General features: G+C 33.8%; 3 protein-coding genes and 1 non-coding gene across 5 annotated transcripts; 2 read left to right on the top strand and 2 right to left on the bottom strand.

Moving 5' to 3' along the window:
- Nucleotides 1-37,679: 37,679 nt before the first annotated feature.
- LOC108321759 (NADH--cytochrome b5 reductase 1) lies at nucleotides 37,680-43,720 on the top strand. Its single transcript, XM_017553610.2, has 9 exons — nucleotides 37,680-37,889; nucleotides 38,142-38,283; nucleotides 38,409-38,499; nucleotides 38,893-38,970; nucleotides 39,766-39,846; nucleotides 41,150-41,239; nucleotides 42,140-42,205; nucleotides 42,418-42,504; nucleotides 43,416-43,720. The coding sequence occupies exons 1-9, from the start codon at nucleotides 37,724-37,726 to the stop codon at nucleotides 43,506-43,508; spliced, it is 894 nt and encodes a 297-aa protein (XP_017409099.1). The 5' UTR covers nucleotides 37,680-37,723; the 3' UTR covers nucleotides 43,509-43,720.
- Nucleotides 43,721-43,942: 222 nt separating this feature from the next.
- On the bottom strand, nucleotides 43,943-68,923 carry LOC108321764 (vacuolar protein sorting-associated protein 36). The gene is made up of 8 exons (XM_017553615.2): nucleotides 68,131-68,923; nucleotides 66,427-66,630; nucleotides 60,508-60,601; nucleotides 60,353-60,410; nucleotides 59,539-59,608; nucleotides 52,652-52,787; nucleotides 44,859-44,943; nucleotides 43,943-44,181 (listed from the first exon to the last, which is right to left on the bottom strand). The coding sequence occupies exons 1-8, from the start codon at nucleotides 68,779-68,781 to the stop codon at nucleotides 44,124-44,126; spliced, it is 1,356 nt and encodes a 451-aa protein (XP_017409104.1). The 5' UTR covers nucleotides 68,782-68,923; the 3' UTR covers nucleotides 43,943-44,123.
- Nucleotides 68,924-76,387: 7,464 nt separating this feature from the next.
- LOC128196828 (small nucleolar RNA R71) lies at nucleotides 76,388-76,494 on the bottom strand. The gene has a single exon (XR_008249234.1). It is a non-coding gene; the product is annotated as a small nucleolar RNA R71 (small nucleolar RNA).
- Nucleotides 76,495-98,767: 22,273 nt separating this feature from the next.
- LOC108321766 (uncharacterized) lies at nucleotides 98,768-105,742 on the top strand. 2 transcript variants are annotated; one of them, XM_052877949.1, is made up of 8 exons: nucleotides 98,768-99,274; nucleotides 100,021-100,191; nucleotides 100,291-100,392; nucleotides 101,060-101,158; nucleotides 101,736-101,867; nucleotides 102,161-102,298; nucleotides 102,616-102,780; nucleotides 105,187-105,742. In XM_052877949.1, the coding sequence occupies exons 1-8, from the start codon at nucleotides 98,894-98,896 to the stop codon at nucleotides 105,586-105,588; spliced, it is 1,590 nt and encodes a 529-aa protein (XP_052733909.1). In that variant the 5' UTR covers nucleotides 98,768-98,893; the 3' UTR covers nucleotides 105,589-105,742. The 2 variants fall into 2 exon arrangements, with proteins under 2 accessions (XP_052733909.1, XP_017409106.1); XM_017553617.2 differs by having other exon boundaries at nucleotides 98,769-99,274; nucleotides 102,616-102,795.
- The last annotated feature ends 38,437 nt before the right edge of the window (nucleotides 105,743-144,179 follow it).

Genomic DNA, 144,179 nt, shown 5'->3' with positions numbered 1-144,179 from the left:
TACAAAACATGACTAAAATCAAACCAATTCAATTTCACATGGTACACAAATGTTGAACTATTTTACATGTTAAAACCATAATATATATATATATATATATATATATGGGTTTGCTAACGCACGTACATCTGTTTTTCAGTTGGTACATTTTAGCAATGTGTACCGGATTTTAGTAGACAAAAATACCCTTATATATCATGGATTCTAAGTTTTAAGGTTAAGGGTGTTTTAATAATTTTCATTCTCAAAACTTAAAAAAAAAAACCCAAACCCTTACTCACCTCTCTCATTCCTCTCAATATTTTCTCTTTCATCTCTCTCCAACCTTTTTTCTGTCATCCCTATTGTAGTTCCAATTGAAAAAATCAGAAACATTTGTCTTTAAAGAATTTGCCTTTGTAAAGAGTTGAGTCATTAACATATTCACCTTCAGGCAAAGGTTCATTCAAGATCTCTTAAATTTCATCATCTTCACTAACCTCTCTAATTTCATCATCTGCATATGTTGAATCATCATCTCTAAAAAAACCCTCCAGGCCAATTACCAATTCTTTTGGATGTCATTATGCTTGTAAAAATTAGATAAAATTATATACGACAAAAATTATAAAATGAAAACTCATTATAAAGTCATTTTTTTGTAAGAAATTGTTTAACAATGAGTGTTTCTGATTTTTTCCAGGCCAATTACCAATTCCTTTGATGTCATTATCCTTGTGAAAATTAGATAAAATTAGATAAGACAAAAATTATAAAATAAAAACTCATTATAAAATCATTTTTTGTAAGAAATTGTTTAACAATGAGTATTTCTGATTTTTTTTCCAAGTCAATTACCAATTCCTTTATGCTTGTGAAAATTGGATAAAATTAGATAAGACAAAAATTATAAGATGAAAACTCATTATAAAATCATTTTTTTGTAAGATTGTTTAACGACAAGTGTTTTTGATTTTTTCAATTGGGGCTACACTAGGGATGACAGAGAAAAGATTGGAGTCAAAAAGATGAAAGAGAAAGGGTTGAGAAGAATGAGAGAGATGAGTAAGGGTTTCGGAGTTTCTTTTTTTTTTTTAGTTTTGAGAATGAAAATTATTAAAATACCCTTAACCTTAAAACTTAGAATCCATGATATATAAGGATATTTTTGTCTACTAAAACCCGGTACACATTGCTAAAACGTACCAACTAAAAAACAGGCGTATGCTCGTTAGCAAACCCCATATATATATATATATATATATATATATATATATATATATATATATATATATATATATATATATATATATATATATAATTCTATTTAGTTTTATTTGATTATTTAAACACAAAATTAAAATTGGTCTTTATCTCTCAAATAATATTTATTTTTAAACTGATAAAATGAATTAATATAATTCTTTTAATCTAAATCTATTTATTTTTAAAATTTGAGAACAAAATATATAAAATGAATTAATATAATTCTCTTAATTTAAATTCATTTATTTTTAAAATTTGATAACAATATATAAAAAAGGTTTAAAATACAAAAGAATTCCAATTTTACTTTACAACATGAACTAAAAACATTTTTAAATCCTTTCTTGGTCTTATTTCAGACATTAACTTAATTACTAGATTTAAATTTGAAACCTAATTTAGTTCCAACAATTAAATGAATAAAAAATATGAAAAATAATTAATAGAAATTTAAAATATTCATAAATATTTTAAAAGTAATTTGAAAAAAGTTTATTTATTATTGTTTTCGCATAAGTTAGATAAGGTTAACTTTTTTTTATTTTTATTTTCCTTTTATTTCAAATTTATTAAATGAAGAACATTAAAAATAAGTATATATTTTGAAGTAAAGGAGATTGGACACTTAATGTCGCTGCCAAGATTCGTCAACACGAACAAAATTGCATCATAAGTCAAAATTAATCGATGCAAACGAAATTTAATCGGTGCAAACTAAAGTTAGTCGGTGAAAAATAAATTAATTGGAAGAAAATCAATCAAATATATACCTTGCACCAGAAATGACAAATGCGAACGAAACCAAAACCAAAACCAACGCAAAAGAAAGTGAGACTTGCGTTATGAGTTTTTGGGGTTTAAAAGAGCATTTGACGTCAGTCACCTCCACCACTAACGTCTAATTGCTAAAAGAAATTTATTTTGGCGCTACTTTTGGGATATTTTCGTAACTTATTGACATCCGGATAAGAGGATTTGAAGTTTAATGTTTGATTTTGTAACTTATTGCAAAGGATTTTTTTAATGTTTGATTTTGTAACTTTTGACAAAGGATCTGGGATAACCAATGTCTATAATGGTGTTTTATTTACAAAACTGTCATTGATAAATTTTGTACGTTGTATTTTCTTTGGTTAAATGTTAAACGTGTGACGTTAAACGCTATTTATGGATTTGGTCAATTGATTAAGTTTTAGTCCAACCACATCAAAAAGTAAAAAAAATTATATTTAGTTATATTTAATAGTAAGTAATATAATTCATTAACTATAAAACAAAGTTAATTATGAATTTAAAAATAATTAATACAATTCATTAATTCCAAGATAATGTAATTATACGTGACATAAAATATAAGGATAAATCAAAACCAAACTCAATTACAAAAAACATGTATTGAAGACTAAAATCAAACCAATTAAATTTCACATGGTACACAATGTAGAACTATTTTACATGTTAAAAACATAAAAAGAATATATATTTAATTTTTTTTTATTTTATTCAAGGATTTTTTAAACGCAAAATTAAAATTCGTTTTTGTCGTTCAAACTTTAACATATTTTTATTTTCAAACTTATAAAATGAATTAATATAATTGTTTTAATCTAAATTCATTTATTTTAAATGTAAGAACAAAATATATAAATTAAATTAATATAGTTCTCTTAATCTAAATTCATTCCTTTTTAAAATTTGATAAGAAATTATATAAAAAAAAGTTTAAAATACAACATAATTCCAATTTTACATTACAACATGAACTAAAAACATTTTAAAATCCTTTCTTGGTCTTATTTCTTACATTAACTTAATTACAAGTGGAAACCCAATTTAGTTCCAAGAATTAAAAAAATAAAGTGGAAAGCTTTGTTGTAGAATATAATTTTGACATGAAATAGAGAGGAGATGATGAGAGAATAAGGACATATAAAAGAAAAAAGAAAAAAGAAAAAGAGAGGAAAGAATGAAAATAAGAGAGGAATGAAAATATGAGACATAGTGAACGAGAGTTATTTTATTTGAGTGAACATTGAACATAAGAAGATAAGAATGAAGAAGGAGTTAAAGCGCAGATGTAGCTACATATGCAGGTTGGTCCATCGCATTTTCCACTTGTTAACTGCCCTGGATGTTGCTGGATGCATGCGGGAATACATATCAACATAATCTTTTATTTTCAGCATGTGTTTCACTCCATTCATGGAGGGATGAGCTTCTAGGGCTATTCTACTGTAATTTCATTATGGTTTCTGAAATTAAGTTGAATTTATGCAATTATTTCTTTTGATTATTGATTTAAGTTGCTCTCTTTCTATGTCTTTCATCTCTCAATCATATTAAAAGCAATGATTTTTGCATCGTAGCGTGTTTGAATCTACATGCATATTAATCATATGAGTTCAAGAGTTTCTAGGTTTGGTTGAGAATCTACTTTGATTAAATTTAGGGACTTTGATAAGATTAAACAGGTTTTTGCTATCAATTGAGAATGTACTTTGCATATATCTTTTTCAAAATGTGTTGTGATGCGTTTGGGAAAGAAAAGTTTTAAAAATCTTCTAAGTGTTAAAGCTTAATCGATTACATGGTTTATGTATTCAATTACGTTCGTTATGATTTGAAAACTTACTTATGCTTGTCATAACTACTATAACGGTCATATTTTTAAATATGGTTGACCAAGCATTTAATGAGAATCGATTTCATTAATTGTATATTCAATTAGGAGCTCAATTGGTTGTAATTTTTTTACATGTGTTTAATGTAACTGATTACATTAATATGTAAACCAATTTGATTTTCGTGAGAACTGATATAAACTATATATTGACGCATTGTTTGATTTTTTGTAGAACAATTGAGAATTACACTTTCATATCTTATTGATTTTCATCTGAGAAGTTTTAGAGATTGATCAAAGGCTCCTAGAATCAAGAACGAGAAGTGGTTTACAGATCTTGAAGCATTCTTGAGAAGCAAACATGACTGGACTGAAAAGGTTGATCGGTTCTGCACAACTGACGGTGCATTCTGTTTGATCAGGAGAAGAAGACTTGTAATCTTTGTTTTGTTGTTCCTTGTACGTGTGGCCTTAGGAAGAAGAGTGGTGTACTCTTGACTTTGAGAGGGGATATCTCAAAGGGGTTGCTGCGACAAGAACGAGGTATGTTTGTGTTGGAAGATTTTGTTGTTCTATATTTGATTGAGAGTTTGTGCGGTGTTTACATTTGAGAATTGGTCTGTAAAGCCTTGGCTGTAATACTCTGATCATTATAGTGAATTACTCTCCGATTTAAGGTTGATTGGGAGGGTGACTGGATGCAGGCTTTAAGGCCGAACTAGTATAAAAACTAAATTTGATTTTCTTCTCCCTATCTCTTTACATTTGTGCATACATTATGTAATTGTTTTACATGCATACTGTCTTCATACCACACCATTGCTTACGACACAAGAAAGTTTTAAAGAACCATACCATTTGTGAAAAAGGTTTGAAAAGTGCTATTTTTTATAAAACACCAATTCACCCTCCTCTTGGCATTGAGAAACAAAGTTGATCAATTCTAATACTAGTGACGAACTCTTTAATACGGATCGATCAATTTTTTCATTTCAGTAAGTTAAGTTTCAACATTTTTCCTTAGTCTTTTCTTGTATATATTGTATGTTGTATGTGGACCTTGCTTAGCTTGCATGTATATTTTAAGTCATCATATTGAGTCTTGGTTGATAAGTGGTTTTAATGGTGTACCCTTATCATAATTTTGTGTTCGTAAGAGCAATTAAAAATTTTATTTGTGATGTGATAAACTTTTTTTTATGATAAATGAGTATTTTTGTTGTTTTATTGAATAATATTGTGTGGTTAAAGTCCTAAATTGAGTATTCAACTCTTTCTGTATGATTCTATTTTAGTATTTGAGATTAGGGCACTATAATGTGTTTACTTTGAGTTGTTGATGCAAATATGATATTGGCTTAATAGCCTCTTTTGTCCCCAATTGTGCTCGGTTTTGTCAATTTGGTCCTTGGTTTTAAAAACGTGTCTATTTGGTCCTAACTTAGTAAATTTTGTGTTAACGTTATCCCTTCCATTAAAAAACACTAACGGTGTTAATGAACTGATGATATGGCAGTATAAATTGGTAACATGTCAATGAGAGGTTGAGGTGGATTTTACAGATTGGATTTTAATGTATAAATTTGACTATTACGTCATCACCATCTTCAGAAATCCTAACTTCAATCAAGCACCAAACCTTACCTGTCGAACCATCCACAATCGCCATCGTCAACAGTTATGGCGCTGCTAACATCATGTGCTGCCACCACCATGAAACATCTTGATTAGACCACCACCAGTGCTACAAAGCCGCCGCAAGGCACCATTCATCACGAGCTCACGGAAGCTGCCACGACCACCATCTCGCACCTCCATCAAACCCGCGAGCTCAACCACCAATTTTCACCATCACCAAACCTGCATACTAGAAATCACCACACCAAGCAAAACCCTAAATCGCCATGTCGCCGCTGCCGTAGAGCGAGCCTCTCCCTACAGGATCACGAACCCAAGTGTGACCTCATCACCGCCACTGCCTCGTGCCATCACCATCGCTACCGCGCTACAAAGCCCACTTCAGGCCGTCGTCGCCGTAAACATCACGCCACTCAATGCGAGAACCTACAACCACCACACCTCCATCACCTTCTCCAAGGCCAAACCTTCAAACCACAAAATCAGAAAAAAAGCTTCATCCTATGATATCTGAGTTCGCATCTTCCCACCTCCATCCACTTGAATTCACCACCTACAAAAATGAAAAGACCTCAAATTCGTCAAACACCATCACATTACCGGTAGCCACCATAGATGGGGAGGCCGAAACCCAATTCTCGCGAGTTAACGACACAGAAGCACTCTTCCCCAATCTGAAACCCTAATTTTTGGGTGGGGAAGGGCTGCCATATGGTAAGCCTTCATTTATGTTCTGCGCGAAGTGGGAGTTCAAAAATTGAGAATTTTTCTGGGTTTTTCCGGGTCTTAATTGTGAGGAAGAAGATGATGTTGTTGTTGGTGATTTGGGTTGCGCGAGATTGATGATGGAGGGTAGGTTCGAACCTGGTTGTGCGATTTCTGACACGGTGGTGACGACGCGACACGGTGGTGACAATGCAACATGGTTCATGGTGGTGGATGGGTTTCACGGTGTGGGTGGTTGCAGCATTGATGGTGAAAGACGATGTGGTGGTTGCAGGTTCTTTGCGACATTGACGATGTGGGTGGTGACGACACAGTTGGATAGGGTTTGGACTTCACTGTTGCGGCGCGTCAAGGTGGTGGTGGCGGATAAGGTTTGGCTAACGGTGGAGGAATTAGGGTTTCTGTTATTTGGGGAAAGCAAACTAATGTGGCTGGAGGGAATAGGTGGCCCAAAGATTAAAAAAAATTGAAAAGAAACTGCCATATCATCAGACTATTAACTCTGTTTATTTCTTTTTAACGGAAGGGACAAAGTTGACACAAAATTTCCCAATTCAGGACCAAGTAGACACTTTTTTATAACCAAAGACCAAATTGATAAATTCGAGCACAACTAAGGACAAAGGAGGCTATTAACCCTATGATATTTTACTAAGATATTTGGTTGTTGTTTTTTTTTTGGTTAAAGTGAGTTGTAGTCAATTTGATCAATTTTGAGTAGGTTTTAGTGCAATCACATCAAAATTAAAAAAATATATTTAATTATATTTAATAATAGATAATATAATTTATTAACTATAAAACAAAATATAATTAAGAATTTAAAAATAATTAATACAATACATCAATTGCAAGACAATGTAATAACACGTGACATTAAAATATAAGATAAATCAAAACCAAAACTCAGTTACAACACATGACTAAAATCAACCCAATTCAATTTCACGTGGTATACAAATCTAGAACTATTTTACATGTTAAAAACATAAAAAAAAAATATTTAATTCTATTTTCTTTTATTTGATTATTTAAACACAAAATTAAAATTGGTTTTTATCTCTCAAATAATTTTTATTTTTAAACTTAAAAAATAAATTAATATAATTCTTTTCATCTAAATCAATTTATATTTAAAATTTGAGAACAAAATATATAAAATGAATTAATATAATTCTCTTAATTTAAATTCATTTATTTTTAAAATTTGAGAACAAACTATATAAAAAAAGTTTGGCTTTTAACGTCCCCCCATAGACGTCCGTTCACAAAAGCACCAACGTAAATAATTGACCGGTGGTATATCCATAAATAAGTGAAATTGTAGACGTCCGTTGTGGCGGGGGACGGACGTCTATAATATTATAGACTTCCGGGCCCCTCCCACGGACGTCTAAGAGGCTGGAACAATCACCTCTTCAACTTCCCTGTTAGCCTCTTAGACGTCCGTGGGAGGGCCCGGACGTCTATAATATTATAGACGTCCGTCCCCCCCCCCCCTCCCCACAACGGACGTTTAAGGGGCTGACAGGGAAGTTGAAGAGTTCATTATGTTCAGGCTCTTAAACAACCGTTGTGGGGAGGGACAGACGTCTATAATATTATAGACGTCCGGGCCCCTTCCACGGACGTCTAAAACCCCCCGCGAATATCAATTTTTAAATCCGAAAGACTTCATATTAGTGATGGCCCCAACGTCTATAGTATTATAAACGTCGGGGTCCCAAAGTACCGGACGTCTAATGGTATTAATACTAAAACGCGAACCCGCGAGCAGTTACGCTCACTGTTCATTGTCTTCCCCGCGAATTCTCTCTGCGGCATTGCATTTCCAGGTGCGTTTTCTCACTTTTGGATTGTTTAAATTTACTTTTAATCCGATTAAATTGCTCTGTGATGAAATATCTTTGATTTGAACCGATTAAAAATCGTTTTCTATGCGTTTTGGTGCAGGATCTTGCGTGTTTTTGGGCGGCGTTTTTGACTGTTTTTGGCCAACATTTTAGGTCGTGCCCTCCTCGATTTCCCTCCCTTTTATTTGGAATCTGCTTTTCAGGTTAGCTTGTTCGTTGATAAGGTTTTTTGTATGCATGTTATTGGGTTTTGTGTATGCATGTTTTTGACTCTTAGGTATGCATGTGTTATTGGCTTTTGTATATGCATGTATTAGTTGTGTTATTATAATTGTGATGTTAGAATATAAGTATCAAATCATTGAGTGACACTTAGTTCCCGTTTAAAATTTAACACAAACGATTAATCTTTTAATCGTTTGTGTTAAATTTTGAATTGTCCGATTGGACAGTTTGAGAAAATTAATTTTCATAATTTGCAATAACATGTCAATTGGAGTTTATGGATAAGATTGATAAAATTTCGGTTCAGTATTTGTGTTGTTCTCCGGATGCATATTTGATTGTGGTCATCGTTAACTACTCTCATTTTGTGTATTTCGGAGACCAATGCGAAATGTTGCCGAAATCTTATCAATTTTATGATGTAGACTTCTTTGCACGTGTCTTAGAAAATTATGAAAATTAATTTTTTTGAATGGGTAGGGCCTAACCTTGTGAGAGTTAAAAAACTTATACTGATGATTTTATGAACATAGTATGGATCGAAGCTGGATGAATGAACGTCGCATCAGTGAAGAATATGATAAGGGTGTTTCGGAGTTCTTGCAATACGTTGAACAAAATGCTAAGTCTATGAACGAGACATATTTTTGTCCTTGTGTTCGTTGTCTTAATCAAATACGGCAAGACTTAGGCAATGTGCTTGACCATCTATTCATGTACGACATAATGAGGACTTATACTGTTTGGACTTGGCATGGAGAAGTACTGGACCAGCCTACCACGTCACGAGGAACGAATTATGTGGAAGAATGAATGAGTGACCATTTAGAGGACATGATATGTGATGTCAGTGAACATAATTTTGGAAGAGCTAATTTTTATGATTCTCTTATTAATGATTCAGAGCAACCGTTGTTCCCAGGATGCTCAAACTTTACATGTCTGTCTGCAACTTTAAAGTTGTTTAGTCTAAAAGCAAGGAATGAATGGACCGATAAAAGTTTCACCGAGTTGTTGGAGTTGTTGAAGGAGATGCTTCTAGAAAATAATACTCTACCTATTCGTAATTACGAGGCAAAATTTTTTTTATGTCCAATGGGTCTTGAATATCAAAAGATACATGCTTGTCCTAATGATTGTGTTTTGTACACAAAGGAGTTTGCTTCGCTAAAGTATTGTCCAACATGTGGTTTATCCCATTTTAAAAAGAAATCTAACAGAATCACTGCTAATGAAGGTAATGATGGTGCACCTGCTAGGGTGATGTGGTATTTGCCTATAATACCTAGGTTCAAACGTATGTTCTCTGTTAAAGAAGATGCAAAGAACCTTAAATGGGACTCTGACGAAAGAAAGTGCGATAATCTTCTTCAACACCCTACTGATTCACCACAATGGAAAAAGATTGATGACAAGTTCCCAGAATTTGGTGCAGATCCAAGAAACTTAAGGCTTGCACTTGCAACTGATGGTATGAATCCTTATGGAAACTTAAGTAGCAAACACAGTTCGTGGCCAGTTATGTTGATGATTTACAATCTTTCTCCTTTGTTGTGCATGAAGAGAAAATATGTGATGTTGTCCATGATGATATCGGGTCCTAGACAACCTGGAAATGACATTGATGTTTACTTAAAACCTTTAATTGATGATTTGAAATTGTTGTGGGAAGAAGGGGTCGACGTGTTTGATTCACATGTTGAGGAACAGTTCCGTTTGCATGCAATGTTGTTTTGCACTATAAATGATTTCCCAGCGTATGGAAACTTGAGCGGTTATAGTGTTAAAGGTCATTTTGCATATCCCATATGTGAAGAAAACACTAGTTACCTTCAATTGAAGCATGGTCAGAAGACGGTATATACAAGACATCGAAAATTCCTTCCTCGTAATCATCCTTATCGTAGATTGAAAAAAGCATTTAATGGAAGTGTTGAGGATGAGGTTGTGTGCAGACCTCGGAATGGTGAAGAGGTGTACAACGAAGTCAAAAACATTGACATTGTGTTTGGAAAACATCATAAAAGTACCTCTGCAAAAAACATTTGGAAGAAACGATCAATATTTTTTAAGCTTCCATATTGGTGTGAACTTGATGTTAGACATTGTATTGATGTGATGCACGTTGAAAAAAATGTTTGTGACAGTGTGATCAGAACTTTATTAAACGTCAAAGGGAAGAGCAAAGACGGAATAAAAGCACGACAAGATTTGGCTGACATGAGAATCCGATCTAAGTTACATCCACAGATAATAGGAAGACGCACCTATCTGCCCCCAGCCTGTCACACACTTTCTAAAAATGAAAAACAAAGTTTTTGTAACTGTTTAAGAAGTGTGAAGGTTCCACAAGGTTATTCTTCAAATATTAGTAACCTTGTGTCTATGCAAGACTTAAAGTTAGTTGGTTTAAAGTCTCACGATTGTCATGTATTGATGCAACAATTGTTACCTGTTGTTATTCGAGGCATATTACCTCCTTCTGTCAGGGGTATTCTGACACGTCTGAGTTTGTTCTTTAATGTCATTTGCAAGAAAGTTGTTGACCCTCGAGGTTTAGATGAATTGGAAAATGAAGGAATAAGACTACTATGTCAATTGGAGATGTATTTTCCACCTTCCTTTTTTTACATCATGGTACATTTGATTGTTCATCTAGTTAGAGAAATTCGAATATGTGGGCCGGTCTTCTTAAGGTGGATATACCCAGTTGAAAGATACATGAAGATCTTAAAGGGATATGTCAAGAATCAGTATAGACCAGAAGCTTCAATCATAGAGCGATACATTACAGAAGAAGCCATTGAATTTTGTTCAAGTTATATGCCATCTTGTGAACCCGTGGGTCTTCCCAAGAGCAGACATGAAGGAAAATGTGAAGGTAAGGGTGTTCGAGGTGTGAGAATTCAAAGTGTTAGCAGAAAAGAAATTGACCAAGCTCATTTGTACGTCTTAAACAACACTGTTGATGTGATTCCTTACATTTCTGACCACGTTAATGAAATAAAGGCAGCAAACCCAAGATTGAGTGAAAAATGGCATCTTAATGAACATGTGAAAACTTTCTTACAATGGTTTAAGAAAAAGATTTATGCGACTCCACATGTTTCTAAAACTTTATTGAGGTTATCTCGTGGGCCGAACACAGATGTCATTACATATGGTGGGTACTATATAAACAATATTTCTTTTCAGACAAAGGTAGAAGATGACAAAAGTAGAGTTCAAAATAGTGGCGTCACACTACAAGCTGAGGCTGTGCACTTTGCTAGTTCTAAAGACAAAAATCCAATCACAGCATCCATGAGTTATTTTGGAATAATACAAGAAATATGGGAAGTTGATTACGTCACTTTTAGAGTCCCAGTTTTCAAGTGTAAATGGGTTGATATAAATTCTGGTGTCATGATAGATGACCTTGGTTTCACATTGGTAGACTTGAACAAGATGAATTACACTGATCAACCATTTATCATGGCTAGTCAAGCAAGACAAATATTCTACGTAAATGATCCAGTGAATAAAAAATGGTCAGTGGTTTTAGAAGGAAAAAACATGCATGGACATGATGATGACGATTCTCTTGATATACTTGAGACAACATCTGTTGCATCTAGACCCACTGAAGACCCAGTTGATGACGTTGCCGATGTTATCCAGGAAATTCGTAGTGATCACAATGAAGGGATTTGGGAAAAAACAATATGTTAATAGGTTGTGATATTTTTTTTATTGACTTTATATGTATGTTCATCATAATTGAATTATTACTAACCTTGTATAATTTTTCAGGTATGTCGGCCTCATACTCAGGATCGGGAAAGACCAGACGTGGTCGAGGCGTCACACGATTGGCAAATGTGACAATCGGACGCGTGGATGGGCAGAGGAGACATGTTGACATCGACCCCAGATCATGTCATCCATCAGAGCCAAATGCTGATAGGTTTAGGAGTTATCTGGGTAAGTTAGCAAAAAGTCATGTCTCTATCCTTCATGCATGTTGGGATGACGTCCCAGAGGTCGACAAGAACCTCTTATGGCAAGATATTCAGGTATGTTTATACTTCATGCAATTTGTGATATACTTATATCTTTCATGTTTTCTTATCAATAACATGTTTTTTTTTGTTTTAAACAGCAACATTATGATATTCCAAACACAATACAAATTAGAAAGAAAGTGTTATCGCATATAGCGATAAGATGGCGGGCTTTCAAGACAAGGCTGACACGACTATAAGTCTTTGGAGACAGGCAACATGAAAATCCATGTCAGCAACATACATTCACAGAGGAGGACTGCATGCAGTTTCGTGCATCTAGAGAGTCTGAGGAATGGAAGGTATGTTTCTTAACATCTGAAAAGTCTTTCATTGAGTTTTTATGATTTTACACTTATTTATATACATGGTTTCACAGGGTAAAAGGTTAGCCGCCCAAGAAAGACAAAGGCTAAACGATGCACCACACTTGTTATCACGAGGTGGTTATGCAAACCTGGAAAAGAAACTTAGAAAGTCTAGAGCGGATGCCTTGGGACTTGAGTCGCCGGACCTAGCACCTGCACCTGCTAGGTACGAGCTGTGGAAGGCTGCTCGGACTAAATCTGATGGGAACATGACATCTTCCTCAGCTGCCTTGATCTCACAGAGAATTGTAAGTTCAAATTCTAAGCAGTTGTTTGATTGTGTATCTATCACAACATGTCTTCTAAGTAACTTGGTTTTTCTATGTGCAGGATGAGTTGGTTGAGCAGCAGACTCAGGGCCAAGGTAGGGACGACATTCTAACAACGGTCATTGGAAGGCCCGAGCACCCAGGACGTGTACGTGGAGTTCCTGAGGCGATTGGTCTTCGCGACTACTTTGGCCCTACACAGAAAACCCCAACATCAATGAGTAAGGAGACACTGAGGCAGATGGATCTTCAGTGGGAGGAAAGACTCAACCAAAGCATGAGATCAATGGAGCAACGATTCATGGAGCAGCTACAAGAACAAAAAGAAATACAAAGAGCGCTTGAAGAGAAGTTGCATTCCATGACGCAAGACAACATGGGGACCGCTGAAACTCCCACACCACCTCGTGTTAGCACTAGAGGATCATGCTCTGCTGTAGACCTCACTCAGTATAGCGGTCAATATGAGCTGTTGGTTGATGGGGATCCCCCACGCATTCTGGCTGTCGAACGAGTGCTTGAGGGAGGGCAGATTATTCATGGTGTTCCCATATTACCCCAACACGTGCGTGTGATGGTTGACGAGGTTCGGGATCCCCAGGCTCAGGTGCCTATACCCACTCCAGAAATTAACTTTGTGGGGGAGGCCATAGGATCATTTATAGCCTGGCGTAGAGCATTGATCATGTCACACATCGCTACTCCACAGGTATAATGTCTTTTTCCTTAGTATTTCTATGTTTATTCTTCAAATATTTGTTGATAACTCGTTGACGTAAATTCTTATCTTCAGTTCACACGTCCTCAGAAGCAGCCAATTCATGATACAGTCATACATGAAGATGATGACATGGCTGAAGCGGAGGATGATCCTCTATCAAAGCTAATGACAAAATTACCCAGGTTAAAGAAAACACCATTAGAACTATACTGGGATTTGAGAGTATTTGGTCTTCCCCCACATGTGCCAGTATATATCACATTCTCTGATGCATTGGAGGTGATTGGGGGAGACAGGATGTTGAATATTTCCATCATTCAACTGTGGTGCATGTAAGATAGTAAATTTGGTCTTTCATATTACTTTTATTTAGATTCTTATAGTTTTTAACAACTTAACTTTGTTGTTTTAGGTACATGGACACAATCGTTGTAGACCAAGGTCGGTCTTCCATGTACGGATTTGTTGAACCTCAGACCATTCAACCGTCTGGTAACACACTTCAAAACAGACAACATTATTTGCAAACATGGATGGATGAGTCAAAAAGAGATGTATACCTTGTGCCATACATTGATGGGTAGGTGTTGTTATATGTGGCCAGTTCATTATTATAGTTTCCTTAATTAGTTAAATAACTATTTGTCCTTTGTGATAGGTTGCACTGGAAGCTGATGGTCATCATTCCCAAAGCATGTAAAATTATATGGTTTTGTTCGTTGCATAGGAAGATGAAAAATGACTTGAGAACAATGCTTCAAGGGTAAGTGTTTCTCCAAAAATGACTTTGAATTTGATGTTCACCTTCAACTTTTATGATAAATATAGTCATATTAATTATACTTTGTGTTTTCAATCTGTACAGAGTTATTGTTAAATCTCGTGGTCAACTGGTTCAAATTTTGTATCAAAAGGTTGTAAGTCATTTATAGTTCTAATTCATTTTCTATATGTTAATGAATGATCTAAATTCTTAACTATTTAGTTTATCATTTTAGTGTAACCAGCAGCTAGATTCATGGGAATGTGGCTTCTATGTGATGTGTTGGATTAAGACCATCATTCGAGCTGTCATTACAGATGACTGGAATGAGGTAATGATGTATACCTTGAATACATTACAAATCAAATTCATCTTCAAACATATATGAAACCATAATGAATCTTTCTTGAATTTTGCAGCGCTTCAAGAGTATATCTCCTATACCAGAGGACACAATTAGGCAGATAAGGCAGGAGTGGACCGCTTATCTTCTTCAAAGATGGAGTTAGGAATACTTTTATTTGTTGTTGAGCATTGCTTAGTTTTAGTTTAAGTTTAATCTTCATAGTTTTGGTAGTGGATTATTTTTTACATTAAGTAGAACTTTCTTTATATGAAACGCATATATATATTATACTATATTGTTTTGGGACAATTTTCTGCTTTTCAGGTGTGGTTTTATTGCAAAAATAAATTAATTTTTTTTAAAAAAACGCCTAGTAGATGTTTGTTAGTGCACTGTCGGACGTCTATAGACGTTTGGCAGTGCATAAACCGACGTCCAACCCCACCCCTAGCACAAAACCCTTCAGGCATTTGATCGTCGAGGGATACACCTCGGACGTCTGTATAGACGTCGGGGGGAGGAGGCACCGGACATCTGTGTGGACGTCCGAGGGGTGCACATTGGACGTCTATGTGGACGTCCGAGATCACACATCAGACGTCTAGATAGGCGTCGGGGCTGACACATCGGACGTCTATATACACGTCCGATGTGGACCCCCCGACGTCTGAGTAACGTCACCCACAAAGACGTCGGGGGAAGGTCGGACGTCAAAAAGCCAAAAGAACGGACGTCTAAAGCCCTTTCTGCACTAGTGAATACAAAAGAAGTCCAATTTTACTTTACAACATTAACTAAAAACAGGTGCCGTCAAAATAGGTTGAAACCCGTGAGCCAACTCGGCTCACCACAGGTTTGAGCCGGGTTAAGTTGGAAAAAAAATGCAAAATTTTTTATGCGAGCCAATTTTGACAACGCGACATGGTTCATTTTGGAGGATGGGTTTCACGGTGTGGGTGGTTGCAACATTGATGGTGAAAGACGATGTGGTGGTTGCAGGTTCTTTGCAGCATTGACGATGTGGGTGGTGACGACACAGTTGGATAGGGTTTGGACTTCACTGTTGCAGCACATCAAGGTGGTGATGGCGGATAAGGTTTGGCTAACGGTGGAGGAATTAAGGTTTCTATTGTTTGGGGGAAGGCAAACTAAAGTGGCTGGAGGGAATAGGTGGCCCAAAGATTAAAAAAAATGAAAAGAAATTGTCATATCATCAGACTATTAACTCTGTTTGTTTCTTTTTAACGGAAGAGACAAAGTTGACACAAAATTTCCCAAGTCAGGACGAAGTAGACACTTTTTTAAAACTAAAGACCAAATTGACAAAATCGAGCACAACTGAGGACAAAGGAGGCTATTAAGCCTATGATATTTTACTATGATATTTGGTTGTGTTTTTTTTTTTGGGTTAAAGTGAGTTGTAGTCAATTTGATCAATTTTGAGTAGGTTTTAGTGCAATCACATCAAAATTAAAAAAATATATTTAATTATATTTAATAATAATTAATATAATTTATTAACTATAAAACAAAATATAATTAAGAATTTAAAAATAATTAATACAATTCATCAATTGCAAGACAATGTAATTACACGTGACATTAAAATATAAGATAAATCAAAACCAAAACTCAGTTACAAAACATGACTAAAATCAACCCCATTCAATTTCAGGTGGTATACAAATCTATAACTATTTTACATGTTAAAAACATAAAAAAAGATATTTAATTCTATTTTTTTTATTTGATTATTTAAACACAAAATTAAAATTGGTTTTTATGTCTCAAATAATTTTTATTTTTAAACTTAAAAAATAAATTAATATAATTCTTTTCATCTAAATCAATTTATATTTAAAATTTGAGAACAAAATATATAAAATGAATTAATATAATTCTCTTAATTTAAATTCATTTATTTTTAAAATTTGAGAACAAACTATATAAAAAAAGTTTAAAATACAAAAGAATTCCAATTTTACTTTAGAACGTTAACTAAAAACTAGTGCTGTCAAAATGGGTTGAAACCCGTGAGCCAACTTGGCTCACCACAGGTTTGAGCCGGGTTGGGTTGGAAAAAAATGCAAAATTTTTTATGCGAGCCAATTTTGACCCGGCTCACTAAGAACGCGGCTCACACGAGTTGCACATGTGGTGGGTCGGGTTGGCTCACCAATCCACCTATTATTTTTAATTAAATTAAATTAATTATTCAAATCCTATTTGTTTTTAATTGAAATCAAATTAATTATTCAAAATGCACAACCCTTATTTAACAATAGAGCCTTTCGCGTTGTTGTCTTTCTAAAAGTTCCCTTCTAGAAATAAAACCCTAAGATTATAGATTGAATAATATTATAGATGGAGATAAAGAAGAAGATGCTTCAAGAGAGCATAATACTGTGGATTTATCCATTAAGAACTCCAATTTAATAGATGGATAATTCATGAATATATCATTTGTTTTATCTTGTTTTTAGACCTATCTACAAGCATGACAGTTTTATCTTGTGCTATATATTTTTGTTAACGGCTATATGTAGTTTCTTGGTCAAACGGTTGTGTATGTCTCATTAAACTAAATTGACAAAATTTTATGCTTGATAGCTTAGAATATATATAACAATATATATTTCTTTTGTTTCATTTTCTTTTATATCAATTGCTCCAATTATTACTATTTCAATTTGATCGATCAAATTAACATGTTATAAGAATCTGAGAAGAAGAGGGTGAAAAAAAAGTTAATTAAGTGAGCCAATGAGCAACCTGTTTAACCCACCACCCCGTGGTGGGTCAGGTCGGGTTCAAATTTTTTCGGCTCGCTAATAAATGAGCCGGGTTGGGCTGACTCACCAAGTGGTCAACCCGTGGTGGGTCGGGTCGGGCCAGGTCGGGCCGGGTTACCCATTTTGACAACTTTACTAAAAACATTTTTAAATCCTTTCTTGATCTTATTTCTGACATTAACATAATTAGTAGAGTTAAATTCGAAACCCAATTTAGTTCCAACAATTAAAAGAATAAAAAATATGAAAAATAATTAATAGAAATTTAAAATATTCATCAATATATTAAAAGTAATTTGTAAAAAGTATATTTATTATTGTTTTCGCATAAGTTAGATAAGGTTAACTTTTTTATTTTTATTTTCCTTTTATTTCAAATTTATTAAATGAAGAACATTAAAAATAAGTATATATTATGATTTTGAGAAATGAAGATTGGACACTCAATGTCGTTGCCAAGATTCGTCAACACACGAACAAAACTCCATCATAAGTCAAAATTAATCGATACAAACAAAATTTAATCGGTGCAAACTAAAGTTAGTCGGTGCAAAATAAATTAATTGGAAGAAAATCAATCAAACGTATACCTTGCAGTAGCAATGACGAACGCGAACGAAACGAAAACTCAATCGAAAACACAACAGAAAGTAAGACTCGCATTCTGAGTTTTTGAGATTTAAAAGGGCATTTGACATCATCCCCTCCACCACTAACGTCTAATTCTAAAATAAATTTAGAAATTTATTTTGGAACTACTACTTGGATATCTTTACAACTTATTGACGTCCGGAAAAGAGGATTCGAGGTTTAATGTTTGATTTTGTAACTTCTAACAAAGGATTTTTCTAATATCTGATTTTGTAAGTTTTGACAAAGGATTAGACGTCTGTGAGATAACCAATGTCTATAATGGTGCTTTATTTAAAAAACTACCACTGATATATTTTTTTTACGTTGTAGTTTCTTTGGATAAATGTTATTTATGGATTTGATCAACTGAGTAAGTGTTAGTCCAATCACATCAAAAGTAAAAAAAAAATTATATGTAGTTATATTTAATTGTAACTAATATAATTTATTAACTATAAAAAAATTAATTATGTATTTAAAAGTAATTAATACAATTCATTAATTCCAAGATAATGTAATTATACGTGACATTAAGAGCTAAAATATAAGGCTAAATCAAAACCAAAACTCAGTTACAAAACATGTATTTAAGACTAAAATCAAACCAATTAAATTTCACATGATACACAAATGTAGAACTATTTTACATGTTAAAAACATAAAAAAAAATATATATATTTAATTCTTTTTTATTTTATTCAAGGATTATTTAAACGCAAAATTAAAATTCGATTTTGTCTTTCAAACTTTAATATAGTTTTATTTTCAAACTTATGAAATGAATTAATATAATTCTTTTAATCTAAATTAGTTTATTTTTAAAATGTAAGAACAAAATATATAAATTAAATTAATATAATTGTCTTAATCTAAATTCATTCATTTTTAAAATTTGATAAGAAATTATAAAAAAAAAGTTTAAAATACAACATAATTCCAATTTTACTTTACAACATGAACTAAAAACATTTTAAAATCCTTTCTTGGTCTTATTTGTTACATTAACTTAATTACAAGTGGAAACCCAATTTAGTTCCAAGAATTAAAAAAATAAAGTGGAAAGCTTTGTTGTAGAATTTAATTTTGACATGAAATAGAGAGGTGATGATGAGAGAATAAGGACATATAAAAGAAAAAAGAAAAAAGAAAAAGAGAGAAAAGAATGAAAATATGAGACATAGTGAAAGAGAGTTATTTTATTTGAGTGAACATTGAACATAAGAAGATAAGAATGAAGGAGTTAAGCGCAAATGTAGCTACATATGCAGGTTGGTCCATCGCATTTTCCACTTGTTAACTGCCCTGGATGTTGCTGGATGCATGCGGGAATACACCAACTCTGTGCACAGCTCTTCTTAGGAGGATTTTTCAGAGGCGAATCGCATACTCCTTCTGCCACTCTCAATGGACCTTCTTTTTCAATCCCAATCAAAGCAACAACCACCACAACCATCATTACTAACCTTATGCTCTTCATCTTTACTTTCTCTCTTTCTAATGCCTCTTCATCGTCTCAACCTATGCATACCATATTTATATAACACTCATTGCACGTTACAATTAATATATCAATTAATTCTTTCTTTAATATTTATGTATTAAGACCCCAGAAAAATCATAAATGGAATAATTAAGTTTTCATGAATAAATAAATTGATTCCTGGTTTTATTTATTTATTATTTACCTGTTGCAAATATACAAATTAAATATATTTTACTTTAAATAAATGTGAATAATTATTTTACTTAAAAGATAAAATGATACCAAAATTCATAAATGAAACTTTAAAGTTAACAAACTTCACTTATACAAGTATATAAGGAAGAAAATATATGTCCTTCCCCATTGCAAAATAGACGGTGATGTATGCTTGAATTTCATCAAATTTATTTCTTTCATGAGTCATATAGGGGTCAATGAATCTATATACACCATTGAACCCCCTCTTGTTACTGACACCAAACATATACCTGAAATCAAGAAATGATATGATATAAGTAACTTAATATATCAATTTTTATATAAAAAAGTTCTCATAAACTTACATCATCTACAGCTAAACGAGTGTAATATTAATTTTTTCTCTCCCCTATGCAAGCTCCCTAACATCTTGCTGATGCAAGTACAATGGGATCTCAACATCTCTTCCAAATTTAGTAGAATCGCATGGTACAATCATTGGCGAGTTTGCAATCATGTTAACAAGCTCGTGTAACGCACCAAGAGGGTCATCCTCAAATAAATGAGTCTTCTTCGGTGTATGACTTCCCTCTTGACCTATCTGCTATTACATGAAAAAATGGTTATGTTCTGACGTCAATAAGAAGTAAATATTAAAATTGAGAAGTATATAGTAGGACTGTTTACCAGGGTGTCAGATACAGTACCAACCAAATGTCTAGACCAGGCGGCGAAGGATTGATATGCCTCTACCACAGTAAAAAACTCTTTTGTAGGCACAAGAAGAACGACATCTATTACGACAACTTCATCCACGGTGGCCTCATCTTCTGCTAGCTCTACACCATGGACTATAGTGGTTGCCTCATAGACTGTGCCACGAGCTAGTATCATGGTCCCGATAGGAGAGAATCTCGAACCACCATCATTTTATCCTCCATTCGACTCGTACACCAAACTCCATCGACCCCAGCCACCACACAAAATCGCGATCATCTTCTCCACCAAACCTGCATCAGAAAATCACCTCCCGCATCCGTTAGGGAAGCGAATTCTATTTCGCGGTCTCACTCCATGATCTTCGAGCAGCAGCGCAGGCTTCTTCCTGGTGTGCCATCCAAAACCCTGATTGGGTGAGAAAGAGGAATGCCCCATGGCTGCATCTCGTTGGACGATCCTTTCTGGTCAAAACCTAGTCAAACAGTTAAAGTCTGGTCAACAGGGGCTAAGGTGTGATTAGAGGAACTCTCAGGGGCTTTTCTTTAATTTTGGAAATTTAAGAAGGACATTAATGAAATAGATAATTCAATTGATATTTTTTAAGATAATTGATTTAATCTAAAAATATATCAACAGAATATATCTTATAAACAAACTATTTAGGATCCAAGCCCAATCAAGTCCTATATAAAGAGACTCAGGGAAGGCAGAAAAGATACTTCATTCATCCACCACTCCTCTCACTTTTATTTTCATCATGTGTTTCACTTCATTCATGGAGGGCTGAGCTTCTAGGGCTATTCCACTGTAATTTCATTATGGATTCTGAGATTAAGTTGAATTAATGCAATTATTTCTTTTGATTATTGATTTAAGTTGCTCTCTTTCTGTGTCTTTTATCTCTCAATCATATTAAAAGCAATGATTTTTGCATCGTAACGTGTGTGAATCTACATGCATATTAATCATATGAGTTCAAGAGTTTCTAGGTTTGGTTGAGAATCTACTTTGATTAAATTTAGGGGCTTTCATATGATTAAACGAGTTTTTGCTATCAATTGAGAATGCACGTTGATTGGTAGTGATAATTTCAACTATAATCAATTGAGAATTTACTTTGATTAATTAGCTTTTAATTTGGTTAGGAGATTTAAGAATAGACATGATTAAACACAATACGATTTGATTGAGAATGTACTTTGGTTGAATTTATGGTGAATAATCTATAAAGGTCTTGCATTTGATTGAGACTCTACTTTGGTTAATTGCATGATCGCCCTCAAATTAATTGAGAATGTACTTCAATTAATTTAAAACCCAAACAATAATGTGTGGATAAACAATAATCAAGCAAATATTAAAATTGAGAAATATATAGTAAGAGTGTTTACCGGAGGGTCAAATACAACACCAACCAAATGACTAGGCTAGGTGGTGAAGGACTGAAATGTTTGTGCCATAGTGAAAAAGTCCTCTATAGACACAAGAAGAATGACATTTGGTACGACAACTTCATCCACCGTGACATTGACCTCATCTGTTACGACAACTTTATTTATATAACACTCTTTGTACGTTACAATTAATATATAAATCAATTCTTTCTTTAATATTTATGTATTAAGACCTTAAAAAAATAATAAATAGAATAATTAAGTTTTGATGAATAAATAAATTGATTGGTGGTTTTATTTATTTATTATTTACCGCAATTAATGTTATACAAATTAAATATATTTTACTTTAAATAAATGTGGTTAACTATTTTATTTAAAAGATAAAATGGTGTGTTATTTATATTTAAAAAATAATTTATTTCTTTTTGTAATAATCATATATATATATATATATATATATTTATTTATTGTGTATGCAATATTTTTATCTGACACCTTTGTTTTTGCACTAGTGCAAAATTGGCTTTAGACGTCCGTTCTTTTGGCTTTTAGACGTCCGACCTTCCCCCGACGTCTTTGTGGGTGACGTTACTCAAACGTCGGGGGGTCCACATCGGACGTGTGTATAGACGTCCGATGTGTCAGGCCCAACGCCTATGAAGACGTCCGGTGTACACCCTCGGACGTCCATATAGGCGTCCAATGTGCCGCCGTCGGATGTCTATACAAATGTTCGTCTTCTCCTCCCCCCGACGTCTATACACACGTCCGAGGTGTATCACCCGATGATCACATGCCTGAATTGTTTTGTGCTAGGGGTGGGGTTGGACGTCGATGTGTGCACTGTCAGATGTCTATAGATGTCTATAGATGTTTTGTGAAATGAATCTTCGTCCTCATCTTCACTTTGTCCTCCTTCGTTGCATTCTTCTTCCGATTCACTTGTTTCTTCATCCATATACCCTTCAACTGATGGTACATTGTTGGGGTCCACTTCTTCAAGACTGGCTTCTATATCTTGCAATCGGATAACTTCTTCAACTTCAATGATGTCATTAACATGTGACATTTCCTCCACTTGGTATGGCACTTCGGCTTCTACCTCATTAGAATCCATACGACCTCGAGGCTTGGTCTTTATTGAAACACATCAACCTCGTTTGTCTGTGCGTGATGCAGGATATGGTACTTAATACACTTGTTCTACATTATGTGCAATTATAAAAGGATCAAACAAGACATATCTTTTATCCATTCGAATATCCACAATACCAAACTTTGAATCTACCCTTGTCCCTATTCTTTATGGATCAAACCAATCACAATAAAATAATACAATCTTCTTTTCAATGGTTGAGGTATTGTACTCGAGCTCATATATGTGCTTAATGACACCATAGAAATCATCTTCACCCCCTTCTGTAAGGCTTTTAACATGAACCTCACTATTTATCGTCGTCTTGCCCTGGCTCCATGCATGAGTATGAAATTTATATCCATTCACAAAGTAGGTATGTTATTCCTTTACACATCTTAAAGGACCAAGTGATAAATCTCTAAGATGTTGGTTTCTAACACTTAAAGGATCATTATGAACCTACAACCACAAAATATATGAACCTATTCAATATAATTAAATGCATAAATATGTGAATAACAAATGAGTGAGGAAGAATTTCATAAGTCATACTTGATCCTTGAACCACAACGGGAAGTTTGCATGTATATGTGTCAAACTGTTTGACTCAGAAATTTGATAGGTATGCAAGAATTAGCTGTCCATATGTATGACGATATTCGATCAATATCAATTTAATATAAAAACATAAACTTGAGAAAAGCAATTTATTTGAAGCCTTACTCAAGATAAGGTTGAACTTCATTGCAATTGATCAAGACATGAACATGAGCTGATCTAAATTCTTCGTCACTTAGCCAATGAGTTTGCCAAGGTTTCTATGACTGAATCACTTGCTTGTATGTGTCATATGATCAAGGCCATCTGTTGTTACCCTTATTAGTCAAATGCAAGATTTTAGCCCAATAAAAGAGAGCAAAATGTGTTCTATCCTTTGAACCCTTAGCTTTGAACATGATAGAAAACCCTTTTTGAAAAGCTTTACCTTGAGTTTAGTTGAAGATATCTTGTGGTATTGATAAATGTTCAAGTTTGGGGTTGTTGGGAAGTCTAAAAAGGGAATATGAAAAGCATTGAGCTAAGCATATGAAAAGCAAAATAAAAAGGAAAGAAAAGAAAGAAAAAGAGAAAGGCTCAATGCAAAAGAAAGTTGGGAAGAAGGAAAAATGGTTGTGTTTAGATGATTCACTTAACTCGAGGATTTTGTGATCCAGAAAAACAAATTTTCTTGTTAGCCCAGCCACATTATAAGCCATAGAAAAGTCCTTGTGATGATACTTGCTTGTGAATGTGTTTGATTGTGGTTAAATGAAAGACAAAGTTAATTAATGTGACATAGAGTGAAGGAGTGACCTTTTATACACTTGTGTGTTTGAGTGAAACACTTTATCTGGTGAGGAAAGAGTGCATGAGCACATGATTACATTTATGCTTAGTTGATTGATCATTCATGAGAATAGCATTTTGTTGGATACTATGTGATTATGTGAACACTAAAGCATGTGTGCATCTTCACTGAATTCTTTGTGTTGAGCTAATTTGAGTAATTACTTATTTTGAAAGAAGGAGTTTTGAATGTGGTGAACCATTGTATGGATTGGTGGAAGACTGAGTTACATCTTGTTGGCTTGAGGACAAGCAAAGTTCTAAGTTTGGGGTTGTGATAACAGTTGAAAAATTGTTATTTTTATACTTAATTTTGACCTTAAAGACAACCTTTATAACTTAGAAATTAGCTTGGAATCATGTTTTTGAGTAAGTTTTGGAAATAAGAGAGTTGGATAGGTTTTATGCTTGGTTTTCCTTATTTTTGTAGGTTTTAAGATGAATTGAATGAAAGAAGTGAAGTAGCCAAAAGTTGGACTCAGAAAAGGAAGAAAAATTGCACAAAAGAAGAGTCGCAAGTACCGCTCAGCGCCACTTTTACCGTTGAGCGGCACTCTGAAGTTCCGCAGTAAATGATGAGGGGCAAAAATACAGCTGAGCGTTAAAACAGAAGAATCGCATTTACCGCTGAGCGCCATTTTATTGGGCCATGGGCCAATTTTCTGTTATTTTTAGGAAGCTATATAAGGTTTTAGCCGAATTAGGGTTACGAGATGTGGACAGAAAGAGGCAAAATCACACTTTCTTCACCCCTTGGAGGAGGATTTTGGATGCTCAAGCTTTATTCTTCAACTTCTAGGGTTCTATCTTTCATTCTTTCAATCTTTTTCATCTAGTTTCACAAGGTCTATGGTGAACTAAACCTTCATTGTTGTTGGGGAATCAATGTAATCCTGTGAAACTCTCATGTATTGAATTGGTTCTTTAATCCATATGCTTTCTTTCATTAATTGTTAGGGTTTTTCTTCTATACTCTATGCAAGCTTTGTATAACTCATTCAATTGCATGATCATTGATGTTATTTCTATGGACACATATAAGTAAATCAAAAACTGAAGAAATTCTTCCAAAAGCAATATTGCCTAGACATAGGGATAGGAGGATTGGTTGCCTTTAAGCTTCTGTGCGAATGTAGTGCATGAATAATTGCTAAGGAGACAAGACATTTTAAACTAGTGATTAAGCGTAGGCTTTCTTCACCGAGACATCGGGTTTAAGGTAAATTAGAAAGTGGCATTAACATTAATGAAGAAAGATGAATTCTTGAATACTATAGAATGGATAGGATGAATCGGAAACCCCAACAACATAATCATTCATATTATACATCAACCTTTTTTGCATTTAACAAGTCCATTGATCAAAACTTTGCATTCATGTTTATTTTTCATAGTTCAACAACAATATTTTTGGTTACAAGTCTAAGATAATCAACAAATCACATAACTATTTAGGTCGTGAGTCCTTTGGGAAATGATACTTGGTCTTATCATTTTATTATTACTTGATACGATTCGGTACACTTGCCGAGGGTTAACAGGCGCCCAGGCGCACCCAGGCGCGCCTTGCGACCTTCTTCCTCCTTCTTTTCTTTATGATGATCTTGTGCTCCTAGTACAAATTTTTGAATTTAATCTTGTAGACACTCAAGAACACTGCACTAGAGCACCCAATTAGCACAAACAGATAAAAAAAATAAAAAGATAAAAAGATAGAAAGATAAAAAAAAAGTGAAAAGATAAAAAGATGAAAAGATAAAAAAATAAAAAGATGAAAAGATGAAAAGATAAAAAGATAAAAAAAATTAAAAGATAAAAAGATTAAAAGATTAAAAGATAAAAAGATAAAAAGATAAAATGATGAAAAGATAAAAAGATAAAAAGATGAAAAAATAAAAAGATAAAAAGTCTAGTCGGTTAAGAATTACACAAATAGAATAGTTATACCACGAGTCCCCGGCAACGGTGCCAAAAACTTGTTAAGACCTCGGCAAGTGTATCGAATCGTATCAAGTAATAATAAATGGTAAGACCAAGTATAGTTTCCCAAGAGACTCACGACACTAAACAGTTATGTAATCGCTTAACCAATTAAGACTTAAGAACAATTTTTGGTGTTTTTTAATGCAAATGCAATAAAAATAAACATGAATGCAAATTTGATCAATTGAAGCTAAACACAAGGGTGAATGAATGCTATTGAAAATATGAGATGAATATGTTGTTGGGGTTTAGATTTCACCTAATCACTCTTATCCATATAAGAATTCATCTTCTTCATTAATGTTAATGCCACTTTCTAATTTACCTTAAACCCGATGTCTCGGTGAAGAAAGTCTACTCTTAATTACTATATCACAATGTCTTGTATCCCCAGCAATTAATTATGCATTACATTCGCACAGAAGCTTAAAGGCAACCAACCCTCCTATCTCTATGTCTAGGTAATATTACTTTTGGGAGAATTTCCCCAGTTCTATATTTTCACATATGTGTCCATATCGACAAAATCAATAATCATGCAATTGAATGAATTAAACAAAGCATGCATTGAGCGTAGAGGACAAACCCTAACAATTAATGAAGTAAAGCATTTATAAAATAAATCAATTCAATACATGAGAGTTTAGATGTTACATCTTCCCCAACAACAAATAAAGTTTATTTCACCATAATCATGGAGAAACTAGATGAATAATGGAATGACAAAGATAGAAAAACCCTAGAAACTGAAGAGGAGACTCCTGCATCCCCAAATCTGCCTCCAGAGGAGCAAAATGTGTGTTTTTGTGCTTATGCCATCAAGAGATACAATCCCTACGATGTGCAAGTCCTTAAATAGAACATAAAAATAATAGAAAACGAGTCCAAGCACACGAAACTGGCGCTCAGCGCCCCACTTAGGGTGCCCAGCGGTGGTTGCAGAACTAAACTAACGCTCAGCAGTGGCGCTCAAGCGTGAGACAGAAGAAATTGGCACTCAACGCCCTTTTTTTGCGCTCAGCGCCTTTTTTCTACACTTTGGTTAACTTTTCTACACTCTGGTTGACTTTTCATTCTGGTTGACTTTTCATTCTGGTTGACTTTTGTGCACTTTGGTTGACTTTTCTGCATTTTGGTTAACTTTTTTGCATTCCAACTATTTGGTATTTTAACTCTTCTTTCAAATCATTCAAATAGCCTACAAAATCAGGGGAATTTAGTGATAAAATCATCAAGTATAACATTAACTCTCTTATTTAGAAAACTAAAGCAAAAACATGAGTTAAAGCAAGTTTCTAAGTCAAAAAGGGTGCATTTAGTATCAAAATTACATCACAGATAACAATATTTTTAACCGTTATCATAACCCTAAATTTAAAACTTTGTTTGTCCTCAAGCAAAACGTAACTTGTCTTAAACAAAATAATCACACTACAATGATCTAGTACACCAAAAAGCATTTTCCTCTAGGACAAGTAAATCACTCATGTTTGCTCATCATAGAAAGATTAGTCAAGATATAGTGATGCTTTAGCCAATCAAGCTTCAACTATGGTGCTCATATAATGAAGACATACACAACAGATGCAAACCTCATAAATAATCAACAACCAAGCAAGAATGTTATCATAAAGTGCATGGAATTGAATGACTATTTTTTTTAGAACGAAATCATGTTTAATCGATACAATTTTTTTTATTAAAATTAGTAATGTAACGAAGTCGTAGTAAGAAAACACAATTTTTTTATTAAATAAAATTGTGTATAAAAACAGTAGGACTTGTGTTCTATTGCAACCCTTTAAAAAGAACATAATTTTTATGTTGTTTAATTATTTTTTAAAACATAAGTTGTGCATATTGAGCACAACATCTATTTAACTTTTGTTTAAAAATTGTTTGCAACTTCGATAAAAGTTGTAGGAACTACAAAAACATCGGTGGTCCTAAACGTTGTGACCATATTGTGGTATGTAACCATGACATTGGTCTTCTACATTTTGTTAATTTGTAGCAATCATAGCCACAGACAAGGTAATATGGATTCACCTTTGCCTCTTCCTTATGTAACCAACTCCCCTCAAATTTTATACACTCATACATTGGTTGCCTCGAATAATCAACAATGTATTAGTTTGGCTATTTATAATACTTAATTTCACTAAATTCAAAGTCTATTTTCTTAACTACAATAGAATATATAAAATAAATTTATAATATATAAGATGTTGGAGATCTCAAATCAATTAAAGATAAAATGAATTTATAATATATAAGTAAGTACAAATATCAAACCGATTAAGTAGGGTTGCGTTAGGATTAAAGTTCACTTCTTAAGATGGTATCAAAGTCATTTGAAGTCTATCCTAGCAATATTCGTTATTTTTTTAGTCTATCATGCCAATTATTATCCAACTATCCATTAATATTCACTCTCATGCTTGATATGTATATGTCTTGATGTGAGAAGGATGTGTTGGAGATTTCATATCAACTAGATAAAAAATGTAAAATATATTAGTGAGTGCAAACATCATCTTACAAGTGAATTTTGTAGGGTTGGGTTAGACTTAAAATGCATTTCTTAAGATAAGTCATGGTGGTAAAACTCGTATTCATTGCATTAAAGTCCACTTCTTAAGAGGGTTCAAAGTCATTTCAAGTCTATCATATCAGTATTTGTTATTTGTTGGGTCCATCATATCATTTGTAACATTAATGTCATGATGCCCTAGAGCCCTTCACTCTTTTCTTTCTTCTCTAACCTTTCTCTATGTCTCTAAAATTCTTTCTCTCTTTCCTCTAAAATTTTTCTTTCATACCTCGTCTATTTATAATTTGATCATGCATGTAGCAAAGGACCTGAGGATCCAATCTAACTAATCAAATTTTACTCTATAAATTCCTTCTTCTTTTACCTTTCATATGATTTTGTCATCAACCTTAGTGAGGTTAATTGAGAAAAGTGATTCTTTTAACTTGTTTTATCACACATTGAAATATTGTCATATTTGAATAATTTGTTCTAGGTCTCTAGATTTTGGAATACTTTATTCACCATAGTTTTGAAAATTGATTTTGAGGTAAACATTCCAGATAGGTAACTGTTATATTTTAAGATTATGTTTTGGAGAAGCAAATTTCATATTATTTGTATTGTGATTATCTTTTATTACTAAAATATTAAAATTAAAATTTAATTTAATTTATTTTTAAATTAACTTAAATTTATATTTTATTAGGTTAAATTTAATTAAAGTAAAAATGAATTTATATTTAATTTGATTTATATTATATTTGACTATTTTATAACTTTATTTATATTTTATTTTAAAAATTCACACCAGCATGTTATGTGTAAGAGCCCAGAAAATTTAGTTTATAGAGGGAAAAGGTGTCTCATGTAAAGACTAAGAGAAGTCAACCTTGGGAGTGAACAAGTGGCAGCAGATAATGGGAGCGAGTATTTAATAATAAAATAATGTTGATATATATCCGTTAAATTCAAAGTTCGTTTCATTATCTGAGAAACCATTATCACTCTTCAAAGCTCTGTTCTCTTTTCTCCTCCTTCTCTCTCTAGATTTCTTCCGTCTCATTTTATCTAAATTACAATCAGATTGTGTCTAAGAAATCTTGGTGTCAAGAGCTTCCATTCTCACTTATCAGATGCTTGTCTAAAGCTGGTATAAGTCTCATTCCCTTGAGTTCTTGGAAATTTCTGAAACTTTGTGACACAAGCAAGCCCTATTTCTGTTTTCATGTGATCCTCGACTTTCTTCCTTCATTTCTGACTTCATTTTGGTGCCCTGTGTGGCCTCCTGTGCTCCTTTTTGTATGTTTTAATTGTCCCTCTTCAATTCCAACTTCTTGATACTTTTGCTCTTCTTTTAAATCATTCCAATAACCTACAAAATCAAGGGAATTTAGTGATAAAATCATCAAGTATACCCTCTACTCACTTATTCACAAAACTATACTAAAAACATGAGTTCAAGCACGCTTCTAAGTAACAAAGGGATGATTTAATATCAAAATTGAATCATAAATAACGGTATATTTAACCGTTTCAGTTACCAAAATGGATTTTGGAACGTTCGGTTTCAGAGGATATGTGCTTGTGGTAAGACATACTACCTTGGTCTGTGGGGCAAATCGAAGCATAAAGCACCTACGACATCGGCTAAGAGGGAACCGAAGCAATAGAGTTTACCAAAATGGATTTTGGAAAGTTCAAATTGCCTCAGTTCTGAGCATCAATAGAGGCAGTATACCCGTTCGGCATCGGCTAAGAGGGAACCGAGGCAATAAATTTTACCAAAATGGATTTTGGAACGTTTGGTTCAGAGGATGTCTGGTTCTGGCAGGAGATACTGCCTCGGTTCTGAGCAACAATCGAGGCAATATACCTGTTCAACATCAGTTCTCAATGAAACGAGGCATATAATGTCACCATAACTACGAAAATGCCACCGCATTATTATACGCTTTAGTTTTTGCGAAACCGAAGCATATATAGCGCGTTAAAAAGCTTATTTTTTACTAGTGAGATGATCTGTAGAGGAGGCTACAGATGTCCTATAGGGGAGGCTACAGGTGGGCTGTAGGAGCAGTTACAATCGATGAGGTAGGGTACAAGACTGAGATGAACTCTTTCCATTATGATATTATGGTACGGTGATGCTCATGGTGTTGTTCATGACTGGGATGGTGGTTTATCTATGATGATAATCATGGTACTTGAGATGCTCCAAGTTATGTTATGTTGATAGTGGTGTTACTATAATGGTTATAGAAAGTAGTTAGCATGAATGCTAATGAGTGGATAGACCAAGGGTCTATGTGTAAGATGTTAGTGATGACAACAAGGGTTAGAGAGCAAGGATCGATGATCGAAGTTCAAGGATCGGGGATTGAGGACCGAGTAATTTAGTATGATTAAATTGTTTATGTTAGAGGATTAGGAATCCTATTGTTATTACTACTATCACTAGTGCAGTAAAGGGAACCGACAGCAGTTATTTTCTCTTATACGCCACGGTTCCACAACCGAGGCATATACAGGCGAGGCAAAAAGGGGTAGACTTTTTGCATCGGTTCAGAACCGAGGCAAAAAGGTGTATGCTTTTTCCTCGGTTAAAATCGAACCGAGGCAGTAGAGGGTTTTTTTTTTGTTTTTTTTCACTAATTGCCACGTGAGTTGTTAGCCCTTGGCCGCAATCCATCAACGCCCACCGCTCCATCTCACACCACCATCATTAAAGATTCCCAATTGCGAAAAATAAAGTGAAAAACAAAGAACGAGGACGGCGAGCTCCCACCACCACCTGAAGAGAATCAATCAAACACCACCAAATCAATCAAACATAAAACAATCTAATCGAAGTCAGAAAAAGGGGACGGAAGGAAGCTTCCTCCTTCGCTGCAAAAATGAGAATGAAGAGAAGAAGAAGAAGAACGAGAACGACCATCGTGCCCTTGCGCCCCCACCATGTCTTTGACGCGTCTTCGTCGCGCCTCCGTCCCGCCATTGATGATCCCTCCATCGGAATAGAGAAGAGGAAGCGCCAATGAATGAAAATGGGAGAAAAGAGAGGGGTGGCGCAACTTCTGTCTCTGTTCGCGAAATTTAACCCTAAACACATGTTATTACCTCGGTTATTTTTTTAACCGAGGCAATAAGGGTCTACGACCTCAATTCTATAAAGAACCGATGCCTAAACCCTCTCAAAAAAAATAAAAAATTCGACTATTTTATGCATCGGTTCTTTAAACAACCGAGGTAATAGACCTTTGCGATAATTACATGCGATAATTACATAAATGTCACCATACCAGTTTTAGGCATCGGTTCTTTTTGAATCAAGGCATATACATTTGCGATAATTACAAAAATGTCACCGCGCCATTTTTTGCTTCAATTACAACTAAATCGATGTCAAAATCGCAAGTGAAAATCCTTTTTTTTTCACTAGTGTATGTATGAGGTGTTAAATTATGGTTAATATAATCATAATGTATGTATCTTGTTGTATGTTTGATTATGGTGGGTATAATCAAAAGATATGTATCTTGTTGTGTGTTTGATTATGGTTGATATAATCAATATGTATGTATTTTGTTGTTATGATTGTTTTATTGATATCTTACTACATACATGTTTATGTTTGTGTGTTTGTGAAATAAAATTAGATAAAAAAAGGAAAAAAAGTTAACATTATCTCTAAGATTCACAAAAAGAATAAATGAACTGTTTTCTAAATTTGTTTTGAAAATATTAATAATTATTTTTACTTTCATTTAATATTTTTTTCACAATTTTAATACTTTCTAATTGTGGGGACTAAAATATGTTTCAGATTCAACTCTAACAGGAATTAGTTTATGTTTCTTCTTATCTTTTGTAATACCATTAAAAGAAAAAAACAATAAAATATTTGCAAATAAAACGTAAGAATTACTTTTATTAAATTTATATATATATATATATATATATATATATATATATATATATATATAATTTATTGTTATAAAATGGGTTTAAGTTTAATTTGTTGTTGTAAGTAAGACTATCTTTATTTTCATTTATGTATGGTGGTCTAATTGAGTTTCAAAAATAATTAAGATGATTTATTCTAATTAATATATTTTAAATTGATTTTATTTTTAATAAATGTAGGATATATAACTGATAAGATATAAATAAGGTATTGATTATTTATATTAAGTGTGTGATAATATTAGTATATATATTTATATATATATATATATAATATTTATGTTTTTATATTCAAAAATTTACATTCTTTTTATATTTATATATAATATTTATGTTTTTTTTTAATTTTTGTAATTCCATTAAAAGAAAAAACCAATAAAATATATGCAAATCAAGAATACGTCTAATTGAGTTATAAAGTAAGACTATCTTTATTTCCATTTATGTATGGTGGTCTAATTGAGTTTAAAAAATAATTAAGATGATTTATTATAATTAATATATTTAAAATTGATTTTATTTTTAATAAATGTAGGATATGTAACTGATAAGATATAAATAAGATATTGATTATTTATATTAAATGTGTGATAATATATATATATCACAACATGCATCACATCAATCCATCCTAAAGAAGTATTTTGAACTAAAGAGTGGTCAACTTAACATTAGTGAAATATCATTTAACATGAAGTTCATCACTTCAGTTTTGCTCCTATTGCTTGTTCTTTCCATTGAGATTGGTATGTTTTGATTTTTTTCATTCAACCTACTGACTAATTTGTGTTTATACTAATCTTTCAAATTTATTTTTGTTGTGAACGAGTTTATAATGAAGTTGGGTATTGAATATTGCATTTGTGATGTAGAAAATGAAGGAGGAATGAAAATGGTAGAAGGAAGAAGGTGTGATGAGAAGTTGAATGAGGATTGTGTAGAAAGCAAGTGTAACAGTGATTGTGTCAGAAAGCATGGAAACTTAGCGAGTGGAATGTGTAATGCCATAGAAGATTGCATATGTCATTTTCCTTGTTAATTAGGCCTTTCATCTTATCATCCATCCAACATTGTGTTCTTATATGAATATTTCTCCATGTAACTCATAATGGTGGATTCAAAAAAAATAAAATTATTCCTTTTATATTTCTTTTAGTGTATAAGGTTTTTATGAACACCAGCCAACTATATAGAACTAATCATATCAACTTTGCTCACATTAGCATAAGATTAACATTAAAAAATAGTTTCCTGCCGATTGAGTTCAGAATCGTTTGGAGAAATTTAACGTAAAAGAGTTTTTGTGTTTCATGCACACGACTTTATTAAAAAGGTCATACAATATTACTTCGGTTTAAATTTAAAATCTTATATTTATATATATCATAGATCAAAAGAATGAGTTTATTTTATTTTTACAGATAAAATGGTGTTTAACATACACGGCTTTTTATATTAAATTTATTAATGTAATGAATTCACGTTAAGAAATTATTTCTTAAATAAAATTATGTATATAAAACAAAAGTTGAGTCCTATCATATTACATTGGAATGGTTAGAGAAAAACAGAATTTTTATGTTGTTTAATTTTCTTTCAACAGAAGTTGTGCATATTGAGCACAACATCTATAAATTGATGAATGTTTGAGGCAACCAATGTACGAGTGTACAATGTTTGACGAAAAGTGGTTACATAAGAAAGATAGAAGTGGGCAAATAGAAATGAACTGCACTGTATTACTAAAATCTGTACTGAACTAAAAACTAATTTGTCTAAACTGAACTGAGTTATCAAACGGGACTGAACTGAACTATACTAAATTGTACTAAACTACAATATAAACTAAACTGAACTATTAACTATACTAATTTTAAACTGAATTATACTAATTTTAAACTGAATTGTACTAGTTTTTAAACTGAATTGTACTAGTTTTTAAACTTAATAGTATAACAATATATGTTCTTTTTAATTGAAATTTATTTTAATATTTATTTTATTTTATTTATAAGTGTCTTACAAATTAACTTTTTAATTATTTGATATTATTATTTTCTATTTTATTTATATTTCTTTTATTATTATATGTGTATGGAAATTATGTTATTATTTATTTATTTATTTATTTTATTTTATTTTTTATTTATATTTATTTATATTTATTTATTTTGTCATGAATATTATTTTACTTTTATATTTATTTTTTTAATTTTTTATTTAAATTTTTTTGTTTTATATGTGTATATAATTTATTTTATCTTTTTATCTACTTATTTTATTTTAAAATAATTTTTTATTTATATTTATTTTGTTCCTCGTAAAATTGTTTTATTAATCAATTATTTATTATTTATATTTTATTATATAAAAATTAAACTAATATTTATTAATTATTATAATATAATAAAAGATGATACTAGAAAAATTACTCTTAATAAATGTTTGTTAATTTTTTTGTCATTTGATATTTCTATAATATTAATTATTTTTGCTACATTACTATTTTTTTATGATATTTCATTATATATTTATTCATTTAATAAAATTTAACGTTAAAAAATATATTTTAGTTTTAGTATGTAAAATGTTATCATTTAAAAATAATAATATTGATATTTATTTTAAAGTAAGTTGATTTTTAAAATAAATAGTTATTTTAGTGTGTGCTCTTACACACATTTTAATATCATTAAAAGTTTTTTTAACATGTTTTTACATATTTAATAATATGTTAAAGAATATAATATATTTAAAGTATTATTTTTTTATATAGTCTTTTTTTTATGATTTATATTACTTAATAATTTAATAAAATTAAATTTAAAAAAATATATTTTACTTTTATTACTTAAAATAATATTATTTAAAAAGTAATATATGTTTATTGATAAAAAAATATAAAAATTTGTGATAAAAATATTTTGTCTTAAAAAATTTATTATAAATTTTTTATTTGAATGGTTTCTTTTATTAATATTTTATTATTAAATAACGTTTTGTTAGCAAGACGGAGGAATTGAACGGGAACTAGAGAAGAGAAAAGAGTAGATACAGTTCTCACAGTTAACTGAACCAAAACTGTTATAAGTTCAGTTTTTAAAAACTAAACCATAAAATAGTACACTCAACTTTTAGTAGAAGTGGATCAGTTTTTTTAAGTATAATATATTATAGTTAACTATAATACAGTACACATTAGTTATTTTTGCCCAGCCCTAAAGAAAGAGGCAAAGGTGATTCCACCTTGTCTATGGTTATTATTGCTATAGATAAACAAAAGGTAATTTCATGTTACAATTAGGGCTGGGCAAAAATATTACAGCTTTTTTTAAGTTGAATTGGACAACTTGAAAGTCTATTTTGCACTAATCTTATAATTTTTTAATATTGATGTTGTTAAGATTGAATTGTTTTTTATTATCTAATTACAATCTTTCATATATATATATATATATATATATATATATATATATATATATATATATATATATATATATATATATATATATATATATTTACGATAAAAATTTGATTCAATGGCACAACGAACATAACAAAAGAGAGTTTCATTTTCTTTTTCTAATTTGATTTTAAAATTCTGGTTTCATTTTATATACATTGATTCTTTTTTAACATAAAAAAGTAAAATAAGTATATTAAACTTATATTTGTTGAGAATATGTGAATCAAAATCTTATATTGAATAAAAATAAGAAAATATAGTACTAAAAAAACTTATTAACTCATTATTTTAATATTTTTGATAAAGAATGATGTAAACTTTTTGATTGAATTAAAATCTCATTTGTGTTGTATCTTCCATGAATCTCCTCCTCTTAGACTCAATAGTATTTTCACGATTTATACTTTATTGTTTTATTTATTTTACATGACGGTTTCATATCAATATTAATTGCCCGTTAAAGTTCCTTTCTCTTTATACTTATAACATCAAGTTTCATTCTTGTTTTTTAAGCTGACAACGATAAATTCGTTTCAGGTTTTGACAAATTTATTTTTAATTGTCTTCTATATGCCTTGTTTTTGTTTTATGATATATACTTTCTGGATCACTAGGAGAAAATTACAGTTTTGGATAATATTTCTCTTTCAGTTAAACAAGATTAGGTGATCCGCACAAAGGTGAAGGCTAACAAAATTCATATTTTCTGGATTTGCCATGGCTATTAATTTTTTTCCCCATGGATGTTACAGTTTTTTTATCTCTCTTTTTAATAATATATATATATATATATATATATATATATATATATATATATATATATATATATATATATATATTTAAAAAGAGAAAGGAAAATAGAATTAGATTGAAAACTAAAAAATAAAAAAGATGATAGTTGAGTATTACTGTTTCCAATATTTTACTAAAAGTAATTTGAGTATTAGTAAAGAAATTAAGGGGCGAAGACCCCATGTGTGTAATAAAAAATATATGTGTTGTTGTTGGTAGGAAACATCCTCAACTTTATTTCGTAAATGTTAAAGTATAAATGGAAGATGGAGACGTTTGCGATTATTCTTTGCTTGGTTTGAGGAGAACAGTGAAAGGAAGAAGAAAAGAATAAAGTTGTTGTAATTATAAATATAGGAAGTTTGCATGCAGATGAAAGCAGAATTGATTTGGTTGATTTAGGGTTTGTTGGAAAAATGTTGGAAGTACCATTGAAGATGGCTCTTCGGTTTCCCAATTTGGATTTGAAGTCTTTGCCCTTTGCCCAGAACCTCAACCCTGAACTTCTCGGTGGCGTCGTTGCTCTTCTTGCTCTTGGCTTCACCGCTGCTTATATTAGCTATCGTACCAAACACCCCAAAGGTACCTTTCTTTCTTCTTATTTTTTTCGTATTCATTTTTAACGACAACAAATCTCATTTTATAAGTTAGTTTCTTTTTCGTATCAATTCTCGATAAAACAAATTTAGATTAATTATTTTGACTTAGGAAGCGATGAGATTTCAATATCAAAAATTGCAAGTAACATTTAAAGAAAACTAATCAAAATTAATTAATTTAGATTAGTCTTTACATACAAATTTACTATCAAATGGATTTATTTATTTTTTTCAGGATGTTTGGATCCCAAAAATTTCAAAGAATTTAAACTCGTAAAGAAGACACAGCTGAGCCACAACTCTGCAAGATTCAGATTTGCCCTTCCTACTCCTTCTTCAATATTAGGTCTTCCTGTTGGAAACAACATACTTGTTAGGTTTGGAAAATATTTACATTATATTGCTCTAATATTATATTTAATTTAACATATTTTAAATAAAACATATAATATAGTTTTGAAAAATAACAAAAAAAAATGTATAAAATTTTTATATTAAGCAGAGGAAGAGATAGCCAAGGAGAAGAAGTTCTGAGATCATATACTCCAATCACGTTGGATTCAGATGTTGGGTACTTCGAGTTGGTTGTGAAGGTAAAACTTTTGTAGAAATTTTTTTAAAAAAAATGAATTCACTTTTTCCATATATATTTATTTATGGTTTAAATACATTTTTTCTCCAAATTATTGGTCTATTTATCACATCATTTCTTGAAAAGAAATATTTTTTTTATATTTCAAGTAAATTTATGTCATATTTTATTTTACATGAGATCAAATCGCAATTCAAGTTAACAAAGCCAATGCTACCACAACATGAAATACAATGTAATTTTTTGAAGACCATAAAAAACCAATAATAAAATAATAAAATAAAATTTCCAACCTATTTAAAGATAAATACATGTTTAATTTTGTATTTATTGTTATTTTTGTTGTCATAATGATATAATATATATATATATCTCTTCTTGTTTTACCAAGCAGATGTACCCAAATGGAAAGATGTCCCACCATTTTAGACAAATGAAGGAAGGTGATTATTTGGCCGTAAGGGGTCCAAAGGTATTAATATAATTGTCTTTAATTAGAAAAATAAAATTTAATTAAAAAATATTAGAGCATAGTGGTAGTTGTTTAATAAAGATATTAAAATTTCTATTGTTCATAAATTTTGTAATAGAGGGAAAGATAAAATATTTCCTATAGAGAATGTGTTCTTAGGAACCTAAAGATTTTCAAAGCTATAAAAAGTGTTATGTTTTAAATTTTCTTTACTATAAAAGACTTACAAAATATTATTTAAGATATTAAAGGGAGATCTATTAGTAAAATAAAAGTGGAATGAGATTTTACATTATGTGACATGAAGGACCTACTAACAAATATTTAATTTTTAGTTAATGACCAAATTATTGCTAGTTGATGGGCTTGTGCTTTATAATTTCAAAAATAATAAACTAGAAAATATTTAATAAAACTAGTGGATAAACTAATCCGAAATATAAAATAACACAAAAAAAATGTAAATACAAAAGTTTATTATGTAAAATAAGGCTTGTATTCTTTAGATAAAAATATATTTTTATATAATCATAATTCATTAAACTTTTAAGAGAATAAATATGAGAGATAGTAAATATTTTATCTATACAAAATTGGAAATTGATGCTAAAAAGAAAATAAAATTTCTAAAGAAATATTTTAAAATAACTTAGCTAAAAAATGTAATTTATAATTAGAAAATTTTGAAATAGGTATTTGACTTTGTCCAACCAACATAGTAAGTTATTGGTATTATTTGAAAGTGATAATTTGAAAAGGATAATGGAATATTAATTGTATGGTTTATAACTGTAGGGACGTTTCAGTTACAAACCTGGCCAAGTTAGGGCATTGGGAATGATTGCAGGAGGCTCAGGCATAACTCCTATGTTTCAGGTACTCACATCACATGTAAACTTTTTTAATAGATTCTATTATTAAAAAAAATTACTTATATATTATAAATTTATTATAAGAAACTGTTAAATTATTGGTAAATTTTCACTAATAAAAGAAATTATTGATAAAATAGAATTTATTGATATATTTTATTGGCATGTTTTAAAATTTTAATTACTAATAAAAATATTTAATAATAATAAATTCATTGATAAATTATATTATTTACAGGAATATTTTTTGATAATGTAGAATTATTGGTGGATTTTTACTATTGGTTGGTTTTGCTATCATCAATAAAATTTATTGATGAACATTTTAGTTACAAATCTTATTATTAATAATTTTGATTTACTAAAAAAATATGTGTCATTACTTTTATTTATATGTAAATCTGATTTTTTATAATAATTAATTTAATTTTTAATTGATATGGAATTCGAATATATGACCTTATTATAACTCAAAAGTATTTTCAAACTCTAACACTCGTTGATATTTAGTTTAGTTTAAGAAAGTAAATTTTAGCTTATTTTAAGAATTTTTGTGGTGAAACCTAACTAAATGAAATCATTATGCTTTAGTTTCTCAATTTTTTTTAAAAGGTAACTTATTTTTTAAAATTTTAGAGAATAAAATTTTAATCTCTTAAATTTAATGTTTAATAAGATGGGGAAAAAATTCCTATATTTTAGCTCACCTTATTAAAAATAAGTCAGTTCTGTAAGACTCTTCAATTTACAGCCTTGATCTTCCTATTTAGTTTGGTTGGTTCAATGGACCAAATTTTTAGAAAAATTATCAAAATGGGTAAATTTGAAAAAAGTATATGGAAGTGAGAAGTTGTGTTAAAGTGATACAAATTTAATTAAAAGTGTTTTTAAAGTTGAATTCATGTTAAAATAGCACAATTTTAATTTAGAACATTTTAAATTGAACTAGCACGACTTTTATTAAAATTGAACTAAAATCTTGTAACACGACTTTGATTTAATATACATTGTACTAAATTTCAACTTAAAATTGTTTTATACAAAAGTCATGTCTGATACAACTCATTCTTGATAAAACCATATCAAGATGAAACGATTTATCTATTGTAATTTTTTTAAATCTATCTATTTCAATATTTTTTCAAAAACAAATCACCAAAATAATAGTGTTTTTGCCAAGGATAATTAAGTTTTACTAAATTAAATATTCATGATTAAGTAAATTTTTATATGAATATATACTTTAGGTTTTATTCATTATTGTTTGGAAGTAATAAATAGAAAATAAGGTTATGTTATTTTTGCAGCTCATAAGAGCCATTCTAGAAAACCCTAAAGACAAAACAAAGGTGCACCTCATTTATGCCAATGTAACAGTGGATGACATTTTATTGAAGGTAATATTGTTACTAAAGTTCTTATTGCAATTTAAGTTTACTATGTTATTTATAATTTTTTATCCTATCAAATTTTATTATTTATATTATTATTTTTATTTTTATTTTTGTATTGAAAAATATTAGTTAGTAATATTTTGTTAATGAAGAAAGTTGAACTCGTAATCTTTTACACTTTCCCTTCTAAATTTTTCACAAATCTTTATAACTTAGTTGAAAAGTTTAAATCAAATATAAATTCATTTAAAGTTTATTTAAAGATAAATATTTCATCATATATATTTCTTCTTACATTATTTAAATTCATCATCGTAATAATTTTGACAAATTATAAATTTAGTGTAATTATTTAATGTAATTTTTAAACTTTAAATTATGTCTCATTGTACAATAGATATTCTTTATATTTATTTAACTTACTTTTTTAAATTAACTTTTTAGCATGTTTAAAAATGGTTAAATATATTTTTAATTCTTGAAAAAAAATTAAAATTTGTCAATGTTTCAAACTTTCATATATTTTAGTCTTTAAATTTTAAAAATTAATAAATATATTCCATTTAATTTAATTATTTTTACATGTTAAATTACATTTAGAATAATATTTAAGTAGTTTATTTGACACTTTACCATTCAAATATCATTCTAAAACATAGTTGAACACAAAAAATATATGATAGTGTTAAAAGGACTATGTCCATTTACTTTGTTAAGTTTATGGATAAAAATATATAAAGTTTAAAGCATAGAGGAATCCTAATTTTACGTCTAAGTTTTAGCATATTTAACTTTTTTAAAAATTATCTCATTTATTTATTTCTATGTTTATTTTAAATTAAAATTATTTCATACATATTTCTTTTACTTGGTGTTTTTAAAATGATCTGTTTGGTGGTGCAGGAAGAACTAGATAATTTTGCCGACAAATTTCCTCAAAGATTTGAAGTATATCATGTTCTTAATAAGGTTTGTTTTCATATAATTTCAAACTTTTCATACTTTAAATATCTCAATCATTTCAAAAAAAAAAAATAGACCAATTTCATTTCAACAAATCTTTTCAGCAATAAGAAATAAAATTTACTATCATTTTATCACAATAAAGTTGAATCATGAAATGGTCATGAATGTCTCTGTGGATTTAAATGTTTGAAATTTTCATTATTAATTACTTGCAGCCTCCTCAACAATGGAATGGTGGCATTGGGTTTGTATCGAAGGAGATGATTAAATCACATTGCCCTGAACCAGCAAAAGATATTCAGGTTACTATGTATTAACAAATAACATCTTAATTAAGAATAGACTTAAAAATAATAAATTTCTTTATCATCTTTTTTAGAAGAAGAAAAGAAAAGAAATCATAAATTAAAACTATTTTGTTTATCAAAAAAATATAAATTAATCTGTACAAATATCTTATTTAGAATCTGTAGGTCAGTTTTTTTTAACTTACATAAGCTATTTACGTAAATGAATATTTAAAAAAAAATAAAAATAAAAACACTTTCTTCTAAAAGTACTTATAAATAAGTTTATCCAAATAAATTTTACTCTATCTAGAATTTGAGTTTTTCATTTTAAAATTAGACAATCAAGCTTCCTATTTTAAAAAAAAAATAAATAAATAACCCTGCAATTTTATTGTTATCATCTTTGATTTTTTGTACATTTATTTCTTTTAGTTTAATTAATAGTCCTTTTTATATTACCTTAAATAAATATATTAAGAACAATACTCAAGTACATTAATAAAAGAAATTATATATATATATATATATATAACTAAAATTAAAATTAACCTACAACTTTCCTAAATAAACAAATACTTTCATTTTAAAATAAAGAGACAAAAATTACATATTACTTATTAATGTTAAATATAATTTAAATACAATTTCTTTTCGATCCTTTGAAACATTTTCTAAGAACAAAAATATGAAAAAAAACTAAAACATTTAGATTTCTTATCCTTTGAAAAGTTGTTTATAAACAAAACCTTGACTCAACTCCAAAATCTATATCTTGAATGCAGTATTTAACCCCCATAACACAAATTGAAGAAAATTGTAGTTAAATCTTAAGAAAAACAATCCACTCTTACATTGCCCACAATAGACTCGGCTAGATTATTTATTACCATATATTTAAAGTGAAAAGGGTTAAACTTTTGCAGATACTAAGGTGTGGTCCACCAGCAATGAACACAGCCATGGCTACTCACCTTGATGCACTTGGCTACACATCAGACATGCAGTTCCAATTCTAAGTTTCAATCTAATTCCTTTCATTCTATTCTTCTTCTTACCTACTTTTCATGTGTGTGCTTAGCAAATTTAATCACATTATTCATTTGAAGACAGTTGATGTAAAGTGATGAGAGTGACACTAATAAGCTTAATGTTTCTTTCTACTTGCCAAACAGCCAAATGTGCATAATAAAAATGCTCCTCCTAATTGTGACTATCAAATAAAAATATATATGCCTTGAGTATTTTCAGAAACTATTTTAATGGCTAATTATTTAAAGATTTCAAAAATATTAAGGAATTTATTTACTTATCTTTAATAAACAAAACAAAATATGTATTATCAATTGAAGGTGCACTTTACAAATCTGATTTACATGAGAAATTGAATGAATACAAAAAAGGCATTAACATGGTTCTTGTTACTAACTGAAAGAGAATAACAAATACTAACTAAAAGACAATGTATATAAGCTTTGCATTAACATCTTTTCATTTCAAGTATTATAATCCTTCTACACAATTATTACAGTAAGTATCCTCTACAAAGAAACTATCACATTGATTAAAGCACCGTAAAACGTTTCTTGTAATTTCTTTCCCTTCTTGGCTTGAATTCAACCAGCCTGGGACTCTTAAGCATGACTATGGTTAGCCTGTACCCACAAGGCATAAATTTCCCGATCCTTTACTCTGCATAAATGCCAATATAACACTTTACAAATAAATTATATGAAAATGAACAAAATCATATGATATCATTGCAACATTTTACAACAGAAACCAATAGGGTGCAAGAACACAGAAATCAATTTATAACTCTTGCGAAGCTACAAAGCATAAAGCTAGACTTCAATGCTGGTAGTTTCTTAGCTGAAGCATCAATTTCAAATCAAAATAATATACTCTATATTTCAAGTAGGAAGATTTGATTATTTTAGCATATTAAAGCTAGACTTCAATGCTGGTAGTTTCTTAGCTGAAGCATCAATTTCAAATCAAAATAATATACTCTATATTTCAAGTAGGAAGATTTGATTATTTTAGCATATTATCTAAAGAGGATTTTTCTAGTCTTGAAGCACCGAGACTGAAAAAAATGAAATAAAAGTGAATTTTTTTCTTCATATGTGAAGGAATTCAATGAATGTCTCTAGTATGATTTAAAATGATTAAAAACACATCGGAAAGATAAATAAAAATAAATAAAAACAAAAAAACAGTAAGGACAAGTGGTCAAGAAATATTGAGCAAGCATAATATAACGTAGGCTTAATAATACCATATAAAATTTTAACTAAAGGGGGAACATACTTGATTAGAGTATCATGAAGTCAAATCTACAGGTTAAGTATAGAAATTTTACTTACAAATGTACATCATCTCGATCAATTTCAAGGAACAAGTTAATATAGAAGCGAAATCCATCGGGACTTATATCTCTGCACAGTAAACCTGGGAAAGATTCCATGAAAGTCAGTATTAGAGTAGTATTTTACTATGTATAACAGTCGGTAGTACATGTATAACAGTCAGTATTAGACGTATAGTTGGTTAAAGTCTGTTACGTCTGACACTATTTATGTTTTATCCTAGAGACTGTTCAATGTTACACAGCTTTATATAGCTGATCTCTTATCATTTGTATCTTGTCATATACAATTTTAATAATATTCAGATATTCCTTTTTCTTTTCTCGGAACCTTAACATGGTATAAGAATAAGTTTTATATTACTAAAAATATGATCAAACTATGATATATAAATGGGATGCAAGCTTAATCTGATCAATTTAATGAGATTGATTTAGACTTAAAATCTATTTTTAAAATGGTATTAAAGTCTTTTCTAACAATATTTGTTAGGCGTATCGTATCCTCTATTCCCATACTTGAGATGTAGAATCCTCAACATTAGAAAGTGAATTAGAGATCTCACATTGACTAAAGATATATCAAAATTATTGCAGCAACAAGATCAACTTATAATTTCTTGGTTGCAATCTCAATTTCTCATTATATACTTTTTCATGTAGGCTGCAAATCTCCATGGCAACTTTGAGACAAGATTCACGACTACTTCCATTCCCACACTAATGCTTGTGCTCGACAGCTTAGATGTGAACTTCACAATACTTCATTGGATATTAGTTCAATTTCTAATTACCTTCTTTGTATTCAAAACCTTGTTTATGCAGTGAGTGCTATTGTGGTGATGATGTCTGCAGTAAAGAACATCTTGACATTGCACTTGAAGTTTGGCTAGAGGAATGAGTCCACTATTGCATTGATTAGCAGCAAACTTGAACCTATTTTAATTAATTATGCTGAAACACTTTTGCTATTTCATGAGGCATGCCTAGAGAAATTCAAGAAAAAGGCTATAACATTTATTAATGTGGCAGATTCCAATTCTCAACCGTCCCGTCACAAATTAACGGGTTAACACTGTTGAGCAACCTATTCAATAGAGTTTTTCGGCGGTTGTTTTGATTTTCATCAATCAGATGTTCACTGTTAAGTATGCAAGAAGAGTTCCCCGCATCCATCTTACCCTATTATCATCCCTACTCACTAAGGGGTACAAATGTTAAGCATATGATGATAGAATTTACATTTCAAAATATTGGAAAGGAAAAGGAAAAGGAAATGCGAAGTTACTAGACAATGGAATCATGCAAATCATCACAGGAGTATCTTCTGTACCAGAGTTGAAGAATAATTTGTTAAGTATCGGCCAATTACAAGAAAAGAGACTAACAGTTGTGTTTCAACATGAAAGAAGCAAGGTGCCCCCTAGAGCGAAGGTATCGTAACAAATATGCCTTCGAATCGAATGTACGTACTACATGTAACATTTCAAACACCTATGTTTGCTTGTTTTAACACAATTATAGATGTTGTTGCAGCTTTGGCATTTTAGGAGTCAAATCCGTGCTGCTCATTATGTATTTTAAGAAGTTCTTTATTGTTAGATGTTAAGTTGTGTGTTTCTGTTAATTGGGCTTAGCCCATTCTGTATTTAGGGTTTAACCCTTATCTTACATTATAAATAAACTACCCTATGTGTATGCTAAACACATAAGGGAGATTTCTCCTAATCTTCTTCACTATATTCAACATGGTATCAGAGTCATGGTTAGAGCCTATCCTAGCGAGTTCTAAGTGGGTATTCTATTATTCTATTCCACCCGCTATCGAGCCGTTATCGGACCACCCAATTTCTACTATCACGCACGAGATGTCTATACCTCGGCGTGAATGGGGTGTGTTGGAAGCCCATTATAATATATAAGTGAGGTGCAAACCTCACCTTACAAGCCGGTTTTGTGGGGTTGAGTTAGGCTTAAAGCCCACTTCTTAATATGGTATCAGAGCACAAGAATAGTTCCCGCAACCTCCACGGTCTCCGGTACCCATCACCGCCGCTGTCGCTGCAGTCGCCGCCGCCGGAGTTCCAAAATCGACCGACGACCACACCATCGGAATCGTCTCGGTCGGGCGACCACCGTGGCACAAAGATCGCTGCGAACGGACCACCCACATGCCTCCACGCGCCGCCGCAAGAGTCACCGCTGCCGCCACTTCCTGCCGCGCGTGCCGGCGCGTCGCCGGAGAGTTCCGTCACCGATCAGAACCGCCGTGATCACCTCCTCGCCCTCTTTCTGGATCTGTGGTCGTTGCGTCAATCGAAGCACTTTGGATTTTTTTTAGGGTTTCTCCCTCTCCATGGCTGCCCAACTTGATGATCGGAGTCGGTCTCGCCAACCAGGTAAAGGACGTCCAAAATGTGACCACTGTGGCAAGCTAGGCCACAAAATTGATAGATGTTATGCGCTTCATGGACGTCCTCCTCGACCTATAGCAATGGCTAATTCTGATCCACCTCCCCGATCACCGTCTGCAGACCATCCTATTTCATCAAATACCATAAATAACCCTTTACTCTTTCAGGAATTTCTCAGATGGTATGAGGACCATCAGCACTCTAGTTCCACTACATCTGCTTCTGTTATACGCACAGGTACTCCTTTTGTTGGTCTGACTTACTCTCTCGGATCTTGGGTCCTTGACTCAGGCGTCACCGATCATATCACTGGTAACAAGTCCTTGTTTTCTTCCTTGTCATGTCCGGTTAATTTACCCTCGGTAACGATGGCTGATGGGTCTAGAGTCTCATCTCATGGTATTGGTACTGTTCATATTTTTCCGTCCATATCCATTGATAATGTACTTTATGTCCCTGGGTCTCCTTTTAACTTATTGTCCGTAAGTCGTCTAACTCATTCCCTTAATTGTGTTATTTCATTTACCAAAGATTCTGTTTGGTTGCAGGACCGGAGTTCGAAACACATGATTGGCACAGGATGTGAGTCTCATGGCCTATATCATCTCAGCCCTTCTCCACATGCTGGCGTAATCATGGAGTCACCATCCCTTCTTCATGCTCAGTTAGGTCATCCCAGTCTTGCCAAACTGCAGCAACTTGTTCCGAGTCTGTCCAAATTATCAAGTTTGTCGTGTGAGTCTTGTCAGTTAGGTAAACATACTCGTAGTTCCTTTCCTCGTAGTGTTTCACAACGAGCGTCATCCCCCTTTTCATTGGTTCATTCTGATATTTGGGGACCTAGTCGTGTTAAGTCAACTTTAGGATTTCAGTATTTTGTTACCTTTATTGATGACTATTCCAGATGTACTTGGTTGTTTCTCATGAAGAATCGTTCTGAGTTGTTTTCTATTTTTCAAACTTTTTTCAATAAAATAAAAACTCAGTTTGGGGTTTCTATTCGCACTTTACGCAGTGATAATGGCCGTGAATACCTTTCTCAACAGTTTAAACATTTTATGGCTTCTCATGGCATTCTTCACCAAACCTCATGTGCTTATACCCCTCAACAAAATGGGGTGGCTGAGCGCAAGAATAGACACCTTATTGAAACAACTCGTACCCTTCTCATTCATGGTCAAGTACCCTCACGTTTTTGGGGTGATGCTGTTCTCACGGCATGTTATCTTATCAACCGCATGCCATCTTCCGTCCTAGAGAACAAAATCCCTCGTTCTATCTTATTTCCTCAAGACCCTCTACATCCATTACCTCTTAGAGTTTTTGGGTTTACATGTTTTGTTCATGATTTTAGTCCTGGTCTTGATAAGTTATCTCCTAGGTCTCACAAATGTGCCTTCTTAGGATTTCCACGGTCACAAAAGGGCTATAAGTGTTTTTCCCCTTCCCTCAATCGTCATTTTATCTCTGCTGATGTCACTTTTGATGAATCTTCTTTTTACTTTACACATCTATCTTCTAGTTCTGTACCTCTCCCTGTTACTGTTGATATTCCTCTTATCTGTGATCCTCCTGGTGATGCTCCACCCATTTTGTCTCCTCCTTCTTTAGATTCTCATTCACCACAGGATCGTCCTTCACCACCACCCCTTCAGGTTTATAGTCGCCGCAGTTGTCTCCCTCATGACTCACTTCCAGTGTCGCCTCCTGTGTCTCCTCCGGCTCCAGCAAATGAGTTTGACTTGCCTATTGCCCTCCGTAAAGGTATACGTTCTACCCGTAACCCTTCCCCCCATTATACTGTTCTTAGTTACCACAGATTATCTCCATCTTTTTACACTTGTCTCCCATCCATTTCTTCTGTGTCAATTCCTAAATCTGTGGGTGATGCCTTAACTCATCCTGGCTGGTGTCAAGCTATGCTGGATGAATTAAGTGCTTTACAGAAAAGTGGAACTTGGGAGCTTGTCGAATTACCATCTGAAAAGTCTGTTGTTGGTTACAGGTGGGTGTATGCTATCAAGGTTGGCCCTGATGGCACAATTGATCGTCTGAAAGCTCGACTGGTTGCCAAAGGCTACACACAGATTTTTGGTTTGGATTATGGTGATACTTTTTCTCCAGTGGCAAAAATGACCTCTGTTCGCCTATTCATTGCCATGGCCGCTCTTCGACAATGGCCTCTTTACCAACTTGATGTCAAAAATGCTTTCCTAAATGGTTATTTGCATGTAAGAAATTTATATGGCGCAACCGCCTGACTTTGTTGCTCAGGGGGAGTCATCTGGATTGGTATGTCGTCTTCGCAAATCCTTATATGGCCTAAAACAATCTCCTCGGGCCTGGTTTGGTAAATTCAGCTGTGTTGTTCAACAATTTGGTATGTCTCGCAGTGAAGCGGATCATTCAGTGTTCTATCGCCACTCAAGTGCTGGATGTATTTACTTAATAGTGTATGTCGATGATATTGTTCTCACAGGAAGTGACTATCTCGGCATCTCTCAGATGAAACAACACCTTTGTCATCATTTTCAAACCAAAGATCTTGGCAAACTCCGGTACTTTTTGGGTATTGAAGTAGCACAATCCAATGATGGTATTGTCATATCTCAGAGGAAGTATGCGTTAGACATCTTGGAGGAAACAGGGTTAATGAACTGTAAATCTGTTGAGACACCTATGGACCCTAACATCAAACTCCTACCAAATCAGGGGGAGCCTTTCTCAGATCCTGAACGGTACAGAAGATTAGTTGGTAAATTAAACTATCTTACTGTTACGCGTCCTGACATTTCCTTCGCAGTTAGTGTGATGAGTCAATTTCTAAACTCCCCATGTGAAGACCATTGGGATGCAGTTGTTCGCATACTGAAGTATATTAAAGGATCACCTGGAAAAGGTTTGCTATATGGCCCTAACAACAATACAAAAATCGTTTGCTATTCAGATGCTGATTGGGCTGGTTCCCCATCTGATAGGAGGTCTACTTCTGGATATTGTGTCTCTATTGGTGGCAACCAGATATCTTGGAAAAGTAAGAAGCAAAGTGTTGTGGCAAGGTCCAGCGCAGAAGCAGAATATAGAGCTATGGCATCTGCTACTTGCGAGCTTGTGTGGCTTAAACAATTACTTAATGAATTGAAATTTGGAGATGTCACTCACATGACACTTATATGTGATAATCAAGTTGCTCTTCATATTAGCTCTAACCCTGTCTTCCATGAGAGAACCAAGCACATTGAAGTTGATTGTCATTTTATTAGAGAAAAAATCATATCCGGAAATATCAAGACTGAGTTCGTTAACTCAAGCAACCAGTTGGCAAACATATTCACCAAGTCCTTACGAGGACCTAGAATTGACTATCTTTGTAACAAGCTTGGAACATATGATTTATATGCTCCAGCTTGAGGGGGAGTGTTAGATGTTAAGTTGTGTGTTTCTGTTAATTGGGCTTAGCCCATTCTGTATTTAGGGTTTAACCCTTATCTTACATTATAAATAAACTACCCTATGTGTATGCTAAACACATAAGGGAGATTTCTCCTAATCTTCTTCACTATATTCAACATTTATTTTATCCTTACTATAACTTTAATCTTTATTACAGGTGTATCTTGTTACTAAAATTAGGATTATGCATTTTAAGAAGTTCTTTATTTTATACTTACTATAATTTTAATCTTATTACAGGGATTTGTTTCCTTAGAATTAGCTCTATATTTTCTAAAATAAATGATAGGCTCGTATATTTATAGGTCCAATGACACCTCATTGAAATATAGAAGAAATATATTATTCTTTTAAATTTAAGAGTAGGTATGAGTATTTAAGCCTCAAGGGTTTGCAGACTCCTTCTCAAAAACAAATGGTGAATGGTTACCACAGATAAAGTCACCCTTAAAGTTGTGTAAAGATTGTTTGGTGGGGAAACAATATAGAGATTCATTTTCAAAGAGGAGCCATTGGAGAGTTACTCATTCTTCAATTATTACATGCAGATACTTGTGGAAACATTAAGCATGTGTCTAACAGAAAAAGTGGTACTTGCTTACTTTTACTGATGACTTTTGTAGAAATCACAGGTTTATTTTTTGATAGAAAAGTTAACTAGTGTATGTCTCAACCTCTTGAGCATCATTGATCTACATTTAAAAGGATACTTCTGTATCTCAAGGGTGCAATTTCTTGGGGACTATATTTAGAGCCTTTTTTGCCCAATGATATGATGTAAATAAGGTCAATATAGTTTTGGGTTTACTTTGTGATATTTATTTTCGTGACTGAATTGTCACATGGGAACAAGAGCAGGTCAACCATTCATGTTCTCATGGTAGGAAATAACAATGCATATTAATAGGAATTTAAAGCAACACAACACTAGTGGGAGTTAATTGCTAATGGACAATTGAGACCATAACTAAGAATTAATTTGGAATGTAGTCGACCTTATTATGGTTGTCAGGAGTGACTCATAATTTAGCCTATAAAAGGACGAACTTGTAATGCAATGGGAGATTTATGAATTCTAAAACAAAATTAAGTTCTCTATTTGTCCAATCTTTAGAATTCTGGATTATAAGAACCCCAAATTTGATCTTATTAGGGTCATATGCAGCTATCAACCCCATCACTTATTGCTTACCTTCTCATGACCCCCTCCCTCCCTTGGAATGTTTCTATGGCCAAATCGTGTGTCCTGATGGTTCAAGACACAAACCGCTGTAGCCCATTCCAGTACTGATGTTGATTATCTTAATTTAGCTCTCACAACAATTGAAATCACCTGAATTCAGTCTTCTTGGAAGTTCCACACACCTATCCTAGGATTTATAGTGATAATTGAGCATGGTGGCTCTTGCTCACAATCCTGTACTTCATGCTTGCACTAAGCATATGGTACTGGATCTCTTTATGTTCATGAACGAGTAATCAGTAAAGAACTTCAAGTTGTGCATGTTCATGCTTCTGATTAGTAAGCAGATGCACTAACCAAAGATGTTTCTCCTGCTCAGTTTGTTGATATTCGCATCAAGCTCATAGTGGCTATGATTTTTGATCCTTGTGGGGAGCATTAGAGTAGTATTGTACTATGTAAAACAGTTAGTAGTATATGTTCTGTAATGATTGAACAGTTTAATAGCCACTTAGAGTCTGTTACAATCTTTATGTTTTCTTCTCAGTTAGTTAGATATTAGTTACAATCTGTTAAATAATACACAGCTATATATAGCTTATCCCTTATCTTTTTGTATCTTGTCTAAGAATTTTACTCAAATTTAAATATTCTTATTTATTTTCTCTGAGCCTTAACAATAACAAGCCGGTTATGTAGCTAAAAGCCTAAAAGATGAAGAAGAATGATCAAGCAGCATACCTTTGCTCTCAGCAGATAAGAGATGCTCCTTTGCCATTGCTGGGGCAACCCCTAGTGTCCTTGCAGCATCACTAGCACTTATCCCAGATCGAAGAGCATCAGGTTTCATTACAAGCATCTTGACTTTATTGAAAACCTAAACCAAATAGCAGTTAGTCATTTTAGTCAAATTTTACCACCTACCATTTCCACATTAGTAAAAGTTGAAGTAAAGATGAAAAAAGCGTTCATGAAGACTGACAACCTAAAAACATAAAATAAGGAAAACCCATCATATTTAATATAAAAGTCACAGTGAGGAAGATTGATATCATCTAAATATAATCTTATGTTCACGTAGCAACCTATTAAAGGTAAGATAGAAGAATCTAATAATATAAATCTATAGTTTGGCATACGTCATATAATCCATTACAGATAAAAACTCAATTAAAAACTAAGGGGAGATCCAAACATCTACTTTAGAGCTCAAATAACAAGGTGAAATGTTTTGTAAAATAACTGCAGTTGAATTACTTTTCACATAAGCAATTTGGAAAGGGAGAAAGTGGTTTACTGCTTTGCACAAACTACTGATCAAACTAATCAAAAGGCCATATAACTGGATTACTGGTTGAATCCCAGGTCCAGTAATCCAACCAGAAGTAATACAAACTGCAAACAACCAAATGTATGCAAGAGTAACTAGCTAGTTCATCCTCTCATATCATTTCTTTGAAACATTTGTTAAAATGAGAACAATATTCCAAACATAAAAGCTAAAAAAAACCTTAAGGCAAGTGAAATTAAAGATGTGTCAAAGAAGTTTGATACAAATATGTTTTCGTTAATAAAGATAAATTGCTATGTAAATATAAATAAGAGAAGAAAATTAGTGGTAAGTTAGGCAGATATTGCTAGTAAGGAATTTATAACTGCAAGCAGTCAGGTAACGTCATAACATAATAAAGCATGGTTCTTGTACATTTTCGACAGATTGAAATGATAATCAAAATGTGCTGTGCATAGTTTATCTGATTTGTGTTTCTCTTTTCCCTCTTTATCCTCTCCGTACTGTTATTCTTCTTTTTCCCTTTTTCTTTCTTTATCTTTTCCAGTTAAAAATCTAAAGCAGTGATAACAAGATCCCATTATCCATGGCTACTATATCTTCTACAATAACGTGGCAGCTTGGCTCATTTTCAAACCTAGTAGGGTTCCTATAGAGCCTGATTTCCAACCTTGGCATACCCCACCTACATATCCCTTCTAAACATTCAGTCATCGGGTGATCTATTAGGGAGTGGAGAGTTTATGAGAGGAGAAGGAAGAGTTAATGTCTTAACTGTTTTAGCAGTTAGGTACATTGTTTTGGGTAGCTTTTAACATTAGTTTGTATAAACAGGAACATTTGTCCTGTGGAGGGGGATTAGGCTCCTGTATATTGGTTGTACATTGAACCTTGTTGAATTGAATACAAAAAACCATTCTTTTACAGTTGGATTTCTTGTTTGTGAGTGTGTGAGTGATTGTCTTAGATAGGTTTCACATCCAGAAACCTATCAAATTGGTCCAACCTGCCAGATCCAATTTGGGAGAGAAAGGCGAAATGGAGGAAAGAGTCGAAGAGGGATTGAACGTAGTAGAAGGGCAACTAGAGGCCATGGAGATTGCAATGGATGGGTTGAAGGCGGAGACAGTAGCAATGTGCCAAGACTCTGCAGCAATGCGCCAAGACTCTACAGCAATGCACCAAGACTTGCAAGAAGTCATGCGAATCCTAGGGGGACGAAACCGAAACAAGGAGGGAAACTCGGATGGGAGTCAAGCATCTGTCAATGAGAACTGGAGGGGAAGGCGAGAAGCAGACGTTGGAGGGAGAGAAGTCAAACGCCATGAGGGGCAACCCAATTGGAGGAAAAGGGTAGAATTACCAGTCTTTGAGGGACTCGACCTATTGAATTGGATTAATAAGGCTGAGAAGTTTTTCAAGCTGCAAGGGGTGGCAGAGGAAGAAAAGGTGCGCCTAGCCTACATCAGTATGGAAGGTAGCGCTAGCTATTGGTTCAAATTTTGGAAGGATAAAGAAGGGAATCGTTCTTGGGAAGGCCTGAAAGGAGCAATGATCATGAGATTTGGAGGTAGGAACAGGGGTACCATCTTTGAAAGGCTGGCAGCAATTAGGCAGACTGGGACTGTGGAAGAGTACATTCAAGATTTCGAAATCTTGGTGGGTCAGACAAAGGGAGTGTCAGAAGAGCAGTTATTGGGGTATTTTCTCGCAGAACTGCAAGAAGGCATCCGAAATCAAATTCGACCCCATGATCCGCAGGAGTTGATGGCGGCTATGAGGATCACAAGGGATGTAGAGGAGGCTCTCGACGGTGCGAAGGCTGGGAACTGGAGTGTGACCAAGAATCAGTCCTCTTGGGGGCATACGACTGGAACGGTGACACGATCCAAGCCCAGTCGTAATGTCCTTGATGTGTCCTAAAGGCCGTTTTCTAGACATCATCCTCCCCCATGCGAATCTGGTGATACCCACCCTTCAAATCTACCTTGGAGAAGTATTTCACCCCTCTCAATTCATCCAATAACTCCTCTATGACAGGTATCAGAAATTTGTCTGGGATAGTGGCGTGATTTAGGGCTCTGTAATCAATGCAGAAGCGCCAGCTGCCATCTTTTTTCTTGACCAGTATCTCGGGACTTGAACAAGGACTAGTGTTTGGTCGTATGATCCCCGCCTTCAACATCTCAGCCACCTGGTTCTCAATCTCCTCCTTCATCACATGAGGATATCTATAAGGGCGGACATTAACTATATTAGTCCCTTCCTTGAGCATGATCTGGTGGACTACATTTCGGACTGGAGGTAGGCCCCTAGGCTCATTAAAAACCTCTCCAAAATCTGACAATACCCGCTGCAACTCCTCTATCTGGATCCCCCTTAAGTCTGGACTGGTTTCTACTGTCTCAGGTTTTATCTCTGCCTTTCCCAAAGTCTAAACCAAAGTCACCGCTTTCATTTCATCAAAGCTTTCGGTTCTACTATTTTTCGTGCCAAAGTGGGGTCCCCTTTTATCATTACCACCTTCTCTCCCTGCTTATAAACCATTTTTAATTCTCCCCAATTAATGGTTACTTCCCCAAGTTTAGCCAACCACTCCATCCCCAAAATCAAGTCCACTCCTCCTAATTCAAACAAATAAAAATGCTCCATTACCTCCATTTCACCTATATTCACTGGAACCTCCCTGCAATAGCTTGTAGTTTGTTTTTTTCTACCATCTCCTAGACTCACCCTATACGGTGGGGTATCTTCCACTAGTAAACGCAGCTCCTTCACCAGCTTTGTTGCTATAAAATTGTGGCTAGCGCCACTATCAATTAGGATCATCACTCTCTTCCCCAGGACCCACCCTTGTAGCTTCATGGTTTTGTGTGGAGTAAGTCCACCAACGGAAAACGACGACAACTCCATGCGTTTCTGCTCAACCTCTTCCCCACCTTCTTCCTCTTTGTCACCATCGGCTTCGTCTTCCCCCATGATCACCACCCGCAAGCTTTTTTCTGGGCAACGATGTCCTAGACTGTGAAGGCCACCACAATGGAAGCACAACCCCTCTTCCCTCCTCCTGATGTACTCGGGATAAGGCAGATTCCTTACTCCTCTACCGCGGGCATCGCTCACCGTACTACTTCTAGCTCTGGACGCTATTGTTCCCTGAGGACCTTCCTTTCGGGTCGTCGTCGTACTCTCTGCTACCCCCTATCGTCCTGTACCCGGTTTGAACAGTTTCGATCTCACTACGGTGCTAGTCCCACCTTGATATCGCCCCCACGATTGGCCGTTCTTGGTTCTAGTTCCTCCAACCGTCCTCGCGCCTCGACTCGCCTCCCCCACGTCTCGCGCAAACTCCATCGCCGTTAATAAATCCCGTGGATTATGCGGACGAATCTAACTTCTGACTTCCCCTTGCAGACTCGCGAAAAAAATACCCCAGGAGTTGATCCTCTGTCACGCCCTTCGTTTGCGCCACTAACATTTCAAACTCATGGATATACTCATCGACGGTGCTCTTCTATTTGACAGCCACAAACCTCTCAAACACCATTCCTCTGTCGCGACCTCCAAACCTCCTTATTAGAGCTTCCCACAAACCTTCCCATGTTGGCGCCTGAGTTTTTTCTTTCCAGAAGCGGAACCAATAACTCGTGCTCCCTTCCATGCAGACGTACGCCAGTCGGAGTTATTCCCTTTCCCTCACCTTCTGGATCTCGAAAAAATTTTCCACACGAGAAACCCATCCTAACGGATCGACACCTTTGAAGGTTGGTAATTCGATCCTCTTCACCCAGTTCGGTTGCACGCCACTGGAATCTTCATCATCGTCGCCTTTTCTTTGTCCTCCTCTGTTTCCGTTCACCGAATCCTGACTTCCCTCCTAATGGCTCTCGGCAATTCGCCCTCGCTCTCCAAATATTCGCATGAATTCTCTAAGTTCTTGTCGTAAGCCCATCGTCTTCTCCTTCAACCCATCCACCGTCGTCTCAATAGTCTTCATTCGTCCCTCGTTCAACCTTCCCTCCATTCTTCCTTCCAACGCATTTAATTTTCCCTCCATCTCTCTCATGTCTCTCATTGATCCAGCAGGTCAGACCAAATTGATAGGTTTCTGAATTGGAAACCTATCTAATTGGCACTAACACACTAAATAACCAGAAAAGAAGTATAAATTGTATAATATTGTATTCAGTATAGTAACTGCAATGCCAAACAACCTCCAAGAGAGCCAATTTCTCTCTCCATAGGATAAATGTGATCCTGTCTTTACAGTATACAATTCAAAAGTGACTAATACCAAAATACATCAGCTCTTTTATAGGAGCTTTATTTCCCGCCCAACTATTATTACAGTTATAACTACCTAGTGCCTCTCCCCCTCTTTATTCCCTTTTCTCTTCCTTTCATAAACTCTCCATTCCCTGTCAAGAAGTTTGTTTCTAGGTGCTTTGATGAATAAAGGAGACCATTCTTTTGAAGAGCTAGATCTTCCACCTTCGTTGTTTTTCATTGGTGCGCCATCATTTTCGTCGTTCATCGTGACGGGGAGTTTGTTTCTATGTGGTCCAATCTAGTCCCTGCAGTCTATCACTGTCAGCCACTACAGGCCGCCATCTATTACAGATGGCAATCTAGTCTCTGTAGTTTATCGTTGTCTGCCATTACAGGTCCCCATCAGTTACTAATGGCAATCTAGTCCCTTCATTTTGTCGTTGTCCGCCATTGTTGGCCGTCGTCCACTACTAATGGTAATCTCTTTTGTTAAAGTCATCTTAGTTGAAGTTTCACGGCTGTCCACCGATGTCTAATATTATTCTCCATAGTTTTTAGGATTTCTCTCTCCTATTCATCCATGGCTTCTTCTGCTGCAATCTCTTTTGACCTCTCTTCTGTCACTAGTACGTTTGACCCGTCTATATATGTTTTTTCTCCCGTGGCAAGGATGGCTTTTCTTAGTATAATTTTAGTCATGGTGGCTCTTCAACAATGGCTTCTTTATCCAATGGATGTCAACAATGCATTCCTCAATAGTGATTTGCAAGAAGAGATTTATGTGGAGCAACCTCCTAGATTTGTTGCTCAAGGGAGTCTTCTGGGTGGTATTTCGTCTTTTATGTCATCTTCGCAAATCATTAACAATTTGGTGTCACTCAAGTGCAAAAGCATATATTTTCACTAAATTTTTATTGATTATATTAGTAACAAGGTTGGTACATACGATTTGTATGCACCAACTTGAGGGGAAGTGTTAGAGATATTATCTTTATCTTTTATCTTTCGTTTGTTATTATTCCTTATTTGTATTTTGAGCTTAGTCCATATTTCTTTTATTATAAATAGAATACCCTATGTGTATATTTAACACAACAGAGATTAATCTCATACCTAGTTTTTATTATATTGAACAAAGTCATTTGCCAGGTACATATCAAAATGAGACTATTGAACATAACAAAACACAAAGCCTTATACCAATGTTAAACATAAACATTGACATATTATAGAAGTCTAGCCCTTTTTGCTCAAGCATCTTCACATTTCATTTATTAGGAGCATGCCTTCCGGACTACCATTTGTCTTGTATTATTAACAGACTTACACAACCTCTCTTAATAACAAAGACCTTTAGACTAGACTGTCTGATTATAAATTCCTTAGCCACAAGTATTCCACTGATGAAGAATATAGTGTTTCTCAATATGATAGATTTTATATCTCTGTATATCCTTTTCATGTTTCATTTAAGTCAGAAAACTCCCCACTGTATTCAATCGCATTCTCCCCATTTCAGCATAACCACCTCTTCTTTCATTTCCCATTACTCCTACTTCATCTTTTTCAGCTTTCATTGACTACTACTTCTCCAATCTCCATATGCAAACAATATTCTGTTTCATCAGAATATTTAACCTATTAGCAGCCAATCAAGCATCAGATTTGAATAACACCCTTTTATTAAAGGATATGATTACTAGATGAAGTTTATTTGCAGAAACCTCCTAGTTTTGAATCTGCTAATAAATATCCAGTTTTCAAGCCAGGCTGCTGTGATTCATGTAACTATGCTTCAGTACTAAATGGCGTAGAAGAAAACCCAACCTCTTTGTGGGACTCACCCTGACCTATAACAGTCAGTGAACAGGGAAGAATCTAAGTAAAAGTTTAAAGATATCACGGTTCATTACAAAAACACAGGTAGAATAAATACAAGCTATTCTACAACAATACACAAACTTCATCTCACAATTTCACAATTTGTACAAGGATGACTTTTGCAGGTAAATAACAATAAAAAACCAAAAAACAGTCAACCACGGAAGGAAAGATGAAACGAACTTACCTCCTCATCACTATGAGACTTAGTTTGTATTACCATGACTCCACTATCGAACTTTCGCAGAACCACCTGGCTGAAACAGTAGAATAACATAATCAATGCATGGAAATACAACAACCAAAAACGGTATTGCATTGAAGTATTAAAAAGGGTAGAATCCTAACAAGTTGGTTAACATCGGGATCTTACCACAAAGCACGAAGAGGGGTGCACAATGTAAAATTGTTAATTGAAAGTAAGATTTTACAAAATTCATATAAATATGCTAATATATGAGTACATAGACATGCATATTAGTACAAATAACCTGAATTCATAATCAACATTCCATAAATGTCATGCACAATATTCATAAATCTTAACCATATCGCCACTTTAGTTCAGCACAGTGACCGAGCTAACATAGAAAAAGGTGGGTTGGGTTCAAAACAATAACAGTAAAATTCCAAAACCAAAACCTGACCACTCCAAACAAAAAATAATCTAGAAAAAGCAAAACAGAGAAAAAATGGTGACTGGTGCAGGGAGCCATGGAGGGTGGCAGCTGACTCAAACAGAGTGAGAATACAGTGGTTAGGGTTCATTATGAACCAGACACGGCAGCTTCACATATCACTAACTTTTAAAGCAGGTTGCTAACTTTATAACAGGAATGAAAATGAAACTTGGCAGCTTCAAATAATCTTAAAATCATAATTTTACCACTTGAATCACGATTTTACAACAATTTCACTCCAACTACAATTTAATTCCGATTTGAAAAGCCATGGAACAGAGTAACAAAAGTGATTTAAATAGAAGATAATGCCATACATACACATCAAACTTCTCCCACAGAGAACATGCTTGCAACAAATCATCGGGTGAGATCAATTCTGTTTAATATACAATCAAAACAAGGGGAGCATTAGTTCAAAAATTGTATTACTTGATAGAAAATTTCTAAGAGAACACAGAAGGAAGTACTGGAACCTGTGCCACGAGCACGATTGAATAAACAATATATATCAATAAGATTGATAATTCCCCCAGCTTTCTCAAGTGGAGTTTTAACAAAATCTGCCAACTAAGCATTAGCAAGGAGATTAGATTTCTTTAAACAAATATAAAACAAATAAAAGGAAATTAAAAAAGGCCATTTTATATTGGTGCTTTTATACAAGTGAGAAAATCTAAAAGAAAATTATATGAGCACAACCTGAAGGTGTTACAAAATATCAAAACCAACAACCCACATCCCCAGGAATGAGACTGAATGAGCTTTTTCTAGGTTATTGCACAACAAAGATAGAGTCAAAAGACCACTGTTGTGCAATCCAAAGAAACAGATACTGTTTGACAATCTTGTGCATGCATCAACATTTTAACCACAGCTTTTTGTACATGAAGCATATCTTCTGTTTTTCAATTAATCCAGGATATTCTAATCTTTGGTTGACTTTCAAAATGGTAATTTTTTCAATTACTGAACGACCTAAGTAACAAGAATGACCCCAATAAAAATAGCAGGAATAAAATGCTTCACAGTAACAATAGGCTCTGCAATAATAATCCTCAATTGTGAACTGTTTAGATCAAGCCAACCTTTAAATGAGAGGAGAAAAAGACCAATAATAATAATAATTTAGAAGGAATAATATTCTACTTTATTGTACCAATTACAAGATCATTGAACCTATAAAACATGAGTCTGCTGGTTACTTTAGGAAATATGAAAATCTAATTCTAAGGAGCCAAATCCCTGTGATGATAGGACTGTTTCTTAATATGACTGGGATAGCATCAATAGCTGAGATACTACTGGGATAAAGAATAAAATTACATCAAGGATGAAATATAAAACTCACTAAAATACACAATGAGGAGTACAGTTTTGACACTCTCACTCAAGTTGGTGACTAAGTGTTTTCCTTTCCCAACTTGGATATAATTCTTTCAAAGTTAATGAAGTTCAGCCCTTTGGTGAGTATGTCTACAAATTAACTGAGTGGACAAGTATTCAGTGTAAATCAAACCACTGTCTAGCTTTTCCTTGATAAAATGTATGTCCACTTCGATATCTTTAGTTTAATCATGCTGCACCAAGTTGTGGGGCTATAATAATTGCAGATTCATTGTCACAATATAATCCCATGGGTTCATCCCACTTTATCTTCAAATCTTCCAATATAATCTTTAGCCATAAAAGTCCACAAATTCTTTGGACCATTGCTTGAAATTTTGCTTCAACAACTACACTTTGATTTTTGCATTTCCAAATCACTAGGTTTTTCATGTAATTTCCAACACTTCTCCCTTGTGTGATGTGGCTTGTTATAGTAGGTACACTAGACCTCATGTTTTTTCTCCAAATTGGGAACCCAAATTTTCCTCTGGTTAATAATCGTGATTTGTCCACCTTCAGCCATCGTTGCAGAGTTTTCACTAGTTGGGATCTCCAACATCAATCCTCTCCTAATTTCTTCATTTTGGATAATAGCTACCACTTCAATAAGCCCTGGGACTTTCTCTTTTCCTAGATTTGGATTTGGACCTTGTTGAATATAGTGAAAACTATGTATGTGATTGTTAGGACATAGGATGATAGGATAGATGGGGTTTAGGTTTGTAGCCGAATGGTAATAGGGGCATCCCGAACGGGTTTAACAGGCCAGGGGGTTTAGGTTGGAAGCCGAACGGTAACAGGGACATGCCGAACGGGTTTAACAGGGAACTGTTTGGTTTCGGTTTGGAAGGGTTTCTGTTGTAAGGAGGAGTGGGTCAAAGCTGTTAGAGCTATAAATAGACTCCTGTAAACTCTGTATAGGGATATTAAGTGATTTTGTTGTAAAGTATGGACTTTTACCAGAAGAGGGAGGTTACGCTCCCAACCAGGGAGGTTATGCTCCCAACCATTCTTTGTAAAGAGATTTCTATCGCTGTCAATAATAGAACCCATTCTTTCTTTACTGTTTCTACCTACTGTTAGTGTTCATAGTTAGGTTTCAAACCCAGGAACCTAACAAATTGGTCCAACCTGCCGTTTCGGGAAGCGGTCGGATCATCCAGAGCGTTGACGTATCAAACGGAGAACTTGCGGTGATCCTTAGGAGAGGGGTGCCGTATCAAGAAAGGATCAAGACGTTATAAAGAAATTGCCGGATCAAAATTGGGTGTAAAGCGAAGATGGAAGGAAGCACAGAGGGACGATTGGAGGCTCTGGTCATTACGATGGAAGGGATGAAGGCGGAATCTGCCATAGTGCACTGAGACTTGCAAGAAATAATGAGGATGATGGGGGCGCGGGCTCACAACAACGAAGGACAATCAGGTGGAAGTCAGGCTTCAGTAAACGGGAACCAGCGAGCAGCGACGGTGCGAGGACGATATTGGAGGGAGAGTGGGGGGCGATCACGGTGGGACCTGAACCCACGATCACAGTGGCGATCACCAGGAGGTACAGAGTAATTGGAGGAAAAGGGTGGACTTACCCATATTCGAAGGGCTAGAACCTCTCAATTGGATCAATCGGGCGGAACGGTTTTTTGATATTCAGTAAGTGGCGGAGGAAGAGAAGGTAGAACTCGCGTACATCAGCATGGAGGGCAGCGCAGGTTACTAGTTCAAGTTTTGGAAAGAAAAGGCCAAGAATCGTTCTTGGGAGGGCCTTAAAGCAGCCATGATCAGCCGGTTTGGAGGTGGATTTCGGGGGACGGTGTTTGAACGACTGGCGACGCTGCGACAGGAGAACACCGTGGAAGAGTATGTCCAGGAATTTGAGATATTGGTGGGGCAAACCCGTGGCATGACATTGGAGCAGATTCTGGGATACTTCCTTGCCGGATTGCACGAGGACATTAAAGGACAGGTTCAAATTCACGATCCGCAAGAGTTGACAATGGCATTGGGAATCGCGAGAGACGTGGAGGACGCAATGCGTGGAGCGAGAGGGGGAAGTTGGAATGCGACCAAGCATTCGCAATCTTGGGAACGAGCGATCGAGGCAGTAACAAGAAACAAGATCAGTCGCCCTAATCCGAGTCGACCGAGCGGGGCAGAAAGCGTAGGATCGGTGAGAAGAGAAGAAGTCGCAACGAGTGCCAACACTAGACCGAACGGTAACGTGGGACCGAACAGTATGGGCGGGAGCCACAACAGAAGCCGAACGGTGAGGAACCTGCCCTATCCTGAGTTCCTGAAGAGAAAAGAAGAGGGGCGATGTTTTCGATGTGGAGGACCATTCGCGGCCGGTCACCATGGTCCAGAAAGGAGCCTGCGGGTGGTACTCTTAGCAGAGGATGAAGAAGACGATGAAGAGGAGGATTTGCCACCACCCAAGCCTCTTGATCAAGCTTACCTGTTTCAACCTTGAGGACAAGGTTGTTCGGCAGGGGTGTAATGTTAGGACATAGGATGATAGGATAGAGGGGGTTTAGGTTTGTAGCCGAACGGTAATAGGGGCATCCCGAACGGGTTTAACAAGGGGTTTAGGTTGGAAGCCGAACGGTAACAGGGACATGCCGAACGGGTTTAACAGGGAACTGTTTGGTTTCGGTTTGGGAAGGGTTTCTGTTGTAAGGAGGAGTGAGTCAAAGCTGTTAGAGCTATAAATAGACTCCTGTAAACTCTGTATAGGGATATTGAGTGATTTTGTTGTAAAGTATGGACTTTTACCATAAGAGGGAGGTTATGCTCCCAACCAGGGAGGTTATGCTCCCAACCATTCTGTGTAAAGAGATTTCTATCGCGGTCAATAATAGAACCCATTCTTTCTTTACTATTTCTACCTACTATTAGTGTTCATAGTTAGGTTTCAAACCCAGGAACCTAACAGTGATTAATCTCTCTTGTGTTGAATATACACATAAGGTCCTCTATTTATAATACAAGAAATATGGGCTAAGTCCAAACTACAAGTAAGAAATAATAACAAACTAACTAAAGATAAAAGATAAAGAAAAGATAAAGATAATATATCTAACACTCCCCCTCAAGCCGGTGCATACAAATAGTATGTACCAAGCTTGTTACTAATATAACCCATAAAGACTTAGTGAAAATATCCTCTTTTGTACTCGAATGACACCAAATTGCTAATATTTTGCAAGACGACATAGAAGACGAAATACCAACCCAAAAGACTCCCCCTGAGCAACAAATCTAGGAGGTTGCTCCATGTAAATCTCTTCCTGTAAATCGTTGTTGAGAAATGCATTGTTGAGATCTAGTGGATAGAGAAATCATTGTTGGAGATCCACCACAGCTATAAATAAACTAACAAAAGTCATATTTTCCATGAGAGAAAAAGCATATATGGACGAGTCAAACGCAATGGTGACAAAAGGGAGGTCAGAAGAGACGACAGTAGAAGAAGCCATGGATGAACAGAACAGCAAAACCATAAAAATTCAAGATTCTCCAATGAAGGCACCTAAAAAAGGAAAAGAGAGCAACCTCGATGCTCTGAATAGTTGCCTGAGAGGAGATGGGACAGTAGATGATAGCGCCACTGGTAGCGGTAGATGGTGTCGCCGCCGCCAGCAGTGGCAGGTGTAGTGGCAGAGGCAACAAAAATGTTTTCCTCAAAAGAACCTTAGGCTCTAGATACCATGTTGAATATAATGAAAACTATGTATGTGATTAATGCTTTCCACTCAAACCAACTCCCCCAAATCCACTCCCAGAAACAAACACATCCATACTGATTTAAGAAAAAATGCAGGTATCACTGATTTCTAGAACCACCAAATTCCACAACCATGCCATTGTCACGGAGCATTCTTCATCACATGATTTGAACATGGCATCAATTTCATTTTGGGGAATTATGAATCAGGTGATTGACGATTCCTTTTCCTTTAAAGATGGTCCTAATGAGTTGAAACCATTCGAGAAAACTCTTTCTATTTAACCGATAAGCAAAATGAGCATTATACAATTTTCTAGCAGTCTAGGATGTGTCACAGTTTCTAGACCATGATTCATGATCTCAACTATCACAGATGGGTGTGATCTAGGTAGGGTGGATTGCGCAACAATGAAGGCTGCAATAATGCTCAAGGTCATGCAGCGATGAAGGGTACGGTACAAGGTTGCACAACAATGAAGGCTAAGGTGGAAGGTTTCCCAGCAATGAAGGCTAAGGTGCAAGGTTGTGCTGCAATGAAGTCTGCGTCTAAGGGTTTACAGACACAATCAGAGGCTACCTCAAAGACTACGAGCACTGATAATAACATCTCAAATTTAGAATGAACATTCTACAATTCTCCAGCAGTCTAAAATCTGTCACAGTTTCCAGACCGTGATTCATGATCTCAACCGTCACAAATGGGTGTGAACAAGGTAGGGTGGATTGCACAGCAACAAAGGCTGCAATCAGGCTCAAGGTCATGCGGTAATGAAGGCTAAGACACAAGGTTGCACAACAATGAAGGCAAAGGCACAAGGTTGCCCATCAATGAAGGCTAAGGTGCAAGGCTGTGCAGCAATGAAGGCTGCATGCAAGGGTTTACATACATTCAGAGGCCACCAAAGATTAGGAGCACTAGTATCATCCCAAATTTAGAAGGAAAAATATTCTACTTTTTTGTATGAATTATTAGGTCATTGGACCTTCACATAAATGAGCCTTACTGGTTATTTTAGGAAATATGGACAGCAAATTCTAAAGAGACAAATTCTTGTGATTATGGGATTGTTTCTAAATACATAAAACTAGTATTACTAGCGAAATATGGTTGTGATAAAGAATAAAATTACATCAAGGATAAAATAAAAAGTTCTTAAAATACACAATGAGCAACACAGTTTTGACAAATAATATAATTATCTCTCTTAAAATGTCTTACAAATTGCATTATCTTTCTATTACTATGAAAACAACACATGGTTGAGGAGGAGTAATTAGAGAACCTGACGAGAAAGTTGTTGATGATACAAAGCACCTGCAGACTCTTTGGTAACTGGGGATATAATACCAACACTCAATAACCAATCTTGCATCTCTTCCTTTGAACCCATCTCTTCATCGTTAGTTGCATTGGCTTGAGAATTTGAGCCAGACAAAAGTTTTAGCCTCATTTTCTCTGCTAGCATCACCATCTCTTTAGCCTTACTCTGCAAATCCAACATCAACCCAAAATTTGAACACCTTTATCTTAATACAAACTACACAAAACCAGATCAAGAATTTCAGTCCAAGTACTTTCTGATGAAACTACAGTTGTAACAATCAAGTAGGAGAAACTGAATTGATGACTGTTTGTACAAGCACATGGGTAAAGTTCAGCGCACAAGTTCACATACAAAACTAGGAGAAGAAATAATACATTTATTGGATCATCAATCATTTTCCGTAGTGGTCCCTCCTCAATCTAATTGAGAGATGTTTCCCTTTTTAACCAAGTCTAAAAGGAGAAGGAAACACATTTTCAGCAAATTATGATGAACTAGCAAATTCCAGACCAAATCCTATTAACCCATAATTACAGGTTACAGATCCCACAAATTAACTACATTTTCTGGAAAGCACAATTCAACCTATTTGTGCTAACCTCTTTCAACCGAAAAGCTCAAAGCAGATAATCTATCCGAAACAGTTTTAGTGATGCACACCTAACATAAAAGTTATGTCTTAGAATAATTTCTTATCTCCACACTCATAAATCCTACTCGCATCGTGAGTTAAAAGTCATCACTAACACTTTTCACAATACCCAAATACCATTGCTAAAAATACACAAGCAATTACCTATCCAATTTCTGATAATATTTTCACATAATCAGAGTAGACACAAATAAACAAATTGACATCGCATATGATTATCACCAGATAAGTTATAAAGCCGTTCACAACACTTTAAGAAGAAGGAATTCCTAAGATACCATTGCTAAAACTCAAAACAACCCTTGTTTTTTCCAACAAGAAAAAAATTATCTACCAAATAATATTTTCACACAATAAGAGTACGCACAAAACAAACCAGATACATTATCTGAACATGAAATAATTGACATCATACATAACTATCTCTATCTCCTCCTATACAAACATTCAAAAATGTAACTGACTCCTTTAAAGTGAACAAGTCGTTGTATAGGGTAAAGTAAGTAATATCAACCATTGACTCTCTAAAGTGAACAACTTGCTATAAAGGGTAAAGTAAGTAAACCAACTGTTGATTAGAAAATCAATAGTCAATGATACCGAGACATGTATAACAAATCATATATCTCAGTCGTTAGTGAAAAAAAAAATCATCACTTAATGTTATGTATACATGCATAACAAATCAAAAAGGTGTTTGAATATTAATCATTTGGTTTCACATCACCAACCACTAATGTTAAACCTTGGTGATCAGTTGATCATGGGCTCGAAAGCCTCTTTGCATATGCAAGGAGAGGCTGTATACAATGACTCTTCCCATACCTTCTCATAGCCATGAGCCTTCTGGCACAAGGATGTAACCCGGTATTTTGTCGTCAACAAATTCACCCTCACACGAGGAGCCAAATCTCTCAAAAAAATACTCTCTAAAATCAAAGGGGGCAACATGCTGCACTCAAATTGTACCAAATAAAAAGAGAAGACGATTTTGCAAACACATTACATACCATGAGAGCATTCAAATCCTGAAAAGCCTCCTGCAAGCTTCTATCAGTACTCTCCCACATTTCCTGCTCCTTTCTCAGTATTCCGGACACTCCTACCATCCTCACCGTCCCGTCACTCGAATAAATTCCTCCTGATGACGATGTCGTAGCCGTTTCCGCCGTCGCCGCCGCCGCCGCCGCATTACTAGACCCACTACCTGCCTCCTCCCACGCTCTGGCGCGCCAATTTTCCCAAAACTTGGCCAGAAACGCGTCGCAGTCCCCCTTCCCCCTCACCACCACAGTCACCACCACCGATCGCGATCCCACCGCCTCGACACGCCCCTCCGGCGAAAGTGACACTTGGAACCGGACCCGCGGCGAGGAGAACACTGAACGGAGGGACTTCTTGACGGAGAAAATGTGGGAGATAGCGGCGAGGGGGACTGCGCCGGCTGCTCCACCGCCTGAGGCTGCGGAATCCGGGAGCCAGAGGAGGCGGTAGGTGGTGAGGATTAGAAGGCCGGATTTGAGGTGGGGGAAGGAAGTGCTGGGGTCGTCTTCGCAGAGAAGATCAACACCGGAGAGGAAGAAGCACTCGATTTCGTTCGGTTCGAGCACCGGCCGGCCACTTCCTGTGATAATGACCGGCGGCAAGCAGTTTCCGGCCATCGGCGAGTGGCGAGGCTCGACGTGGCTGTGAAAGTGGCAGCTTTAGTTCCAGTGGAGAATAGATTACACTTGGAATCACAGACTACAAATTGTGAAGTTTTTTTCTAAGTTATTCTTCTCGCATACAAACTTCTTCAACTTCTTACAATATTTGCAAAAAGAAAAACCAACGAAAAGCAAATGGTCAAAATTAAAACGAAAAGCAAACAAAAAGAACTACATTATTTAATTTAAAAAACATTATTATAATTATAATAGTTATTATTATTAGATTTCTCTTATTGTTTAATTTTATTATTAATTATTAGGTTAAATGTTAATTCTTGAATATTGAAAAAAAAAAGACTATGAAAAATATATTATTTCTTCCATAATCCTTTGTTAGGGAAGAAACAAATAAATTCTGCCATTAAGTTTTTATTTAACATTATTAAAAATATTTATTTTTATGTTATTGGTGTGCATTATAAAAAACTTATTTCGTTATTTTTATATATTATTTTTTTTATGATGAAATATTTAATTTTGTTGATGATTAATTTTCATAAAAAATATAGTTATTTACCTTTTTTCAATCAATATTACTAATTAGAACGTTGACCATTTGAATTGTTATAAAAATAAAGATGAAGTGATGAAAATAATAAATTCAAAATCTACATATTCAAATTGAGTGTATAATTATGGATCTAAAAGAATTAAAATATTGTAATATAGGTATTCTTAATATCTAAGCCTAAGATAAAAGTTTAACTAAAAATACTATTTTATATGGAAAATTTTGTAAGCTAAGGACCATGTCGATGTGGAGTAATTCGTTATAGATTCCTAAAAGTATTACTCCTTTAAAGGTTCATGTCCATGACAACTTTTATTTTATTTACATTGATATAGTAATTCCACTTTTTTCTTTGAGACTACTTCACTCATCCATTGCATCTTTACTTGGTCTGTGTGTAGAATTGCTTATTTGGTTGAATATTTTGAAATTCTATAATCTAGTTTAAAGTATATTTTGAATAGTTATTTGTCGAATGGTACGTCAATTTCATGTTGGATTTTTTATTTTAAAGCAATACACTCTTTTGTATTTAATTAATTTTCACATGATTGATTATTTTTCATTTGTATTCTTATGAATTGTGATTAAAAGAAGTTGATGATTTCGAATCCTCGTGGAGTTGAGTTAGTTTCTATATAAAATGTTTGTGTTTATGTTTAAAATGCAGTAAGGTATTTTTTCCCCATATATATATGTCAATTATAGGTAAGTAGTATAAGAGTTTTCATATGCCTAGATGATGTTTTCATGTCTTCTATAAAAAAAAAAGTAAAGCATAACATTTTATTATCAAATCTTACCAGCAAATTTAGATTTAAGAGCTCTATATAGGATGATTCTAATACAATTGGTTGAGTTGAAAAAACAAATAAAAAAATTACCTAAGAAATAGTTGATTCTATGATAAAATGTTAGCTCTACAAGTTGAGTTAAAATAGAGTTTAAAATAGTCAAAAATAACTTTTTCAGGTTTTTCAAACATTGGTAAAAGGTTATAAGATAGTTTTAAAATAAGTTCGCAACAATTTTCACTAAGATTTAAAGAATGATCAATAGTACAAACACTCACCTCATTGATAAGAATAGTGAAAATATTGGTTTATAATAGTGGGATATTAACTAATATCTTCATGAGATAAAACACTAAATACATAACAAACCTTCTCTAAGCTAAAGTGTACAAAATATTTTCAAGCTATATTGTTGATAGGGGAGCAATGTGAATGTTAAACTCAATCTCTTATGTGTTTGGTTTTTTATGATGACAACACATATATGTTTCCATGACAACAATAGACATGTTTCTTTATGTTTAAAGACATATATTGTCTAAACTGTTTGGGTTGCATAATTTCTATAGTCATACATGTGTTTACATCTGTTGTATGCATACTCATGTTTTCATATGTTAAAACCACTTGCATAAAGTAGATATGTATCAAGTAATCGATTACAATGGTTATGTAATCAATTAAGTTAATCAGATAGCTAATGCTTAAATTGTGGCAAACTACAAGTTTTAATCGATTACATTATATGTATAATCGATTAAAACTCGTGCCTTTCCTAACACCCGTTTGCTATCTGCTGTGATGAGTTTTGAGAAGAAAAAGTTTTCAAAATTGTCTAAGTGTAATACTTAACCGATTACACTGTTTACTTGATCGGTTAAGTCTGGTATTCTTTGAAACTGTTTTCTAGAGATTTTCTGACTGTCACAATGATCATAGTTTCAAATAATCTAACTTACAGTTTATGTTCAATCGATTACATTAATTTCTTAATCAGTTAAATCTGTTTCAATGTAATTCTGGTGTAACTCTGTTAAAAGTGTAACCGATTACATTACTTTTGTAATTAATTAAAAAGTGTCAAACATAAGAAAATTTATATAATGACGCATTGCACTCTGCATTAACAACTTTTGATCATTTGAACTTTTATATTTGGTATCAATGAGTCGAGAAAAGAACTGCAGGTGCACTGATTGCTCCAAGAATCAAGATACAAAAGATTTGTAGATTTTGAAGGATTCTTGAACGATAGCTTTGGACATTTATTGGTTGATCAACTACTGCATGTTAAGGTGTTTTATTTCCAGATCAGAACTTTGTTTTGCAATCAAGAGATTGTGGTTTCCCTGTGCGTGTTGTCAGGAAGAAGAACTTGGTGTTCTTGTGACTTTGAGAAGGGTCTCAAAGGGGTGGTGCAGAGAAGAGGATTGTTCTACAAGTGTGTTTTTACTATATTAGATTGGTGAGTTATAGAGGAGATTACATTTGAGAGGTGTTCTTTGTAAAGTCTTGCTGTAAAAACTCAAATCTTTATAGTGGAAGGTCTTTCAATATAAGGTTGATTGGAAGACTCTAGATGTAGGCATTGAGGTCGAACCAGTATAAAAAGTTGTGTTTGATTTTTATCCTTAAACTCATTTACTGCATTATTTTCATTATTGTGTTGTGTTAAAGATCATTCTAAAGATTTCCAAAAAGATAGAAAAGAAAGCATTTTTATTAAAATCCAATTCACCCCCACCCTCTTGGTGTTGAGAAACAAGGCATAACATTTCTTACAATTGGTATCAGAGTTGGTTTTTCGAAAATTGTTCGAAAACTAATCGATTAAGTTTTCTGTTAAATCCATTAATTTTGATCCTGATGGCCTCTATTTCTCAAACCTTTAGAGAAGGTGCTTCCACAAAAAGACCCCCTCTGTTTGTAGAAGAAAACTATCCCTTTTTGAAAATTAGAATGAGAATTTTCTTAGAATCTGTTGATACAGGTATTTGGGATGCTGTTATAAATGGACCTTGAGCCTACTAAAATTATTGATGGTAAAATTGTTTTGAAATTTTTTTCTGAGTGGAACCAGGATGAAAATAAAAGACCATAGTATGATATTAAGGATAGAAATATTATTTATTCTGCATTTACTATTAACGAGTTTTTTAGGGTATCAACATGTAAAAGTGCAAAATAAATGTGGGACGTTCTTGAGGTGACTCATGAAGGAACCGATGAGGTTAAGAGGGCCAGGAAGAATTCTCTCATTCAGGAGTATGAAATGTTTCGAATGAAGCCTGGAGAGAATATCTATGATGTCCGAAAGAGGTTCACACACATTGTAAATCATCTCATTGCATTAGGTAAGTCATTTGTGAAGGAAGAAATAAACATAAAGATCCTGAAGAGTCTGAATAGGAGCTGGCAACCTAAGGTGATTGTCATAGTTGAATCAAGGGATCTGACTACCATAAATATGGCTACACTGTTTGGCAAACTCAGGGAGCATGAATTAGAGCTTGGAAAATTGAGAGAGGAAACGAAATAGAAACATTCCATAGCTCTCAACATATCCAGCAAGAAAGCCTCAAGAAGCAATGATTCAGATGTTAATTCTGATGTAGAAGTGCCAGAAAAGGAAGTGTTTAACATGATGGTAAAGAAATTTACTATGTTTATGAAATCTAGAAACACTACATCTGATTTTGCAGGTATGTCAAGAGGAGGCAAAAGGAAAGGAAAGGTTGCTCCTCCCACCTATTATGAATGTGGAAAAGAGGGCCATATCAAATCTGATTGTCCAACCTTGAAGCAAAAGCAAAGAACTAAAGAAAATCTTAATCAGAACAGAAGAAAGAACAAGCAAAGAAATGCCTACATTGCATGGGAGGACTATGATTCAGGAGGTTCTTCAAGTGATGAAGATAACCAAAGCCTGGAGGAGGAGACAAATTTATGTCTCATGGCAGGATCTGTTAATTTAGAAAGCAGCAACAACAGTTTTGATGATGAGACTATAGAGGACAAATATTACCAGTTGTTGGATGCTTTTCAGGAACTTCATGTAGAGGCAATGAAGCTTCAATACAAGGTTAATAGATTAAACAATGAAAGAAAGGACTATGAATATAGAATTGAAAACCTTGTTAAAGATAATGATAAATTGAAAACTGATCTTGATAATGCTTTACAATCTGCTATGAATGTTAAATCTGAAACTAGAATTGTTGAACAAGATTGCAAAGAATGTCCTGCTTATCTGGAAAATATTAAGTATCTTATAAGCACACTTTCAAAATTTACTCTTGGTAAATCTAACCTAGAAGTTGTTCTAAGATCTCAAAGAAGAGTAATAAATAGCAAAGAATAGGTTACAAGGCTAAAAGTGAAAGAATTAACTCAAAGAAATTTACTGATTTGAGTAAACCTTCTACTGCTACCTGTTTCTATTGTAATTCAATTGGTCACACTATTAGATCTTGTTATTATAAGAAAGTTGGTGTTCCAAAGGGGAAGTTTAAATGGATTCCCAAAGAACCAACTACTGTGACTAACACAAGGCCCCAAGTTTATTTGGGTACCTACTTCTAAACCATTTAATGATTTTGCAGGAAAATAAATTGAGCTGGTGGCAGGCAAGGACTTAAGGAAGGATCATAGAGTAAAAAATCATAAATCTCTTGAGTATCGGTAACTGTTGCTTAATTCTGAAATTCATGCGTCATTCTTAATGTGTGATATGTATACTGATGTATGTGAATAATCTGTGTTTTTCTGAATTGAAATTGGATGAAAGATGTTTTCACGATTTTTAACCGATTGTATTAGTAATGTAATCGATTAAATTGTTCTCAATATTTCTCTATTTTACAAAAGTCTGAGACGGGTTTAGGTTTAATCGATTCAATAACTAATGAAATCAATTAATAGTCATTTTTAACTTCTACATATGTGTCACATTGTAATTAATCGATTGTTTATTTAGGGAAATCGATTGAAATGTTTTTGTCTAAAAATTTAAATTTTGGGTTTCCCTCCAAACACAATTTGTGAATCATTAACCCTAACCTAAGCAATCTGTTCTTCACACATCCTCTGCAAAACTTCACTCTCACTCTCTAAGTCTCTCTGTAATTCTTCACAATGACATCATCTTCTTCACAAAGAAAAAGGGTCAAGACTATTGCTCAGAAGAATTTGTATCGTGCTCCGAATCTTGAGGGTTGGATCAGTGACGATAACACTCAAACCAACTTCATTGACAATTGGAGATTGAGGAAACTCATTCCTCACAAGTATGTGAAATTCAATTTCTTCAGGAGAGAAGGTTTTGTATTTCAGAACTGGCTAAACAAACAAGGATTGAAGAAGATGATTGTTCTTTCTGTAGGGTGTGTTTTTACTATATTAGATTGGTGAGTTAGAGAGGAGATTACATTTGAGAGTTGTTCTCTGTAAAGCCTTGTTGTAAACACTCAAATCTTTATAGTAGAAGGTCTTTCAATCTAAGATTGATTGGAAGAGACTAGATGTAGGCATTGAGGCCGAATCAATATAAAAAGTTGTGTTTGTTTTCTATCCTTAAACTTATTTACTGCATTATTTTCATTATTGTGTTGAAGATCATTCTAAAGATTTCCAAAAAGATAAAAAAGAAAGCATTTTTATTGAAAATCAATTCACCTCCTATTATGGTTGAGAAATAAGGCATAACATTTCTTACATGAAAGTTTTTCAAGTGTACAAGAAAATTCATAGAAATGATATATAAAATACATATTCCTTATATAAGGAGTTTATGAGCATATGCTCTTTTAAGAGTTTATGAAAAATTATCTTTGCATGCAATACCATGTAAGACATGTGTGATTCATTATGTATCAACATGATTAGGGCTGGGCAAAAATAACTGATATGTACTGTACTGTAGTTAACTATACTATATTATACTAAAAATAACTGATCCATTTTTACTAAAACTTAAATATACTATTTTATGGTTCAGTTTTTAAAAACTGAACTTATAAGATTTTCAGTTCAGTTAACTGCTAGAACTGTTATCCATCCCTCTTTCATTTTCAATTTTTCAATTATTCCTAAAACGTGCCCTAGCTCGCGTGTTCCACCGTGAGAGAGAGCTTCAGCGAAATCTCGCATTGTTCACTGTGACGCTGTTAGCGAAGGAGAGCTTCAACGAAATCTCATAGTGATCCTATCGTGACTCTGCCCTAGCTTGCGTTTCAACGTTGTCGTCGAAAGAGAGCTCCAAAGATAACGCACGGCCGCTGCCACCGTGACCCTGTCGACAAAGGAGAGTTCCACCGCGGCCTTTACCTCTTTGTGTTGTGTCTCTGCCTGTGCTGCTGTACTTTCCTTAAACCAATCTTTTATGAATTTTTGTTAATATTCAGTTCCATGTTATGATTTTGTTTCTTATATGATTCTCTTAAACTAGGGTTGATTGGTGTGTGAACCATTTTAATCTTTCAGATATGATCCAAGTGTTTTCTGAGTTGCCAAGAAGGGATATCAATTTCATACAGCATAACAGTCAACTGGGTTGAAAACTGTGAGTGACATTGCTCCATTATTTGATTTTTCTACTTTAAGCCTTATTTTCTACATTTTCTACGCAGGAATGTTAACTATGAGTATCATATTTATTTTTTCTCTTTGCTTTCTTAACGAATTTGTTATTTCTTTGTGTATAAATGTTTTTTATGAAGCCAAATGTGAGAATTTTTTATAAGGCATTTTTTTTCACCTGTAATGTTCTTATGGTTAATAGGGTCATATTAATATTAACTTTTCTGCTTATTTTCACCTTTTCTATGGTTAATAAGTGATAGAAAGGAGTGAAGTATATTAAAACAGGCTTTATTCTTCTTCTTATGGTTACTACTGTTATGTAATGAAATCTTGTTATAATATTTTGGGAATGTAAAGGCATTTACTTTAGTCACTAACCTCAATCAAGTTCTTATCCACAATAAGCTTATTAAGAGTGATAGTTCCAGTTTTGTCACTGCAGAGAACATCCATCCCTGCCATTTCTTCAATGGCTGTCATTCTCTTGGTGATGGCTGATACCTTGAAAATTAATGGAGTTTCAGATGATGCAATTCGTTTGAGGCTTTTTCCCTTTTCTCTACGGGATAAAGCTAAAAACTGGCTACAATCACAACCTCAAGGAAGTATTTCTACATGGGAGGATATGGCTACAAAATTTGTAATCAAATACTTCCCTCCTTCCAAATCAGCGAAAATGAGGAATGCGATCACCTCCTTCGTGCAGCAAGACAATGAATCCTTATATGAGGCGTGGGAAAGATATAAGGAGCTAATGAGGAAATGTCCACATCATGCTTTACCTGAATGGTTGCAAGTGCAGACTTTCTATAATGGTCTTTCACCCACTTTTAAGGCAATGTTGGATGCAGCAAGTGGAGGATCATTCATTTTGAAAACACCAGAGGAAGCTTTGAAGACTCTTGAATTAATGGCAAACAACACAGTGAATATGCAGTTTGACCGTCAAAATAGAAAAGCTGGTGTGTTGGAGGTTAATACATTGGATGCTATCTTAGCCCAAAACAAGTTGTTAACACAACAGATTACAGATTTGACTCAGAAGATGGGAATTATGCAAGCGAATAATGTGAATACTAGATCTCCAGGGTGTGATTTTTGCGGAGGAATGCATCAAAATGGTGAATGTCAGGCAACTCACCAAGAGGTACACGTGAATGCAGTAGAACAACAACAAAACCAGTTATCTACCAACTTTAATGCTAATTGGAGGCCCCAACAACCTAGACCTTGGAGTAATCCAATCCAATCTAACCCACCAAGGCCTCAATATCAATATCAAGCTCAGCCCAACAATCAAGGAAACAAGATGTTTACGTTGGAAAATGCACTAGAGAAGTTAACTATGCAAACTTCTACCTTTGTGGAGCAGACTTCAAATTTCATGAGTGAGACAAGAACAAACTTCAAGAACCAGGAAGCTTCAATAAGAAATTTAGAGAACCAGATTGGTCAGCTTTCAAGACAACTCTCTGAAAGATCTCCTGGCACATTCCCTAGTGACACTATACCAAACCCAAGAGAGCAATGCAAGGCAATTCAATTGAGGAATGGAAGAGTGATAGAGAATGAAAAAAAAAGTGAGATGGAGGGAGAGAAAAAGAAAAGAGTGAAAGAAATAGTAGAAGAAAGTGCTGAAAAAGAAGTTGAGAGAAAATGTGAGGAAAAGGAAGAGGGAGAGAAAAATCAAGAGAGTGAGAAAAAGATGCGTGAGTATGTCCCTACCATTCCATTCCCTCAAAGGTTGAAGAAGCAAGAACAGACGAAGCAATTTGCAAGATTTCTTGATGTTTTTAAGAAGCTCCACATTAATATTCCATTTGCTGAAGCATTGGAACAAATGCCAAGTTATGCTAAATTTATGAAAGACTTGCTGTCAAAGAAGAGGAAGCTTCAAGATGATGAAACAATTATGCTCACAGAGGAGTGCAGTGCAATAATTCAGCAAAAAATTACCTCCCAAGTTGAAGGATCCAGGGAGCTTTGTCATTCCATGTGAGATTGGAAATATAATGGTGGGTAAGGCATTGTGTGACCTTGGAGCAAGTATCAACTTGATGCCTTTGTCCATTTTTAAAAGGTTGGGTATTGGTGAAGTAAAGCCCACTATGATAACTTTACAATTGGCAGACCGATCAATGACTTATCCGTATGGAATTGTGGAAGATGTTCTAGTAAAGGTGGATAAATTCATTTTCCCAGCTGATTTTGTGGTTCTTGACATGGAAGAAGATGCTAAAGTCCCAATTATATTGGGAAGACCATTCTTAGCAACAGGGAGAGCATTGATAGATGTTGAACAAGGACAGTTGATTTTAAGAGTGGCAGATGAAAAAGTCACATTTTCTATGACTGAAGCAGTGAAGCACAAACTTGACAGAGAGGACTGTTTCAAAGCTGAAATAATTGAGTCTCTTGTGTTGGAGGAGATAAAAGTCCATGTAAAGCAGAATCCATTAGAGAGAACTCTACTGTCAGGAATGGAAGCAAAGGAGTTGAAAAGAGGAAGTAATGAGGAAGAGGTATTGAACTGCGCTCAACAATTAGAAGTGCTGAAGCCAATATTCAATTCCACAAGAGGAATAGAAGATCTACACAAGGGTGAAAGTGGAGAAGTAGAAATGCCCAAGGTAGAATTAAAACAACTTCCTTCTCACCTGAAATACAAGTTCCTTGATGAGCAAAAGCTGAATCCAGTAATTGTGAGCAATGAGCTTTCCTCTACTGAAGAAGATAAACTCTTAAGGGTGCTGAGGGAGTATAAATCTGCCATTGGGTGGAAAATTGATGATTTGCAAGGTATTAGTCCTACTGTGTGCAGGCATAAAATTTATTTGGAAGAGGATTTCAAACCTGTGCGTCAACCACAAAGAAGGCTCAACCCAACTATGAAGGAAGTGGTAAGGAAAGAAGTCATTAAATTGCTAGATGCGGGAATTATCTACCCAATCTCTGATAGTGAGTGGGTGAGTCCAGTTCATGTTGTACCCAAGAAAGGAGGTATGACAGTGGTGACAAATGAAAACAATGAGCTCATTCCTACAAGAAAAGTAACAGGGTGGCGAATGTGCATAGATTACCGAAGACTGAATCAAGCCACAAGAAAAGACCACTTTCCACTTCCATTCATAGATCAAATGCTGGTGAAAAAGGAAGATCACTATTGCTTAGTCATGAGTGCTATCACAGGCTTGCAACCTCAACGTCTTCCAAATCCAGAGTTCACATTAGTGCGGGGTAAAGATAGATGGACCTTCTCTGCTTCTCAATGCCAAAATTCCCCTCCTCATGATCCAGGACCGTCATCTCACATACCTCCAGTTCCTCGGCCTTCTACGGTTGACACTCTTGCTCATATCCAGCAGTCCCTTACTGAACTCAAAGCACAACAAATCCTACATTATCAGGAGTTCATCCAATTTAGGGACAATCAAATTCTTCATCAGCAGAAGGTGGAACAACTCTTACAAGAAGTTCTCACCAAGCTCAACTCTAGTCATCACTAATCTTGTGAGTTTTAACCCCCTGTATTATTTTTTTTTACTTTCCATACATTGAGGACTTTGTGTTTGTATGTATGACATCTTACATTTTGCATTTGCATGTGCATTTAACGTTTATATGGAAATGTATCATTTTAGCTTTGCGTTCTATGTTTTGAACAATGATATTTTCTAAGCACATTGTGAATAGATTTCTGATTGCTTGTTGGGAAACTTCACACACTACACAGTGAGATTTGACACTAAGATACTAATGGAAGATAATATTTGGGGAAAAGATAGAAAATATTTTCTGTTAGGTTTCTATGGTGACACTCACTGCACTTGGTTACTGGAGAATTGTCTGTCCAATTTTAAATAAAAACTAAAAAAAAAAAAACAAAACAAAAATATTGAGTGAATAATTTGACACCCCTTTGAGACTATATGTTACTGGGGAAGAGACACTCCTTTGAGACTGAGTGTGGCAAGTAAAAGACAAAATGAGTGGAAGATCCATGCTTAGTTGGCAGGTAAGTGTTTTCTAAGTGAGGAACCTAATAGTAAATCTTTTTCAAGACACTAAAATGTCAAATATTATCTGCCTTAATGTCTTGTGTCATACCTCAATTCAGTAATTGCACTTAGGGTCCCAATCAGTTAGTCATTATGCTTGAAGTTTTGTGAAGTATGGGCTTGAGGAATATCATTGTTTGAACTGAACTTGAAATGAGATGGTATGTTTCCATTTAGGTTTTATATCATTCTGTGTGCATAATCATTCTGTGTTAGTTGAATTCTCTTTGCTTGAGGACAAGCAAATGTCTAAGCATGGGGTATTTTGATGTGTGAGTAAATGTAATTGCATTCATGTCTTAGTTTAGGTCATTTGCATGCATAATTGCATTCATTGAAGGATTTAGTCATGGATTATCTTTGTTTCGGATCATACATTGGCATTTTGTGTTTTTATTGTAGATTGATGATTCTAAGTGCCAAAATCACAATTTGGGAAGAATTGATGTACAAGATACCAAGATGAAACCAGAGAGTTCAACAACCAAGCTGTGAACAGTCTCACAACCTGTGGATGTTGCTTCTAAATGGAGTTGCAAAACAGAAAGTTCAACAACTATGCTGTGAAAGTTCCCACAACCTGTAGAGTAATCTGTGGATTCACGTAAGAAAACAGAATTAAAGCAGAGAAGAACACAGGCAGAGTGGGGAGTTTTCCATGGGCTGTGAAAGTTTCCAGGAGCAGTTATTGAGCAGTTATTGATCTCTTTTATGACTGATTTAAAGAGATTAAATTAAAGGAAAATTGGAGGAAGTTAGGGAAAAGGAAAACCACTCTCCTAAAAAGGAGGAATTTGTGGAAATGATGGGAGAGGAATGAACAACACGTGGAAGGGGGATACAAAAAGGGGATTCACGTACAACAAAGGGCTCTTCTTCTTCATCTTCTTCTTGGAGCTTTTGGCTGCAACTTTGTGTGGAACTTTTTGCTTTTTGATTTTTCTTTTCCATTATGCAGAACTAAATTTCCTTTTGTTAGTGGATTGATGTAGTGCTTTGGATTATATTTTCTGAACCTTTTTCAATTGATGTTAAGTTCATTTTAATTATCCCAGTGTTCTATTTATGTTTTAATGTCTATTCTATGAGCAGTTTCACAGTTGGGAGATTGGGAATTGCTTGCGTTTATAAATAGAACAGATTAGATACTGTTACAATTGGGAAATTGGGCAGGACTAGTTAGTTTGAATTGAGATATGATTGTTTTTCATGATCTTGTTGAATTTGTAATTGGCCTAAGGGTTTGGGGATTCAAATTCAAGGGATACGTTTGCCTACTAAGGGATTAGGGGTAAACAAGCTCTAAATAAACTCAAGGGGATAATTATAATTTACACATCGATTGAAAAGGGGAGGAAATTATATGAAAAGGTATGAAATCAATTCTCTAACATTGTTTATATCATTTGAATTTCCATCACTTGTTTATGGTCATCATTTCACTGGATAAATTTCATCACTCAAAATTAAGTAAGTTAGTAAACTGGTACTCAACTCATTCAATCCCAGAGGACGATATTTTGTTACTACAATTACGATTGGTACACTTGCCAAACGTACATCAAGTTTCTGGCGCCGCTGCCGGGGATTGATTTTAGTACGTTTGGCAAGTGTACCAATCGTAATTGTAGTAACAAAATATCGTCCTCTGGGATTGAATGAGTTGAGTACCAGTTTACTAACTTACTTAATTTTGAGTGATGAAATTTATCCAGTGAAATGATGAACATAAACAAGTGATGGAAATTCAAATGATATAAACAATGTCAGAGAATTGATTTCATACCTTTTCATATAATTTCCTCCCCTTTTCAATCGATGTATAAATTATAATTATCCCCTTGAGTTTATTTAGAGCTTGTTTACCCCTAATCCCTTAGTAGGCAAACGTATCCCTTGAATTTGAATCCCCAATCCCTTAGGCCAATTACAAATTCAACAAGATCATGAAAAACAATCATATCTCAATTCAAACTAACTAGTCCTGCCCAATTTCCCAATTGTGACAGTATCTAATCTGTTCTATTTATAAACGCAAGCAATTCCCAATCTCTCAATTGTGAAACTGCTCATAGAATAGACATTAAAACATAAATAGAACACTGGGATAATTAAAATGAACTTAACATCAATTGAAAAAGGTTCAGAAAATATAATCCAAAGCACTACATCAATCCACTAACAAAAGGAAATTTAGTTCTGCATAATGGAAAAGAAAAATCAAAAAGCAAAAAGTTCCACACAAAGTTGCAGCCAAAAGCTCCAAGAAGAAGATGAAGAAGAAGAGCCCTTTGTTGTACGTGAATCCCCTTTTTGTATCCCCCTTCCAGGTGTTGTTCATTCCTCTCCCATCATTTCCACAAATTCCTCCTTTTTAGGAGAGTGGTTTTCCTTTTCCCTAACTTCCTCCAATTTTCCTTTAATTTAATCTCTTTAAATCAGTCATAAAAGAGATCAATAACTGCTCAATAACTGCTCCTGGAAACTTTCACAGCCCATGGAAAACTCCCCACTCTGCCTGTGTTCTTCTCTGCTTTAATTCTGTTTTCTTACGTGAATCCACAGATTACTCTACAGGTTGTGGGAACTTTCACAGCATAGTTGTTGAACTTTCTGTTTTGCAACTCCATTTAGAAGCAACATCCACAGGTTGTGAGACTGTTCACAGCTTGGTTGTTGAACTCTCTGGTTTCATCTTGGTATCTTGTACATCAATTCTTCCCAAATTGTGATTTTGGCACTTAGAATCATCAATCTACAATAAAAACACAAAATGCCAATGTATGATCCGAAACAAAGATAATCCATGACTAAATCCTTCAATGAATGCAATTATGCATGCAAATGACCTAAACTAAGACATGAATGCAATTACATTTACTCACACATCAATGGCTCCTTGTTCGGACAAACGATGAGACCCAATTACCATGGTCACAGACAAGACAGTAGGCATGGCAATTGGAATACCACCAATGAGAAGCACCAATAAGTTATCAATGCCATCTCTATAAGACCTATGCTGGATGGGGTACATGACAATGATCTCTATCATCCAAATTAACTACTGAGGAAGCCACATTTCGTGACATACAGGTGCAATGAAATCTGACTTTTTCTTCAGTTGATCGGTTATAAGCATATGTACTAAATGGTTTCTTTTCTTTTGCCTATTATGCTTCATTGTTGTCTATTAAAGATATTGATGCAAAACCATTATTCAACTGGATGTTAGTTTTCTGTCTTTTGTATCTTGTACAGTTTAGTGCCTATATGTACTAGGCTTGTATTCTCTGTTTCTAGTCAAGTGAAATAATATACAAGATCAATCTTTGTTTATCTTCTTATCTTCTCTTCATATCGTTTTCTGATATGGTATCAAGGGCTAGAATTTGATCTGCAATGGTCAATTCAAGCTCGCACCCATCTGTTTCCCAATTTTTTATGAATTCCATAGCAGAAAAACTTGATGATTCCAATTACCTCCATTGGAAGCAGAGTTTAAGGCCTTATTTGCATTCATAATTTTATTCTTCTAGCTGATGTTTCTAGTTATCTCTCATGTGATTTACTTTCGTTTCACCTTAGATACTTGATCAAATTCTTAGTTAAGGTTTTAATTTCATTTTATAGGTTTCAATACTTGGAAGCTGGGTTAGTTTAGATAGATGATTCTGACAGTTGATAATATAGGTTTTAAGATGTGATTTTAGATTTTATGCTTGAATTTCTTAGATGATTCTAATAGTTGATAACCTGCACTTCTTCATATATTTTTAGTTTTAAAAGATTAGACCATTAAATCATAGATAGTAATTTGAACTCTTAATTAATGTAGTGACGTGAATGTCAGAAACGGTAGAAACCCTCACACCAAATACTTCTAGAATGGATCATTTACCTCCTTGTATCGATTCATCGTCAACTGAGAATAGTAAAGGTCGATCAGATGTGTGGGGACATTTTACTAAACAAGAACCTTATTCTCAGAAGAAGGCTAAATGCAATTATTGTGGTGATTTGATTAAATATTCGGGTGGAACAAGCGGGATGAGGAATCATTTGAAGAGATGCAAAGAAAATCCTAATAGAGAAGCATTCAAAAGGCAAAAGCTTTTATCATCAACTACAGAAGTTAGTGTTAGCCATTCACCAACTATTTCTAAATTTGACCAAAATGCATCTCGAATGAAGTTGGTGAAGATGTTTGTGAAGTCCGAGCTTCCTTTTCGATTTGTGGAAAATGAGGACTTCCGTGACTTTGTATGGTCCTTGCAACCACGATTTGAAGTCTCATCCCGTACTACATTGAGGCGTGAAATATGGGAACTCTATGAAGAGGAAAAATCAAAGTTGAAAATGTTTCTGTCAAAGCAATGTGAGAGGGTTTGTTTAACTACAGACACATGGACTTCAATCCAAAACCTAAATTACATGAATTTAACAGCTCACTTTATTGATAATGATTGGAAACTTCAAAAGAAAATTTTGAACTTTTCTCAAACAACGGGACATTCAGGGGAGCTCATTGCTAAACATGTTGAGGCTTGTTTGAATAATTGGGAGTTGAAGCGAGTCCTTAGTATCACCGTGGATAATGCTACGGCAAATGATGTTGGGGTCCAGTACCTCAAAAGAAGGATGTTATCATGGAATTGTCTTGTATTAAAGGGAGAATATGTTCATATGCGTTGTTGTGCTCATATATTGAGTTTGATTGTGAAGGAGGGCTTAAAAGAGATCAAAGATTCGATTTCAAAAATCCGAAGTGCAGTTAAATATGTAAAATCTTCTCCCGCTAGATTTGCTAGATTCAAGGCATGTGTTGAACAAGAGGGAATTTCTTATAAAGGTATTGTTTGTCTTGATGTTGAAACCAGGTGGAATTCAACTTACTTAATGTTAGAGGCAAGCTTGAAGTACAAAGATGCTTTTGTCTTGCTAGATATGCAAGATAAGAAATTTGGTATTGAAATGGCCAAAAGTAATGGTGGTGTGCCATTAGAAGAGGATTGGGAATATGCGAGGTCTATTCTACCATTTTTAAAGATGTTTTATGACTCTACCCTACACATTTCTGGTTCTTCTTATGTCATCAGTCATATGTATATGAAGGAGGTGTTTGGAATTGGTAAAAGAATTCGACAATATTCTGATAGTAGTGATGTGAGCATAAAATTGATGGCAATGAGGATGAAGGGCAAGTATGAAAAATATTAGGGAAATCCTAATGGAATTAATATTTTATTATTGATTGCTGTTGTGCTTGACCCTAGGAGTAAGTTGGATTTTGTTAATTACTTCATTGACTACCTATTTGAATCTACTAGTATGGCTAGTGGATTGAAATTAAAATTATTGTCATCCTTAAAATCACTATATGAACAATATCAAGGTATTGAGGAAGGTTCTCAAAGTAGCCAACAAGAATCTCAACTAGATGATGATGATGATGATCCTCATGGCATGAGTTTCTACCTAAGAGCTACAGGACGTAGATTTGATTACATATCAGAGCTTGATAAATATTTGCGAGAGGATCCTGAACCTTATATAAAGTCAGTTGAGTTTGATATTTTACATTGGTGGAAAGTCAACTCAACCAGATTTCCTATCCTTGCGAACATGGCTCGAGAGGTGTTAGCCATTCCTATCTCTACCGTAGCATCAGAGTGTGCATTCAGTACAGGAGGAAGAGTGGTTAGTCCTTATCGTAGTTGCCTAACGCTTAAAATAGTGGAAGTGCTTGTTTGTACACAAGATTGGTTAAAAGGAACACCTTTCTCTATACTTTTTTATGAGGATCCTAAAGAACTTGATAAATTTGAGCAAGGTGAGATTATATGACAAACTTATATATTTTTTAATTTATATTTTAAGTGTTCAAAAATTATGAAATATTTTATTTTATTTTTGTAGAGATAACCTCTCAAGATGAAGTGGAACCTTCAAGTGCTGCTATTAATTTGGATGATTGAAGCTTTGCCACAATTTGTTAGTTATCTAAAGTACATGTGGGTAAGACTACAACCTTAATGCTTTGTTTTTCATGTTGTTTTGTCTTGGAGACGGTACACAAATGCTCAATACTGGCTTTTCAAATTACTATTTTTAATGTTAATTTCAGTGTTGTGCTACATGATGATTCAAATTACTTATATCTAAATATATTTTTCAATGAGTTACTTCAGATTGTTGCTCAGTTTATGTTTGCTGTAATAACTAACAATTCATAGGATTTAACATTCCTTCACTGTTTGGTTTTCATATTTGATGTTTTTGTTCCAAAAGAAAGTCCTAGAAATCTGGAGACTTGTATTGAATTTGATTTACAAAACTCGTTTATTCTCCAAATGTTGTTATTTAATTTACAAGTAAATATATTTGTATGTCCAGTAATAAGCTTTAATCATTTCCAGAATTCACTAACAATACGCATGCGTCATATTTACTTGTAAATGCGAATTTTTCAAGTTCTTAATCTGGACATTGCTGGCTATAACTTTTTTATCCTTGGTTCTTCACATCATCTTTACTTGCAAATTGGGAATTCGAATATCTTGTGCATATGAATATATCAGATACGATTGTTATTGATGTTAAAGGTTTTCGTTTTGTGCAGTTTTTGCTTTTGAGCTTTAATTCTTCCTTTCTTGTTTTTGGATTTATAACCCTCAACGTTTAGAACCTAGTTTTCTCATGTTCCAATCATTTTGAATATATCAGACTTACTTGAACTTGTTTAAAGGGAAATAAATGGGAGATATTAACATTTGGAGTGTCTTGTGTTCTTTTATTGAGGTTAATCAGGTTATATTAATATGTTACAGTCTGTTAATTCCATATTTTAGTGCCTTTTTTGAGTTCTGTTAATTCCAGGCTAAGTTAAGGTGTTATAATTCAAAGACCAAAATGATGGTTTTCTCTTTCAGTTGTATGGAGATGTCTGTTGTGTGACAGCATATCAAGTCTGCTTGATTCTTCAGACAATGTGATGATTATTTACATCAAGTCTATGGTTGAAGATGATGACAAGGAAGTGGTTGCTCAAGCATGCACTAGTCTGGCTGATATCATCATAGATTATGGTTTTGCAACTCTTGAGCCTTGTAAGCATATAATTATTTTACCACTTTGTAAGAGTCATTTTGCTGGTGAACTGATGCTAATGTTGAGATTTCTATACTTGCAGACTTGGCACAGCTTGTTGATGCAACTTCATTGTTGCCTCGGGAGCATTCTGCTTGTCAATAGAGTCAGACAGTGAAATCGATGATGTTGATAGTACACATGATGAAGTGCTGATTGATGGAGTGTCTGATATTCTGCCAGCATTTGCAAAGTCCATGGGTGTTTTAAATTAGTACAATTCAGTTGAAAATTAGTATAGTTAGTAGTTCAGTTCAGTTTAAAATTAATATAGTTAGTAGTTCAGTTCAGTTTAAAATTAGTATAGTTAGTAGTTCAGTTCAGTTTAAAATTAGTATAGTTAGTAGTTCAGTTCAGGTTATATTGTAGTTTAGTACAATTTAGTACAGTACAGTTCAGTACAGTTTGATAAAACAAAAAACAGTTCAGTTCAGTTTGTTTGAACTGTTTTACAGTTCAGTTCATTTAGACAAATTAGTTTTTAGTTCAGTACAGTTTTTAGTAGTACAGTGCAGTTCAGTTCCATTTGCCCAGCCCTAAACATGATAAAGTTTTCTTCTATATGTTTTGAATCAAATCGTTGTGACTTGCATACACCATTTTTTTCCTTAGAGACAACAACTAAAAGTTATGGTTTGTAGTTAAATAACAATAGTCTAACCTTAGAAAGTTATTTGACAAAAAAATTATAATCTTAGATTATGTAACCACAAACGTTTCTTAAGTGATTTTTTTTCCTTAAAACCACCTTTTTTAAACTGTTTTCTTAAATCATTAGAATAAGCCACGCTTTTTAAATAACATTTAAACAAAAACTTTTTGTTTATAATTTTAGACAACACATTTTAATTGTTACCTTTTGCTTGGACATGATTTTTTAATTATTTTATTTGCTTTTTAAGTCATGATTATTAAATAGTTATTATTGAATTTAAACCATTTTATACAACACTTTTACAAATGTTATTATACATTTAAGCTACATAAAATTAGATCCTAGATAAAATTTTACCATAAGCTAAAATGTGATTGCTTCTTTTGAATTTACATATCAAACAACATTTATAACAATTTTAAAATATAGTTTATTCCTCTATACCATAAATGAAATATTTCGGAAATTATGACTTACTTCTTAAGCTATTACGTTATTTTAAATCAATGTTATTTCAATATAAAAAATATAGTAAATTATATTAATTATTAGAAAAATATTTATTCAATATTTTCTAAAATAAATAAATCTATTAAAAATCAATATTGTATTTTTTTGTAATTAAGGATAACATAAATAAATTTTATAGCATTTAAAAATGTAATTAAATGTGAAAATAACATAATGTATACTTGAAAACATTATTGAGCAACTAAAAATATTAAAATGTGATTCAAAGTTGCTTACCACTTTCAAAATTAAAACTAATTACAACTTTTAATAAACGAGTCCTTCAATTTTTAATATTTCACTAATGTGATGTGAGATCATTAGAAGAAAGTTTTTAAAACCTCAAGATTTTTTTCACATAAGGTTATGCTAGTGTTTTAAGATCAATATATTAGGTAGAGAATTTGGACTTTCTTTAAGTTTATGTTGAAGAGTTTCTATTATTACTAAAAGTGTAAGGTGAATGACAATCTTTTAATTTTAATTAGGTTTAATATCTATTTTGATCCTTATATTTGTTAGTTTTGTTTAAAATGGTTCTCAAGTTTTTTTGACATTCAAAATGGTTCATTTTTCTGTAAAAGTTATTCAATTTGGTCTTTTCACTTACGGTGTTTAAATTGTTAACGTCGTAATGTCCACCCTAGTCAATATTCAATGTGTCGTCAATTTTTAAAATACTTGGCAAGATAAGGCCAAGTGACATAGTAATGTTAAAAGTTAAATTGTTTCTGTAAAAGGAATTGCGATTAGGGTTAAATTGGGGTTCAAGAATACAAATTGAACAGGTACGCATATTCCACATTCCACTCAATTGTTGGAAGAGATTGTACCACACAGAACTCCAATCCTCAACTTTGAACCTATAGGGAAGGATCATCGTCGAGAATAATCTCATTCTACCTCAGAAAACTCCACATAACAGATGTTTGAATATGCCGAAGCAATCACTTAGTGTAAGAAAGATAATGCACACTATATTTCACATTGCATTGAAAACTTTAGTATGACTTGTTTTTTTTCTTCTTTGAGTCTGGAACTTCTTTTGTTATCATCGCTTTAAGATATTTGCATTTTAGCAATTTGTGAAACTTATATTTCTTCGTGACAAAGATTTTTTTCATTTAATTTCATCTAAGAGTTCGGTATGGCCATATTGATTTACAAACTTGAGTTATTTGCTTCACACTATATAAATTTAGTAGACAATTGTAACATCATATTATTTGTTATCATTACAACTTTGGACGTTTTGAGCAAGATTATCATATGTAGGCTTGTGTCTAATTATTGTATTCATGTCTTAACAATCTTTTTTTATTAAAACAAATAATATTGGTTTTGTCAAAAAGGAAGCAAGTATTTCATTTTCTATGTATGTTAGGATAAGACCAGTTCGTCTTATAGAAACTTTGGTTTTGAAGTTTAACTATATAACATGAAGAGACGATCAATGAGATTAGGTATTTAATCGTGTAGCACAACGAGCGTCAAACTCGAAGAATTGAAAGGTTGCTAGAAATGCACATAAGAGCTCTATAAGATCATCATATGAATCTTCTAAAGCCTGTACAAAATAACTCTCTAAAGCCATAGGATAATATTTAGTTTTCTTTTGTTGTTGTTCTTACCCTTTGTTGTTCCTTCTCTTATTTTATTTTGTTGTTGTTTTATGTTTAATGATTAATGTGACAATCTTTATTGAAATCTGATTAAAGGATGTGTGTAAAATTGATTTCTTAAATCATATAGACCTCAAATAATAAACAACAAGATGAACAAACATGAACTAAAATTGAAACAATAATAGGAAACCAAAGCAATGCAAAACCATTAACAAAATAAAATTAGGAGTCCAACAAAACAAGGGAGTTCACTATTTCTCTAAACCTTTTTGATATTTTACAAATAAGGGAGAGAGAAATACATACTCAAGTAAGACTCTTCCTAGTAGAACATACTGCTTTTCTAGTGAGACTCTTCGTTTAGCTTGTGTATTTGTTAAACATAAAAAAAGGGGGAGATTTTCAGGATAAGACAAGCTCGCCTGATAGAAACCTTGGTTTTGAAGTTTAACTAAATAACATGAAGCGAAGAAGTCTCTGTGTATGGAAAGCTAACTACAAACTAGAAAAACACTTAGCAAACCAAATGGGATAAAACATCTAGGCTAAGAAAACAAACAACACTAAGTTAGAAAACTCCAAATCTAAATTAGAAGACCAACCTTTAGATAGACACTAGGATAGAAAAACCCCAAGTTAGAAGACAAACTTAAGATAGAAACAACTAAGTTAGAAAACCCCAAGCCCAAATTAGGAAACCAACCTTCAATCAGACACTAGGATAGAAAAAACCCAAGTTAGAAAACAAATCTTAAGATAGAAAACAATCATAAAAAACTAAGGTAAAACATCCTAGAAAACCAACTCTAAGCTAGAAGAAACACGAGAACCCTAGAAGGACACAAAGCAATGATCCAAGAAAGGGAAATGAAACTACAACTACTCAAGAAATAGACTAGAAAACAAAAGGTCTGAAAGAATAGGATAAAACTCTAGCTAGAAATAGGATAAAACTCTAGCTAGAAAGAATATATCTAAACGTTATAGGTTATCATTTAGGAGAAAGGATTAAAAAACGAAAATGAAAAACTAGACTAAGGAACTTATAAAGAAATAATAATAATAATAAAACCCAAGAAGAAAACTTAAGACATAAACCAAAGACAAACAACTTAGGATAATAATCACAAAATAACTTAGGATGAAAAACACAAAACTTAGAACCTGAAACACAAAACACAACATGTAAAAACCTTAGGAAAACACTTAGCTTCTTAGGACATAGAAAAAACATCTAGGCCATAACCTTTAGACGCATGGCTAAACGCTATTGTGCCTAAAGCGTCTAAGAGAGTTTGAGTTAAACGTTCAGTGTTTATAATACCTGGAATATGTATTCAGCTTCTCTCGAAAACAAAAATAGGTCAAGATAATGTCTCTAACAAAACGTACTAAAAGACATAATTATTAAAGTATGAAAGAAAGCTTAAGCAAGCTAAACGCTATTTGTCTAAAAAGAGACAAAAGCTAAAGAAGTGTTTACTTGACTAAACGATGTCATGAGCTTAACAAGTATCTCATCCTATGATGAAATATATATCTACGCTTGATATCCTTAGAGTAAAGAACATAATTGTAAAATGCTACCTAATAGTAGAAAATCAAAAGCACTTTATTGTTCTGAGCAAGCATTAAATGATATTAATTGCTCAACATTCAAAAACAACAAAAATGATATTTGATAAACTGATTTTACAGTGAAATCAGATCAGAAGTGGGTAATAGGAAAGACATTAACAGAATGTTCTTTCCCTAGGAAACATTAATATAAAACCTGTGAAGAAACAAATCTCAAAGAAGTAAAACACTAAAAGACTCTCAAATTAAAGTGATAACAAAACACAAGAATTCAAAAACAAAAGATAAAAACATTAAAGATAAATATAATTGTTATATATGCATCTATCTTGTGCAGGACAGTCACTACGAACGTTCTTCTTATAGATGCCAAAATGAACGTTAAGAAAAAGACAAAGAGGAGCACTTATCAGATTATCAAAAGTTGTGCCAAAAGATAAGTCAAGATCACTTTTGATAAAAGCTCTGAAAAGCACGAATGTTCTGATTAAAGACATCATCCTATGACTGACACCTACACAAAATAACCAGAAAGGAACAGATCTCAAGACAAGCTTCGTTAAAAGGTCATATTGTCAAATCCCAAGACAAGCATCGTCATAATGGCTATATCCTTAAGGTGTATAAATCGAAGACCAAAAGAAAGAAGAAGATGATGATGAAGAGGAGAGAAAATATGAAGATGTAAAGTATCTCATTATACCGAGGAAATCTCTTTGAGCTATGAATGCCAAATTCCTACTATCAAAAGGAAAAGAGAATAGCTCAAGAAAAGAAGAATACTCTCAATCTTCATCAGAATATCCACTTGAAGAAAGAAGAGAGAGTGAAATAGTGAAATACATAAAAGAGTCTCTCAAGCTTCATTGTAATATTTTCTTATGTTTATCACATGAGAGAAAGAGAGAAAAGAGCGAAGTAAAGCATCCCTCTAAAACTTCATTGTATTATATGCTTACGTATGTAAGGTGAGAAAAAGAGAGATGAGTGAAACACATACGAGTGTTTAGATTGCTTTGTACTATAATAAAATCCTCTCTACGAGAGATATAGTCTGAACTACTTGTAAACAATCGTTGATTCCAATTCTGGAGAGAATTAAAACACTTACAACTTAACTCTAAGAAGTTGGGAAATCTAGGCGAGATCATTTAGTATTAGGAGTAGTGCAAATACTCAACTGATCTAGGATAACTGAAGGTTATTCGCTGATCAAGATACTAGGAGTGGTGAAGAATATTGCACAACCAGGAGTGGGTGATACTCAAAGGAAATCTCGGCGGGTTGTTGAGTACCAGGAGTGGTGCGAATAGTCAAGGAAATCTCGACGAGTTGCTGAGTACCAAAAGTGGTGCGAATACTCAAAGAAATCTCGGCAGGTTGTTGAGTACTAAAAGAGGTGAGAATACTCAAGGAAATCTCGGCGGGTTGCTGAGTACTAGGAGTGGTGCGTATACTCAACTGATGTAGGGTAATTGGAGGTTATTCATTGATCAAGGATATCAAGAGTGGTGAATAATATTATGCAACTAGAAGTGGGGGAAACTAAACTAAACGCAGTTTCTTAGAGGTATTGAGAGCGTTTAGGGATACCAGGAGTGTTGTATAATGCTACGCAATCAGAAGTGAGTTAAACTCAATTATACTTCATTGAATATCTAATGGAACCTCTAAGTTAACTTAGAGGAGAACTGGACATAACCTTAACAAGTGAACCAATATAAAACATTTTGTGTGTTTTAATCTGTTGATAAACGATGTAATCTGTTAACTTTTCCTATGCTATTTCTCTGATATTATGGTTTGCGCTACTTAAGCTTACTGCCCACGTTCAAACTTGGATACGCTAAGTTGGTCAATTAAACGATCTCTCTAGGACAGTGTTTGCTAACCAAGCTTACTAACTCATAAGTGTTACGTACATCATGATCAGAGTGCAAGTTGCAGAAAGTTATGGAAAGACTATTCAATCCACCCTTCTAGTATTTTCCCACACATTCAATGCAGTAGTCTTTTTGTTACTTGGTTATTTTTCATTAGAAAATCAACGATTGTTTTATCAAGACTTTTGAAGGCATGACTGGTTAGATGATGTGTTATTTCTAGTTTCTCAAAATAAGATTTTTCTTGTTAAATAACAATTGTTTAAAAATCATACACAATAGATAACATATATCAGAATAAAAGAGACGTAAAGACAATTTTATCATAATAAAAAACATATATACTAGAGTATAATGTACCTTTACATAAATAAATAAAGCATGTTAGAGCAATATGTTATAATGTAAAGACACCTATATTAAAAAAGGAATGAAGCTTCTAATGAGTTTGATACAAGTCCACATGCATCTAAAGAATAAAATAATAAATTATTTTGCTATATATGTTATTATATTATATAATACCAAACTATGCAGTTCTCTCTATTTGTTATAAATAATAAAAGAAAGGGAATGATTCCTTTTTTTGAGAAGGTGGTAGTAGAGGTTAAATGTGTAAATCGTGTTTGAATGTGAGATGATGATGGTTGACTAGTGGGAATAGCTAAGACTAAAAGTTAAATGTAAATCGTGTTTATTGTTATAGTCCTATAAGTTGAAATATATTTTAGTGCATTTGGTCAACCAAAACATTTATCATTTTATCCATTTTCTCTTATTAGTAAATATCATAATCATTAAACATGGCTTGAACCATGTCAATATCGACAAGTTTGGGAATTAAGTACAATGATAATTATCAATATGGGAGAAAGGGTTTGGTCCCTAATAGATTTAGACGAAGCACCAACAAATGATATATCAAGAAAACATAAAAGAGATGCAATCTTTTGTGTTTGCTTGAACCTTAGCATCTTCAAAAACTTTAGCTTGGCGATCTTCTATATAAGTTTTAAGTTATGGTTATATATTTTATAATAAATAAGCATAGTTGATTTTATTTTTTAAGTTTATATATATTGACATTTTCTACATATTTTTGTATTATCTAATTTATTTTTTTCGTTCTTATATCCAATCATTAAAGTTATGGTACCACAACTAGTTTTATTTTAAGATGAAATGTTATGTTTTTTTTATATATGTATTGAATGATAAAATTGATTGTTTTTAATTTTGTTCAAGGAATTAAATTAGTAGTTCACTGTTAACATCTAATATATTGTATGTTCAATGCTAAAAATATGATAAATGATCTCTAATAAAAGAAGTCATTATAATTATTATTTCTTAATTATTGCATGTGTTATTAAAATTAACTTATATGATCTATTATTATTATATAATAATTTAAGCTTATGTTATGAATGCATAATTCTGTTTTTATATACTATTATTTTTAAATAAAATACTTAATTATAATGACTATTGGAAATGTAATAATTCTTATAATTATTTATTATTTTTCTTTATGTATTAAACTTTTACAAAGTAATTTTTACCTTTTACAATTTTACTTTTAACTTCTGATTTTTGGTCATGGAAGTATATCATCACATACAATTTATTTAAGACAACTACCAAGATTAATGATCTTTAATACAAAGACAATCGCCTAAACAAAACAAAAGTATAAGAATGAAAAATCTACAAAACAAAATTATATGAATCAAGACCTAATAATATATATTATGTAACGTCCATTTAAATAGTATAAACACTAAAACAAAATTAATAAAATAAAACACTTCAACTTAAGAAATATATAAAATACACTTATCCAATATAATTATAAGTCTATTCCATATTTACAATGTTAAAGAAGAACAACATAAATATTTACATAATATCTCTCAAAATATAACTATACTAAACTAACTAATATACTCTAAGTTGTACATTTGTATCATTGCCTCCTAAAGCCTGCTCCACATAAACATTTCATCCTCTGCTCACACCAATCAGGTGATCATTACAAAAAAAAAAAACCAAACATACACAAAAAACAAACAACAAACACACAAATGGTAAGCTAATGTTGAAAGGAACAAACACATAATATTATAATTCATCATACATCAAATTTCATACAAAGTTAAACAAACATCTTAAGCATACCATAAACCTAAACTTGACCATCCAAATCCAAAGTATGAATGTCGAGCTATGGTGGGTCATGCACTTGTGGTGCCTTTACTACTCTACAAAGTCATTCACTAGTACAAAAACACCGCATAATGTCAGTGTTTTTCGGCCTTTTACGAATTTGAGGTCGACGTCATATCAGAAGACGTTAAATTGACGTCGAACATAAAACAATTGGACGTTCACACTAAAGCAAATTTACGTCGAATTTTATTAATATTCGACGTTAATCAATTTTTTTTTTGTTTTTTTAATTAATTGTAATGTTTTTTTTTACAACTCTACTAGACTTGAAAAGCAGAAAAATAACAAATTTCAGATTTTGGTATTTTACAAAGCATGAACTATGAACGTGTAGTGTAGTATCAACAACAAACAACAATAACAAACAACAAACAACAAACAAGTTCAATAAAAAAACAACAAACAGGTTCAACAAAAAAATAAAATAAACAACAACAAACAAGTTCAACAAAAAAATAAAATAAACAACAAACAAGTTCAACAAATAAGTTTTTCAAAACGAAAACGAAAACGAAAACTAACCTTCAAAAGGTGGGTTCGTCAAAATAAAGTGTTGTCACCAGTGAGAGAGAAAGCACAATGCGTCTATGAAGAACAAGAACACGAAAATAATCGGTCAAAACAAACGAAAATCATACCTAAAGTAGTTAATTAACATGTATTTGTAACAAATGAAAGAAAGATTACATGTGATGGTCGTCAAATAACAAATGAATGTATTTTCAACCTCCCGCTCAAATTTTTATTGAATTCACTAACCTTTTAATGTTTAACGCTAGGGCATTCGACGTTTTATATCCTTTTGACGTTTAATTCTAGAGAATTCGACATCATACGTAAATACATTTTCACCTTTCGCCAAACATTTTCACCTTTGCGCCAAACATTTTCGCAAATTTTACCCAATATAACAAATTGAAGTCAAATTACAATTCTAAACGACGTCTAATAATTGCATTTATTTACAAAAATGTTACAGGTCATTTTTAACATTGACTATTCAGTGGTTGGACGTTGAACATGTGACGTTATACTCTATTTTTGTACTAGTGATTGCCAATGGGTTTCACCCTACCACACTCATAAGGTTAGTCCGTTCTGCGTCTTAGGATATAATGGAGCACGTAGATTAGGACCTCGTGCTACTCTTACCACATGCATTGCTCCTCTCTAATTGAGAATGACTGTTCATTAGAGTGTCAGGATAACCCTCAAGAACTTCGTACATTCATACACAACTTGAAATAACCACTAGAAGTTTTCCTTAGAAACTCTTATTCAATCATACATCGATATAAACACTAACATCATTAGTAAACTTTAATAACATTCATAAAATATACTAAACATGTCATAAAGTACCAATCAACCTTAAAATAAACCACAGAAGCAAAAGAATGAAACAACAAAGAGAGAATGCCATAAACACTAGCGTTGAGTGGGACATCCTTGTTGTTAAGGCCATTCTTTGCGCAAACCTAGCGCGTGAGCGCCTTCCTACTGCAGTTGAGTGCTAAAGCTCTCAGCTCTCTAGCGCTTAGGATCTGTTGACTGTCGTTAAGTGCCACACTAGAAGAGTGAAAACCTCTACTTTTAGCCCTAGTTGCCCCCTCATACCTCTCCTAATGATTAAAATGATATCCTAAACATTGGGAATGATTTAAAAACAAGTTTATAGCTTAAATTAGATACACTAAACCGACTTAACTACTCCAAATTGCCTAAACTCACTTCCACACTTTTTAACGCATAAATTAACAACCTAAGGGTCTAAACTAGTTAGAAATGATCCAACAACAAACCTCAAACATTTACTTCAACTCAAACTTACTATTTTAGAATCTCACTAATCAAAATCACTAAAATGAACCAAAAACCATACAAAATACACCCTATTAACTACCAACCAATTCTACATCAGATTTCCACTAACTCAAAGCTCAAAAATTTTTTAAATGACCCTAAAACAAACACAAAAACTCAGTTCCACCCATTCGACCTTTTCTTCAAAATCTCGCCTATCAACATCCCCTCTTAAGGTCCAAAACTACCTATAACTCAGTTTATTATCTACTTCCCATTACAACATCAACTTCTTATCATTTTTATACATCCTAACAACAACATTTGCAAGTTCATTCCATTCCCAAATCAAAATTATCAATGTCAACATGCATCAATTAACTAAGCTTACTCAATAAAACACGATTAACACCGATCATTGCAATTATAACCAAATTAACATACAATAACTTTAAATACTAACAACCACCAATTCATGGTTTATAATTCAAATTAAAAACAACCACTTGCTTCCCTTACCTGGTTGAGAAAACTATCACGACTTTATACATCATACTATCTCTGCCTCAACTCAAAAAGTTCTAAAAACACCTACAAACCATATAATCTTGATTAGAGTAAGTCTTGAGAACCTTTGATCAACAATGAGTTAGAAAAGAAGATCAAATGACACATACGAAAAAACTTATATGCATGTGCCTTAAACTAAGACTTAAAGAAAAATTAGTAGAAACTTACTTGTTTTATAAGAAAAATCGATAGATAGAAAATGGAAAACTCACTATTGTGATCTTTTAGACATATCTTGATCATCAAACAAATATATTAAGCATACAAAATCTTAGAAAAGAGGGAAAGAAAACTCAGATAATGACTTTTAGAAAAGATAGTGCATATTAAAATAATAAAACACGAAATTCTATTTATATTAATTAATTATTTTCATATTAAAATATTTGATCTCATTATTTTAAAACACATATCCACTTTAATATTCTATGTTCTTATATATTATATAAATAAAAAACTAAAATTTAAAAAATATAGAATTCAAAACTAAAATTAACTATGAAGTTTTTTTTTTACAAATAATAGTTTAAAACGAAAACACGAACACTTTTCTCTGTTTTGATAACATTTAAAAGAAAAAAAAAAGAAGTAGACGAGAAATAATGTCAATTGTTTTTTAATCATGATAATGGCAATTGTTTGATTGAATAAAATTAGGATAGAAAATAGAATAAAATTTATTATTATTTTTATTATATTGTTATTTTCTTTCTATCCAATCAAACAATTTTACTTAATATTTTATAATTGGACCTATTTTATTTATTTTTTCATCTATTTTAGTTCTTTCTTTACAGCCAAACCTACCCTTAAAATAATTATTAAACCCTTGGTTTCTTAAAACAACATTTGATCCTTGATAATCAATAAAACTTTATTGAATAACACTAGATTCAGTCAAAAGGCCACACAAATAATAAAAAACGTTAATAATAATGTAATAAGAAGAAAAATTAACAAAATATAAAATAAACGATAGTAATAAAATAAAATCCTTGAATTGCAGAATCCGAATCAAACACGAAGATGAATGCAGATGCAACTTTCGCACCGTTCCCTTTCTAAAATCCATTAATATTTTCTCTCATTTTCTCACACTTTCTCTCTGAACTTTCTTCAATGGCAGTTGCAGCTTTCAAATCCTCTTCGCGAAGAGGAACCCAATCCTCTGCTCCTTCCAACGCCTCTTCTTCCTCTGGCAGATCCTCCACTAGAGCTCCCAACCCCACTCGCAGGTCGAGGAGCGTGAGCGCGTTCGCTAGGGGTAGTTCGGCCATTTCCACTGAGTTCCTCAACAAGAGGGATAATCCTCTTTTCGACGAAACGCAGTCCGCGAAAACTGTTCTAGAAACTTCCACGGCGCGTGGAGCGGCGCGAAGTGCCGAACCCGCGCGCAGGGAATCAGGTCGGGCTCTTTCCAGAGCAGAATCAGGTCGACGGACGCGGTCAGCTTCGCAGTGCCCGGTTTCAAGGCGGCATCTGAGCTATTCTACTTCTGAGGTGCGTTGAACTGGTCTCTAATTACAATTAAAAGTGTTAATTGATTTAGGACTTTGCAATTGAAGTATAATTATTAATTATCAATTTTTCATATGATTTATTTATTTTATTTTGTTTAGTCCAAAAATGCATTCATTCGAGTTCCTAAATAATGATTTAATTATAATATAACAAATAAATGTAGGTAAAGTTGAAGATTAAACTAGGAGTGTGAATTTTTTAAAATAGATTATTAAACATCTTTTTTTTTTTTTCATGGACATGAGGCTGGTAAGTAAAGTTTAAGCGAGTAATGTGTTTATTTTAAAATAGAGAATTGAAAATACAAATTGAGTAAAGGGACTAAAATTGTATTGAGATTTGATTGTTTAAAACAAAAAATGTAATATAGTGTAAATTGAGGAATGAAAGTTTTGTTTGTTTGTTTGTGTGTGTCTATAATATCATTATGTTTTTGGAACCCCAAATTTGTGTTGAGAAATTTGGGGGCTCGGAACTACATCTGTCAGATAACAACTGGTGTAAGAGGTAAAATTAGTTTCTTAAATAAGTGCTGTTGTAGCTTTTCAATGTAGTATTGATTACTGTTTGTTTTTTTTTTGTATTTATATCTCTAACCATATTGATGATGCAGATCAAAAACTAAAATGAATTAATATGATAAGGTTAACTTTGGAATGGGGGCATTGAAGGAAAGGTTTACGTGAAATAGAACTTATTTGCACATTTGTTGTTTTTTTGTGTAGAGCGAGGTTGAATGTAAAGAAGGGAATGATTTGAAGTTAGTGGGGAGTAATAGAAAAGGTGATTTGGTGAGAAGAAGTGAGAATGGTGTGACTGATCAAGTGAAGGATTTGCACACATGGTCTAGTCGGCATTCATCTGTTGAGGTCTCAGATTGTTTTGCTGCCACTCTGGTTAGTTCCTTCCATTGCTGGTGTGTTTTGTAGCGTATTGGAAACATCAAGTCAGGAAAAATTTACTTATTTTTCAATGGTCATTTTGTTTGTTTGTAGTCTGGTTTGCAAACTCAAACCTGTGATGACGAAGCATCAACAGCAAGTTCTGGATTTGGTTCTGATGAGAAAACTATAAAGGCAGTTTTTGAACAGATGAAGGTGAGGTAACGAAGCGTGCAATGTATTTTTGGATTGATTGAACCGTCAAGTTGATCCTTCAAAGTTACTAGCTTGCATAGTAGTTCCCTAGATCTTTTGTCTCTAGGGCCTACTTGCTTAATAAAATCATTTGAGGACTGTTATGGTATCGTTCTAGTTCTTTGAAAAACTGGTTTGGAAATAAAAAATTTCAGGACATGTGATGATATATGTAACTTTGGTCTAATAATTCAGAGGTTTACTCTTCAAAATATGGTGAAATTGAAAGGAACCAAGCAGAATCGATTGCAGTTTTTCACCGTTTGTTGCCTCTGTTTTTGTTCCCTTACAACGTAGAACCAACTCTTTTGTTTATAAATTATAATCCATTCTATCCCAGTGGATATGAACAATATTATAGTGGTTTTATTTCGTTTCATTCCTCCTACCATTAAAAATCAATACAAAGTCATTCATAGTTTTTTGTCATGTGTGCTTAAAAACTTGATGCCACAGTTCACTGATGTAGAGTTTGTTTCCCACGAATAGGAAATTTCAATCCATGAGAAATTATTCCTCCTAGGGAGAAACTTTAATGCTTATATGATATAAAGACTGCATAAAATGAATAATTGTTCTTGATGACAATTAGATAACTTTTGGTACATTTGGGTCTTGATTTCTGTAGTCAGTACAAGGAGATCTGCCGGAAGCCAGTGATATATATGAAACAGTTCGTTCTGAAGTGAGGCGTGCTATTTCTGAGATTCAGATTGAACTTGAAAGTGTATGTTTCATAAACTCCTATATTTCTCATTGTTGGTTTTAAGTCAACTGCCACTGTTTGAATTGATTTAGCTTAGCGTGATTAATACAATATGTCACTATTCATGAGTATGTGTTTGTGTGTCTCATACTAATAATTACAATTGTATATTATTAACATTTTAAAGCTGTGAAAGGAAAAGGTTGGGTTCGACAGCTACTAGCCTTAAGTAATTGCTAGCCAAGAAGCAGGGCATGGCAGTTTATTCTCTGGAAATAAATCATAAATTGCCCCTGACGAAAAAATTGAGGACAACCTCTTCTAGTTTCACTGCATTTTCAAAGTTGAAAGTTCAACTCGTCCAGGAACACATGACATTTTACATGACTTTTCTCAATTGATACATTTCTTGTGATTTTCATTTATATTTCTAGGGAAGTGCTTACTAACATCATTTCTTTCTTTATAGTTTGTGCTCAAAATTTCTGGTTGCCCATCACAACACAACTCACAAAGTCGGAGTGTTATTTATTGTTGATATCATTGTAAAAGAAAGTATTATGCTATGTTCTAACTTGTTTCTAACTCTGGGTTTTAGGCTATCCAAAAGAGAAATGTTACTGCCATCTCTGTTAGTAATGTGGCTGATATTCCTCCTGACTCGGTAAACCCTGGTGCAATAGAATTGGTTTTGGAGATTAGAAAAGAGTATGCCAAAAAGCATGAAGAGGTGATGTTCTATTCGATACTTTTAAATGGAGCCTGGTTAACTTTTTTTTCTTTGTTGGTGCTCATCTCATAGTTGAGCTTGAGGGTTGGTATCATTGTTGCCCAAGAACATGTTTTGTTTCTGAAGCTCTTTTGTGTTTTTATGTGGGAACTCTCAAATGAGCCACCAATTCCTTTCCTCTCTCAAGATCAAATTTCAGTCTTGCCCTTTGTTTTAGAGTTTATATTGTGTATTAGGATTATAGTCTCGTCTATTTTTAGTTTCACTCTAAGCAGACCTTATCATACTTACAGTCCCAGCAGCGAGCTAGAAATCTTCGAGCAGAACTGGCCATTGAAGAGCACCGTGAGCGGGAACTGGATAGAATCTTGAGAGAAGTTCTTCCATCTCCCAAGACCCCTATTGTACAAAAATCTCGTACAGCAAGAAAAGTATGTTTTATTTTGGCATTTGTTTATTCTAATGCAACTTTTCAAACTTGTCATGCGTGATTCTTAAATTCTTTGCCCATTATAGCATGTGTTTTGTATTGTACATGGAGCTTATTTTATCATTATGAATGTAGAAAGGAAAGATTTGCCTAAATCATAAACCTTATTTGAAATATTTTAACTCATTAATCTCAGCTGTGGGATGAAGATGATGATAGTATAGCTGTTGCTATAGATATTTATGCAGTTGTGCTTTTTTTTCTGTGTATTTAATTCTGCTCCATTTCCATTTTAATGAACCAAAAACTTGGTCACAGTCGTCTAGCTTTGAAAGAAGGAGGATGTCAAAACGTCTTGCAGAAGATGCCAAAGCTTATTTTGATGAGTGTGTCTCGCTATCAACTTTTGATAGTTCTGACTTTTCATCCCAAGAGGATCCCTCACTCAATTTGGTTGGTCCACCTACTCCATCTGGCAGCCATGTATGTTTAACCGAGGCAAGTCCTAATGCTTCAGTTTCTACTTTCATTACATTCCTCAATGATTAAAAGGTCTCTCAAGATTACTTTCTCGCATAATTTTTTTCTAAATCCCTAACAAAGTTCTTAAATAATATATTTTTAATCTTATTCCATTATAATACTTGAAACCTTCGGTTATCTTGGTGTCTTAAAGGCATTAGTATGGAAATATTAAGTAATTAAAGGTGGGATACTATCATGCTTATTGACACCTGAAAATGGGGTCTAAAGTGTATGCATTCTCATTAGAGGCAAGTAATGTACACTGATCAACTATGTTGCTTGTTTGATGATCTATATTTTTAACTGTTTGCTTTTTGATATTGATATTAGACCTATAATAACTTCAAGGCTACTTAATTGTGTTCCGGTAAAATTTCTCTCAACCTGGTAGGAAGTGAAGAGCTGGGAATGAAAAACCTGACTTCTATGATGGTTCAGAATAATTTGGCTAAAGTATATTGCAAGTTTTAGTTATCACTCAAGAGTGAGAAACTGGAAGGCAGACAGAAGAAATTGATTAATAACAGTGGAAGATGCCTTTTGACTTTTATACATCTTTTGTCAAATGGCTTGTTAGGGTAGATCTTCTACAAAATTAAAACTTAATAATTGATGCCTATTGCAGGAATGCGTTAGAAAGTTAAAGTATCGCCTATTGAAGGAAACTTGTATAAACTCGTATATTCCCTACAGAGGATAGTAGTTTAACAAGGGTAGCCATATTGCTAGAGGTAAGGGGAACCAGAAAAGGAAGAAAAAAACTACAGTTCAAACCACTAAGAAAATTTGAGGTCAATGGTTTCACTATACATTATACATTTTGACATTGTTTGTTCAATAGGGAAAATGGTTGATTGTTGTTTTATAAGATTTTTCTTATGCAAGGGACAAGAAGGAAAATTGGAAATAACAAATGACAATGTTAAGATGTGTTTCTGTTAGGTTACTTTATGCGAGTAACCTAAATCTATATTCTACTCTTGCTTCAACAATCGAATAACAGAGAAAAATAAAGTATGTATGTATTATTGATTCAGTAAAGTATCGAAAATACAAGTATACTCTCCCCCAAGGAAGCCTACCTTCCTCCACTGGCAAATATGCCCAGTCTTTACCCAAAAGAAATAACCTAATTAATTAGAGTTACAGGAAGACTATTTATAGTGTCTCATTCTCGTGCCCTATCCTTTCTGCTAACATGACCTGCTTCTACTAATTACTGTTCGGTACTAGGGTATACACTGTTCGGCCTTTGATCCCATCCTCCTTTAGTTTACCGTTCGGTATACCTTCTTCCTTCTGGATACCGTTCGGTCTATACTTCTCTTCTCCCTTCTGTCTACCATTTGACATGTACTTCCCTCCTCCCTTCATTTGCCGTTCGGTACCCCTCGGCCTCTACTACCCTCCTCCCTTCTGCATACCGTCTGGTCTATACTTTCCTTCTCCCTCTGCTGTTCGGTATGTACTTCCCCCTGCCTTATCGTGATACCGTTCGGTCTACTTCTCCTCTCTTACCCCATTCGTCCTAGCTTCCCCCTTGTCTTACCGTTTGGACCGTTCCGCCTAGCTTCCCTCCTTCCTTGCTACCGTTCGGTCTTCCTCTTTTATTCCTAATAGTTTCTGACCACACAAAAGAGATCATGATAGGAAATGATTGTAGATGATGACCGATGGTGTGACACTAATTAGAGAATGTTGAATGATTTTCAGTGCTGTGAAAAGGGCAAGAAAGTTGGACGAAGTTGCTAAAATGGATTTCATGGTTAACAATACCTTAAAATATTTGGTCTTTAACTAAGCTGCATGATGGCATATAAGCCATGCAACCAATCTCTCATCCAGTGGGATAATAACCTTCCAATTTTTTTGATTTTCTGTTGCATTAAGAAGACTGGAACCAATAACAACATAACTTCTATGTTGGTTCAAAATAATTGGCTATAAGGAAGTTGCAAGTTCTAGTCATTTGCCTATGCTCTGAGAATAGGAACCAAAAGGCAGGAAGAAAATTGATTGTAGGAGTGGAAAAGACGCCTTTTACTAGCTTACTATAATAACTCTTCTCAAATGTGCTTGTTAGGGAATATCTTTCTACAAAAATTGCCAAGAGGAATGTTTTATAATCTATGGAGTGATCTTATTTCAACTTTCAATGATGACATAGTCATGTGCTAATAATGATTCCAATTCCTTATTTTTCCGTTCCATTGAATGTAAAAGGTTTTATGATAAGAAAAGCCTCGAAAAATGTGTTGGGTGAAGTTAACCTGTTTTTTGAATTGATTGAAGTTGTTACAAATTCTGTCTTGGTCTAGTACACTCCTAAGGGAAATCATGAATATTGTTGCATCATTTTCACAGGAATCAGGCACTCGAGGACAATCGATGAATATCCATTATGGTATTTCACAATCTCCTGCCAACAATGATTCTGTGGGAGCTTTTCATGGTCCAGTCAGTTCAACCTCTGACATCACAGAAACTGGTTCCAAACCCTGCTTTTCCTTTGCACAGAAACCATCCGAAACCTCTGCAATTCAACAAGACATTCAACAATACATAAAAAAGTTCGAAAAAAATGTGTTGAAGTCTTCAACAGTGAGATCAAATTATTGCGAACCTCTTGAGTATAATTTTCAGTCATCAACTGAGAGCTTGTTGATTGATAGGGTTCTTTTAAAAAGTAGAATTGATTCTGGTAATTTGTTACTATGTGGTGGTGGTAATAAATTGTTGTCAAAATTTTACGGGAGAGGGATTTGACTTGGAGGGCATAGTTCAAGCTAACTCTTTTATATGCCTTGTAATTTTGATCTTATCATTTACACATGTATAAAATCTAAACGTACAAGTGTTTATCTTTTCATGTACAAGTACAAATGTTTGAGCAATGCATTCTTTTATAACATTTTCACCATTGATTAAGATTCATTAAATGCTAATATATGAGAACCAAAAATATAAATTTTAGCAAGTTTTATTTAATCCAATGTCTTGAGTGTTTCTAAGTAAGATATGAATTGATAAAATGAGTGATTACTCGATTTTTCTTGTGTTCAACTACTTAAAAACTAATTTGGATTGTATTGTACTCCTTTTTAGAATATACTATAAATTAAGTTACAATCTTATCCAACTCTAGCAAGCTTGTGAATTGGGGTGAGTTAATTCTTTATAATTTGAAAAATATGAAGTTATGAAATGGCTATTCATGTGTTGACCTACTTAACAAATAAAAATATCTAAAAAAATTATAACCCTTCATTAGTTTATCAAAACATTCAGATATAACTTCAATTTAAATCAAATACAACTATCAATGTTCTTACAAAAAGCCGAAGTTAGAAATATTGTAGTTCATCAAATCCAATAAAATCTTAATAGTAAGTCTGGGCGAGTTATAAAAAAGGGTTAATAAGTGAAAATATATCATCATTTTTAAAGGACTAAATAAATCAACTCAATGAATTAAACTTAATTTGTGATCTCTTTTTTATTCTCCTTACCCCTTTGTCCATGTTAATATAATATGATTATTGCCATCATGTTTTCTCATGGACAAAATTTTAAACACTAATTTTTTTAATATATATATATATATATATATATATATATATATATATATATATATATATATATATATGGGGTTTGCTAATTTACGTAAGGGTTTTTTTAGTTGGTATATTTTAGTAAAGTATACCAAGTTTTAAGTTACAAAAAAGTCCCTATTAAAAAACCAACTTTAAATCCAAGGATATTTTAATAATTTTAAAATTTAATTTAAAATAAAAAATAAAAAGTAGTTTTTTATCATCTTGATTGGTCCACAAAATTATTACCTTTTATTATATATTTTTTTAAAAACAGAGAAAAGGTTGGAGTGAGAAAGATAAAAGAGAAATGGTTGAGAGGAATGAGGGAGGTGACCAACGGTTTGGGTTTTTTTTATAAAAATTATTAAAATATGTTAACCTTAAAACTTAGAATCCATAATGTATAAAGATATTTTTGTCTACTAAAATTCACTACCTAAAATGTACCAACTAAAAAACAGGCGTATGCACGTTAGCAAACCCTTATATATATATATATATATATATATATATATATATATATATATATATATATATATATATATATATATATATATATTTCTTTTAACGGATCTTCTTGATCTAACGAATTAGATATCAAGTCCATGATTATCAGTAGATGAGTTTTGATGTAAAAATTGCTTTTATGTAATAATAAGTATACGTGGAATTTACTCACAACTTATAATCAAATTAAATTTATATTTAATTTTATTAATGATATTATTTAAGATTTGTCGATTAGTTTAGATATTATTTTGATTTTCATATTTATATTGGATTAAAATGAATAAAGATGGTAACATGGAGAATGTTAAAAATCAGATAAGCTAACAATTAATGGACTGAAAAGAAAAAGTGAACGATGAGTGAACTTAGTTATGTGAGGGTACCAATAAACTCTTTTAAGTCATTTTGTGATTGATGTGGTAAGTCATGGAAATTTGGTTTATTGGTATATAATAACTAAAATTTAAAAAAGTAATGTTAGAGGTTCTAATTATGTCATTGAGATACTAGCGTGGATTTAGTTTGAATTTTTAATTATTTTTTATCTCGATACTCATATATAGTTTTGGTGTTATCTTAATTTAGTGTTTTGCTTTGGGGTAATAACTCTATTTATTTTTGAAGTTGTTAAATGACATGACAAAAAAATTATTAGTGATACTTGATGTTAGAAGTGTGACATCCTTTACGCCATGCATATATAATAAAGACGTCATTGAGTTATAATAATAGAAATCAGTTGGAAACATATAACTGAATATTGGGAATTACAGTCATTTTTAAAATACTATGAAGTCAAAGCTTGAGGTACTAGAGTCTTCCAAAATGCCATGAGTTCTACATATTAAAGTTTTTTCAAAACACATAAGTTTAAATAAGGAGATCCTAATGAAACTAGGATTCAACGTCATCTTCCTCCAATGTTTGCTCTAGGGGCACCTCCTCGACATCTGCTCCCATCCAAGTGGATGATCATCGCAAGAGGAAACATACACAAACATAGCACGAACAAAAACAAGTGGGGGTGAGCTAATTATATAAAAAGCATACAATATGACAATATGTGCATGCAAGAGTTAACTCCAATCAAGCAAGATAAACACGCATCCTAACATATTATGTTCTAGACTTGACTCGTCCGGACTTTAGAATGATAGTCGAGCTATGGCGGGTCTTGCACTCGTGGTGGCTTATGAAACTTGGGTTCCCTCACCCTACCACACTCACGAGGTTAGCTTGTTCCGGGCCTTGAGGCATATTGGAAGTCCCCAAGACTAAGACCTCCTACTACTCCTCACCACATGGTTCAATCCTCTCTACGTGAGAAGAAAGACCATTGGAGTTTCAGGATGACCCCCAAGACTGAGCTCCTACTCTCATTCTAAACATTAAGAATCTCACCAAGAGATTCTACACAGATGGAATTTGGTTTACAACTTGGATCATCTTTCCACCACTTTATAACCATACACTTTTTGCTACAATCCACATACTTGTTTGAATATCACAATGCAATACTATAAATGCAAAAGAATGTTTCACCAACAACCAAAGAGCACACTAATCAAACGCAGCACAAGAGAAAATTTAGAGAACCAAACCCAGCACTCGTCGCACAGCGCACCACCCTTGCAAGGCGAGACTAGCGCTATTCGCATAGCGAACCCACCCAGCTCGCCTTGCGAATTAAGTCTGAATAAGTATCAGACTTTGGGTCTCGCGCCTAGCGCACCCAGGTCGCTATGCGAGGGCCCAAACAGAGACCAACCCCCTTAAAACTCTCGCTATGCGTCCCACTCGCCTTTCGAATTAAATGGGAAGTGGTTCCAGACCACCACCAGTCGCATAGCGACAGGATTTGCCATGTGAATCCACAAACAGAGAGCAACACCCTCTGGTCATTCGCACAACGCACCAGCTCGCACAACAAATGACTTAGACAGTGAGCACCTTCTACAAGGTCTCGCTATGCGAGACAGCTCGCACAATGACTCTGTATCATCTATAGAACACAAATTCTACAGAATCACACACTCACACCAGCCCCTACCATTTCTAGGCCTCTTGGCAAACTTCTAAGACCTTCAATTCGTGTATTAAGCTCAATTACACCTGCCTAGATGATCCTAACCCTCCCCATTACTAATCTAAAGTGATTAAGATCAAGTTTTATCTTTTAAAACATCAACTGCTACAACTTACGGACCAAATTTCAATTCAACCCTTTTGCACCTGTTTTGACCAGTTTGATAACTCTAACAAGTCACAAATAACCTCCCTATATTGTCCCAACAGACTACAAGAGCTCTATACCCTTAACCCTCAAATTCACTATCCCACTTCCTCCAAAATAACTTAAACCATTTCCAATTCACTATGCTTTCTTTCTAAATAATATTGTAACAGACTTCACACCCCGAATCACTCCCAACATGATCCATTACAGTAAATTAAACTCATCCACTCAGTTCATAACATCACAACACAGTTCATAGTTTTCACACATCAATACATATAATACAACATACTAAAAAACGAAACATACAACTCCAAACAACATACACATTTATAAAACAAATTTAAAACAACAACTAGCTCCCCTTACCTTGGTGGTTTATAAGCACAGTACTGATCAAAACAGTAATCAAGACCCCAACAATGCCTTACACAGCCAGCACACAACAAGACCCTACAAACCACTAAAGTGGAGATAGAAATAATTCTTAGAGCTATAATAGGCAGAGAATCAAAAAAAGGAGGGGGAGGTGGGGGGGGGGGGGGGGGGGGGGGGGTGACTACTTGCTACATGCAACTAGCAAAGTTGCATGCCCTAGGTTTAAGAGATGGAGAAACAGAAAAGAATGACTTACCCGTCCAAAATGGAAACTAATCGGATGGATGGAAAGCTCTCAATTCCGTGAACGAAAGAACACCACCTATTTGACAATGCAACGGTTGAAATTTATGTAAGGGTAGAGAGAAGGCAGAGCAAGAAGAAGAACAGAGGTTAGAGAGAGAAAGAAAGGTTGGCTAATGAACTCAGAGTTGAAAAAGAAAGTCCCTTCTAAGGTCATGGTGTCCTTAGTTTTACGGGTTTAGCTGCTTCAGCATAAGGTCCAATAGCCCTATATTTTTCAGGCCCTTACAAGAAGTTTTGGTGAAATATTGAGACAATCTCATGGATTAATTTTTAGAAATAGTGATAAAATGTTTTATAAAAATATAAGTGACTAAAATCTTATTTTGATCCTTTAATTTTTATAAAAATTCAATTAAATATCTAATTTCAATTTAGTTTTTTAAAATATCTAATTAGGTCTTTTATTTTAGATTGTTTAACTATAATAAAATTAATATTAAGTGTTATTTTTTTATAATGACAAATAGTATTATTAATATTATTATTATTGTAATTATAAATTAAATTATTAGAATAGCTAAAAAAATTAAACTTCAATAATATTAAGTATTTTTTAATTTTACGACATTATAATATTGTATTGCTGTTATTCAATGTTAATATATTTATTAATTATATTATTTAACTATTATTTGGACTAAATTTCCTTAGGACACGTGAAAAATGTTTTGAAATATATAAAAAAGAGAGTATTTAAGATACTGTAGTAACTTGTGACTGATTATAAGGTACAGTTTATTTGTAGAAGATGTTCAAAATTAATTATGAATGGAGATGTACAATTTATTAATTAGGAATCTGACTTATAAGCCTAGCATTCAAAGAATACTCTTTTTTGCATACGAAATTTTATACATGATTTATCTCTTAGAATATTATTAGTCACGAAGGCAAATAATTTAACATATTACTACTTATTCTGTTTTTAATATCTTAATTTGACTATCAAATTAAAGAGTGTCACCACATTAATGTTTGGTTCCACAGAACCATTTTTTATAATAATAATTAAACGAAATTGTGTTAAAGTTATTATTGAATTGGATTGAGTGTTAAATAATAAACAAAAGAGAATTACTATTATATTGTGTTAGTATAAAGCTAAAGAGTCAAGTCTTATGAGTTCTTATTGCAAAAAGATCTTCATAAAGATTTATTTTATGTTAAAATTTTTGTAATTTAGTAGATTTATATATAGGTTGTGGTTTATCTTTGATTCTATGTATTGTTTATCTTAGATTGTGTTAAAATTCATTTTGAATCAGAAAACCTCATTTTATACTCAAGATAATCGATTATCAAATTATAATAATCAGTTATGAGTAATCAATTATAAATAAGTAATTATGAGAATTTTTAAGCAAGTTTTTTACCGTTGTGCATTCATTAAATACATAATCACATGTTAATTAGTTGACAATAAATTTTTGGAGGTATCATTCAGTGAGATCTCTCTAAATTATTGAGACTCTCATTCTAAAATACGAAATACAACATTTGAAATAAATGTATTTTGAAATTCTTATCTGTAGTGTGCGGTGATAAGTGTTATAGGGTTTGTGTAACCCTTGTGTTGTGGCTTTGAGAACTTGACATGTTGGCATAGAGCGAGAACTTTCACAAGGAGTGTGATTGAGTGTTGTTGTTGTTGTTGAGTTGAAAGCATGTCATCCTTTGTGAAGATTCAAAGGAGGTGTTCATTCTTTGTGAAGATTCAAAGGAGGTGGTCATCCTTCGTGAAACATTCGCAAGAGGTGTTCATCCCTTGTGGGTTACAGGGAAAGTGTGTTTCATCTTTTGGGGTAACAAGAGAGGTGTTCTAACCTTCAACTTGTTTATTTTCTTTGTGATTGTAATAGTTTGTTGGTTTGTGCTAGTGAAACGTTGATTCTCGGTTAAGATTAATAACTGGATGTAAGATCTTTGTGATCCGAACCAGGATAAAAATTACTTGTGCAATTTTCTATCTTCCTTACTCTTTTTATTTGTTTAAATTGTTTTAAGGAATTTATATTTATGTGAGAAAATTATTAAAAGAACGATTTATGATAAGAAACCAATTCATCCTTCTCTTGGTTTGTTGAACATGTTAACCATTCCGCTGCACCGTTGCACCGCTCTGACATATTGATTGTACAGGTATTCATTAATTGTTATTTATTTATTTATTTATAGCATAAAAGAAAAGATTAAGCTTAACAAATAGGAAAAGAAATGTATAATATAATTAATATTATCAACTTCGTTTAATTAAACATATAATCTGGGAATTACTTTTTGAAAAGTTAAAATAAAAGGTTGAATAGTGTAAAAGTTCATTTTTTTTAATATGTGATTTTATCGCTCCATAATCCTACATCATTTAGGGGTTGAGGTATATATAGGAGTTTAAATACTCCTTTAACCCTTCAATGTGCTTTTTAAGGAATAAAATCGTGAGGAAGCATAGGTTCTAAAGCGAACAATACATCGGATGATAGGTGATTGACCTTAACGATAATACTGGACAGACTTATGATCAAAATATGAATGTCCATTGTGGGGCCTTGGTAAAACTTTGCCCCAGCCTCCATCTTACATGGTTACGACCCAAAGCCAAGTCCAATTGTCACACATATGGAATCTAATCCAATGACAACCCTTCAAGCTCAAATGTAGACATTGATTTAGCAAAGTAAGAAACTGCGTAAGGGTTGCGACGAAGAGCTCGAAGCTTTGTGTACCAGTACCAGGCAGACCTTCAAGCGTTGAACTAAAAGCTAACCACCTTGGATAATACGAAGCCTCCTCCGTGTCCTCGTCCTTGGAAGAAAACTCCCCAACCAGTGGTTCAAATGTAGTACTCATCGGCAAGCAAGAAGTCTCACTCGTGAAAGAATCACGATAAGAGTAGCATTCCGGTGCGTCAAGGAAGTCATCAAGGAGAGGGTTTATGCAACTCCTAGGTAGATCAAAGCTCGTCACCCTGACGAGACTCCTAGGTTAGTTGTAGTTGATTTATTCAGCATAAATCCCGAAGAGCTCAAAGCAAATCGACCCAGTGACGGATTCGGGAGATTCACGAATGATCCTGCCACTCAAGATGAGATCGTAGTGCATAGAGGCATCACAATCCCAACCAGGATGGAGAGTCGATAGAGTCTCAAAGTTGTACCAAACATCCCGATAGACGGGTAAAATGAGAAGGACATCAGACCTCTCGAGCACACCCCTTACACCTGAACTTCCAAGATAGTGTTGGTACATATGCCCACCTAACATCGACAACTTCTATTTCATGCTAGAAGTAGCCTGGGCTAACATCCAATAGGAGATTTTCATCAATATCTATAGGATGAAGTAATTGACCTGACGACTCATCTAAAGGTCTATTTGATCCAAGCATTATTCATACTCAGGACAAAAAAGTATTTTGTATATTATTTCCTACCACCTTGGATTGATATTACATTCTACTCCTATACTTGGTGGAATCATTTGACGTGTTAAGTACCATGTATAGAGTTTGGTTTTCCACCTTGGATACTTTAAAGTACATGACTCTCAACAACCCTCCCAGGTCTAGCAGCCCGTTCCATCTCCTATGGACATGGTGAAACTAGATGAAAAACAATGAAAGAAGGAAAGATAGAACCCTAGAATTTGAAGAGGGGAGCCTAAGCATCCAAAATCCTCCTCCAAGGGGTGAAAAAAGTGTATTCTGCTTCGTTCCAGGCAAAGATGACTGACCTAGGTTGACTAAAACCTTATATATTATTCTAAAAATTATAGAAAAGCTGCCCAAGGCCCATAAAAAGGGCGCTCAGCGGTAAATACTGCTCAACGGTAAGTGCAGTACTTCAGATTGACGCTCACCTGCAGTTTTTCCCCTCAGCGGTGACTATGGGACCTCAAGAACACCGCTCAGTGGTAATTTCCGTTGAGCGGTACTCGTGTCTTCTCTTTTTGTGCACTTTTCACTTCCTTTTCTGATTCCAACTTCTTCCTACTTCACTTCTTTCATCCAATTCATCTTAAAACCTACAAAAACAAGGAAAACCAAGCATAAAACCCATTCAACTCTCCTATTTCAAAAACATAAACAAAAGCATGATTTCAAGCTAGTTTCTAAGTCATAAAGGTTGTCTTTAAGGTCAATTTCAAGTATAAAAATATCAATTTTTCAATTGTTATCACAACCCCAAACTTAGAACTTTTCTTGTCCTCAAGCAAACAAGATGTAACTCAATCTTCCACCAATCCACACAATGGTTCACCACATTCAAAACTCCTTCTTTCAAGACAAGTAGGTACTCAAATTAGCTCATCACAAAGACTTCAATCAAGATGTTCATATGCTTTAATGTTCACATAATCACATAATATCCAACAAATGCTATTTTCATGAATGATCAATCAACTAAGCATAGATGTTATTATGTGTTTCATGGACTCTTTCCTCACTAGATAAAGTGTTTCACTTAAATACACAAGTGTATAAGAGATCACTCATCCACTCTACTATCACAATGTCACATGAATTAACTTTGTCTTTCATTTAACCACAATAAAAAACATTCACAAGTAAGTATCATCACAAGGACTTTTTTATAGCTTATAATGTGGCTGGGCTAACAAGAAAATTGGTTTTTCTAGATTACAAAATCCTTGAGTTAAGTGAGTCATCTAAACCATTCTTCCTTCTTCCCACCTTTCTTTTGCATTGAGCCTTTCTCTTTTTCTTTCTTTTCTTTCCTTTTTCTTTTGATTTTCAAGTGCTTAACTCTTGGCTCAATGCTTGTTATTTTCTCTTTCTAGACTTCCTAACAACCCCAAACTTGAACATTTATCAATACCACAAAATATTCTCAACTTAACTCAAGGTAAAGCTTTTCACAAAGGGTTTTGAAATCATGTTCAAAGCTAAAGGTTCAAAGGATAGAACACATAGTGCTCTCTTTTAGTGGGCTAAAATCATGCATTTTGGCTAAAAAGGGTTAACAACAAATGGCCTTGATCATATGACACATACAAGCAAGTGATTGAATCATAGAAAACCTGGGCAAAGTCATTCATGCTTTCAAAGTAATAGCATTCAATTAAAAACTCTGGATCTAAAAAACCTCACATATAAGCTTAATAAACCATTCCACATACACATCTTGCTTAGCATCATAATCACAATCACAACATCCTGCATTTGTTCACAAAGCTTGTGAACCATCACCTGTATCTCAGCATATAGTGCACAATCTCAACATCAATCAATATCAAAGCATCATCAAGTAATACTCATCATGCATAAGTCACAAGCAAACCATCATAACATACACAGTTTCAAATTGAGTACATCAAACCCTATTCTACTAACATAAGCAAATAAGTTCAACAGTACAAAACAAAAGATAGAAAAGATCTTGCTCTAGTGCAGATAGCATCCATCAGTAAATGTTATCTTAGCTCCACATCAGCTTGTGCTGTCCTCTGAATCTTCCTCCTCTTCATCATCCTTAACATCTTCAAATGTGTCCTCCTCCTCCTCCTCATCATCATCCTCCTCCATAGATGAAGCTTCAGTTGCTCCAGCTCTACTGCCCTGGGCTTGCTCCTCTACCCATGCCACCACGTTATGAAACTCATCCATGGTCCACCTGTGTGCTGGGGGTGTATCATACATTCCAATAATCATCTCAGCGGTGGCCACCTGTCCTTTGTGGATCGACTGCATCTGGGCGTCTATAAGAGATATGTACATGTCCCTCATCTGAAATGGCTCTGCCTCATGAGTCTCTGCAGATGCTTGACCCTATGGTGGTCTTCTTTCTCTACGAGGACGGCGTGGTGGTACTAGCTGAGCTACCTCATCACCTCCACAGTACTGTCTGTAATAGGCCTCATCAATAGCTTTCCTCGGCCTCTCAAATGGTGGAACAGAGATGATCACTCCAGCAAGCTCACATAAGTGCGTGATCAAAGAGGGGTGTCCCAAAGGTGCCTTGGTGTTCATAGTGTTGGCACACACCTGTATCTCATTAGCTATCACTTGGCCAATGTTAATGCTCATCCCTCTGAGTACACAGTATAAAAGAAGTGCCCTGCTAACAGTAATATCAGACACAGGGGAGCAAGGCTGAATGTTGGCATGAGAGAAAGCCATCCAATACTTTGCTAGAGGAGTCAAATCAGTTCTCCTAATGTTCACCACTGCACCATTCCTATTTCTCTAAAAATGACCTCCAGGCACACACAACACACTCTCTACATCAACAAAGTCTGTTCCTTTCTCCATATTGAGAGCGAACTGACATTGCTCACCAACCCATTCAGTATCTAAAAATCTATTGATAGAGTGAGGATCATACCCAATGATGTGGCCTCTAACATAGCTCAAGTAATCCTTAGCAGGATGATCACCCAACCTCCTTGCATTGGTGTAAAATTCTTTCACCACTGCTATGTTAGCTGGTGTAGGGTAGGTGGGTAGCCTCCTCTAGTTCCTACTCATCATTTGCTCTCCAAACTGTGAAGCTAATTCAGGAATAATCCAACCTTCCTTTTCATTAGGAGCCTCCTATCTTGGACAATTTTAAAATGTTTCTCATGCTTGCGGGAAAGGAACTTGCTAGAATGGGTGTATTTTGGTTCCTTATCCTTCCTGTTGGATCCTATAGTCTTGTATCTCTTGCCCGATGAGGAGGTCATCCCTACATCAAACACAATTCACAAAACCACAAGACATGTTATTAATCATCAGTAAACCACAAATAACACCCCAAAACCATGCCAAATCACCGTTGAGGGCAAACAGAGCCCCTCAACGTAACCTATGCATCAAACCAGCAAGCAAAAGAGCCAAAAACCCATTCTACCAGAATTGCGCTCAGGGGAAATTTCTGTTGAGCGACGATTCTGCAGATTTTTCAAAATTCCTTTTAAAATGTCCTATTCTCCACCCACATGCAATCTTCTTAGTTCCAGACCCAAATCAAGCATTTTAATTGGTTCAAACAGCAATAAATTCATTAAATCATGCATAAAAATCAAAATCCCTAAAGAATCATGCTTAAACAACCATGTTCATATCAATTCATGCTTTCAAGAACCCTAGAATGAAAATGGTTTGAACTTACTTGGGTGGAGATGCTAGATGAATGAAAAATGCTCTAGGAATGTGAAGAAATCAGCTCCCAATAGCAATGCTCTCACCAAACCCCAAACTTGGATGGAGACCTAGTGAGAAAGTGAGTGGAAGAAAGGTTTTGTAAAGGGGGAAGAGGGAATAAGTGTAGAGAACTCTTGAGAAAGTGTTTAAGAGTGTGTGGGAAGAAGGAAATATGAAAATAGAGGTAAAGCCGCGCCCTAGAGTATAAAAATACCCTAATGGGCCCTACTCCCGTTGAGCCCAAATGAACCAAACAATCAAACCTAAATCTGCAGTGTTACTGCTGAGCGGCACTTGCATTACTTACTCTCCTTCTTCCTAGCTCGCCCTAGGTTCCCCATAATCATTCCTCTCACTCACTCCCTGCATTTAAGTTCTCCCATCACTTAAACATTCAATCCCTATCATGCAACTAAAACAGAATCAAAACAAACAACAAAAAATAAAGTCAATCAACTAGGTTGCCTCCCAGGTAGCGCTTGTTTAACGTCACGAGCCTGACCCAAAATCCACCAACACCCATCAGTAGGTGCAATTCTTTCTTACCAACACCCATCAATAGGTGTAGAAAATCTAGTATCCTTCAGTAGATACTTAACCACCTAGCATCCATCAGTAGATGCTATACCCAAAAGTCTCAACATAAAAAAAATGTCCAAAGTTTATACAATTACATCACCCAAAAATAAAAATTAAAGAAATTAATGTTCTCAAATCACTGGGATGCCTCCCAGTAAGTGCTCTTTTAACGTCACTAGCTTGACCTAGTGAAGCTCAAGTTCAATCTTCAATGTTGGTGTTCATCTTATTGTCATCACACCAACTCATCAGCTACTTCTGGTCCACCTTCTTGACTCTCCTTGAATATGGAGATTCAATCTCTATCACTCCATTCTCTTTATAGTCTTTCACAACCCACAACTTGTTCTTGAATCTTATAGGTGTACCAAGTTTGAATTGTGCCTTCATCAAGTCATCATGAACCGTCCTTCCTTTTCCATCTTTTTCTTCTTCCCTAACCTGTGACAAGAAACAATTTTTACCTTTGAAGCCCGGATTTGCATCTTTAAAGCTAGTCATGGGTACATCTTGACATGTAGCTTTAGACTAGCCTCTTCCTTTTGCATTTGTTGCTCCTCTTTGAAGACATTAAAGACCACCCTTTCTTATTGGTCTTGAAGCACTATCATCCCTTCATGTACATTGATGATGACCTTGGCCGTTTTCATAAACGGTCTTCCAAGAATAATTGGAGTCACATTCTCCTCCATCTCCATCACGACAAAGTCCACCAAGAATTCTAGTTCGCCTACACAAACCATAATGTCTTCCAGTACACCATAAGGCTTCTTTGAAGATCCATCCGCCATTAGCAAAGTCATCTTTGTTGGCTTGACTTCAAGATCACCAATTCGCTCAAGTAGAGATAAATGCATCAAATTAACACTTGACCCTAAATCAAGTAGGGCTTTCCTTGTCTTCTCCTTCCCTATGACGCAAGGAATGGTAAAACTTCCTGGATCTTTCACTTTTGGAGGAAGTAGCTTCTTCTTAACAACTTTGTACTCATTAATCTCTTCATCTATATATCTTTTCTTTGTGGAGACTTGCTTCATATGCTTCGCATAAGCTGGATTTTTTGCAATGCTTCATTCAAAGGTAGATCAACCTCCAATTGCTTGAAGATATCTTTAAAACGCCCATATTGTCTCTCTTTCTCTATTCTCTCACAACCTTTTGGATAAGGAAGAATTTTTTCAAATTTTTCAAAATTTTTCTCTCCTCTATTTTCCTCTTTTTCTTTTCTCTCTTCCTCTCCTTTTCTCTCTACTCTCTCTTCTTTTTCTTCATTTCTCTCTAACTCAACTCTTTCAACATTCACACTCACTAAAACTTTACACTTTTCCTTAGGTTTAACTTCAGTATTAGCCCCAAAACTCTTATTAGGCATATCTTCCAACTTCTTAGCTATTTGGCCAACTTGCATCTCCAAGTTTCTAATGGCCGCTTCAGTGCTCTTGTGGTTGGAAATAGTCACTTGCATAAATTGTTGAAGAGTCTCTTCCAACTTTGTTGATCTTTCATTGAGTGCAGACACTTGTTGCCATAATGATGGTTGTTGTTGTGGCCTGTTGAATTGTCCTGATTGCCCCGCTTGTCCAGCTTGTCCTTGACCTTGACCCATGCTTGGGTGAGGTTTCCACCCTTGGTTATAATTACCTTGGCGGTATGGAAATTGATTGGCCATGAAATTTACATCTTCTAAGACCTCCATTGGAAAAGCACATTGACCATTGATATGGTCACCACCACATATTTCACACATCTGTTGTTGTTGAACCTGTGTAACTCCCCTTAGCTCCTTTGGCAATTGAGCAAGTGTCTTTGTTAAATTCTCCAATTGTTGAGTTATGATCTTATTCTGAGCGAGCAAGGCATCATTTGATTGCAATTGTAGAACCCCTTTCTGTTGAATTGGAGTTCCTCTTTCACTATGCAACTCGTTATCATTAGTAGCCATATTCTCTATCAACTCGGTTGCTTCCTCTGGAGTCTTCCATTTGATATTACCTCCAGTTGAGGCATCTAACATCAACTTGGTTTGTGAACCAAGACCTCCAAGGAAAAGAAGGACTACTGCTGCTTCATCAAAGCCATGCGTGGGAGTCTTTCTCAACAAAATTTTATACCGATCCCATGCTTGACCTAATGTCTCCTCCATGCCTTGTCTGAAAGAAGATATCTCTTTCTTCCCTTTGTTGACTTTAGATTGTGGGAAGTACTTGTTTAAAAACTTTGCAACCACAACTTCCCACTGAGTAAAGCTACCCTCTGAAAAAGAGTTCAACCATAACTTAGCATTGCCTCCCAATGAGAAAGGAAACAAACTAAGCTTTATTGCTTCATCGGACACCCCATTAATCTTCATAGTGTTGGAAATCTCATTGAATGTGGTGAGATGTTCATATGGACTTTCATGTGATAGCCCATTAAATTGGTTGCTCTTCACCAATTGTATCAACATCGGCTTCACCTCCATGTTTGCGGCATTGACCCTCGGTCTTGCTATACTGTTAAAATGTTAAGGGCCAACCACAGTGGTGTAATCCACAAAAGTGCGTCTACCATTATTCTCCTTGGCCATATCTTCAATGCTTTGATTTGACCTTTGTGGTGAAGGTTGTAAAAGTATCTCCGGAGGAGGGAATAATTCTCTTGAAGTTCGAACTCTCCTCCTCCTTCTACTTTTGTCCAAGCCTTCAAGAAGAGGTTCCGAAGTGATTTTGCTCCTAGTTCGATCTGTATCCTGCATACACAAGAAAACAAGTTCCTAGAAACAATTGTCAGCACAAAAAGATAGAAAAGATAGATTAAAAAGATAGAAATATAAAAATTAAGAACAAAAAATAAAAGGATAAAAATAAAAACTAAAAAGATAAAAGGATAAAGATAAAAACAAAAAGATAGAAAGATAAAAAATTAAAAAAATCAAGTCAAAGGTAATCAATAATCACACAAATAGAATAGTTAAACCACGAGTCCACGACAACGGCGCCAAAAACTTGTTAACCCTCGAAAAGTATAACCGAATCGTATCAAGTAATAAAAAATGGTAAGACCAAGTATCGTTTCCCAAAGGAGTCACGGCCTAAACAGTTATGTGATTTGTTGATTATCTTAGACTTGTAACCGAAAATATTGTTGTTGAATTATGCAAAAATAAACATGAATGCAAGGTTTTGATCAATGGATTAGAACAATGCAAAACGTGATTCAAATATATGATGATTATGTTGTTGGGGTTTACCAATTCATCCTATCCACTCTCATGTATTCAAGAATTCATCTTTCTTCATTAATGTTAATGCCACTTTCTAAATTACCTTAAACCCAATGTCTTGGTGAAGAAAGCCTACTCCTATCACTAGTTTACAATGTCTTGTCTCCCTAGCAATTATTCATGCATTACATTCGCACAGAAGCTTAAAGGCAACCAATCATCATATCCCTATGTCTAGGCAATACTACTATTGGGAGAATTTCTTCATGTCTAGATTTACTTATATGTGTCCATACAAATAATATCAATGATCATGCAATTGAATGAGTTAAACAAAGCATGCATAGAGTATAGAAGAAAAACCCTAACAATTAATGAAAGAAAGCATATGAATTAAATAACCAATTCAATACATGAGAGTTTCAAAAGATTACAATGGTTCCCCAACAATAATGAAGGTTTAGTTCACCATGGACATGTTGAAACTAGATGAAAAACAATGAAAGAATGAAAGATAGAACCCTAGAATTTGAAGAGTGGAGCCTGAGCATCCAAAATGCTCCTCCAAGGGGTGAAGAAAGTGTATTCTGCTTCGTTCCAGCCAAAGATGACTGACCTAGGTCGACTAAAACCTTATATATTATTCTAAAAATTACAGAAAAGTGGCTCAAGGCCCATAAAAATGGCGCTCAGCGGTAAGTGCGGTACTTCAGATTGACGCTCAGCTATAGTTTTGCCCCTCAGCGGTGACTACGGGACCTCAAGAACACCACTCAGTGGTAATTTCCGTTGAGCGGTACTCGTGTCTTCTCTTTTTGTGCACTTTTCACTTCCTTTTCTGATTCCAACTTCTTCCTACTTCACTTCTTTCATCCAATTCATCTTAAAACTTGCAAAAACAAGGAAAACCAAACATAAAACCCATCCAACTCTCTTATTTCAAAAACATAAACAAAAGCATGATTCCAAGCTAGTTTCTAAGTCATAAATGTTTGTCTTTAAGGTCAATTTCAAGTATAAAAATAATAGTTTTTCAACTGTTATCAGTATGCTACTATGATATGAGATTTAATAAAAAAAAAGATGGTTTTTTAATGTAGGTGACGACAAAATCCTAAGTTTCATGATAACCTGAAAAGGAATGAAGGCTAACCCAAACAAGTGTGAAGCCATACTCAGCATGAGGAGCCTGACCAATCTTAAAGAAGTCTAGAGTTTGAATTAAAACTTGTCTCACTCTCCCGTTTTCTACCACGCTCAGCACAAAAGGAAAGGTCCCTCTTTAAGATGCTAAAGGTAGCTCACACCTATGTTTGGACTAAAGAATGTAATACTATGTTCCAACAAATTAGGAAAGTCACCACCATCCTCTTTCTTAGAAATCCTCAACAAAACCAACCTTTGGAAATATACATAGACATGTCACACTTAACAATTAACTCGATCCTTATAATGAAGGAAGACAAGAAGTAGTACCTGGTGTACTTCACATGCTGGACTCTCTAGCCCATCGAAGGATGATACCAAAGCATAAAGTTTTGGTAGTGTTTTCTTAGCTCGATGGTTGAGACACTTCTTTCGTAGTTTCAATATAAGTGTCCACATAGATTATCTTATCAAGCAGATCTTACATAAGCTAAAAATGGCAGGACTCATGATGGCCTAGTGTTGATGGATTGACAAGTGTACCAAATTGCACAAGTAATATAAAATTGTAAGACCAAGTATCGTATCCCAAAAGACTCTCGGCACTAAACAGTTGTGTGATGACTCGATTAATTAAGACTTAAATAAAATGAGATCATTTGTTTAAGATGCAAAGACAAAAAATTAAATATGAATGCAGTTTGATCAATAGCAGAGTAACACAAAGATGAACGAATGTTGTTTATAATGAGATGAGTATATTGTTGGGGTTATATTTCACCAAGTTCCCTCTCATGTATGTAAGAATTCTTCTTTATGCATTAATGTTAACGTCACTCACTAAATTACCTAAACCGATTCCTCGGCGAATAAGCCTGTCCTTAATCACAAGTTCATACAATTCCTAGCATCCCCAGTAATTAAATGTGAAGATCAAGAGCTTAAGACGACCAAGACTCATACCCTCATCCTTGAGAAATATTACTCTTAGGAGAATTCAACAAGAACCTGAATTGTAAGGAACCTCTCGGCACTCATGCAATTCATAGATCATGCGATGAATGAGTTAAACAAAGCATGTAATAAGCACAAATGAATTACTCTAATAATTAATGAAAAAGCATATATGATTAAGAATCAATTCAAATACATGAGAGTTCACAAGGTTACATCATACCCCAACAACAAATAGAGTTTAGTTCCCCATAGACATGGATGAACTAGATTAATAATGGAAAAGCATGAGATAGTAAACCGTAAGAGTAGAGGATGGAAGCTCCCGCCTCCAGATCTACCTTTAGAGAGTAGAAAAGTGTGCTGTTGTGTTGCTCCAGCCAGAGATACAAAACCTAGGACGCTTGGGTCCTTTAAATAGAACATAACATAACAGAAACAAAGCCCAAGCCTGAGTCGTCGGCGCTTAAGCGCCCCATTTAGGACGCCCGGGCAGCGAGCGATGGTCTTCCACGCTTAAGCCTCGCTGAGGTCGCCCAAGCCTTCTACATCCGGCGCTCAAGCGCCCCCAAAAGCGGCGCCCGGGTGGTGAGCGACACTTCCTGCGCTTAAGCCTTCCAGAGGACGCCCAAGCCTTCTACATCCGGCTCTCAAGCGCCCCCAAAAGGGGCGCCCGGGCGGTGAGCGGCACTTCCTACGCTTAAGCCTCCAAAAAGGGCGCCCAAGCCTTGAGCTTCTTTCCTTCTGGTGCTTTTTCTAGACCTTTCTGAGCTCTATCTCCATAGCATTTTATCCCTGCTTTCCTTATTTACTCATTTTCTATCAAAACAAAGTGGATTAGTCATAAAATCATCAAATTCAACCTCAACTCTCTTATTCACACAACTTAACAGAGAAACATGATTCCAAGCAAGTTTCAAAGCAGAAAAGGGTGTATTTAGTATTAAAATTACATCACACATAACGGTATTTTCATTCATTATCACCTAGACGGTAGAACTCTCTGAGTTTGAGCTCATATATTAAAATAGAGGACTAATGGAGTTGCAAGTCCTAGCAGATTTCCTCATCAAGCTCTAGACCAAAGGAGAACAATTCACATGGTGGTCTTTAAGTGTTGATGGGTCTTCCAATAAGAAAGGCAGTGACGTTGGCATTATTCTAGAAGGACTTGACGATCTCATTATAGATCAAGCCATTTGGTTTAACTTCAGTGCGTTAAACAAACAAAGTATGAGGTCTTGATCATCGGGTTATAACTATCCCGTGAGCTTAGAATTCAAAAGTTATGTTCCTAAAGCGATTCCCAACTTGTAATAGGACATCAGAATGTTTTGACAAGTTTGAGATCAATCATGTGCTAAGAGAAGAAAACGACAAGGCCGACGTGTTGTCCAAACTGGCTAGAACTAAGAAGCCTATCTCACTCAAAATTAGGGATGACAAAAAAATTTGCGCCCGCGGATAAAATTCGCAATGGATAGTTGGTACCCACAGATATTTACTACCCGTAACCCGTGGGTAGCAGATATTTTAATACCCGTTTATAATCGGATCGGATTTGGGTACTACACTATCCGACCCGCGGATACCTGTTACCCGCTAAAAAAGTTGAAAATACATTTTTATCCTTATGTTATGTTTAAGCTAGGTTTTTATCTGCCCCTTTCCTCTTTCATTTGTGCAACAAACAAGCTCCCTCTCTGTCTGTGCTAACATTTGTGCCACCATCAGAGTTCTTCCAGCCACCATATTTGCATATTGTACCATCGTTCAATGTCAGAGTCGCACTTTGCCGACCAAGAACAATATTTCTTCTATCTACCTCTTTTCATTTTCTCTAATTTGTTCTTGTCTTTCGTTTTCTTTAATTTCTTTTTGCCTTTGAGTTCTGTTATTGGTTTTAGAAAATCTACATGCACATACCTCCCTCCTCCGTTTCTAGGACCTAAATGTAGGGCAGAAGCAGAATCGAAAGTCACCTTAGAATCGAAATAGGGTTTTGGAGTTTTGGGTATGATAGGGTTTTCGGTATAAGGGATGGAAACTGATTGATCTTGATATATCTTTTAAATTCGTTTAACTGTTGGCCTTATATTTATGTTTGGTTCCATCTTGTCTTGCCTGACAACTACAATTTCCAGTTTCTTCCATTCTCTAACTTCCTCCTGTTTCTCACTACCAATTGTTTACATTACCCAGTTGTTAAATCTTTACATTTGACATTTGAGCATTCATTGGGAATTCTAGTTTCTGCATAATATAATTTAGCAATCCAGTTCATTGGTTCTGTTTCAGCATTTTACCCAATAGGGGATTTTTCGTGTCACTAATCTTTTAGTTTAATTAGTTGTTTTTTAGGATCAATTCACGCTGCATTGAATTGGTTGCATCATTGGCGTACCATTTAAGTCATCTTACTGCATAAATAAAAGCTGCATCTGCATTCATACATCTGCAGTATTATCTTAATATTGTAGGTTTGAATCATTGCATCTGCACATCATCTCCATTTAGATTAGTTTTACATTTGCGTTGCAGAAGTGCACTAATATAGCAAACAACATCAGCTTTTAAAATCCTGATTCAGATCAGGTGTTGCCAATCTTTCTAACATTGTTTCCAACTGTGATTTTTGATTCTACATAAATTTAGACTAATTTTTGATTCCTTGAACAGGCAAATGTTAGTAGTTTAATAACTTTTATTATTGAATGGTTATTATGAATAAAGGCATATATTATTCTGAATTGTTTGTGATGAATCTTTATTTTTTTTTACATAATTGGGGGATCAGATAACTATGCAGGATCTTTTTTTATTAATTATATAAATAGCATAATTTTTTATTTATCCAATTATTTATGAAATTATGCTTATCTTTCTTTTTGGTATACTGATATGGATTGTTGAAATTTTATGTGCTATAAATGTCCTTGCACACTATAAACGCATTTTTTTATTTTATTGTTCCCCTATAAACGCATGCTTTTTATTTTAGGTATTAATAATGCTTTAGAAAGTGAGTAACTTATGTTGATAAATTTTATTTTTAGGATGTCTACCCAAGATACATTTTCTCCTATAGATGATGGTCAAAGAGGACAATTTGTAGAACCTAATGTAGGAGATTCAAATCAAACTGAAAGTTCAACTCCTACGATTAACTCAAGAAGATTATTGTCAGAAGTTTGGAATCACTTTAAGAGACAAAAGGTAGATGGAAAATGGAAAGCGATGTGCAATTATTGTTCCAAAAGTCTTGTAGGTGATACAAAGCAAGGTACATCATATTTGAGAAACCATTTCAAGAGTTGCAAGTTTCGAACAACTCGGGACATTAGGCAATCATTTTTAAAAACTCATAAAGAAGGGGGTGAAACCGTAGTTATTGAAAATTATGTGTTTAATCAACAAATAGCTAGAGATGCACTCCGTAAGATGATAATTCTACATGAGTATCCAATGTCAATGGTTGATCACATAGGCTTTAAAGAATTTTGTGTTGTTGTACAACCTCTATTTAAAGTGGTTCTCGAAACACCTTAAAAAAGGATATTATGTAGGATTACAATGCTGAAAAAGAGAAACTGAAATTTTATAGAGACATGTGCTCAATTGAATATTCCATTCAGAAGAAAATTGGTTGTTGATTGTAGAACTATGTGGAATTCTACATTTTTAATGCTTCAAGTAGCCATACAATACAAAGATGTATTTGATCGTTTATCACAATGAGAGAGTCAATATAAAGTTTTGCCTAGCACACATGATTGGCAAATGGCACATGAAATTTGTCAACAGTTGGAAATATTATATGATGTGACACTCTTGTTTCTAGTACCTCTTATCCAACTGCCAACATTTTCTTTCCAAAGGTATGTGAAATTAAGTTAGCTTTGATGGAATGACTTAACTCTCCCAATTCTATTATTCACCAAATGGCTACATCTATGGTTATAAAGTTTAACAAGTATTGGAGTGTGATCAGTGGAGTGATGGCTATAGGTATTGTCTTAGATCTCAGGTACAAAATTGATTTGTTGGATTATTTTTTCGCTTAAATATATGGTAATAAATCTGATTGTGAAATTGAAAAGGTGAAGATTCTTTTTAAGGACTTGGTGAGAGAGTATGAAATGTACATGAAAGGTAAGAAGTCAGTTTCTTCATGTCAAAATCTGAACATAAATGTAGGCCAAAATGTTGATGGAAGAAAAGATGCTTGGAGGAGAGATTTTGCAAAACACCAGATTGCAAAGAAAAATGAACCATCACATTATAAGTTAGAACTTGATTATTACTTGGAGGAACCGACACTACCTGATTCAGATGAAGAATTTGACATTTTAATTTGGTGGAAGACTAATGGATTAAAATATTCAATCTTACAAATGATTGCAAGAGATTTTCTAGCCATTCCTATCTTAACAGTTGCTTCTGAGTCTTCTTTTAGTATTGGTGGTCGATTTCTTACTTCACATCGGAGTAGATTACACCCAAACACTTTAGAGTCATTGATGTGTGTTCAAGATTGGCTATGGAGTGACATACAAGGTAATTAAATGAACAATTCAAATTACATTTTTATATTCATTCAAATGATTGGCTATGACAAATGAATTTATTTTTCTTTTGTAGGTTCTTCAAAATTGAAAATGGATAACATAAAGCTTAATACAATATTAGAGGAGATAATTGACGATGATGTTAGTAGTTTTGTTTATAATATTTTAATCTAATTTTATTAATAGTGTCACTTTGTCATTGATTGATGACTTTATTTGTATTTATTTGTTTTAGGAATTAAGTGGTCAAAATGAAGATATGGGAGAACAATTATTTTTAAAATTATTTTTAAAATTACTTATATTTGGAATGTTATTTTTAGAACAATTATTTTTAAAATTACTTATATTTGGATATATGTTGTATTATTAATTTGTATTAATTTGAATTTATATTTTAACTTTTACTTAGTTATCCATTGACTTTATTTGGATATATATTTTAAATATTATTTGTATTTTTTTTTAAATTTAATTTGGATTTCACTTAAAAACTTAAAAAATATTTTTTTTATAATATTCGCGGGTTGAAAAAAAACCGAGGATTTTTTTAAGGCGGATATCCAGCGGGTAGCGGGTCGGGTTTCGGGTACAGTTTTATCCGGTGGGACGGGTTGCGGGTAGACACTATTCGTGCTCGACCCGACCTGTTGTCATCCCTACTCAAAACTCTTATTCAATAGACCCTCTTAACACCAAGATGGGGGTAGAGAGACATGCTTTAGATCTCCTAAAGCTCGCTAAGCTAGAAGACCCTATACTAAATTATATGACTTCAAACAGGTTGCTCACCGACCCAAGAGATGCAAAGTCCATACATAAGGAAGCAACATTCAAAACCATGCAGAACAGGGAACTCTTTAGAAGAGGGTTCACCATCCCACTCCTCAAATGCTTGAATCAAGAACAACTTTAGTACACAGTTATTGAGACGTATCGAGGCATATGTGGCATGCATTAGGAGCATGATGCATGGCTGCTAAAATACTCAGGGTAGGATATTACTGGCCTACATTGAAAAAAGATGCCCACGAGTACATCACGAAGTGCTAAGAATGCCAAAAGTTTGGCCCCTTACATCGGGTGTTACTTGAGAAGCTACACACTATAATCGCTTCGTGGCTACATGGGGAATGGACATACTCGACCCCTTTGAACTAGTAAACGGATAAGTCAAGTTTCTCAACATTGTCATAGACTATTTCACTAAGTGGATGGAGGTAGACCCACACTAACCAGAATCTCATCCCAACAAGCTCAAAAGTTTTGCTGAAAAAACATCATATGCCGACACAGATTGCCCCATTCTACAGTCACTGATAACGGTAGAAAATTCATCGATAGCGGCTTCAAACAGGTATTGAGCCAACTGGCATAAAGCAGCAACCCTTTTCAGTTTGGCATCCCCAAACCAATGGGCAAATCGAGGCTGCCGAAAAAGTCATCCTTACTGAGTTGAAGAAGAAGTTAGGGAAGGCTAAAAGGTTTTGGACTAAGGAGATACTAACCATACTATAGGGTTACCATTGCATTCGCTAGTCATCCACGAAGGAAATTTCGGCTAGTGTATAACACTGATTCCGTGATACTAGTAGAGTCCGTTGAAACTTCTCGGTGCCAAAAATACTATGAAGAAATGCAAAATGAGAAAAACCTACAAGTTGAGAAAGCCCTCAGATAAGGCATTAACTTACTTAGACAGTAACAAAAGAAAATTCTCAAACGAAACACTGAGTTACTTAGATAATAATATAAGTAAAGCTCTAAAAAGAGGCACCAAGTTATCAAGACAATAACATAAGAAAAACCCTCAAATGAGAAATCGAGTTATCTATAGGGTAAACGAAAGCCCTCAGATGAGACACAAAGTTACTTAGACAATAACAAAAGAAAGCCCTGAAACGAGGGAAGGAGTTACTCAGACAATAACCTAAGGAAAGCCCTCAAATGAGACACCAGGTTACTTAGACAGTAACATAAGCAAAGTCCTCAAATAAGACTTTAAGTTACTTAAATAGTAATAGAAATGTTTAATAGTCAATTTTGTCCCCAATTTCGTTGACAAATCTCAATTTAGTCCTCATTTTAAAAGTGTTTGAAATAGATCCTAATTTTTAAAATTTTGAGTCAAATTAGTCACTTCCGTTAAATATAAACAAATGGTGTTAAGGGTTTGATGATTTGGCAGAAAACAGTGCTAACATGTTATTTTATAAATATATTTGTGCTCACGTGTTAGTGAATTAGAAGTTGATTGTGAAAGAGTAAAGACCCCTCATCATCATCTTAATATTGTCTTTTTTGTTCCATTTTATTTATCCAGTCATTTTTTTATGTTTCTAACGAAAATGGTTTCCATTTCCACGTTTTCGAATTCGCAGACATTTTTTTAATCGAGTGTTTCCAATGGTGTCATTCAAGGTATTGATTAATAAAATCCCTAAATTCAAAATTTCATTTAAATTCCATTGGACAAATGAAAAATTGGTTTGATTTAATTGCAGAGGAGCGTAGAGGGAGCTGAAGAGATGACGATAAAACCTGTTGTTCGCGTTTCGGACGGGAAGTTGGTGGTGAAGGAGCGAACGATTCTGACAGGAATACAAGAGAATGTGGTGGAGACATCCACAATAGAAGGAATGTTTCTGGGAGTGGATATGGAGAAGGAAGATAGCAGACACATCGTTTCATTGGGAACCTTGAGGGATGTGAGGTTCATGGCATGCTTCTGGTTCAAGTTGTGGTGGATAGCGTAGAAAATGAGGGACAGAGGGGGCGAAATCCCTTACCTTTACGCCTTTCACTTCGACGGTGATGCTACCGGAGGCTGAATTGAAGTAGAGGAATTAGGGCTTAGGACGAGTTGTGATTTGTGTTTGGGATTGGAAGAGGAGAAACACGCGATTTGCTCCACCGGATGGCGGCGTTGTTGCCGACGGCGTTTTGCTCAGAATCGGAACCTAATTGTAGCGGCAACGGCGTCATCAAGTGCGCACGGAGGGAGGAACACTATAGTGGCTTGTGGTGTCTCTGGCAACGATCGGTGCCGCCGGCGACAGTTTTGGTCATCTAGAGGAAGGCACGATGGTGTTGGTCATGTGGAGGACAGAGCTGCCGCTAATGAAGGTGGAGAAGAGACCTGAAAAAGAAAAAAAAAAACCTAGAGGGCTTGGGCCTCGCCTAAAAAATATAAAGTGCACCTCTAAATTTCATCTATGCACCCATCCACTAACACGTTAGCATAAATATATCTATAAAATAACATGTCTTCTGCTAAATCATCAAATCCTTAACGCCGTTTGTTTCTATTTAACGGAAGAGACTAATTTGACTCAAAATTTTAAAAGTGAGAATCCATTTCAAACACTTTTAAAACGAGGGACTAAATTGAGATTTGTTAACGAAACTAAGGACAAAATTGGCTATTAAGCTTAATAGAAAAAATCCCTCAAATGCGACACTGAGTTATTTAAAGGGTTACATAAATGAAAGGCATCAAACGAGACACCGAGTAACTTAAACCTAAGGAAAGTTCACAAATGCGGTACTTGAGTTTCCTAGACAATAACACAAGTTAAGCCCATTTAGGCAACACCTTAGTCTACCTATACGGTAGCATTAAATTAAGCTAGCTCAATGACACCTAAGCTTGCATAAGTCGACAACACAAAGCTTACTCAAATAAGCGGCATTAGATCTCGTTCAAGTCCATAATTCAAAGTGCTCAAGACAACATCTAAGGTCAAATATAACCACCCATAACTCGGCCAAACAACAAATCCATCTACAAAATCAAGATAACCACCTATAACTCAGTCAAGAACGACCTAAGTTAACAGCAAGCTCAGCACGGTCAAAGACGACCACATACAGTCCGACCAAACAGTCAATTCACCTACAAACATAAAGTCGAATACGACTCTTGATAACGGTTGAAAAAACGTTATTTTTATACTTAATTTTGATATTGAAAACACCCTTTTTGACTTAGAAGCTTGCTTGAACTCATGTTTTTGCTTTAGTTTTGTAAATAAGAGAGTTGAAGGTGAATTTAATGGTTTTGTGCTAGAATCCCTGAATTTTGTAGGCTATTGGAATGATTTGAAAGAAGAGTTAAAGTAACAAATGGTTGGAATGCAGAAAAGTCAACCAGAGTGCAGAAAAAGTTGCGCTGAGCAGTAATTACCGCTGAGCGGCAGTTTTGAAGTGCCGAAATCACCGCTGAGGACTAAAAAAGTAGTTGAGCTTCATTCTGAAGAGTCGCACTTACCGCTGAGCGGAAAAAGTGTCGTTGAGCGCCATTTTTATGGGCTTGGACCTGTTTTCTATTTTTTTTATGTTCTATTTAAGCACTTTCACGTCCTAGGTTTTGTATCTTTTGATGGCTTAAGCACATAAACACATTTTTCACCCCTTGGGGTAGATTTGGGGTGTGGCAGCTCTTCTCTTCTCTCTAGGGTTTTTTCTATCTCTTCCATTCTTTCATTCCATTGTTCATCTAGTTTCTCCATAATAATGGAGGGCTAAACCTTATTGTTGTTGGGAAAGATGTAACCTTTTTAAACTCTCATGTATTGAATTGATTCTTGATTATATATGCTTTACTTCATTAATTGTTAGGGTTTTTCCTCTTTGCTCTATGCATGCTTTGTTTATCTCATTCAATTGCATGATTATTGATTTTTTCGATATGGACACATACGGGGAAATCTAGATCTGGGGAATCTCTCCCAAAAGTAGTATTGCCTAGACATAGGGATATGAGGGTTGATTGCCTTTAAGCTTCTACGTGAATGTAATGCATGAATAATTTCTATGGAGACAAGACATTGTAAACTAGTGATTAAGAGTAGGCTTTCTTCACTGAGACATCGGGTTTAAGGTAAATTAGAAAGTGACATTAACATTAATGAAGAAAGATGAATTCATATATGCATGAGAGTAAATTAGGTGAAATCTAAACCCCAACAACAATATCATCAACTTCATTCATTCATTCTTGTGTTTAACCTCAATTGATCAAATTGCATTCATGTTTATTTTATTGCATTTGCATTCAACACCCCCAAAATTTGTTCTTTAGAGTCTTAATTAGTTGAGTAATCACATAACTGTTTAGTGCTGTGAGTCTCTTGGGAAACGATACTTGGTCTTACCATTTATTATTACTTGATATGATTCGGTACACTTGTCGAGGTCTTAACTAGTTTTTTACTCTGTTTTCGGGGATTAAAAATTTGTTTATCAACTCTACCAAAGGATAAGTTACATTCATAACAAGCATTCCTCATATGTTAATCAAACTTTCAATCTTGGGGGTTTATCACACTAAAAGCAAGACTTCACGGTACTATGTAGAAAGAGTGAGGTCAAGGAAAAGTTTTACTAAGGCCCCACGATAGGTGCCAAATGTTTTTACCAAATTTGGTGTGTGAACCTTTAAATAGGTGGCAAGACCCTAATATTGACTTGGATGCTTTTGATGGTTGAAATTGACTCTTTCATTATTTAGAGGGGGAAGATCCACTTGCAAAATACTCTTTGGCGCTCAAGTCAATAAGAGAGTTTTAGATCTTTATGAATAAAAGAGAGTATAACAACATTATGTTGGTGCAATGCCATGTATTTTTATAGGGTTTATGGGCCATATGAGGATTGTTGTAAAAACTGATAATATCAGGAGAATATCAAATAATATCAATAAATATAATAATTTACCATATATATGATAATTAACGGCATAATAACAATAATGTGATACTTGGTTTGATATATCAAATCTTTTGTAACTATATGCTATTAATGAATATCATGATGTAACTAAAATACCGAGATTTAGTTACATGTACTATCAATATTTGAATATTTGTACTAAAAAATATATTTCAGAATATCTTTCAACCACTTTTGGTCACTAAATCTGAATGAGTCTTGTTGGACTATATCACTTAGGATATTAGAGTTATGGATTAAAGTCTAACCTACCAAAATTTATTGTTTTTTGGTTCTATAATTTCACTCGTTATCAAGCCATTAGTGGACCTCTCATTAATATCTAGTTTCATGTTTGATATGTATATGTGTCAACACCCAATTTTGCCCAGGTAAATAAAATTCATCACAAAAATAAAAACAGAAAAAAAGAAAAAAAATACAAAAAGAAAAAGAAAATACTATTTGTTTTACTATTTGCACCCCCAAATTGAATTTTTAACTCTTAACCCAATGGCCCAAAATAATCCTACAACTTTTTACTTCCTCACCACATTTTTTTTCTTATCACACTCACTCTCCACATCACCTTCCACATCACCCTCCACATCACATACATTTTTCATTTACTATTACATTTTTTATATATTTATTTAATTTTTTTTCTAACTTTTCTAATTTTTCCACTTACCTTTCTTTATTATATTTATTTCACCTTATTTTTCCACCCATTTTTTATATTATTTATTTCACTTATTTTCCACATTAACTTTTACTATTTACTATATTTTATTTCACCTACTTTCTCCACCAACTTTTTAAATTATTTCTTTCACTTATTTTCTACATTAACTTTTACTATTTACTATATTTTATTTCACATACATTCTCCACCCACTTTTTATATTGTTTCTTTCACTTATTTTCCACATTAACTTTTATTATTCACTATATTTTATTTCACCTACTTTCTCCACCCACTTTTTATATTATTATTTTCACTTAATTTCCACATTAACTTTTCTTATTTACTATATTTTATTTCACCTAATTTCCCCACCAACTTTTTATGTTATTCCTTTTACTTATTTTTAACCTTAACTTTTTCAATTTTTCCACTCATTTTTTAAATAAATTATATTTTATTTAATACTTTCTCCATCCTTAACTCTATAAATACCCATCCATTCTTCACTCCATTTTTACACACACAATTACATAATATTCATCTCTTCTCTCTTAAAATCTCTTAATTTCATCCCAAAACTTTATTTCATTTTCCTCTCACACTTTACCATTTCCTAATCCCTCTATACACATTAAAACTCATACCACATTTCTACTCCAAGGTCATCTTCTTCACCTTTCATCTACCTTTTCCTCACAACTTATTGCAAGTAAGGTTTTACTCCATCATTCAAATCCTCAACAAGGTACACATATTCTTCTCATTCCCTTTATGTATGCATTTTAATAATTTTTTTTTATGTTTGTAAATTTATCTTTGTTTTCTACCACATTTATTTTATTTTATGCTTTTTACATTTGTGTGTAATAGATCTTTCAACTCATCTCTTCTTAAAAAAAATAATTAAAAAAATAAAAATGATAAAAGTATATAAAAATTTAAAAAGTATATAATAATATAAATAGCCATGAGTATTTGTGTCATCATTCGCCTAGTACTCAATATGCAAAACAATAAAATAAACCAAAAAAACCGTATGAGTACTCGTGCCATCATCTGCCTAGTACTCAATACAAAAAACAATAAAATAAACCAAAAAGCCGTATAAGTACTCGTGCGATCAGCCTAGTACTTATTACGCAAAACAATAAAATGAAACAGAAATTCGTATGAGTACTCGTGCGATCAGCCTAGTGCTCATTATGCAAATCTAAATATTATATCAAAATACCAAAAAAAATATAAAATCTCCAAAAAGCTAAAAAAATATATATCAAATTTTTATGCATTTAATCTACGCCAGAACTACGTGATCCTTGATTCTCCATCAAAAGTGAAGATACGTAGGAACAAGGTTAATCCTTGTTAGGTTCACCTCCCAAAAATCCAAAATTTCCCACAATCATATTCCAAACAATTTTCCATACAATTTCTCAATTTTCTAAAAACATTTTTTCTTTTATTTGTATTGTTATTTTCGGGGAAAATAACCATTTTGAAAACCACATCAACTTTGCACGTTTAATTAAAGGTACTGCTTTCGGGCAGGTGTTGTAGGGGTGCTAAAACCTTTCCTACGCATAACCGACTTCCGAACTCAAAACTCTGATTTCGTAGACCATGCCTTACTTTTATGATTTTTCCATAGTTTTCCATAATAAACTATGGTGGCGACTCCAAACTCTGATTTTCAACTATTTAGTTATTTATTATTTAAAGAGTCTCGTCGTCTTCCCCGTCACGATCCCGGTTGCGACAATATGCTTGCATTATTGAATTAGGTTTAAAACTTCACTTCGTAATATATATAAAAAATTACCAAAACCAATAAATTTCTATTGCATATTAATTAATGTAAAGAAAAAGTATTTAATAACTAACTTAGGGTGTGTTTTGAGATTATGGATTTAAGTGAGAATAAGTGAATGAATTTAAGAGAAAATGAATGAATGAATTTGAGTAGATTTGGAGGTAAAGTTTGTGTTATTTTTTTAAGGCCTAATAGCCTATTTTGTCCCCAGTTTTGTTGAATAATATCAATTTTGTCCCTCGTTTTAAAAGTGTTTGAAATTGGTCCTCACTTATTAAATTTTGCGTTAACGTCGTCCCTTTCGTTAAATAGAAACAAACGGTGTTAATGGATTGATGATCTGGCAGAAAATAGTGGTAACGTGTCATTTTTAAGTTGTATGCGTGGTGATGTTTTTAGTATTTCCTTTAATTATAATTAATTTGGATTAATGTTTTCCTTTTAATGACTTTTAATTATAATTAATGTTTTTGGCAAAGAAGGGAGACACCTTTCTTGTCCCTCATCTCCGCTGCTGTTTCGATCTTGCAAAGTAGCCTTCTTCTTCTTTCCATTATGGTTCGTTTCGTAGGGAGGGAGGCTAGGTCTGGTGCCTCAAACGCGACTCATGTCCACGACGTGTGGGTTTGTTCACCGACATCTCTATAGCGGCGAGGATCTTAGTTAGTGGGCATTTTCATGGTAGTGCATGACGTTGGCTTGGGGTTTCGTTTGGGGGATCTTGGGGTCCCTTTTTGGATTTTGGTTTTCTCCTTCTCTGATTCGACTTTGCAAAGGACTTTGGTTCTTTCCCTGTGCTTTGTTCTTGACTAGGGTTTATGAAATCTGGAATTTAGGGATTTTGGAATCTGGTTCTTACGATTGGTGTTTTCCTTGGGTATTTGGGTCTGCGAATTGAGTTTCTTGAATCTTCTATGTAGGTTGCGCGATTTGGTGGCAAGAGTGTTGATTTGGGAATCTTTGGTTCTTCCCTGTTCTCGCGAATGGGTGGGGATTTTGTTCTTCTTTGCGGTTTAGGGTTCGATTGGGGTCTTGGTTATTCTTGGTATTCTTGGTTTGTTTGATGTAGAGGACTTTGGAACAAAGAGACTTAGAGGTTGTTGTGAGTTTGTGTTTCTCTTCCACGATTTATCTTCGATCTGAAAGCTCCTTCTGTTAACGAACATGTTGAAGTAGTTACCGATGAGAACGGTGGTGAGAGGAGCGAAACCGTGGAAATGGGAAAGTGTAGAAATCCAGCGTACGACGTGGTGGGAAGGGAAGGAAGTGAAATGCGTTGCCAGATCATCAATCTATTAACGCCATTTATTTCTATTTAACAGAAGAGACGACGTGGACGCAAAATTTAATAAGTGAGGACCAATTTCAAACACTTTTAAAATCAGGGACTTAATTGACATTATTCAGCAAAACTGAGGACAAAATAAACTATTAAGCTTTTTTTTTAAATAAATGAAGGTAAAAGTAAGTAGATTTGAGAGTAAAGTTTGTAAGAGTTTCAGAATTATTTGATTGACATGATAGTGTTAATAGATTAAAAATAAAATGCTATTATTTGACGTTATGGTAAAAATTAATATATTATTATGTATTATTAATATTATTATTTATTATATATAAATATATAATATATTATTATTATTAATATTATTATAAATATTATATATATATATATATATATTATAATATAAATCCAAGGAATTGTTTACGTACCCCATTTTCCCCCTCCGATACTCCAATGGAGTATTCATAATATGATTACACTCTTATAATCCCCAAAATTTTATATATATTATATAATCTCTAAAACTATTATTATTATTATTATTATTATTATTATTATTATTATTATTATTATATATATATATATATATATATATATATATATATATATATATATATATATATATATATATATATATATATATATATATATATATATATATATATATATATATAGTCAAACACATATTTGATTCACTTGATATGTCCAACTCAAGATAAATGAACTTCAATGTTTGAGACCATTTCGTGCGGTGCAAATACCATTCATTTAAATCCCCTAAGCCAAATATCTAACTGCACATTATCAAAATAGGTCACATCAGATATAAAGCAAAACCAAGAATATCTTATTCTGGTCAAACAATATATTTCAAAACAGAAATAATGAAGTTAGAGATACTTTATTAACAGGGAAAATTATGAATAAATAATATCTTCTTCTCTTTTATAAATTTTAATTTGTTCACTACAACTTTTTTTATTGGTTGTTCTTTTCTTTCAAGGGTGAGTATATGAAAAGTATTTTTTTAACAATTTTTTTTTATAATATTTTAATAATGTACACATAGTGATTGATAATTACTTCGTTTCAAATATTTTTTTAAAATAAATTCAAACATACTTGTTAAAAAGTTAACTAGTTACTTAATTGAAATACTTTTATTTATAGAAAATTTTGTATTACATTTCTCTCATGTCAAATTCTAAGTTGTGAATTCAATTTTAGAATTTAATGATTAGTTTATAAGAGATAACAAAATATAAATCTTTCAGGTAATTTGTAAAAACATAATTTAGTATCACTCGCAAGGTTTTCTAATTGACAAGAAGAAAATAATTTAATCAAAATTATTTATTTCATTAAATTTATCATGTTATAAATAATAATCAAGGTTACAAGAATTTTTTTTTTCTTATTCAAGTAAATGAATATTGTGAGAAAAAGACCATATTTTGTAGTTTTGTCAATTAGACCTTATTATCTCTTTAATATATATGAGCTTTAGTATAACTTCTCATGAATATTACTTTTATATGTGTTTCATGCAAGTCTTATTCCTTCAATGTAAATCGTTTGACCTTATTATAAATTGGTTTAATCATTTTCGAGATCTCTATTTGTGCAGATTTGTCTCAAATTGGTTCTTCAGTTAAATTTAACTCAATTAGGTTTCTATTTATGCAAACTTGAATCAATTGAACCCTTATTGTTAATTTGAATGAACAACGTTATATTTTGAGACACATCGCATGTTGATATAGCAAATGTTAACCACGTGGTATTGACTTGGTGATATTAAAATCACGGGGCAATGAATCAAGCCACCACCAAACCCTAAACCGAAATCATCTTCCTCACGCTTTCAAACCCTCAAGTCGCCGCCACCATGAATCATGTCACGCTTCCTTGCATCGACCACTAGCTTCAACGCATCATCTTCTTCGCACAGATAGCCACCATACAAGCCTCCATGAAACACCACCAGACCTAATTGCAAAAAACCTAAATCAATTTCATCAGAGAGCATCGCGCTTTACACTTGAAAATCAAACGCAGAAGAGCTCTAATCTAGAAAATTTCCCAATTCGAAAAACCCTTTCGAACCCTAAATCACATTCGAGCTCTCCATAGCCACAAATCGCATTTGAATCTATATTTAGGAGCCTCCCAACAAGAGGATGCCCATTAACCATTTCCCCCAATCCTTCAATCCTTCAATATCTCTTTCATCTGCAAAAAAAAAAAAACTAAAAATTGGAACCATTATTTTTTTGTTCTAACTACCGAAAATGAACATCATGAGCTTTAAAACGATACCTACGTCTCTCTATTTTGGAAGTTGCGGTTTTCCAGGGTTTATGAAGAAGAGAGCAAGAGCGAGTTGCAGTCGTAGAGACGATGATGGTCTTATGACCTCTGCTTCGGCTTACACCGTGCTTGGACTGAACCCTAACTTCTTCGCTGCTGATATGAAAGTTGTTTTTCGTGCCAAAGTACCACCATCATCAACATCATTATTTCATTCACTCCTTCCAATTTCACTACTCATTGAAATTAATTGAAAGGTAGTGATAATTTTTTTCATTTCTTTAACCTTTCAGTTTTTTAATTTGGAAATTTGTCACCATTTTGTAGTAAATGCTTGGATCCCTTTGATACGCCAGAGTGTGAAGCTTTTGATCTTTTTGTTGACCAACAGCTTTGTGTCAGCAAAGGTAGGGGACATGCCTTTCAACTTTTCTTTTTGCCCTTCTGTTCTTGGGTTCTTATATTGGAGCACAGTGATGACTTTGCAAATTTAAAGCTAAATATTTGATTGCTTTATGCTAAAATCTTGTCTTAGTTAGGATTACGAGGAAACAACAAAAGAGGAATTTGGGAGGGTGGGAAAGAAGGGAATCAGTGGAAGATCGCGCTTCAGAATCACCAGCGAAAACCAACTTCAACATCTCTCCCTCAGAACCCTTAGTCCCCATCCTCCTTCAAATTGTCGTTCAACCTTCATCAACCATTGTCAATGGCTACTTCTGACACCAAGCTTCCCCTCAAGAAGATTCATGTTAACACTTCGCCAAGTGTATCGAATCGTATCAAGTAATAATAAATGGTAAGACCAAGTATCGTTTCCCAAAAGACTCACAGCCTAGACAGTTATGTGATTTCTTGATTAATTAGACTTGTAAACAAAATCATTGTGGTTGAATTGCGATAAATAAACATGAATGCAAGTTTTGATCAATTGGATTGAAAGATGCAAAAGTGATTGATGTAAAATATGGAATGATGATGTTGTTGGGGTTTCCGACTTATCCTATCCACTCTCATGTATTCATGAATTCATCTTACCTTAAACTCGATGTCTCGGTGAAGAAAGCCTACTTCTAATCACTAGTTTACAATGTCTTGTCTCCCTAGCAATTGCTCATGTATTACATTCGCACAGAAGCTTAAAGGCAACCGATCCTCCTATTCCTATGTCTAAGTAATATTACTTCCGGAGATTTTCCCCAGTTCTAGATTTCCCCATATGTGTCCATATCGACAAAATCAATTATCATTCAATTGAATGAGTTAAACAAAGCATGCATAGAGTGTAGAGGAAAAACCCTAACAATTAATGAAGTAAAGCATATATAATCAAGAATCAATTCAATACATGAGAGTTTCAAAGGATTACATCGTTTCCCCAATAACAATGGAGGTTTAGTTCACCATAGACATGGTGAAACTAGATGAAAATAATGAAAAGAATGAAAGATAGAATCCTAGAATTTGAAGAAAGGAGCTTCCGCATCCAAAATCCGCCTCCAAGGGGTGAAAGGAGTGTAATTTCGCCTCTTTACGTCCAAAGATATCAACCCTAGGTCGACTAAACCCTTATATAGTTTATTAAAAATACAGAAAAATGGCCCAAGCCTAATTAAACAGCGCTCAGCGGCAGTTTTGGCGCTCAGCGGTAAGTGCGGCACTCAGAATGACCCTCAGCGTTGACGCTCAGGCGCGAAACAATGTATTCAACAACATAGTCTGACGCTCAGCGGAGAAAATACCGCTCAGCAGTAGGTGCGATACTTGAATTGGCCCTCAGCTGTAGTGCTTAAGCGTGAGACAATGTACTCATCAGCCATATTGGTGCTCAGCAGTGCAAATGGCGTTGAGCGGTGGCAACGGTTCTTCTTTTGTGCATTTTTCCTTCTTTTCCTGAGTCCAACTCCTTGCTACTTCAACTTCTTTCATCCAATTCATCTTAATTCCAGTCAAAATAAGGAAAATCAAGCATAAAACCCTTCCAACTCTCTTATTTCCAAAAACTTAAGAAAAAACATGATTTCAAGCTAGTTTCTAAGTCATAAAGGTTGTTTTTAAGGTCAAATTAAGAATAAAAATAACGGTTTTTTAACCGTTATCAATTCCCAAAAGTTACGGTCTCCCCATCTTCAAACCCTTGAGTTGGGAGGAAAGGGATACAAAACTCACGTCACTAATACCTTGAACGTGCCACATGTTTAAAATTTGCAAAGTCAGCATGCCACATGATTGATCTCTCAACGTATTTTACTGAAATTAACGGAAAGGATTCAATTGATTCAATTTTGCACAAATAGGGACTTAATTGAGTTAAAATTTCACCAAAGGACCAATTTGAGACAAATATGCACAAACAGGGATCTCGAAAATGATTAAACCTTATAAATATGTTAAGTCTAATTTGCTTCACTTTGAAGATAAAACTTTGAGTTTACTTTGATATGTAGAATTTGTTAGATTAAAAGTGTTTTACAAAATCTTAAGTTTGTTTACTTTGTAGGATTTCATGAAACAAAAGGTTACATATGAATACTCATAAACGAAGCTTTATTTTTTTTAGACTTTTAAATTTGTCACATGTTATACAAAACCTTCATCTTATAAATCAGCTAGTCAAACAACATTTTTTATGACATCTTGCTGCTTATCTTAATTTTAAACCATATATCAATCTTAAAATGTTACACTAATAATTATAAAAAGGTTGTTTATTTAAAGATAACTTTTAATAAAATATAGTTAAAAGTAATTTTAGTCATTAATAATATATTTAATAGACTAACTTTTTATGAATAAAATAAGCTAAAAACTAATTGTAGAATTTCTATTCACTTAAATTTTTAAATATTGATTTTAGTATTTAAAACGTATAAGATATAGAGCTATTTCTTGATTTCTATTAATTATAATTAGTGGTGAACAAAATTAACTGAAGTGCATTGAACTGTTAATTAATCATACTATATTATATCAAAAATATTAAATAATTTAAATTAAAAGTTAAAGTGTACCATTTTATAGTTTTCTAAAGTTATTTAGTGAACAATTAAGTAACTTAAAACTACTTTGTTTTATATTTTTTATTTGTTTGAAAATCTCTAAAGTTGAAGTTCAATTTGGTTGTTGTCAATTTGGTCAAACATTGATCATGATGAATCAACCGAATTTCAATTGTGACCGTCTTAGAATTCAACTGATTTTCAATCCATCTTAGAATTCAACTTATTTTCAATCGAGATTGACTCAGCCAAATTTCGGTTGAGATAACCTCAATTAAGTTTCAGTCATGACGATCTCGGTTGAAGTCAGCCGTTTTTCGATTTTAGTCGTTTTGATCGATTTTAATTATAATTTATAACTAAAATTAAACACTACAATTATCTATAAATAATTTTAGACACTAAAGAGTTTCAAATATATAAACAATCATATACTCTTTTTTTAGCATTTTAAAAATACAATTAAAATTTTCATTTATTAAATATTAATATTAATAATATTAATTGATATTCAAAAAGTAATAAAATGTCTTTTATTAAATAGTAATAATAGTTAAAATTTATTTTAAATTATATAGATATGAGCCAAATTTTATAGATAAATAAAAATATTTACCAATTCATGCAATGCTTTTTAAGTATATTTTCTTCCTTTATGCATTAAATTATTATTAATATAACATTTTTTTCTAAACTTTGTCCTAATATTGAAGGGGTTGCATCTATGCTGAAAATTGATTGCTTACCAAGTTAATCCATTCGAGAAGCTAGTTAGAAATTGCAAAAGTATTAGGTTGAATTCAAAATGAGCGAATTGAACTTTGAAAGAATTTCATAATAAAACAATTAATATTCACTAAATTAAATTAATTAATGTTGTAAAACAACTTTTAAAAAAGATTTGAGATGTTTAGTTAGGAGATTTTTAATTTGCAAGTTTGTATAATGAAACAATATATATATATATATATATATATATATATATATATATATATATATATATATATATATATATATAAATTTCAAATAAGGAAAGCAAAAATTATTAAGAATTATGTTAGTTATCAAGAGAAATTTACATTCAACTGTCTAATCACTCTTATTAATATTATGTTTTTAATATAAGCTTAAGAAAACAAGAAAATACAATATATGTAAAAAGTCTTGAATTTTATAAGATTTTTTAACACCAAATGCAATTTATTTATAGAAAATTAAATATAAATTTATATTCATAAGTAAATTAGTCATTATATACAAATTTTACCTACAAATAAGAAAAATTAAGTTACATATAAATTTTTCGTAGGTAATGTCAAAAAAAAATTTTCTATCGATCTTTCGTAAGTAAAATCCATATGTAAAGAGGGCACAAAATTTACCTACTAATTTTACATATGGATTTTAAAATAATTAATTATTAAAAATTAATGGTAAAAAAAATACATTTTCTGATGATCACTCTTACCCTCCCACCCTCTCCTTCAGCTTAATCACACAGAAGATCTCTAAGGTTTTTATGCACCAACCTTTCCTCCCATTCCCACCTCATAATCTAGGGTTTCATCTATCTAACCTTTCTTTCTTCCCTTCTCATGCACTCCCATAATCTAGGATTTCATCTATCTAACCCTTCTTTATTCCCTTTGTTCCTAGCCTCTTCGTCTCTCCAAACCACCACCACTTCTTTGAATCCTCCTTAATGGCTTTGTAATTCTAACTTCATCACTGACATCTCCATTATAAACGATGTCGTTGCCTCACAACTCAATCGCGAAGCGACGCTATCGCTGCCATAAAATGACGAGGACGACAAAAATCGCGTTTAGGCGCATCCTCTCTCTTCCTGACACAAGATTCTTGAATCTTCTCAAATCTTCCCATACAAAAGTCCTTACTTTAATCCGCTGCTCATAATTCATCAATACTAGGAATCT

This window comes from Vigna angularis, chromosome 5, assembly GCF_016808095.1.
Source record: "Vigna angularis cultivar LongXiaoDou No.4 chromosome 5, ASM1680809v1, whole genome shotgun sequence".
Taxonomy (NCBI): Eukaryota; Viridiplantae; Streptophyta; class Magnoliopsida; order Fabales; family Fabaceae; genus Vigna; species Vigna angularis.
Note: the sequence above shows the minus strand (reverse complement) of the source record. Positions and strands in the feature narration are given on the sequence as shown.

What these genes read in the sequence shown, in the direction of transcription:
- LOC108321759 (XM_017553610.2), top strand. Translation starts at nt 37,724, where the DNA reads ATGTTGGAAGTACCATTGAAGATGGCTCTTCGGTTTCCCAATTTGGAT. An exon ending in TCGTACCAAACACCCCAAAG is followed by an intron (nt 37,890 to 38,141) that starts GTACCTTTCTTT and finishes TATTTTTTTCAG; the next exon opens with GATGTTTGGATCCCAAAAAT. An exon ending in GCATAACTCCTATGTTTCAG is followed by an intron (nt 39,847 to 41,149) that starts GTACTCACATCA and finishes TTATTTTTGCAG; the next exon opens with CTCATAAGAGCCATTCTAGA.
- LOC108321764 (XM_017553615.2), bottom strand. Translation starts at nt 68,781, where the DNA reads ATGGCCGGAAACTGCTTGCCGCCGGTCATTATCACAGGAAGTGGCCGG. An exon ending in AGGATTTGAATGCTCTCATG is followed by an intron (nt 66,631 to 68,130) that starts GTATGTAATGTG and finishes TTGGATTTGCAG; the next exon opens with AGTAAGGCTAAAGAGATGGT. An exon ending in ATCAACAACTTTCTCGTCAG is followed by an intron (nt 60,602 to 66,426) that starts GTTCTCTAATTA and finishes GCTAATGCTTAG; the next exon opens with TTGGCAGATTTTGTTAAAAC.
- LOC108321766 (XM_017553617.2), top strand. Translation starts at nt 98,894, where the DNA reads ATGGCAGTTGCAGCTTTCAAATCCTCTTCGCGAAGAGGAACCCAATCC. An exon ending in TGAGCTATTCTACTTCTGAG is followed by an intron (nt 99,275 to 100,020) that starts GTGCGTTGAACT and finishes TTTTTTGTGTAG; the next exon opens with AGCGAGGTTGAATGTAAAGA. An exon ending in GCCATGTATGTTTAACCGAG is followed by an intron (nt 102,796 to 105,186) that starts GCAAGTCCTAAT and finishes TCATTTTCACAG; the next exon opens with GAATCAGGCACTCGAGGACA.